This window comes from Diplotaxodon limnothrissa, linkage group LG15, assembly GCF_057381915.1.
Source record: "Diplotaxodon limnothrissa isolate DT_005_m linkage group LG15, D_limnothrissa_male_GT1.1, whole genome shotgun sequence".
Lineage (NCBI taxonomy): Eukaryota > Metazoa > Chordata > Actinopteri > Cichliformes > Cichlidae > Diplotaxodon > Diplotaxodon limnothrissa.
In genome coordinates this window covers 5,244,716-5,354,829 of record NC_140610.1, presented here as the reverse complement: position 1 = coordinate 5,354,829, position 110,114 = coordinate 5,244,716, and the positions used below count along the sequence as shown (strand labels likewise).

The window sequence follows — 110,114 nt, the reverse complement described above, 5'->3', positions numbered from 1 at the left end:
GAGCTGTCACAAAAACCTTACAAGACTACCAGGGATGTTTCACTCTCAAGTCGGCAGGTGACTAATTAGTTTCATGTCTAATGGTGCAGCATTTATTGTTTGTTCAGGCATCGATTTGCTTAGCTTCTTGCTCAGACTTTGCGCTATAAAAACGAGAGCTGTGAGCTGACAGTAATAGTGTTTGCAGCCTAGTGGAAAATCTTTAACTTTGCAGAGCAGAATTGCCCATTTTTCTTTCCTTTTTTAAATGTGACTTTGCCCAGCTTGAATTATAGATCTCAGGGTTTGCACTTGTTGCCATTTTCACAAACAGCTTGATCATCTCTGTCTCTCATTCGTTTATTTTTTAGGCGCATCAACCTGATGACAAGCCAAATGGAGTCTCTCCTGGTGTATCTGATCATCCTCGGTGTGGCTGTGAAGGCCCACAAAGTTCAAATCTGTCCCAAACGCTGCGTCTGCCAGGTGCTTAACCCTAATTTGGCCACACTGTGTGACAAAAAGGGGCTTCTGTTTGTGCCCCCTAACATTGACAGGCACACGGTGGAGATGCGTCTTGGGGATAACTTTGTAACCAGCATCAAACGCAAAGACTTTGCAAACATGACCAAGCTGGTGGATCTGACTCTGTCTCGGAACACTATTGGCTCCATCGCGCCTCACGCGTTCAGAGATCTGGAGAACCTACGAGCTCTTCACCTCGACAGCAACCGGCTTACCCGCATCAACAACGACACCTTCAGCGGCATGTCCAAGCTGCACCACCTCATCCTCAACAACAACCAGCTCACCCACATCCAAAGCGGGGCCTTTAATGACCTGACAGCACTGGAGGAGCTGGACCTGTCTTACAACAACTTGGAAAGCGCCCCCTGGGTGGCCATTCAGAGGATGTCCAATCTCCATACGCTCAATTTGGATCACAACATGCTCAGCTACATCCCAGAGGGCACCTTCTCTGGGTTGCAGAAGCTTAAGCGATTGGATGTGACCTCCAACAAGCTCCAGAAGCTTCCTCCTGATCCTATTTTCCAGAGAGCTGGGGTCCTGGCAACATCTGGGAAAATGGGGCCTACATCGTTCGCACTGAGCTTTGGGGGCAACCCACTGAGGTGTAACTGTGAGCTTCTTTGGCTGCGGAGGTTGCAGAGGGAGGATGATCTGGAGACCTGTGCTTCACCGCAACACCTCGCCGGACGCTATTTCTGGACTGTTTCGGAAGAGGAGTTCCTGTGCGAGCCTCCTCTCATCACCAGGTACTCTCAGGTACGTCTTCGAGTTAAGCTGTGGACCGTTAAGACGCAATATTCTGTACTGCTTCACTCTGAGCCACACATCGGATTTTGCCTTAGTTAATCCAAGGTTGCACTATTTGCTGCCTTTGACTGTCACACCAAATATTAGCTTTGTGATTCAGAGAACTCTTACAAGAGTTGTGGGACTCATCTGGGCCACTCAGCTCGCAAATCATAAAAAATAAAGTGCTTGAAAAATGAAATCAAACTGCAGCACCTGATGGTGTTTTTAGAGGAGTTCTTTGGTCAGATTTTCAGTTTTAATAAAGCTATTTGCAGTTTAGCGATGGAACCGCAGTGCAGCTCTCAATACACAGTGGAAGCTCGGACTGATTCTATCCTTGCATCCAAACAAAATTATCTGATCAAATCCTTGCCAAAGAACTACAGATATATCATCTCATTTACATTCAGCAGACCTATTTTGCATAATTGCAGAGAAAATGAACTTATATTTGGACTCAAGCGTATGAACTGCGATGTACTGTCTCATTGATGATCTTCCCGTTATAATAATGCTAATTCAGTAACGTGACAATGATCAATTGCTGATTACATTCACAGGGAATGAGATTGTGAAACGCAACATCATCAGTAACGGCATTAATAATAATATCTAAGCCACACCGTGCAGCACAAAAGTACTTCTGTGTGTAATTTGTGTTTTTCAGTTTTGATCAGGGTCTTTATCTAATTGGTGTTAAAAGAAGCTCTCGCTCTGATTGCCTGTTCCTCCCTTTGCCTCAGGAGCTGCGAGCTTTGGAGGGTCAGAGTGTGACTCTGCGCTGCAAGGCTAGGGGCGACCCTGACCCCATTATCCACTGGATTGCACCTGATGGACGCCTTATGTCCAACTCCTCCAGGGCTGTAGTCCACACCGACGGCACGCTGGACATCCTAATCAGCACTGTCAAGGACTCCGGTCTGTTTACACTGCACTGACTGGGCTTTTATGTTGTTGACGGAGCGGAATTAGTTGTTTGCTTGCACATAAGCATGGAAGGCTGTAGTATTTACCTACACCGGGTGATAAAGTTTTGAGTGTGGAGACGTGCCTGTGTGCTTATTCGTGGCAAAGTTCCTGTCATATGCATCTGTTTGCAAAGAAATGTGTTTTGACACTTTTACTTGTTAACAATTAACATTTTAGATACCTGAAATTTTCCAGAAACAGTGTCTAACATCTTGAAACACATTCGTATTCACTATCGCCAGCAGCCGAAGCTAAAGGTCCTTTTTAAGCTCCTTGTGCCGGTGTAAGTACTGTTTCTGCTTTAGCTTTGAAGGAAGTTGGAGTGACGGGACGTGCTGTGTGACTAGTCTAGATGTAAGTGTTGACTGATCAAACACACAAGCAAAACTATCAAAAGCTACTGCCATTATAAGCTCCAGCTGGTGAAACATTTGGCAGGAAACACAGACCTCCCCATGCTAGCCTTTAAAATGGCACGAAAGCTCAGAGAGGTGAACTGATAGTGGACTCCAGGCTGTATTGAGCTTATGTGCAACACAAGCTACATGATGTGATTTGGACTCATCAAAGCGAAATGTTAAAAAATCTTCACTAGCAATGTTCATCAGTTTGATACGAGGTGTCGACCACAGTGAAGCTATGTGGACAGAACGTGCAGAGACCGAAACAGGATTAGAAAGAAAAATAAAAGACCACAGCAAGAGGTGATGCTGTATTACCATCCGCTGGCTGACTATTACATCATTTTAGAGTTTCTGTTAGTGCTGCTTAGGTAAAAAACTTGGAATTTGATATCTAGTTGCTCAGGACTTCCACAGGTGGGTACTTATCCCGAGGTAGTCCTTAGAACTGTCCTGATTCAAAGCAGAAGCTTTTCAAGTACAACACTAGAAAGATTAGATATTTTGTATTAATTAGTCCATAAGTGCTGGAAGGCTGAGCTTGTTTTCCTTTGGAGAGAGCTAGGTGATGTTTTTCCAATGTTTCCAGTCTGAAGCCAGAAGTGACCATAAATAAGAGGGGAGGGGGGTGCTAAGTAAAAGCTACTGTTGAAAGAACAGACTGGATGGGTGTTTTGCACAGATCGCATATCTGGTAATTAGTGCTAAGTAACATAAAAATGAAATACCAGAATTTGACTCGCAGAGCACAGACTTCTTGGACGATCTGTTAGTCCAATTAGGCACACAGAAAGCACTTTTATATGTCAGATATTTGCATTAAGAGTGCAGTGAAAAGCACCAACACCATAAACATCAAGTCTGGTCCAGTTCACTCATTTAAATTGTTTACGGTGAAGCCTCGTAGAGAGCTACTGGCTATATCCGCCTGTCTTGGCAACCATCTGTCTGCACAGAATGACCCCTAAAAATGCACAATTTGAAAACTGCACAGTTGTCATGAATGGGGAAATCAGCTAGAAGGACTGAAACTGTTTTTGTAACCTTTGGGGGTTTTTTTTAATTCAATTTATTTGATGTGTTTTTGCTGGAAATAGTCGCATTTCAGCATGGGAGTTTATCACTGACTAGCCTTTTGGAGTCAGCCTCAGGGGACCATTTGAAAAACTGCAGTTTTTGCCTTGTATCCAAAGAAATTTTCACACAAAGTCAGTAAAAACAAATGTAGTCAAGCATAAATTTGTACAGGATGGAAAGAACGGACAAAAAAGCAGGTGAAAAATATCCCACTACCTCCATTTCAGTTCATTTCAGTTTATTCTGGTGTTATAATTCACATCAGCAGAGCCGGAGGATCCTCTAAGGTCAGAGTAATGTATAATTCAGAAACACAGAGAGTATGCATGGCTCTGTGCTTTGTTTGTAACCACTCTGATTTGTCTGCACAACCGTTACACCAAGCAGACGAGGAAGTTGTACAATGATCACAGTGCACAAGAGAATATACAGTACTGTGCAAATGTCTTGAGCCACTCCTCATTTCTTTATATTTGGTTAGGAAAATTGGAAACAGGTGCAGTGACTTAGTGAAGCAAGTGTAATTATATATGGAAATACAGACTATGAGGAACAAATAGAGTTTTTACAATTGTAACAAAGTTGAAAGCCAATGTTTGATATGGTCACCTTTATTCTTCAACACAGCCTGAACTCTCTTAGGCGACTTCTTGTCATTTCTTCAAGTAGTCTTCATGAATAGTTCTCTGGGCTTCTTGAAGGACATTCAAAGCTCTTCTTTGGATGTTTTTCCCTTTTATTCTGTTCTCTGTCAAGATTATCTCACACTGCTTCAGTAATGTTGAGGTCCTTGCTCCAGAGAGGTCAATCCATGACTGATAGTGTTCTATTGTGTGTATTTCTCTGTTTAGCTATGCTTTTACTGCACCGGCTCATGTATTGCATGATGGATCAAAATGTTAGGGTACCTTTCTGCATTTATATATCCACACATGTTTAGAAGATCCACAAAAGTGGCTAAATGCAGAGCCTCCACCATGTTTTAGAGATGTTTTATAGATGGCTGTAGACGGTTACTGTTGTACTTCTCTCCTGACCTCCTCTATATTGTCAAAAATTTGAGCCAAATTTTTCAAATTTGGATTTGGCACTCCATAAGACCTGTTGCCACTGACTTTCAGTCCGGTTCTTGTGTAATTTGGCATACCTCAGACTTTTCTCCCTGTTTCCCTTCCTTAAGAAGGGCTTATTGACAGTCACATTTCCACTGAAGTGTATCAGAAATGGCTTGGACAGTAAATGGATTAGCTGAACATCCAGATGCATCTAACAGGTCTTTGCTGATTTTTTTTCCTGTTATTTCTTAAGGTTATGACTTTCAGAAACTGTTCATCTTCTGTAGATGTTGTTGTTGCACAAATAAGTATCATCTTTGGCATTTTCTGATAGATTCAGCGGAAGAAATTGGAACTAATAATATATATAATTGGTTCTTTGCCAAGCTCTCTATTACACATTTCTGACCCACAGGGCTTATTTGTACATTGTGATGAATTTAAGGCAGGAGAAAGTTAATCTGTTTGGTTTTTGTTTCAGGTTCCTTTACCTGTGTGGCTTCCAACCCAGCCGGAGAGGCCCACAGTGCAGTAAAGCTGGTCATTACCAAACTCCCTCACATCACCAATAACACAGTCGAGGAGCAGGAGCGTGACCCCGGCTCATCAGATATCGCCACAGTGACCAAGACGGGGGCAGAGGCAGGAGGGGTGCCTCTGGGGAATGCAAAGACGAGCCAGGAGAAGAAAGTAGTAATTGCTGAGGCCACCTCGACCTCAGCTCTGGTCAAGTTCAACTTCCACAGGAGTATTCCTGGAATCCGCATGTTTCAGATCCAATATAATGGGACGTACGATGATTCATTGGTATACAGGTGAGCAGATGTGAAGAAGAAAAAGCTCCTTTTCTTACTGCCCAACAAACTTTAAAGCTGAATCTAAGCATATGTATGCGTTCCACGGCCCTTGTTTTACCTTCACGGTGTTCTTTGAATCTCTAAATCACTTTGGATGTTTAGTCATTAAGAAATGGACCTGGCTGTCAACGCGATTATTTGTGGCGTCTATTAAGCCTATCAGGAAGACAGACTAATGCACTGTATATGACTTCTCATTCTTCGACTCGTAATCTCCCCTTGCTGGAGTGTGTCATTTACGACGTGCAGAAGCTTGATAATGCTTAATCAACAAAATCTAAACAGAATGTCAGCACTAAGCTGAGGACTCATAGGAAGATGAAAGACTAGTCTTCCACAGTTTTTACAAAAAAAGCATCAGAGGCTTCACACATGCCCATCTGAGGAACTGGCGTACACAGGATACTTTCATCTCTGCACCCTTTCACCGCATATTTTGTGCTAATCACTGTGATATGATAGGATCATTTCGCAAGATACCCCACTGCCCCCCACCACCACCCTTTTTTTTCTCCCTAAATGAACTTCAAAGTCAGTAACACATATGGTGTTTCAGCCGCGGCCACAGAATTAAAGAGACATTAAAGAGTTGTGTCCCATCCTGTAATCTTGATGTTGTGAACAAACGGGGGATCCGCGTGTCCCCAGCTACCGAAGCAACCTTTTATCTGTAATGATGTTTGAGAGAATAAATCAAATGTCACAAAAGATTACGCCTAGACAGATCGTAAATAGCCCCCTGAGAGATAAATGATTGTCATGTCATTTTTATCCCTACAAAACAATAAGGCTGATAATCTGATTTGCTCTGTCTCCTTTCATTCAGCCTTCTCTAATCTAAAGTATGTCGGAACAGTCACAAAGCCTTTTCTTCTTTTTCTTCTTCTTCTTCTTCTTCTTCTTCTTCTTCTTCTTGTTTTTTTTACAGGATGATACCCCCGACCAGTAAGAGCATCTTAGTAAACAACCTGGCGGCTGGTACGCACTACGACTTGTGCGTGTTGGCCATCTATGACGACCAGGTGACCTCGCTGACTGCCACCAGAGTGATTGGTTGCATCCACTTTACCACTGAGCCGCAGTACCTGAGATGCCATTTCATGCAGTCCCAGTTTCTCGGTGGTACCATTGTGGTTATCATCGGAGGGATTATCGTGGCGTCTGTGCTCGCTTTTATCATCTTCCTCATTGTGCGTTATCGGGTGTGTAACCAAGGGGATACAGATAAGGTCAGTGGGCGACGATTCCTTGCATTTTGTTCTTTTAATCCTTATTAGTTCTGTCTGTATTGAAATGTGTGTCTCATAGATTTGCTTTCATTCCTCTCGCTCTTGCCTTCTCCCTGTCTCCTGTCAGGCACTAGAGATGGGGGATATTAGGTCACTGAGCAGTGATGGACAGCTACAGGGCTGTGGGATTCCCAAGTCCCTCTCTAAGCAGGTTCTGCGGCCAGAGAAGAATGACAAGGACTGCCTCCGTGTCGCCCTGCCTGCCCCGGAGCCAGCCAAGCAGCGACCGCCTGTCGTGGTGGCATCCACGAAACCGTCTGTCCCTGACTGCACGGTCTCTACCTCAGCTGGAAGTCACAGCTGGCACCCAGCCTCCCCGGGCACTCCGAGACCCAAGCATTCGACCGCTCCGACAAAACCCTCTGAGGCTCGCCGAGCTGAAGCAGATGTCGAGCTCGACAACATGAACCGGAATAACTCGTCGGATGTGAAAACGGCCCAAGCCATCACTCTCGCTGTACCAGGCCAGCCCACCAAGTTGACTGCCATCCCCAGGGCTCCGCGGCCCCATCAAGTTGCTCGACAATACATGACTGTTCCCGCAGGAGGGGCGAGGGTGAACCGCAGGCACTCGTTCAACGCAGAGTCGTACGCGGAGCGCTGCTACGTGGCCTACCCAAAAACCGGGGCCAGCCTGCGCTCCAAACGCAGCCTGTCAATGAGCGGAGAGCTGCCGCAGCTCGAGAGCACAACAAACATTCGCCGGGCCAGGGACAAGCTCTCGAGGTCTGAGTGGCTTCTGGAGAGCACTTTATGATTTTGAAGTTTTGCTACCTGCGCTCTCTTGGATTGCTGGATTGGATTTGTGGCCCGTGGTGAGCAGACAGGATTTTATGCCATGGGGTTTTTTTTGTTTTGTTTTTTGTGTTGTTGTTTTGGAGCTTTTGTGCTCTTTGTTGAAGGACCTGTAGGCTTCTCTCGTATATCTGGGAGAAGGCAGGCGACACAGGGTTTACGGGAAAAGTTTCACATTTGTTTTCTACCTTATAACCTATCAAAGTCTTCTTTATAACAGAGTTTGATCAAACTTTGATGAAAGGCACAACAATGTATAAATCAAACTTCATGTACAAAACAAAACATGTTTTAGTTGTGTGAGATACTATATATCTCAGTACAACCGTAAGTGTTCATGTGGTATCGAATGCAGTAACCTGGACAATACTGTATTATAACAGAAGCATCGCACAGGGGATGGGGTTATTATACTTAACAATCTCATTGCCTGTTACTTAAAGTGATACAATCTCTGTAGACTACACGATTCTTGTCTCCAGCTCTGCAGACAGTGACATGTCTTAATTACTTTGGATGTGGTTTTGGAGAGATTACGAATGTGCTTTACATCCCAGAGGTGTAGGAAAAGAATGTAGTAGACTGACAGCCCTCTATCTTTTCATCCCCACCCAGCCCACCCCCAGACACAGCACAATGCAGCATTTCTTTGTGTGTGTGTGTGTGTGTGTGTGTGTGTGTGTGTGTGTGTGTGTGTGTGTGTGTGTGTGTGTGTGTGGCACAAGTCGACTCAGCCTAATACTGCCCTCCGGTTTGAATCGATACATTTTTATCACGGAATTACACGAAGACTCAACTCTGATAGGATTCCTGTCATGACTGATTTGAGCGACGATTGAGCCAACACCCACAGCGTGACAAGGTGCGGGAAGTAATCTGATGTTACGCGTGGATCCAGGGGAATGATTCATTTTCATGTTTTTGCTTTGTTTGTGTTTCCCCCCCTAACTTACTGAAGTGATCGTGTCATGCCGATGACAACCATTGTAAATCAAATGAAATGTAAGAGAAACGGTGACTGGGAGGACGTCTGCTCTTGGTTTTTTGCTGTTGTTTCTGTTTGATGTTTACCAGTATAAATAAACCAGTGATTTAAAAACCAAAAACACCACAAAAATAAAAGGAGGGGCTAGATTCATCTCATTTTCAGCTTCTCTGGTTCACCTTCCCCTGCAATTAGAGCCCTGTTTCCGGACAAAATAATAGCTGAATCCCTTAGTTCTCTTCGAGCTCTGCAACTCAAAGTAGTAGTTGCCTCTGAGCCTTTGTATTTGTTCAAAGAGAGGAGGGAAGCGGATGATGAAAAGAGGCCACGTTTGTCACGCCCCTCGCCTGCGTATCTCCTCAGTCATCTGACAGCAGCGCCGTGCCTGTGCCCTCCGACAGCAGCCTCTGCAAAAAAAAAGAAAAAAATCCTGCGGCAGGAGAGGTTAAACACAACCTCCGCAGTGGGAACTTGCGCATGACTAATTTCTACAGTTACAGTAACGACTCCGTGATATCAGGACTGACATGAAGTGCATTATCCCCCTTGCAATACGAGCTCTGATTCACGGTGTATTTTGGTGGTTTCATGCTGCCTGATTGATTTTTTTTCTTCATACTTGCTATACATGAATGTGCTGGTGTGCCTCTAATAATAAAGCCTTGCGTAGGGAAAACCTGTTAAGAAAGAGCCGCACGGAGACTGTGTAAGACATAAGTGAACCGCTATCACCCAAACACACTGCATTCAGGCACTGATTTATATATTTTTAAATTATTTCTCGCTCATTACGGGTGATTAAAAATGCTGAGAAGCTTGGCCTGAACCTCGGTTCAGTCTTTGGCGAGAGCCAGAGGTGTGTGTTAATAATAGATGCTTTTCTGGAAAGAGAAAGAGACGGAGAGAAAGGAGGGGAGGCGGTGCAGTGAGGAGAAGATGGAAGGTTTTGTGAAACAAATACGGCGAGGAGGGTTTGGAGGCTGAGAGTCACGGGGGTGACGGTGAAGAAACGGAGAGGAGAGCGAGAGGTGCAGAGAAGAAAGCGAAGCAGCTCGTAGACTGAGAGGGAGACGAGAAAAGAGGAGGAGGAGGAGGAGGAGGGCACGGGGAGCCTGGCGTAAAGGGAGAATGTAGAGCAGAACAGGACGCGGAGTGCGGGAGACAGGGAAGAGAGCATCCTTTGTAAGCCAGCCATGCAGCTTCTGGCTCTTCGATATTCAGCGCACCTCCACAAAGATGGCAAGGGAGGGGACTGTGTGAGGGGGTGGGTGGCGGGGGCTGGATGAAGAAGGGGCAGCAAGGAGGTGAGCCTGGGTGATAGACCTTTGGGTGGTGGAGGTCTGGCAGATATAGGAGCAGTTCGAGCCCTGCGGCCAGAGCACAAACACTTCCTCATTCACAAGACTGCACGCTGCACAGCTCTGACCCGCTTTGCAAACGCTTATTATGAGTTTCCATGCTCGCGTCTAGTCTGCCTCCTACCCTCAACATCCTCTGACCCCCCCAGTCTTAGATCATGCTGACTCACTCCTCTCGAATCTCAAATGCGGGAGTCCTGTCATACTCCCGAACAGCCATTCAAACCCCCTACCATCACCACCAGCCACCAGCATCCTTCACAACTGGAACTGCCAGCCTGCCAAAAATGATTTCCGCTGTTTCCCCAATAATAAATAAAAAGAAGTGTCTGTATTTGTAACGGTTGTAAATGACTTGTTGGCAAATAATCTGTGAAACATACGTCAGAAACTTCTTTCGTGAATGATATAAAGCTAGAAAGAAAGATTCCTGTCATGAGGTAGAAGCTGCAATCAGATTCTGTCAAAGAGGCTTTTATATATTGTTTAATTATGAATGTAAAACTCTCACTGGCGTTAAAAAAAATCTCTTTTTCAAGAGCGAGCCAAGAGTGTAGCAGAAATGACAAAAATATAACACTTCTGTAAAAATATTATAAGTGGCCAAAAGAGACTGGATTGATTAGAATGTGAAACACAGAACATGTACAATAACGCAGAAAGATACTTACAAAATTTCTTAACCTTTTGTATCTATTGTGGACTGCAAACTATTTGCCAATATAAGCAAATATATTAGACATAACAACACACAGAAACATCTGAAATTACTGCTGTTAACTGCTAAATGGGCTTTTCATTCCTCTGCATGAGCACTTAAACCTATACGTAAAACCTCTGATGCCACAGTTGTGCGCGTTTAATGAAGATCATGTGGTGGGCAAGAAGGGGAAAAATGACACTGGGACACTGATGTGTGCAGCTCGAGGTCAAATGTCTCATTTAAAGAGATTGTCGTGTGTGTTTTAACAAAATGAAGAGCCTGTTGGCGTCGCAGTTAGAGTAATAAGGAAAACTGAGGTCTTTGAACAGGTGTGTTGGCGTCCTTCGCTCTCCGGGCTGCAGCCCGGCGTTTCATTATCTCCGCTCTGCAGGCAGTGTTTTAGTCAAAATCGCACATCAGACAATTTCTCCCGATGAGCGAGCATCATTCATGGTTGAGCATGTAAAGAGGAGCCCCGGGGGTCAGACAGCGAGCGCAACCAGGACACCGCAGGTATCCATCTGGTGTGGCAAGGTGTAAAATATGCACACGCAGTTCCGAAAAGCATGCATTACTGAGAGGAGTGGATGGGTCCAGAATGAACATCATGGCTCATTAATAGTGAATGTGATTACTGTTTCCGGGAAAACAGCAGTCTGGGTGGCTGGTAGTGGTGGTGTTGGGTGGTGGGGGGTAATTGAAGTGGTCGAATCTAAAGACTTATTTGTTTACTCAGCACCAACTGCTACTGTCAAGTCATGACTCGTGACTGAAGTTTAGAACTAATCCTGCCGAGCTTGTCGCCCTGGAAAGCCTCTCCTCTCCTTCTCTCGCTCTCTGTCGGAATTGGGGGAGGGAGGGGGGGGGGGGGGGGGGGGGGGGGAGGGGGGTGTAGAGAAGGGTCGGAGTCATTCATTTTTAATTATCTCAGCTTTGAGTCAACTATACCTCAATTACCAACAGGATTTTAACAAAGCCAGGAGAGAGAATGAGAGGGTTTTTCTTCTTCTTTTTTTTTTTTGAAAGCCCGAGTGAAGGTCGCACACCGCGGGAGGGGGGGGGGGGGGTACGGTGCACATTTAGTGACTTTCAGCTGCTTGACACACAGACTTAGCCACTGACACAGCATCATCCGCACAGGCGCCAGATTCGGTTTGACGTGAACCCAGATTGCCGTGTCACCCCCTGAGGGGTTCCCACGCTGAACGAGCAGATGCTTCCCTCTTCTCCTCTTCCTGCCTCCTCCCTACTTTCGGTTACATATGCTCCGGGGTGATGGACGACAAAGAGTCTGGGTGCAGTTTACACCAGACATACCAGGCACCATTAGGAACCATTTTCTGCCCATTTGCCTGATAGCTGCTATCACTTATAGAAGTGATTTGCTCTCCTTCCCTGCACCCTGCGTCCCTTCAAGTGATGGATCTCCCATTGATTTGCCAGCGCTGAAGATCTCTAAGAGAACAGAGCGGCGACCAAGCAGATGTGCCAGTCAGCTCTCAACTATCTGTCAACCGCTGGTGAAAGGGGACAGTTTAAGCCTTCTTAAGGATCCTATTCACAGTGACTTACTAAAAGTGCTTATGCTAATCTCGTTATCGCTCCTGGCCTCGTGGTAACAGAGGATGGGAAGCTGCTGGGAGGTCAGGGGCAACATTATTTTTTACCAAACAGGTCCCAAATATTTACACGTTCCTCCATCTGCTTCTTTCTTTTCACTTTGGGTATTGTTGAGTCATTTCTCCATCCTACACGGAGATCTGCGTGGCTCTAGGTCTCTCCTAACCAGCTCACACCAGGATTATGAATTGACTGTGTTTCTGCGCGCTAATCTTATTTATTGCTCAGAGTGCGCTTGTTAAGTTGAGATATCAAAAGCGGGGTGTAGCATTAGGCAGGATTTTCACGCTAACTGGCCTCGTAAAATATAAATGCAGGCATAGGTGGCGATGGACATTTTTTTTTTTTTAATGGCCTCCACAGCTGTTGTTTGATCAGCCATCATCCAGTGCAGCTGACAGGCCAGAGCCACAGCTGGTGAAATTGAATATGTCAGGTAGCGCTTCATAAACAAGTCTTTAAAGGGCTTTTGATCTGCTCTGCAAGGACTTTGCAGGCTGATCAAATCTGCAGGGCAGATACAGTCAGTGATCTGAAATGTAGATGCGACGGCTACGCTCTTTTTGAAGGAGTCACCCTCAGTGACCCGGCGACGGGAGGACGTGATGAGGGTGCTGAAATAAATGACGTAGATACATAAAGGTCGATTTGTAATTGACGTGATGGGAGAGACTGGGGGGATGGGGGCAAAAACCACAGTGTGTAATGATTTTCTTTTTCTGCAGGTCTGCAACACAACATTTCAAGTGAAAGCTGATCGTACCAAGAACCCCCCACCACCCCCCAAAGAGTGTGTGCGTGCATCTCGTTATGATGCTGCAAACAACACAGAGAAACAAGAGGCAGAGAGACAGCAACACTTCTTTTTTGATCCTGCTAGCTGAGCTTAGCTGGATCAAGCCCATCACTGGTGGGGAAACCCACAAAGGTTTAGACAGTTTTAAAAATGTCAAAACACTGAATTACAGTGGTAGTTGTACATAATTACACCTGTACTACTGATGCACCACTGCACTGCCAGAATTTTACTATTAACAGATTGCAGTGGACTTGTTTTAAAAAAGACTTAAAGACTTTAGTCCAGTGTTTCTAGCCATAAGGGGTTGCAGAGATGATTAATGAGGTTCTGCTACACAGATTTATCGTGGTTTTGTGTCTCTTTTTTAATTTGCTGTGACATATTGATGCATTTACATCTTTGGGCTTCAATCGGTTATTTAAATTAAACCACTGGAGACTTTCAGTGAGGAAATGTTTGGTTTGTGGCTCTGACAACAACTCAGAAACATCAGAAATTTCACCTCAATTAGACAGTCTTTCTGCTGTAATACTGGTTTTTAAATAATAATATTGTGTCTTTTAAAGCCTCAGTCTGAAAACTAAGCAGTAACTTAATTACTTGTTTAATTTAATTACTTATTTAATAAAGACTCTACAATAATAGAGAAAAAAAAACAATCCGACCATTCCCTATGAGCAACCGCTTGGTGACAGGAGAAGAACTCCCTTCAGTAGGAAGAAAGACTTCAATTAGAGACCTGCAGCTGCTTGCTGGCTCAAGAAGGAACAGCCAGTTGGTTGGGGGGGGGGGGGGGGGGGGGGGGGGGGGACCAATGCACCCCGCCACACTGCTAAAACTGCTCTGGAATTGTTTAAATGAGACAAAAGGTCAAAGGCATCACACTGACCTCAAAACTCCCCAGAGCCTGACGCAATCAAGCATGGATTGCACACCTCACAACAAACCAGATCCACCCAGGATTTGCTGCCAGTCCAGGTGCCTGACAGTACAGCACACAAACAGGTGTTGGGTCCATACATTAAATGTTTTGAATGTGACTCTAATGTAGCGGCTGATAGTTGTGTTTGATTTTAGGCTATTTGTTTTATCTGTTAGGTGTGAGGGAATAGCCACCATCTGTTTAATTAGATCGTTTCATTCATTCAGATGAAACCCCACAGATGCTAACATTATTAATACAGAACTGTGCAAAAGTCTTGTGCTGCACCTCATTCCTTTATATGTTGCAAGGAAAATGTTATTCAAGCATACATGGCAGCTAATGCAGCTTTTTGTCATTTCTTTAAGTAGTCTTTAGGAATAGTTCTGAAGGGTGCGTGGAGGACATTCAAAGCTCTTCTCTTGGCTGTTGGATGCCTTTTGTTCTGTTTTGTCAAAATGATCCCACACTGCTTCAATAATGTTGAAATGTCAACTCTGATTCATCACTCCATCAAACCTGCTGTTCATTTGGCATACGTCAGCTTCTTTTCCCCGTTTCCCTTCCTTAACTCTGTGGAGCCTGAACCATGAAATAATTGTCAGAAAATTCAATTATTTTTAAACTGGAGTGTTTATTAAATATTCTGACAATTAAAAAAAGAGAAGGAAAAATTTAATATCAATTTGCATATATGAGTTTTAGTTTGTATCATTTTTGCTACACCTGGCATTTTTGTATAATTTATCCCTCACAGCAGCACTACACGTTTCTGATAATATGCATCAGTAAGAATAAAAATTCTTACTAATAATGTAGCGTAGGTCTCAAAAACTCAAAGTTCAAAAAATCTGGTTTTACTGGTATAAGAAAAGCTTCTTGACAGACATCCTTCAAGTTAGACCTTCTCTGTGGAGGCTTCAGTGACCAGTACATGGATCAGCTGGTTTAAGGTCTCTCACGTCCTGTGTCAGGTCGCTGCTGTGTTTTTCCTCTTTCTCCAGGGAATAACTTTCAGATACTGTTCATCAGCTGTATGTACTACATATCCTAACTTTATTTGTCTTCCACTTGTCCATCTCTTCAGTTAGGTGCCTTTTTACAGTGGCTTGCAAAAGTATTCAGCCCCCTTGAACTTTTCCACATTTTGTCACATTACAGCCACAAACATGAATAAATTGAATTCCACGTGAAAGACCAACACAAAGTGGTGTACACGTGAGAAGTGGAACGAAAATCATAAATGATTCCAAACATTTTTTACAAATAAATAACTACAAAGTGGGGTGTTCATAATTATTCAGCCCCCTGCGTCAATACTTTGTAGAACCACCTTTTGCTGCAATTACAGCTGCCAGTCTTTTAGGGTCTGTCTCTACCAGCTTTGCACATCTAGAGACTGAAATCTTTGCCCATTCTTCTTTGCAAAACAGCTCCAGCTCAGTCAGATTAGATGGACAGCGTTTGTGAACAGCAGTTTTCAGAGCTTGCCACAGATTCTCGATTGGATTTAGATCTGGACTTTGACTGGGTCATTCAAACACATGGATATGTTTTGTTTTAAACCATTCCATTGTTGCCCTGGCTTCATGTTTAGGGTCGTTGTCCTGCTGGAAGGTGAACCTCCGCCCCAGTCTCAAGTCTTTTGCAGACTCCAAGAGTTTTTCTTCCAAGATTGCCCTGTATTTGGCTCCATCTTCCCATCAACTCTGACCAGCTTCCCTGTCCCTGCTGAAGAGAAGCACCCCCAGAGCTTGATGCTGCCACCACCATATCTGACAGTGGGGATGGTGTGTTCAGAGTGATGTGCAGTGTTAGTTTTCCGCCACACATAGTGTTTTGCTTTGTGGCCAAAAAGTTCCATTTTGGTCTCATCTGACCAGAGCACCTTCTTCCACATGTTTGCTGTGTCCCCCACATGGCTTGTGGCAAACTGCAAACGGGACTTCTCATGGTTTTCTGTTAACAATGGCTTTTTTCTTGCCACTCTTCCATAAAGGCCAACTTTGTGCAGTGCACGACTAATAGATTCCCCCACCTGAGCTGTAGATCTCTGCAGCTCGTCCAGAGTCACCATGGGCCTCTTGGCTGCATTTCTGATCAGCGCTCTCCTTGTTCGGCCTGAGAGTTTAGGTGGACGGCCTTGTCTTGGTAGGTTTACAGTTGTGCCACACTCCTTCCATTTCTGAATGATCGCTTGATCAGTGCTCCGTGGGATGTTCAAGGCTTGGGAACTCTTTTTGTAGCCTAAGCCTGCTTTAAATTTCTCAATAACTTTATCCCTGACCTGTCTGGTGTGTTCTTTGGACTTCATGGTGTTGTTGCTCCCAATATTCTCTTAGACAACCTCTGAGGCTGTCACAGAGCAGCTGTATTTGTACTGACATTAGATTACACACAGGTGCACTCTATTTAGTCATTAGCACTCATCAGGCAGTCTATGGGCAACTGACTGCACTCAGACCAAAGGGGGCTGAGTAATTACGCACACCCCACTTTTCAGTTATTTATTTGTAAAAAATGTTTGGAATCATGTATGATTTTCATTCCACTTCTCACGTGTACACCACTTTGTGTTGGTTCAATAAAATTGATTCATGTTTGTGGCTGTAATGTGACAAAATGGGGGAAAGTTCAAGGGGGCGAATACTTTTGCAAGCCACTGTATGTGTGAATGATTCATAGGTCACTGTTAACAAAGAAAGCATTTCTTTGAAAATGTTCAGGTACAAGGACTGGACTGAAAGTAAGTGAAAAAGCAGCCAATGTCCAAAGAAAAGCCTGGAATTATGGACCACTTAAAAAAAACCCCAAAAACCATGAAAAGTCTGGCTCTTTGGAAGCTAAATATAAAAAATGCAGGGTGGCTCAAGATTTTTGCACAACACAATATATAAAGAATAAAAAAAAGAAATAAATATTCTTGCTCGAGAACTAGAAACCAACATATTTTAGTAAAACCTGCTTTTTATTAGTATTTTATCATTTTACTGTAGATGTTTTATATAGAGAGAGAGTGCAGTGAAGTGCTGGGTTGCTGTATCTCTCTTAAATTGGGACAGATTGCACTCCACATTATAAATTATAAACCTTGTACAGCCTGCTTTGGCAACAGTGTAGTGCAGTTAATTATGGTATCTGTGAAGTAAATTTGAGCTTGAAGGACACAGCGAGACGAGGGAGAGGAGACAGGTGTAAACAGACTGAGAGAGAGAGAGGTGGTGTGGTGGGGAGGGAGGGAGGGAGGGAGGGAGCAGAGAAAAGATAGAAAGGCTGTCTATATATAGAGACAGACTTGGAAAGGAAGAGAAGTGACGAGAGATGAAGTGCCGACGAAAACTGAAGGGTGAAATACAGCCAATGTGATTCTGTTACTTTGTGAGACTTCGGCAAATGAAGTGGGAAGTGAAAACCGAGCTGTCTCGACATTTGAAAGCATTCAAAACCAGCCTTCATGTGCGTGCTGTATGCTGGGTTGTAAAGCTGCTGCACTGATGCTGGCAGGGGTGGGATGCTGTGCTCTACGTCTGCAGCAGCAGCAGCAGCAGTCCTGGTATTCAGGGGCTACATCTCAGCCTTTTTCTCACTCTCCCTCTCTCTCTCTCTCACGCACGCACACATACATGCTCCCTCTCCCTCTCCTCTGTTACCTTGGTAACATATTTTCTGCATGGAAATAGCATCTCTTGCTGTGCTCACCGCGAAAAAGAAAGAAGAAAAAAAAAACGCCACTTGAAGTGATTGAAACGTGTGTGTGTGTGTGTGTAACTGTGGATTTAAGTTGGGAGATTTGACCTACAGTTCAGATGAGATTGAGTTATTACTGTTCTGCATGTCTTACCACCAAATTGACTGTGTGATCGAGCAGTGGACCAGTTAAGCATAATAGTCGCTGACAGGCTTTCATTATAAGGATGTAGTGGAGGTGAAAGTGGAGCCCACATGAGAGCCAATTTGGATAGATTTGCAGTCACCTTTAATAGGTGGAAACACGCAAATGATGCATAAATATATCAAACAAATCGCTAAATCGATGTTTGCTTATCTGAGTGTCTCTGCATGTTTGCATCCAGCACAGGACTGTATGCAAGAGCAAGTGTTATTAAGAAATTTAAAATAAATAATAAACCACACGGGGCTGAGAGTTGATCTGCTCGGATTTCCCGATTTAGTCTCTGTTCACAGATGAAAGAGGGGGGCTTCAGTGGTGCAGCAATTGGGGTGTGAGGGGTGTGTGTACCGTACAGCTGAGGCTGCCTGGTGTGCTTCAGTGTTGTAAGCCGTTTGCTTGCTTGCCTGTCAGAGGAGCACACGCACAGAGGGAGAGAGAGAGGAGAGGAACGGGCAAACTAATGGAAGAAAGATCGAGATACTAGGTGAGACCACGCTCAGCTGCAAATAAGCCGAGACTAGTCCGAGGCAGTGAGGGAGAGGGAGAGAGAAAGAGGATAAGATCCAGGTAAACATCGAGCACAGGATTAACAAAAAACAGAGAGCGAAAGAAATAAAAAGAAAAAAGAACACACAAACACACAAGTGTCTTGACTCCTGGGAGAGAGGAGCCATAATGAAATAAGCATCTGAAAGAGAGCAGGTGTTGGAGGCTTGACAGACTTCGGCTGCATAACAAGTAGTGCATTTACTCTCCCCTGCCTTTGTCAATCAAAACAACCAATCCAGTAAATAAATGCTCCTTTGAAAAAAGAGAAGAAAAAGAAGAAGAAGAGGACAGAGACACCTGAGTGCAATCATGCTTGAATCAGCCTTTACATGCTGTGGCCGTCTCTTTAGCACATGTAGACACACAAAGATGGGCTTGCACATCAGTCAAAGCTGGTCTCAGGTAGAGATGGGGGAAAAATTGAGCCTGGTACTGAATTTAAAGCAGGTCTGTACGGAGGAATGAAACACCAGGAATGCACTGAAGTTAAATCAATGTATTTCCTCAACAGAGATGCAGACCAGCTCGGGTTCCTTTTTGTTTTCCTTTCCTTCTTTTGAATGATTTTACGTGACAGAGAGAGGACGTGAGTTTTTCACTGTAGGAAACTCAGAGAATTTCTTCCTCCTCGGAGGCTGCTGGGTGATGGAGCCTCTGCCTGGGGATCAGCACCACGGATAGCACTGCTGCCTGGGTGAGATCACTGAAGTGTGTTGCCTGCAGAGGGCGGTGGGAGCCGGTTTGGAATCTGCAGCAGGATGACTAGGATCAGGGCAAAGAGCAGGATCTTAGCAGGATGCTGAGGTAGACAGTTGTGCTAATCCTGCTGGCTGAGCGGAAAGCGGAATTGGACTTATGTGTAAACTTGAAAATTGCAAGTGGATAGCCGACAAGGGAGGAAGGAAATCCCACTGAGCTTATGCAGCTTTTAGAATGCCTGTTATCCTTGAATTTAATATGAATGGAGGTGGACACATGTTGCCTTTGTGGAGGATTAAATATTGTTTTCTTTGTATCTTTTAGGGGGGAAATGCACATATGCTTTGGAAATCCTGCAGTGTGTTTGCTAGCTGCAAGAAATGAGACTCAAGGGGTGATTTTTGAAAGGCTGAACGGGCCTACAGGCATAAACCCTGCAGTCTTGGGTGGTGTGAGTCATATGACTACTAGCACTTGTTGATAACAAGAAATCAAAAGGACCTCTGCATAAAGTGTAAAGTAAAACTAGTCATGTTTAATGTAGTGGTCTCCAATACTGTAAATGGTGGTATTTTTTAACTACCAAATAAATACAGGGGCAGTATTGCTGCTACCAGTACTGATACTTTTAACCCATAAAGGCAGCTCGTGTAGGGCAATGTGTCACAACTTAATCATTAATAATCATTCATTTGCAACCACTAAATCACTGTAGTGATTTTGACCTTCCACAATAATAAGTTAACACAATAAAACACAACTTTCAGCTTTTCATGTATTTTGAAACTTGAAGCTTACTCTGTTTAAATCTGTTGTTGGCTATAAATCAAATACATGTGACAGCCAACAAGAAAAGGTTAAATACAGAGTATTGATCAATACTATCGTTATTTGAATCGATCTGCCCACCTCTAGTTTAATAACCACATAATTATTATTAATAGACAGGTATCTGGTAGATTAGGTGGACCTGTATGCAAAAGTCTGCAGTTATTTAAAAAACACAGCCACACTTTTTTTATTTGAACAGAATTATTCTTCAAATGTTGGTGCTCCGTTTCACACAATATGAAAGATATTTTTAGGCTGAGCAGGCTGCTTGACAGCTCCTTTGGATCATTGTCTTATTGTAGAAGTCAGACTCGTTTCAAGTTCCATTGTCATGACTGACTGCGTGACATTTTCCTCACCATTTGTGTTGAATCCATTCATCCCTCTATTTGTGCAATCTTTCCCATGCCACTGACTCCACTGCAGGAGATTTCCACCTCCATGCTTAACTCAAAAAAATTATTATTTTTCCCATCAAATGCTGCTCCATTTTTTTTTCCTTCCAACGAATCTTTGATGATTGAGGCCACAAAAACCAGTATAAACTTTATGTGTCCATGGCGTGTTGCTTTAAGAATGACTCTGAAATATTCAGCCGTTGACTCGAACACTTCTACATGAAGCCTGCTTGTGCAAGTAAAACCACTTTCTGCATCAGCTAATCCTACCTGCAGCTCCTTAATGACATTTTGTGTTGATATCTTTTTATAGGTTTACCTGCTTTGGAACTATCTGTTACACACCTTTCAGATTTTGAGTCATCTGCATAGCGGATCATGTGGTTGCTAAATATTAAGAGTCACAAATCACTTAAAGCCCAGTAAGTCAAAGAGGTGCTTCAAGATTTTATTGATTTTTTTCCCCACATACTAATATTTTCCATCATTTTTCTTTCACGTATCCATTTCAGGGTCGTGGGAGGCTGGAACCTAACCCAGCTGTCATAGAGCGAGAGGTGGGGTGCACCACCAGGAGAGGATTCACACAAACATGGGAAGGACCTTCTTGCTGTTATATCCACCCCACTAATGTTTTATCCTATGTTTATATTAGTATTTATTCATTTTTTATGGTAGAATAAAAACGACATGTAGAGGCATGAAGCCAAACCACTGGTTTAACGGAGAGAAGTGGGGAAAGGTGGGTCATAAGACACTTTATTTTGTGCATTTTGGCAAGTGTATACATATGTGTCTGTTATGTTATCCTGAGTCAACACATGTTCTCTTTTTTCTAAGATAAAGAGAGCTTCGGTCCAGTTCAAGTTAAACAGATTTATTGCCTCAACCAGTTCAAAGAATAATTCATGTACACAGATCTCCTTCCGGTTAGAAAACCATAGTCTGCAACAGTTTTCTGTAGCCAACTCCCGGAAGAGAGAACTTAGCCATACACATATTTATAAAAGAGAATGTGCATCTATCTGATTGGTCAAAAGGGCCGTGGTTTAGACCTTTAGCCCCCCTTATTGGCGGACAGGTTGTGCTCTTCTTCTCCTTCCTCAGTTGCAGCTTCACCTAGTGATGGACACACACACACACACACACACACACACACACACACACACACACACACACACATATGCATGCAGCCTGACCTCTTACCTAGTTTCATGCATCTGAGGCATCATCTATCTGTGAGGGCTATTGTTTCTTGACCTTGCTCTGGTTCAATCCTGCATTTCTGCACACAGCCTTCCACCAAGTCTGCACAAAGAACCCTGCATCTTGTGAATCTAAAACTTTTCTACTTAATTTATTTTGAATGCTCAGTAGTGCAATTAACTTTTTTGTTTTTTTGACTAGGGGATAGGACAGGGAGAAAGAATGAAAGAAAGAGAGGGAGAGAAAGAAAAACAGAAGAGAAAACAAACAAAAAAGAGCAACATAATAAATACAACACCATCGCAATAAACTAGCTAACAGTAGATAACAGTAGATACTAAATATTAAATGTTATTGTGCAGCACGCAAGATCGACAGCGCATAATGTGCTTTGAGGTAGCAGCTAAGAAAGGTGTAGTTCGTGTCTGTGAACACTCGTGTGTACACCTGTGTGCACACCTGTGTGGATCAGCACGCTTGTATTCAAAAGGTTTCTCCATGTAACAATCTGCCTGGGAGTGTGGGGAGCCGTAGCCCCGTCCCCCAGGGCATGAAGCAGGTATGGAGGAGATCCAGGCCCCAGACATCCAGAGGCCCCAGACTACGAGGACCCGAGGAGGACCACCAAAGGGGCAACCGTGCCACCCTCCTGGGAAGAGCTGAGGAGAGCCCCAAAAGAGAGGTCACCCAGGCAATTAACTATTAAAGAGATCTAAAATTATATTACAGTGCCCATACCATTTGCCAGCACAGGTCTTGTAAACCAATAAGACTCTGAATGTGAACCTCCCGTCCTGGTCGACTGGAACCTTTCTTTGTGCTTGATGCCTACACCTGTCCATCACCTGTCCCGGGCGTAACACACCTTCCACCTTTGAGAAAACTGATGATGGACAGTTTAAGACATAAGAATCAGAGCTGACAACTGGGAACGGGCTAACATCAGGCTACTTTGTCTTTTGTTTGGGGGAGTAAACTACATAAATTTCACTTAGAGCACTTTATACTACGTGTCTCATTCACCCATTAACTTTTTTCTATGCTTAAGTGCTTTCTGTCAAACATTTACGCACATTCATACTACTAGTACTGGGTTGGGCTCCCTTTTGCCTTCAGCACTGCCTTAACTTTCATTGCACAGACTCAACAAGGCCACCATGTCTATATACCTAAATGCAATGAGTGATGTGATTGGCTGATTAGGTAGTCACACAAAGGAGCAGTTGGAACAGTGTCAGATAAGCGTATCAGTATTTTAGGACTTAATCACAACTTGTTTTCCACACTTTTGGAGAAAAATCATTTATAACATTGCACCGTCTCCTCCTTTTTCCTTCTGGCTCCCTCTCGGTTATTAACATGGCGCACGGTGCCAGAGGAGATGCTGCGCAGCAGCAGACTGACAGTCACACAAAGTTTGTCACTCTCAAAGAAGACCCACTTTAGTAAAAACTAACTGTGAAGTTCAGAGTTGGAATGACCCATTTTATTGGTGGGCAGGTGAGATACATGTGTGTAAATATGAACAAAGGAAGTTCATGGTTGACGTCTGTACATTACATTCTAACAAAGAAAGTGATGGTCTCGCAGTCAATTCAAAGCACGCTTCAGGTAATTTGACTGTGACAGGCTCTGAGTGAGATCATATTACTTGTTCATCTGTGTAAAGACGGTTCTTAGAAAATATAAAGCAACTCATGACTAAAGTTTAATCGGTTAACACTTTAAATCACACCTCTATCTATGTCTACTGAATTTTAATACAGCCATACAATACAAGTATACAAGGTTATTCTGTGGTTAGAGAAAAATACAACCGAAGAAGGTGTGAAAATGCAAAGATACAGCCGTTTTGTTTTTTAAACTTTGTATACATGTGAAACAGGTCAAACAAGTCTTGAGGCCTCTTCTTTTGTATCATAGGTACGATCTCTTAATGCAGGAGAAAAAAACCAAAACAAAACACAATTATACTAAACACAGCCTGAGTCAAGTGTACAATATGCACACTTGAGGGAAATAAAAGCAATGCGACCAAATAAAAATACTAATAGCCCGCTGCTTCTCTGATCACTCCGGTAAAAATAAGTCTCTGATGTTTGTCCATGGGTTCCATCTTCTGGCAGCTGAGTGCCACTGGAGAAACGAAGGGACTGTGCTGGCTGGGGCTTTAGGGAATAGTCACTGCGTTCCTCATCCAATATGACAGCAGAAGAAGAAGAAAGGGGGCTCAGGAAAAACCAGCTGAATTTCAGTGTTCTAAGTCTTTTAATCTGTCAGATTTTTAATATAAATCAATAAGTCTCAAGCTTCTCATTCCATCTTCAAACGAGGTCTCACGTGTGTCGCTAGAATGCTCTTTTTTTTCTCCTTTCTTCTTTTTTCGTCTTCGTGACTCGACGCTGACGGATACGTTCTCATTGGTTATTTTTGGCTTTGGCGTGTGTGAGAATGTGAGACTTTAGGTTGGTTGACTGGGCAAATTTCTTATTGCAGCCGTCGAAAGGGCAGACGTAGGGCCGGTCTCCAGTGTGGATCCGCACGTGCGTGCGCAGGTTGAAGTCCAGAGAAAACCTTTTCCCGCAGCCTTCGAAGGTGCACTGAGGGGAGAGGAGCAGAGGAATGATTAAACAGTGCGTCTTTAAAACCTTCCACAGCAATGGTCTCATTTCAATGAAAATATGCCAGTGTTTATCCAGAATCACTTGTTAAAATCGCTCGAGCAGAAATTGTCTGAAAAGACTTTAAACAATTCCAGCCGGTGTCATTTACCCACCAAAGATAAACTTTTACTGACATTTGGTGGGTGAATCTCATCAGGGAGAAATTACTTAGCCCATTTTCCTTCACTTGAATTAAGCACCCTGCAGTGCTGAGTTTATAAGCTTTATATGGAAAGTCTGTGCGTGTGTGTGTGTGGACAACCTGGAAGGGTTTCTCCCCTGTGTGAACGAGTTGATGGCGCTTGAGCTTGGAGCTCTCAACAAAGGCCTTGCCGCACTCGGCGCAAACGTGCACACGGGGTCCGTGGGTGTGGAGATGCTTCCTCATGGCCGAGTTATCCCTGAACATCTTTGTGCAGCCCTGAAGGAGCGAAGAAGCAGTTAGTAAGGTGCTTTGCAGCAAGGTTCAGGTTTTCTCTGCTAATGCATGCTTAAAGGGAGCTCAGCATTTTCTGCAGTTTCTCTGACACATCTTTAAATTGTGAAAAACAGTGGGATAGAGTAAGAGTGCCCCTATTCTCTCCTGAAGTGATAATGTACTCTTAAAAGCCTCACACTGAAGTAGCAAGCAGCTCACGGAGCGAACAAAACCCATTTACATTAGCTAATTCAGATAAGGCCTGATTGTTCTAGTGCACGCATAAAAATCAATACACTCAAGTGCTTTTAAATAACCTTCAGTGAAATTTCCAATTACACGGAAAGCAACAAAGTGCAAGACTTTTAAACCCATCAGGAGTGATGGCCAGAACAGTGACAAGGAGGGACACATCAATGAACTCACTTTATGAGGGCAAGCTATCGTGCGGGGGGCATCGTCCTCTTTGACTTTCCTGGGTTTCATTCTGCAAATAAAAAAAAATAAAGAAATAAGCTCCTGTGTTATCTACAGGTCCAGGTTACACCAGATTATTGATTAACTTGACTCCTAAAGGACATTTAAACGCATTTAAAAGACACACATAACGAAAACAGCAAGACCAATTACAGGTATACATCTATTTACAAATAAACACTGGTACGCTTAAAGTAAAATCCAACTAATGTAATATTTACAGGCCTTTTAAACACCTTATCATGGTTTTTGAGACACAGAGTCAAAAAAACAACAACAAAAAACTCAACTAAAAGGGACAACTGAAACATCAACAGAGATTAAAACAGACTGATATCAACAGTTAAGTAAACGTCAGCGCACTGATTTCACAGCAATTAGTCTCACCATTATAAACTTCTTAGACCTGGTAAATAATATACCACAGCATTATCATTGTTCTTTGCAAATAAGTAACTAAACTAAACACAAAAAAGAAACAACTCCTTCAGTGTTAACTGTTGCACTGTTTTGATAGAATAAGAAAATCAACTAGACATTGTTAGGCAATAACAAACAATTAATTTAAAAAAAGAAAAACCTCACAAAATGACCCACTGGACACTGAATAGTGCACCACGGGCTTTTGTGATCAATTAATCGTCAATTCATAATAAAACACAATATAATAAGGGTAAACAGAAAGCCTCTCTTTGGTCTGATTTAGTAACAACATCCTAGCTTCTCCAGTAAACACTCTACACATGGCCTAATCCACTTGTGCACAAACATTAAACAGAGAAAATAATCACAAGGCATGTTTGTGTAATACCTGACACAGTTATTAAATCCTAATTACATTTTGTAACCAAACCTTGACATTTTAATTCTTGGGAGGAAAACTAAGGAAAAAAACTCCAGAGTTTAGCAGAGTGCAGCTAAAATTTACCCTGTGTGTTTTTGACCTTTCAGACTCATGGCATTCGTGAGCAGCAGCGGTATTGTTGTGCATATTCATCAGAACTGTGTGGACAGTGTAAACAGGTCTGTTTACAGCTGGGGATGACTGACGCAGGGGTGCTGGCACACACACACACACACACACACACACACACACACACACACACACACACACACACTCACCTGGCAAACTCAGCCAGCTGTTTTGGGTCTGAAAGGTCGATCCCCGGGATACCACCAGGGGGCAGCTTCTTCCCCGTCATGTACTCGGAGTAATCCGGAGGAGAGTTCTCCCCAACAATCTGCTCCTCCACCACCGATTCATGGTCAATGTCTTTATTATCATCTAGAAACACATTACAGAGACTGAACCGATAACATATTGGTGTTACCCTGGCTACAAACCTCAGGAGGCTGGAAACATGTGCCCCCTGGGTTTTTTTTTAAATATAATTACCCAGGAGAAATGAATATAAAAGCACATATTCACATTAGGGTGTTTACCTGTTATTCACCATATGGCTACCTTTACTTTGCAAACTTTAACTTGTTATTTTTTTCTTAATTCAAATAAGTATCTTGTTTACAATAGTTTTGTTTTCAAGAGATTATGCAAACTGGGAATTAATTCCATGTTTGAAATATGTTAAACAAAAATAATTCAAATGACATAAAACACACAAACACAAAGAGACACTAACACACAAACACATAACAAGATAAGCGTGCAAATAAGATGTGCATGTGTGTAAATGACTCCTACTCACTACCAACCAGCAGAGAGCACTAGTGATGTGCGATACCACTGATTTCCTTTCCGATCCGATACCAAGTAAAATTCAGGGTGGTATCGGCAATACTGATCCGATACCGATACTCTGTACAAAAACTTAATGTTTCATTGCATTTCATAATACAATATATAATTGTATTATGTAATTGTAATAATAACATAACCATATTGCTTCATAATGATTAGAGGACATCAGACAACTTGTTTTTATTGCTTAATAATGCAGAATAATCATATAGAAATAATTTAAAAAAAAAAACTGACGTTGTGCGCTATTTGAGCATGTTGCCTGCCTGCAGCACTAAAGGACTCTGCGAGAGACGTCTGTTTCGCCCTAGCAGCACCTGTCCCTGTCCTCGTCTTCAGTTCGCCTCAACATAAGCTTATCATATTCTGTGATGTGATTTACTCCGGGGTGTTTGACGAGGTCAGTGGTGTTGCAACAACAACGTGTCCACACAGGACTCTGTTTGCGCTCAGCCATTGTTGTGAGTGTGCACGCCAGGGGCTGCCACACATTTATACAGCCATATTCCGCATATGACTATGAAAGGCGTAAGAGGAAGTAGTTCCTTCCAAATTAGACGATCCGAATTGTATAGTTTCTTTCCACTGCGTTCATTTTAATGGAAGAACTACAAATTTAACCCAGAGTACTAAAATATCGATATTATAATATGAGAATCGATTCTAGAACATAAATTGCTGGTATCGGAAGAATCGATATTTCAGTATCGATCCGCACACCACTAGAGAGCACTAAAAATAGATGACTGCGGTGTCCACTCAGAAAACATGTAGACAAGTATATTGCTAAAAGTTATTCTGATAAACAGTTCTTTATATAGTTTGTGTAATATAAATCACAGGCACAGATAATATGAGCTCTCGTTTAGCCCATAAAAGCCTTTTATGCGATTATAAATTCCCACCTGCTCAGTATCACTCTGCACCTAGCCTAATGGAGCTAGCCTTGTGCAGAAGCAGAGCTGTCTGGTTAACTAGCAGCAACAGCAGCCAGAGCTAACTGCTAAACAGCTCCCGACTCATAATATAAGCGAATATCACACAGTAGACACCTAGGTACTGTATCAGTTGCTTTTGTGCATTTAAAGTGCCACAATTTCGCGGCCTAAAGAGAAGAAAACCCCCCGAAACCCAGCTGCTTCTCTCTCACTCCCCCGAGCACCGCCGCCATCTCTGCCTGGCCACGACTATCGCCATTTTTTCGGGGCCGCCGCCATACTTACTCGTCTCGGGGAATATGGCGGCGCCCAGCAACACCTAAAACATGGCCTCCCTTCAAAACAAAAACATTTCGATATACTACAGCGGGGGTTTGGATCGAAAAATTGTGTTACACGTCGCTTCTCATGGAGGTGCGGCGGAGCACTCCAGGAACTAGTCTGGTGCAGCAGGACAACGCCCTGGTAATGAGGCCTCATGCAACGGCTAACAACGGAGCTGTTAAAACACAGCTAGGCTAAGGTTACTTACCCGATGCCCACATTGTAACAGAAAATTCCCCCTCCAGTGTCTTTATTTGCACCTGCTTCTGTTCCCATTTTCTTCCGCCGGCCTCAGCGCCGCTTAAATAGCTCTTTTTGCCCGCTTTCTTCCCACCAGTGCCGCCTCCTCGTTTCACCCGACCCACTGAGCTCTTCCCAGCCACAGTCACTAAAGTCTGCTCAATATACTCGTCCTCCACCCCAGGAGCCGGCACCGGGATGAGGATCTGGTCCTCAAACCCTCCACCGCCGTCCGTATGCAGATCCGAGTCATCCCCACCGACCACCTCCTCCCGGGTCTGGACTAGGATAACCTCCTGGTGGTGGTGGATCGAGCTGGGGTCGTCCGTGACCAGTGGCTGGAGCGCGATCATGGGTTGCCCGTCGTCGTCGTCGTCGTCGTCGTCATCCCCGCCGACCACCGTGGTCTCGATAGTTTCCACCGGTATCGTCTCTACCTCTATCTCGTGGAGCTCCACAATCTCGGCCGGCATCTCCGAGCCGTCTGTCTCAATGTACAGCGTATCTCCGGATGCCATGTTGAAATTCGCCAGCTTGTCTCTCTCATTCACGCCGTGTTGTGCTCCTTTTAGGACCTCACAAACACACTCACACACCCCCTGCTCTGCTCCTGCCGCTGTCTCTTCTCCCTCTTCGATAACAACTCTCTTCACTCCGTCCCACGCCAGTTCTCGTCGCCACTATCCTCTGTCACAAGGAAACATCGCGAGACTTCACTGAACCCAGCGATAACAGTGCTACTAGCGATAGTGGGGGTTCCCAAAGTTCGTAAACATGAGGTTATACACAGTTTCTGGTTTAGTTGCACAAACAGGGTGACAATTTATTATCATTATTAATAATAATAATAATAATTTGTGTTGTTATTAATACTATGACAAATGCATAGTTTCACTTGTGCTAATATTACTGCAAATATCTCTAAACCTCACCTGATTTATGCAACATTAATCAAATGATAATTGCTTCTAAAATACAGCAAATCACTGGGTAGAGCGAGGAGATCCCAAATGTACTTTAAAAAGGGCAACAAACAAAATAGGCAACTTAAAAAAAATGTGTTTTTGATGGGCATAGGTGATATTTATATTTTTTCCTGGTTTAACTTTATCAACTATACATCTCAAATGAATTTTGTTTGTTTGTTTTTTTTAAGTATAAAAAATAACCCAACAAAATAAAATATAAAAATATAAGATATATTGAGATTTCTAGCTCTGTAACCTGTGACCTCAAGCATACATCCAGTCTTGAGCCTTTGCAAACCGTAGTCTAAGTTTCCTGTTTGTATCTGACTAGTGACATCAGGTGTCTTTATATGCTGCTCTGGCCCATCTTCTTCAAGGCTTGATGCGTTGTGTGTTCAGAGATGCTCTTTTGTGCACCGTGGCTGTAACAAGCGGGTGAGTGTATATGTTTGAGCGATGAGAACAAAGTGGTCCTTCACACCTGCTGGCCTCACTAATCAGAACGTGTCGAGTACAGCGGCTTGGACAGCCGTGGTGTAGCAGCTGGTGCGGTGTTTGCACTCAGAAGTTATATGAAGTTTTATCAGTGAACAACAACCCTGCAGTTCATGTTGTGTCTTGATGGGCTTTTTATGTGGGTTGATTCATTCTTTTGAAAACACAGCAATATAAACAAAGATGTGAAAATAACTACACAGCTCACTATGAAAGGTTTTAAAAAGCAATCTTCATATAATGATAGTAATAATATTTAGTGAATACTGTATTTTGTAAATGTGGTCTTTAAGGAACACGTCACACTCCAGTGGTTGAATTGTGAATGGTCTCATCACCAAATCATATGTAAAAACTGTATCACATAACTGATCGTTGACTGAATATCTCTGCAGGGGCATTCATTACACAAACAGGCTACACAAATGTGCACTTTAAAAACACACTGAGACTGCACAAAAGCGCTCACATGTGTTTCAGCAGCAGTAATTTATGGCACCTGTTTCAATGACAGCAGATTTCTGTGTTGCGGAGACAAAAACTGCAAAGAAGCAAAACAAACACACAAAAGGAAAGAGACCACCTCATTTATCCAAGACGTGTTTTACAGTTTATTTCAATTCATTTTAAACTTCCGTTATATTTTTTTTGTTTTTTGTCGTTGTTCTCAAACCAGGAAGCACTTTGTCGTAAAAGGAGAAAATAAAATGAACAATACTTCACCATATCCTTGCAGCCAATAAACATTTCATTAACAACATGATCACAAATACTCGGGTGTATTTAATTATTTTTATTATTTTCTCTTTTTTTAGTGTTTATTTTTTTGGATTTCATAAGATTGCAATATCCAAAATTTGTGTTTACTCCAACATTGGTTTCAGTTCAAGGTCTGTTTTTTATGTTTTGTCTTGTTTTTTTTCTGCCATGGTTCCACACATAACTGTGAAAAGGATAAAAAATCTTTAAAAAATATTTTATATCAGGTGAAGAGAAAAAAGAGAGGATGATCTCGCAAATGCATCTAAAAAAAACAAAGAAAACAACAAAATGAAAACAACCGATATAAAATTTAAAACACTGACATAAAGTGATGTGCAATATTATATCCACATTATCATTACTATCATATTCTCATTATTATTTCCTCATTATTACCATTGCCCCTACTACCCTACTACTATTACTCATTACTGACATCACGCTTACAATCATAAGAATGATAGGAATAATAATGAAAGTGACAGTAATGACGATTTAAAAAATCTGTGAAAAAGTAAAGCAATTAAAATCATAGCATCAAATATCCTTTGGACCAAAGACAGAGGAGAGAACTGGGCAAACAAACAGACAAAGAAATGAGAGCAACTGGTATTCCTCTCAGAAACAAACAAATCAAATGTTACACAGACACGTCTGAGGTGTTACAGCAACGTTTGCACCAGTGCTTCAACACCGCAGCTGAACGTGATGAGTAGATGTCACAGTTTGGGCCTCCCGTCCTGACTCCGCCTCCTCCTCCTCTTCTTCTTTAGGGCCCCAGCAGCTGCTGCAGGAGCAATGGTTTGAAAAAAAGGTGGCTCACGTCTGGGGGGGGGGGGTCGCGCTGAAAGATTATGTTGTGCTAACTCGACTGAGTTCATGTCTAATGGCTGTAAGGAGAGAGAAAAAAGTGTCATATTTGAGAGCTCTACATCATCAGTGTGGTTTATTTTTGCTTCCTGACAAAACTGATGTATACTGTCAGACACATGCAGCGCTACTGTGAGCAATAACCTGCACAAAAATAGCAAAACTGATACAATTCAAAACTCATATGTGCATTAATTTCATTTCTACCTTTTTAAATTAGTTTTTTAATTTGTTAAGCTTAAAATATTAGTACAGGTTACATTTCCCAACACATCTTCACCACTGGACACCTTTACACATCTTTGAGTAAATCTGATCATTTTCTACTCATCCTGTGTTGTTGCTCTTGCACAGCTACACTACAGACTTTAACACTTTAACATTGCCAAACAAAGTAAAACATAAAAAGTTACTTAGTGATTTTACTTACATCAATATATTTTTTGAATGTAATTATTCTGTGGGATATTTCACCATTGTTATTATTGTGAATACTTTGGCCTATTTGTGTACTGAATGCCATATGTAGTGGATTTTTAGATAGTTAAACTAACAGAAGAAGCTGCTCTCAGCTGCTCTTTTATTCCTAAAAACACAGAAGCCAGTGTTTATTCAATTACCATTATTATGTTGTATTTTTGCTAGGTTTTTATTACAATGCTTTATATGATATACAATGATATGGTACTTGTATAGAATTGTTTTTGGTATGTTAATGTATTGATAATCTGCTTATTAGTTTTAGTCTTAATTTTGTTTGTAATTCATGAGAAAAATGAAGAAGTTAATTAAGAAGTTGCAGAATAGATTCTGCTATACAGACACAAGAAGTTTTTTTTCTTTTTTGTTTACCACGGACACATCAAAGCTGTGAAAAAAAATTGCCGCAAAGTCTCCTGATACTAAAACTATTTTATTTTTCCTCTGTATCTTATTTTATTTTGTAAGTACAGTAGTAGTTCATAAGTAGTTTTGTAAGTACAGAATACGATTTCAGCTAATTTTTCCCCACTTAACTAAAATTAATTTTCTTTGCCTCCAGTTTAAATTTTCACTTAATCTTAGTATACTATAATAATCTTATAGCCAACATACCTTCAATCTGTCATGCATGTGTTCTTACATTGTACTTAGAAAACCTTTTAGTTAATCAACACTGTTATTGTCTACTGAGACTTTTATTATAACATTCTCTAGATATTATTTAATAAACGTGCTGATGTCACTAAATGTCAAATGTTAAATATTATGCATGTAGGCTATTTAAGAGTTGATGTGCAATTTAGCAATGTATATCCTCTTGGTGAGCAATGGTAAACTTATTGGGATAATATTAAACAGATTAGCACATAACGACAACAAAAATAGTACTAATAGTTATTATTATTATTATTATTATTATAATGTCTTAAAGGGATTCATCTTTTTCTTGTGCAAGTAACAAATTCAAATATTCATGATACTGCTTTTGTAGAGTTTGATGTTTTAAATCCATTTGTACTTTTCTGTGAATCTAGTGCAACCTAGTGGTTACACATGTGTATAACTATCAAACTCCCACAATTCCGCTGGATAGGCTTCCTTTTAAATATTCATTAACATGAATTAGGAGAGAGAAAATGATCCTCCTCAGGTTTTCAAGAGAAGATTAAACCAACCTACCATCGATGATTTCGTCCTTCACTTTGTGCAATTCACGAAACACCTCTTCCAATATTTCCTGTTGAAGCACAAACGGGTAACTCGTAAAACATCACCAATTGATTGCTTTACCGTGGAAACGAGCTTATACTTTTAACAAAATAGCAAAACATTTTGCTGGGTAATGCTTTCTTTACCTGTTTCATTCTATCGAGGTCTAACGAGTCTGTGTCGCCACCACTCCCCGCAGGTCGTGCTCTGCGTAACACAAAATAATTCTCTGTCACACTAGCTGTTACTGTATTGCTTCACAGTGACAAGCAGCGGGGATTCCCTTTCTCACCTCGACGCCATTGCCCTGTCTGCAGAGTTTGCTCGGTCCCAGGGCTTCTTTGCTCCGTCTAGACGACAAAGGAAAAAGATCAGATAAAAAAACGAGAGAGAAAAAAAGTCATACATGCATTTCTGGATTTATCATTGCTCTGAAATCCCATTTGCTATCAGGATTTTTAAAAACTTGTAATAGTTCTACTATCATGAGAAACGATGATACCACACCTAAATAAAACCAAAATAGCTCCGTGACAATAAAGTGATGTTAAACATGCTGTAATGATTTGTTAGTATCATGTCGATATCAGCACCGTGTTCAGCACCTTCAGTTCTGAAGGCAAAAGGAGATCAAACCCAGTACTGGTGTAACTAATGAAGTGGTGAGTGTCTATTTAAAAACAAAAAAAACTTAATTCCAAACTTCTGTACATGTTAAAAGTTATTTTTTTCTTTCTCTTAGAAATGTTTGTGGATCTGCTTCTAATATTTTTACTTTTCCATCCCACACCTTTTTCATGTGTTTCAAACGTGGTTTGTAACTGCGTTTAGTCAAAGGAGCTTGCAAAGAAAAGCGTCTGGACTTCTTTAAGTTGCTTGAAGACGTTTCACCTCTCATCCGAGAAGCTTCTTCACCTAGGCTCAGGCGATTAGAGGATCATCAGGGGGTCCTTTCGTCCCTCTGTGGGGGGACACTCCCACTAGGTTTAAATCTGGGACTCCCCACCATATGACCTTAGAACTGAAGAAGCTTCTCGGATGAGAGGTGAAACGTCTTCAAGCAACTTAACCCTGGAGAACCCATGGGGTCAGATCCGACCCCATTGGTTTACTAGGGAAACCATGGGGTCAAATTTGACCCCATGGTTTCTCCAGGGTCAAAGAAGTCCAGACGCTTTTCTTTGCAAGCTCCTTTGACTACAGTGACCTGGATGACTGAGAACCTTCACAGACGTAACTGCGTTTAGTTTTCTCACCCGTTGCGTTCTGTCCACTCCGAGTGCTGGGCGACGGAGAATTTGGGTCATCCTAGAGAAGCACAATGAAATCGGTAAGCATCACTCACAATACCACAAATGCTATTATCCTCGTTAGCGAGCCAGCAGTTTGATGCAGAATATTCTGCAAATATCAGTCTCACCTGTGTGAAACCAGGCTTCTTTAATCTGATTTCCTTGTGATTAATGATTATTACTGAGCTTTTATCATCATTTCTCGATGTTTCCATCACAACACAAATGATAACAATGATCATTATCACCCTTCTGTAATCAGCATCAACATTATCCTGATCCCTGCCTAAACCGTTACCATAATTATCACCGTAAATCACAGAGCGAGCAGTGCTCAGCTTCATGAATTGCAAACCATCTCCGTTTCGCACGCACTTACATTTTGGCTGTCCTCGGGCTTCTCTGAAGCTGCTTTCCTTCTGGAGGAAAGAAGAAGCCTCAAGTGAGAAAAAGGAATTTCATTGAAATTCCAGAATGAACTAAACAAAAAACTAAAGATTTCAGTGACCAGTTGTATCTAATATAGCAACAGTATGTGAGAGAAAAAGACCTTCGGCCTGTATTGATCTGACCTTCGTGCCAACAGAGCATTCATCTCCTCCATCAGTCCTCCACTCCCCCCACTTGTTCGGTTAGCTTCATTTTTGGCACCTGAAGAGCTGTCATCAGGCTGAAGAAAGCAGAGGAAAAAAAACGACAACTGTGGGTTACTCCCTGATATTTGCAAATCATGAACATTTTAAAGTATGTCAGTCAAATCTGAAGGAGATAATCCAGCTATATCCCGCATAGTTTACAGAAATTTCACCCAAACATCATAAAGTGTTGCCTCACTCTTTGAACACGGCGTAGTTTGGCTCCAGCAATCATAGCCGCAAGACCTGTCGGCGCAGAGGTCTCATCCCCGTGGCTTCCTCCGCCTAAGGGCAGTGGAGGAGGGAGAGGAGGTTGCGGCGCCCCTGCTGACGGTGGCGGCGGGCCTGGCGGTGGTGGAGGAGGAGGTGGGCCGCCCATGATCACCGGTGGAGGTACTACTGGTGGGGCAACGGAGAGCACAGCAGGATGGCCTTGGAAAGGAGAACCTAGAGGAAAAGTGCAGCGAGTGATTGAAACTCAGTCGCTTTGTGCAATATTTATCCGCACTTACACCTGTGTGGGTTCAGATGCACTTAGGCGAAGACGCGGACCATTTTTAAATTGAATGAAAGAACTATTTTTACCAGCTGAACTTTAGCTGACCTGTGCACTTCGTGTGAGTACCTGAGTTGGAGGACCGTCGCTCCCGCTCCATGTGCGCCTGCATCTGCTGCTGCTGTTGCTCCATCATTTGCCTGCAGAGACAAGAAGGATCACAGCTGCTCACTTAATATCAAACATGTCAAATCTTGTCCTAAAATCTGACAATTTACCCACCTACAGGAAAAGTTCAGAAAACCATCGCACAGTAATAGACAGAGAAATGTCCACTTGCCTCAAAGATGCGCTAGGATCGGCATTAGGTTTTGATTTCAAATGTTCCAACTGCTTGATCCAATATTTATCAGATATTAAAGCTCCACACGTTCTTTTGGGATATTTCTTCTTAAGTCATAATCATCGTTTGTGTCAGGTAGTTTCTGTCACAGCCCCTGGGTTTGGAGTTTGGTATTCTTCTATAACATTTAGATTATGGGATGGGTTCTACTATAGTTTCTTTTTTTTAAATTTATTTATAGTTTAGTTTCATGTTTGTTTCATTATCATTCCAGGATTTTGAGTTCCTATTAAGTTTTGTATTCTCATCTACATAATATGCATTTTCTTGTTGGTTTCTATATGATGATGTTTAGTTTTTAAGGATACTTGGTGTTTAGCTATTGTTAAACTGGAAAGGTAGTTTCTGTTAGCGTTTAGAGTTTGTTGCTTATATCTGATTCCCTGTATTTTGGTTTATTTCTCCCACCACCCCCAGTATTGCTGTGTGTGTGTGTATGAGTTAGTTAGTGGCTCAATATTTAGTTAGTTTCTTCCTGGTTTACTTTGTTAGTTTGTGTCTCTTTTACTTCTCATGTGTAATTACCTTGATTGGTTCCAGCCGTGTCTCATTAACCTGATGTGTCCGCTTCCTATGATTACATAATGTGTGTATAAATAGTCCTTCCCTGCCATTGAGTCTTTGTCAGTGTCTGTCTGTTTTCATTTGGTAACTCTGGGCGTAGGAAACTCGCTTTACAGTGCGTGGCCCAGGTGAGCTCTTTGGAATCACATCGGAAATGAGGCAAAACAACACAAAAAATAGTGTAATTATTTGAAACATGTTTTTCTTTGGAGTTTTAACTAAAAGTCACTACCTTAATTGCTGTTGTTTAGTATAAAGTCTAATGAGACCACTGTACGAACTGCACTCAAGCTCTAGCAGATGGTGAGTTTTTCTCGCATGCTGTCACCGTGAGTCAGAGGTTTGAATTCACATCCCAACATGGTAACACTTAACAAAGATGGACACAAAAACCTGCTTGCTTACTAAAAAAATCGACTCAGAAATACCTGATTTCACAAATAATCCCCCAATAACTTAATTGCTCTGCACTTTCCAGAGGAACAAATGAATTACTACTAAGCATTCACTTTATTTGAGGTAATAGCGAGGTAATGAGGATCCACTGAGATCTGCTTAATAAGACACATGAATGGCTTTGTATTAGTTATTAATTAATGACTCATAAAGAAAGTGAAGAGCTATATTATATTGACAGATAATTATTAAATAATTATTACCCAATGAGCCAGAATTATCTTCCAGCTGGGTCTTTAATAAATAATCATCTACTGTACAGCCCTTGATTAGGGCTAATTATGAAGGTGCTGATGAATTTTTATTTATTTATTAACCTTTATTTAACCAGGAAAAGTCCCATTGAGATTAAAAACCTCTTTTGCAAGGGAGTCCTGGCCAAGAGGCGACAACACGTTGAAATTACAAAGTTACATACATATTATAAATAACAATTACATTTTAAAAACATTTTTCTCTGGCTCTCTCAATCTGGACTTAAAAGCATTTAATGAAATAAGATCTGCTATCTTCCAGTCTTTTTGCATCATGTTCCATGTGAAAGGGGCAGCATAAGTAAAAGCCCTCTTTCCCAGTTCAGTTCTGGCAAATGGAACATTGAGCAATAAAAGATCGCTTGAACGCAGGCTGTAAGAAACAGTACTTCTCCGTGTGAGCAGATCGCAAATGTAGGTGGGCATTTGTCCAAGCAGGGCCTTATAAATAAAGATGCACCAGTGAGCAAACCTCCTGGAGGACAACGAAGGCCATCCCACTCGAGCGTACAGATCACAACAATGGGTCAAGGCCCTACAGTTTGTAATAAACCGTAAGGAGGCATGATAAACTGAGTCAATCTTATGAAGACACTGGGCGGAAGCATTCATGTACAGCAGATCACCATAATCTAAAACAGATAAAAATGTAGCATTTACAAGACGCTTTTTTGTCTCAAAAGAAAAGCAAAATTTGTTTCGAAAGAAAAATCCCAATTTTAGTTTGAGTTTTTTCACAAGATTGTCTATGTGAGGTTTAAAGGTCAGAGAATCATCAATTAAAAAGCCAAGATATTTATACGTATGCACCACTTCTATGAGGTTTCCCTCAAGAGTGGACACCAAGGGGACAGTTTGAGGAAATCTCTTCATGTTTGAAAACAACATTAGCTTTGTCTTTTCAGCATTGAGAACCAATTTCAGCTCCAGAAGTGTGTGCTGAACCACGTCAAAAGCTTTCTGCAACGATTCTATTGCCTTTTCAAAGTTTGAGCCAAAGGAATAAATAACTGTGTCATCAGCATAAAAATGCATACTAGCATTGGACACATTTTGTCCCAAATCATTTATATACATGATGAACAGCAGAGGTCCTAAAATTGAACCCTGTGGCACCCCAGTGTGAATATTCAAAAGTTCTGAGCACAGATTTTCACATTTAATGCATTGAGTCCTGTCACTCAAATAATTAGTAAACCAGGAGACAACATGTCTAGACAGCCCCAAAGAAAGAAGCCTATGCTTTAAAATGGCGTGATCCACAGTGTCGAAAGCTTTTGACAGGTCAATAAAGAGAGAGAATGCCTCCTGAACTATCAGATCATTCCTGATTTGTTCTTCACCTGCGTTTTAGTAAGTAAACAAGTTTTTGTGTCTTATATCATGCAGTGTGCCCATCTCCTGCTCCTGATTCATCCAAGCCAACATCACTTTTCTCCTCGATCTTTATCCCACCTATCTCATTACATCTCTGTCTTTGATTTGAGGAGATATGCGATGTGACATCTGAGGCAGCAACCTGTCTGATGTGACAGCAGCGTGCGCACAGCAGGAGCAGAGGTGCTTAGTAAACAACGGTTCTCTGAAATTAATTTGCTTCCGCTGACCAGGACGCAAACGCACACAATCTCCCCTCACAATCGCAGACATAATCCTTTGTGGCAGAGGAACAGTTCATCCGACATGGGGATCAGACAGAGCCATAATTCCCTTCATATTTGTTCTCTTAAGTACTGGCATTCGGCATTTAGATGAACCAGCAGGCGGAGCTGAAATAAGTTTAAAAACAGCAACAAAGACCTCGTTGTGTCCGAGTCCGTCTCTGAAGTGGAGAGAGGAACAGCAGGCGCAGTGGAAGAAAGGCAAGCCACAGTGTAAACCGTGGAAATGGCCTTAAGGGTCATTTTGAATACTGCTTATCCACTACTTTGTATATTTTAATCTGCCACTATGATTTAGAAAACGGGGACTACTTGTGTTTTAGCCATTACTGTAAAACTTTCAGTCTTTATCATTGTGACCCACTGGAAGGTAGGAGGGATACAGAGGACAGTAAGAGGAGGGGAGGGATGAGTTTTGCTTCAGTTCACAAGAGCCTGTGATCCTTCACTAAAAATATTCTTCTCATGGATGACAAGATACTAATTTTCTCCCACTTTTTTGGCACCACAGTTCATTCAGATCATTTTTCTGATTGCAAAAGCTGCCAGACAAGGTGGGCTTAAAAATAAACAAATAAATAATCTGCTAACAGGGGTTCATGTTACATAGACTGCCTTGCAAAGAAGGAGAAAACGTCTTTTTTAAATGATACCTTGCTCTCTGAGCTTCTATCTCATCTGAAGTCGGTCCATTCTGGACTTGGCGCTGGAGAGCTGGACCTAAAGATGCAAATGAAAACAGAAAGAAAGAAAAAGACACAAATAGAGTGAAGTTGACCTTAATGTTTCATTATCAGCACTATTATGTCAGTTAAAATTAGTGCCAGTCAAGATAATTAACTATAAAATCACAAGGAACGTAACAGCGACTGATCATTATGTTGTCTCATTTCCATAATAAGTAATGTGCAGTGAAAAGCATGATAATCCCCGACTTCATGTAAATGAGCTTAAACTCATTCCTGCACTTTTACTGTTGAAGGGGAGCAGAAGATGTCCTGCTGCAACGCTGTCCTTCTGTTTGCTCCTGCGCTCTTTTAGAGACAAGTCATTTGATTCGTAATGCTGCAGTGAGGCGACATCTGAGAGCGGCCTTCTCTTAAATTTTTAAATTCACACAAATGTCAATATGAGCACAAACACATGCAAGCGCACAAACAAATGTCAGCCAGAGCCCCACGAGTACTTCTGGGGTGAAATACAACTTGCCGACGGGTTTATGAATCACCAAAACTAGAAACAGAGCGGCTGAGCGGCTGAGCGAGGTCTGGAGAGTGTCTGAGCTGCTCTTTCTAAACAGATGAACCTAACTGAGAACAGAGGAAATTCTGTCAGCTGTGGTTACAAACTCAGTAAAAACAAACCATTGTGGCATCTCCTTTGGTGGATGAGGCTCAAAATCAAATATACTGTATGCGAGAGTCATTATTGTCTGAGCTACAAGGCTTTTGGTATCTAATCCTTTTACTACCATAAGTGAGATCTGCAGATAGAGCCAGAAAGGAAATGCAATTAATTGAACACGTGATAAGACTTCAACTTGGGGTTTACAATTAAATCAGATGTCAATGTCAAGGATGTTCTCATGACTGAATTCCTCTGGATTAAGGAAGTAAGTAAGGAGGAATCTTGTGGTGTTTTTTGGTTACTTTTTGGTTGATTTATGATCACTTCCCTTTAAATCTAATCAAGAGTTGTAAAAGTGTTTGAAATAGGCATAAAACTCTATAGACCATGTTCCCTTTTGTCTACGTAAAGATGTCCCTTACATAACAGTTTTATGGCTCTACATAGTCAGCCTGTTTTCAGGGTCACTGCTCACTGACGATTCTCTCCACTGCTCACACCTCTAATGGAATAGACTCTGGCTGATGGTGCTAATGGCTGCTATTGATCAAGTAACAGAAACCCAAAAATACAACGATGGCAAAAGCTTTGAGTCATGGCTGCTATCAGACACCTGTCCTACACACATGCATGGTGTTTCATCTTAGATCCTAATGTTATATTTTTAGAATCCAGGTTTTGTCCAGAACAGGTTTAGACCCAACAAAATTTAATTTACTAATAAATGCCCGTGCATGCTTGGCCTGTTTGTGGTGTTGCATGTGAAATTAAAATGCATTTTTATCACGTGTCATATAAGCAAACAATGTAAACAATTTTAGCCCAATGCTAAGTGGCTGATGGGCAACCTGACGGCATCATAATATATACCTGAAGTTTTAAAGCTATAAGTGAGATGTTACTGTAATGATATAAAAATCATATGGTGCTTCTATAAGGTGTTACAGGTTCATAAATGCTAAAAACAGGTTACTTTAGCTGACTGCTATGTAGTTGCTAGGCAACATGAAGACATCACAATATCTGATGTAGATAAGAACCTTCAGGGAAGGAGCTGGCAGACAACCAAACCAGCACACAGACAGAGCTTTATGTGTATTATAGTGACCTGCTGAACTCCTTTCGATGTCCTCTAAAAGAGAGGCCAGCTGCCCTTCAGATGCAGTTCATTTCTGCGATCTCGTTCTTTTGGTCACTACCCAGAGTTAATGACCATAGGTAAGGGTAGGGACGTAGATCAATATGTAAATCGAGAGCTTTGGACCTTTACAGCATTGAATTGAACTGAACCTCAAACCAGCAGTTTTTGGTTGACATATTGGCAAATGGCCTGTATTTATATAGCGCTTTACTAGTCCCTAAGGACCCCAAAGCGCTTTACATATCCAGTCATCCACCCATTCACACACACATTCACACACTGGTGATGATGACACTGAGAACATACAATAATCCAAGAATAAAACTAAAATACATAAAAAACTGGGTCGTGGGCCAAGTGCCATGACACTATCACTGCAAAAGTAAAATGTTGATTTCAGAATGTATTGAAGAGAAAAACGACCCTATCGACTGATAGAGGATAGAGGACTCAAAAGAGACGTTTAGTTGGATTTATTTCTACTAGATGAGTGAGTAACAGAGCCTGCCAAGTTCAATTCAATTCATTTTTATTTATACAGCAGCAAATCACAACAACAGTTGCCTTAATGTGCTTTATATTGTAACGCAAAGACCCTACATACAGAAAAAACCCAACAATCAGACAACACCCTGTGAGCAAGCACTTGGTGACAGTGGGAAGGAAAACCCCCTTTTAACAGGAAGAAACCTCCAGCAGAACCAGGTTTAGGGAGGGGTTACTAACACAAAAGCTATTCTACATGTTTGAAAAAGGCCACGCTCTACAACAGAGTATTGCACTGCTTTAACTGGTTTAAATATTCCAATATATGTTCCATTTGAGTTTGTTTACCCTATTCAGCTAATGATTCCTGACTGACTCTGCCATTTACTGGATTATAATAACACAATAATAGCCATTAACACACAAAAACTACACACACAAACTCAAAATCAGAATTGTCATGCAGATGTTTGCACACACAGTTTTTTTTACCTACACGACATGCTGAAGAAGAGAAACCGGCTGCAGCAAACACAGAGGCACTGACAGACCCACTCCCTCCTAACCATCTCTTGCCTTCAGCTCCTCTTCCTCTCCCTCCTCCTTTTCTTCTCCATTCATCATCTCCCTCACTATCTCTCTCTCTCTCACACACCTCACCTGCCTGCCTTTCCCTCCTCCTCCCATCCTACCTCACCAACAGTATCATCTGTCATCTTCTTGAAACTAACACCAGGAGCGGCAGCAGCACAGCGAGAATATCTGCTTAATGTTTCAAAAGGTCGACTTTGTCTCTAGGCTACACAGCCTAGTGCTGCTTAGCCACACAAATATTACAGCGAGATGATCCACGTGCACTCCAGGTTTACATCAAGGCTCAAACATGTGGGGGGCGGGGATAAAGAGTTACTAAGTAACAAAAGTGTTTTTTTTGTCACATAAGTAACAAAAGTTTATTCTTTAGTTGGTGTTTGGGTGTCATGTGACAAGATAGCAAATGGCCGGTGCTCTAATAAGCTCCAGAACAACAACAGTGCCAGTGCCCTCTGTAAGCAGTTGCGTCCCCACCTGCCACCAGAACATCGTCAGCACTTCCCAGCATTGATTTGCTAAGTCTCTGAAGGTCTAGTGGATGAGTGCAAAACCATCCTCCAGTGATTCCCTTTAATCAATAGTTGATCAATCAATAGTTTCATATCATACAAGGATTTCTCTGGTGGGCCTGAGAGGTCAGTGACCCCCAAAGTTTACAGTGTTAATGCAGGTGTTCAGTTGGGTGGCTGGATGCAGTCCACAGCATATGACTCGCATCCTTTTCTGTATGTCTTCCTGGAATAGACGACTCCTATTTATAGAGAGTCGAGAGTTTAAATATTCCCTTTATTTTGTCACCTGTCAGGTCTTACATGTAGGTCTTAAAAATGGCTTATTTTGGCTAATACCATTTTATGAAATGTTAAACAATCATATTTTTGTTTTATTCCATTAATGACCTATCTTACTTCCAAAATATGAGTTCATTTGGCACTTTTGGTTATCACTTTTACACAGTGATCACTTTTTACAAGTGACAGGTTACATCTTTCTGTAAAACCCAGAGAAAATAGGCCTTCAAAGCAATAAGAATAAACAGTGCTCCGCTGTTTCATATGTTCCTTTTTGATCCTCTCCTCAGTTTTATATCCTACATCATGTAATATTTCCTCTCTAAAGGTGAAAGCAATTTTAAGGACAAAAGGTCAGGTTTTGACTTCCTTACCACTAGAGGGTGTTAGGCACAAGCAAGGAACACCCATGTTCTGGTTTCAGCTTTACAAAGTGTGAACGTGTCTTATGTAATCAGCTGGAGAGCATGGATATGCAAAAATCAGGTCCTGTGCCATGCTGAGAAATAAAAATAGGAAACAACATACCGGAATAAACTAATTTCCTAATTCTCCCCCTTGATCACGCACTTGTGCGTAAATATAAAAGTTGATCTGTGTGTGTTATGATACAACCTTTGTGAGCGCTGTATCATGGCAAGCTGGTAGCACTGAGATGCTATCAGTCTCTCTATCTGTCAGATGTGCACATGCTTCCCCAACGTGTTTGTGCACTTGCGTTTGGCTGCTGTCACTCGAGCCTCTTTGTTCCCCATCCCATGTTATTAGGCAGATGAAAAGATCTGCTCTCTAGAACGGGGCCCGAGGGAGATCTTCTCAATAACTCACTCTAATTAAGAGGCTGGAGGGGACTGGAGGGGGAAGCACGCCGCCGCCGCTGCTGCTGCTGGAGTAATAACTGGCAAGCTGTGACAGTCACTCTGCCTCTCAGTCGCTCCTCAGTTTACATTTGTCTGTCTCTCTTCTCACACACATATACACAGAACTCTGGAGGATTGAGGTTGCCTGTCTTGTATGTATACTCGCTGCTGAAGTCTTTAAATAGAACCTTTTGCAGACGTTTTGGCTTACAGCAGGAAAAACACAGATGGAACCAATAACACTGACGACAGCTCTGTTTCCACTGATGTGTCCCAGCAAGCCCTGGTGGGGATCACAATGAAATGCAGCTTATATTAATTAAATAATTACATTTGTGTCTGTCTGCATGTCAGATAGCTCTATCTTTGATCTATAATAGATTAAAGAATTAATCTTATTGCTAAGCCCCCAGTGAAGTGATGTCATGACAGATTGATGTGGTGATGTTAGAGTCTCTATTGCCCCTTGAAAGACACTGAGAAAGTTTTCAGTGTGACAAATATTTTATCAATGCTCCAAGTGACTAATTTAGGCTCAGCCCCAACCTTATAAACAGTACAGCTGCATTCCAACCAAAACTATCAATGAGCCACGGGGTCAGCTTCATGATCGCTAATATGCAAACTGTCGTTTCTCCTGCTGAAGACTCTGCATCCAGATGAACAGAGTCAACCTTCTGTGATATCCAGACAACTTCAAGTATGGCTACTATTTTTAGATCACTTCCCGCAGGAAACCTTTCCTGCCTCTTCTGTAATTTCACCATGAGTCTCAGACCTGCACATCTTTTATTTCAGCTTGACTGAACTGTCCGTTGCTGAGTCTACGGTTGTTAGGTCTGTGCTATATCGCATTCTCTGCAATGATACAGGTGGAAATTTCTATGTGAAATAAAAATATACTGCAATATCCGAAGTGCCGAAGTGTATCTGAGAGCTCGGATGACAATTTATTACATAAAAGGGAGCTACTTCAACAACTTCCAATGAATCGCAGTGCTCTGCAAAATATTTCAGGGAAATCTGTTAAAGATGGAAATGGAAAGAGTGTTTCAGCACACGAGGCAAAAACACCCTGAATGCAAGGAGGGTACAAAGGAGGAGCTAATAGGAACAGCTGATGATATGTGACCAAGTGAATACAGGGTCAGTATTGCCAATACCGATACTACTTTCAACCTATAAAGGCAGCTTATATAAGAGGAAAGCAGCTTCTCATTTAATGACCACTATATCAGTGTGACTTTTAATTTCAAAAATAATTAGCTAACACAACAAAACACACCTTTGAACTTTTAATGTATTTTGAAACTGGGTTTGTAGGAGACCTGGAATCACTTCAGTCCAGTTTCTGTTGTTTAAATGTGCTTTAGGCAATAAATAAAAGTGAATACAAAAAGGGGCATGTTTGAGGTATATTTTTTAATTTCATGAAAAAACAATTTATTTAACACAGTTGAGTGGGCTACATATTGAACTTAGAGGATAGATACAAAGTATCAATACTTGCTTTTCTATCAATGTGATAGAAAAGCAAGGTGTGGCAGTAAAGACCACACTTCAATGCTTTTCAGCATACTTCTTTCTTTATTCTCAGTTGCTTGTTTCTTACGGTTCCCGGCTGCAGCTTTTCAGTTCGCAGCCACATGTAATGGAAAAACATTCATTCAGGACCCATTTCACTCTTATATGCAGGGGAGGCGTGACGAGCTGATGCACCTCAGGTGTGTCAGCCTCCACCTCAGCCGCGCCACAAACCACGCCCGCCAAACAAGGCTTTAAGCAGCTGATTAAAAAGCCCAACCCAATCATACAGGCTCCTGAAGAGTTACAAGGTTAACTTTAGTTATTATTATTGTTAAAGTGTTAAACACAACCTAGGCTACTTTTGTGTTCACATTTCAATAGATTCACACTTAAAATAAGGAAATATGCAGCAACTTAGTGAAAAAGTTGCTCTTTTTAAAATTACTACAAACATCAATAAAGCATTCAGTATTTCTTTCCTATATCTTCTGAAATGTCACACATTTTCTTGAAATATTGTGATATGACTTTGCCACTATATCGCCCACTCTTATGGGCTATGATCCAGCAGCTTTCAGCAGTTAAGCAGCCCACTGTTCAGAGCTACACTCTGAATTTTGCTTGACACTAATTTGCATCACACTATCACTCTACACGTGTACATAAAGAATGTAAGGGAGTGGTTATCATCTCTGCTGGTTCATGGAAAGTTCAGAGAGAGCTAATCTCACATACCCATGATGACATGACATTTGAACCCATTTTAACCATTTTGCCCGCCGTGTTAAGTCACACATGTTCAGCCCAGTTTTGTGAATTAAAAGTGCCGAGTGCTTATCTGAGAGAAATAAAGTGGAGCTAACTATCGAGTAATAAAATGAAATAAGAAGACATCCTCCATTTCTCAAGTGTGTGTGCATGTGTGCGTCTTGTACTGTGGGAAAACGCACCTCCATCCTGAGCACTGAGGACATTGAGGGCAAAGAGCATAGCATTGGAGAAGGTGGTGGCCTCCTCCTTGCTGGCGAAGTTGAGGCCATAGACCTGCCTGGCGTCCCTCCACTGGTGGAAGGTTGGTGTGGCCTGGTTGTACTTGAGACCCTTCACTATTGAGTAGTTGATGACCACCTTTGAAGGACAAGAGGAGAATGCAGGAAAGGCAGTCATCAGTTAGGAAAAAACTGGAAAGTATTTTGCTTTTATCGGAGAGTTTTTATTTTTCAAGGTTATTTCTCTCTTCTTTTTTTTTTTATCTGAAAAATGATTTAAATCCACAGATGGCAGCGCGCCCATAGACATACAACACGGTCATAACTTGCATTGTTTGGAAGGATTTGTGGATTCTGAGTGCGCTGTGTTTTGCGCCACTGTAAAGATAAAACATTTTTGTGTCTGAGAGCAGCACAGCTTGTAATAGTCATTGTGTTTCTCATTTTTATGTTGCTTACATCATGAGCTGTAACTTAGAAGAAACACAGCTGTGAAAAAATGCTGTCGTTTATATCTTGTTTTTCCACAGCTACCCACTGACATCTACTTAACTCTTCGAGCTCTGGGCAATTCTTTTGAGTTTAATTCCAAAATTCACAGTAACAGTAACATCTGAAGAGAAGACATCTGTATCGTGTTCTCTTTAATACTTAGTCCCTGCTGTGTGATTTTATATCCAACTGAGTGAGTTTATTCGATTAAGTTTTATTTCTATAGCGCAAAATCACAGCGACAACTGCCTTAAGGCACTTTATATTGTAAAGTCTCAACCCTAAAAAAATACAAAGAAAATAAAGAAAACCCCAACTATCATATGACCCCCAATGAGCACGTGCTTTGGCAACAGTGGAAAAGAAAAACTCCCTTTTAACAGGAAGAAACCTCCAGCAGAACCAGGCTCAGGGAGGGGCAGCCAGTTGGGAGCGTGGGGAAGAATACGGCACAAAGACGTGCTGTGGAAGAGAGCCAGAGATTAATAATAACTAATAATTAAATGCAGAGAGGTGTATAAACACACAGCGAGGGAAAAAGGTGTATTGTTTGTCGTGTTATTTCCTGTTTTATTTTGTAGGTTATTTCCTCAGGTGTTTTTATTTCCTTCACTAGTTTGTCATCTTAGTTTGCTTCATTCAGCTCAAAACAGTGACCACTCTGGTCTGACCTGCGGCATCAACAACACATTTCACCCAGAGAACCGCCATTTTTTTTCCTCTTTCCTCTTCCTGATCATTCACTGTGAACTAGAGATAATTGTCAGAGTAAATCAGCCGTTTCTGAAATACACAGACCAGCCCATCTGGCACCAATAGCCATGTCATATTCAGAATCACTTAAATTACCTTTCGTCACCATTATGTTGCACACTGATTCAGTTTGAACTTCAGCAGTCAAAGTCTTAGTGTCTTAATGCAATCAGCTGGCTGGCGTAGGTTCTGTTAGTTAACCTTTTTTTAAATGAGTTGTTTAATATTTAACTTTTGAAATGATACTTGATAGCCCTGCAAAAGCCTGACAACCTGTCCAGGGTATACCCCAGCCTCTCGTCCTATGGCAGCTGGTTTAGGCTCCGATCCTCCAGATTCCACCACCCCCCAAAAAAGAAAAAGTTATCCCTTTGGCTATTTAATCTCCATTTTCATTTTCTGAATCTTTGTAGGTTTTCTGCCACTTTCAGACATCTTTGTAGTTGTCAGTTTTTGATTACTGCTGTGCTTGATAACCCCGCTGTTTACATGTGTTCCGCGTCTTATCGCCAAACACGTCTGCGGCGGTGCAAAAGAGCCGAGTGCTAATGAGCTGTTGCCGTTGGAGAGGCTGACAGACGGTGAAGAAGATTTCACTCAAGTCACAGCGGAGGCGGGTGAGCTTTAAGATTTCACGAGGTTTGAAGCACGCACACACACAGACTTTGACTGAAGAAATTTTTAAGACTTCATTGGTTCACTCACTCTCCTTCAGTATAGTCAAGTCACAATCCAGACTATTTGCAATCCTCCCACAGCAACAAGTTTACCTCCAGCATCTGCACTTCTTACCTGCTGGTCCTGCAGTTTGACTCCCACCACTCTGAAGGTATTGTTGGCAGTGTTGTGGTAGATGTTGATGCGGCTGAATCCCTGCTGGCCAGGCTTGATGGGCACCCACTTCTTGCTGGTGTCATCGTAGACCATGACAGAGGCCCGCGCCTGGCAGATACTCTGCTCACTGGAGGAGACATTAAAACAAAGAAGAGAGAAACAGGGTGAGTTGGTCATATGTGGGGAGCAGAGAGTTTATCAGCTCCAGAGTTAATCCCAAAGCAGCTTCGCCCCTCTTTCTCTTCTTTCTAGTTTGTGGTGTCATTGCTTTAGCTTGTGACTGGACGTAGACATTTCCCTTCTTAACCCCTCTAATCTAGATATCAGAAACCACTAAAAATCAGAGCAAAAACATCTATCATAAACTGCCACCATCAGACAGAGACGTTATAAAACAATAACTAGAAGTATTTGATGTGTGCAACATCCTCAATCACATCCAAAAACCGGCAATAAATATTATATATACACCTATAAAATAATTAATTCTGTAATAAACATGTAATAAAAACACTCTTGCCTTTTTTCTGAACATATTTTTCACATTATGTGATTACTTGTTTAGATGTACAACATAATAAGTTTCTCCAGTAAGAAACTCGATGATGACACTGTAACAAATAATGTGTCCACATCACATGTTTAGGCGTCAGCTCTATAGTCGACAAAGGACAGCATTGCACACGAGCACATTGAAAAATATTTCTGCGTTAATGATATGAATGAAATCCATTATATGAATGGATTTGTCCTGAGGAAATAAATTCAAGAGGCTTTATGTTTCATTAGTCACAAGCAAAAAAAATTGAACCACTGATGACAGCGGCTGAGTCTTTATCATGTAAAACACTCAGTGGGTCAGGAGGGTGAAAATATTGTCAGCGCAGGAAGAAGAAAGTCATTTTCAAGCAATTTGGACGTCTAATGTCAAACTTTCCTTTAACTGTAAAATCGGAGGATTTAAGTGAGATAATTATGGTGAACAAGACAACAACTCTGTCTTCTAATCCTGCATTTCACTAATGGTCTAATCCAAATGTAATCAAGCACTAGTCCAGCATCTGCCCATGTTCTTAATGAGGCAGGACTGTAATTGTCATGGTCCTGGGCCATGTGGGCCCAGTATTCTTAGTTCCTTGTATTTTTGTATTTCGTTCCTTATTTAGGCCATGTTTTCTGAGTTGCCCTGTTGTGTTGTTCCCTAAGTGTTTTCCCTTCATGGCTTTTACCCCCTGTGTGCCCCTCTGTGTATCTGTGAGCCCTCGTCTCTCCTTATGTTTTATTCCATGTTTCCCCTGCCCATTATGTCTAAGTTCTCCCCGTGCTCTCTCTCCCCCCTGTGTGCCCTCTATGTATTTATGAGCCCTCGTCTCCCTTTGTGGTTGTTCCATGTTTCCCCAGCCCGTTATGTCTGTGTTTTCCCCGTGCTCTCTCTCCTCCTGTCTGAACCTCTGTGCCTGTACATGTCATGTTCAGTTCACCCCGCCCTGTCTCATTATGATTATCAGTGTCACCTGTGTTCCCCGTGTGTGCCCACTTTCCTCGTTTACCCTCTGTGTATTTCTGTCTGAGTCTCCCTCTGTTCGGCGTCGCGTTCTCCCTCATGTTGTGTGTAATTCTCCCCGTGGTTCGGTTCCTTGTACAGTTCATGCTTTAGTTTTCCCAGTTTTAGTTTATTTTGTATTGCCTCCCGTGGCCAGCAATAAAGCTGTGTTTTTTGAGTTTATCCCCGTGTCTGTGAATCTGCATCTTGGGTCCTTCCCCTGCCTGCCACACAACGTATCATGACAGAAGAACGCGACCACAACATGGACCCAGCAGTTCACAACCCCTCCGCGGACCTCCAGGACGACACGACCATGTCGGACTCAGCGGACATTTCAGAGGAGGTAGGGGAGGAGCTGAACCGGCTCTGCCGCATTATGGATCGCATCATCGGATGCGCGGATCCAAGTGTGGTTTCCACAGGATTGGCGGCCGTGGACGCCGTTTTGTTGCGGGAGCCACGGTTACGACAGCTCCCCCACCTCGTCGAGGCGTTTGACTCCCTGGGCCCCCTTAAGGAGGAGCTTCGTGCCCGTGCGCTGGCCCAGAGGGTCCTGAATGCCGCCTCAGCACCCACACCTCCGTCCCGTGAACGGGTGTCATCGCCGCTGTCTCATGAGCCAGTAGCGGTCAGAGTTGGAACGGTGAGGCTCGCCACAGACACACCTTCCGCCCGCACCCCGCCGGCTTCTGCGTCTTCACCGCGGTCTGGCCGCACGGCGTGGCGCACGGAGACAACGGAAGCCATAGACTTTGGCGAAGAAGAGCGGCAGCAGGTGTTACGGGCTTATCGGGAGGACGAGCTCCGGCGGAAACCCTGGCTCATCCCGGAGGAGGACCTCTCACCTGCTGCACAGCCTACCAGCCGCTCGCCGTCTCCGATCCGCTTAGGCTATTTTTCGCCTGTCTCATTTCTGGCAAGGATGGGGGCGGACGACGGGGAACTCACCACCACGTCACCCTCTGTGTTGGCGCCATCAGCGCCCATCGCGCCAGCTTCCTCTGCTCGAAGGAGGCGGCGCACCCGCCGCCATAAACCGGACAATGCTAAAACTACAAAACATGAAGTGGACAGCGGGTTCATTTTTGATAGAGCTATTTTCGTCGACCCTGAGCCTGCTCCTTTTCCTGCTCGTGTTTCTCCTCCCAGGTCAGTTCAGTTAGCTCCCTCGCAGCCACCCTCAGTTCAGTTAGCTCCCTCGCAGCCACCCTCAGTTCAGTTAGCTCCCTCGCAGCCACCCTCAGTTCAGTTAGCTCCCTCGCAGCCACCCTCAGTTCAGTTGGCTCCCTCGCAGCCACCCTCAGTTCAGTTGGCTCCCTCGCAGCCACCCTCAGTTCAGTTGGCTCCCTCGCAGCCACCCTCAGTTCAGTTGGCTCCCTCGCAGCCACCCTCAGTTCAGTTGGCTCCCTCGCAGCCACCCTCAGTTCAGTTAGCTCCCTCGCAGCCACCCTCAGTTCAGTTAGCTCCCTCGCAGCCACCCTCAGTTCAGTTAGCTCCCTCGCAGCCACCCTCAGTTCAGTCTCCAGTAGCTCCAGTGCCGCCTGTAGCGCAGGCCCCAGTAGCTCCAGTGCCGCCTGTAGCGCAGGCCCCAGTAGCTCCGGTGCCGCCTGTAGCGCAGGCCCCAGTAGCTCCAGTGCCGCCTGTAGCCCAGTCCCCAGTAGCTCCTGTAGCCCAGTCCCCGATAGCAGTATGGTCCGCTGGTCAGCTTAACATTCAGCCAGGGGTCCCAAATCTCCCTGGCTCTGCATCAGCTCCTGCTGGGAGCTCGGATGAGCTCATCCAGGACTCCGCGGCTCCCACGCCGCCATCTACCTCATCCGCTGGAGGGTCCGAGGGGCCCGTTCAGCCTCCTGTCTCCGCTGGAGGGTCCAAGGGGCCCGTTCAGCCTCCTGTCTCCGCTGGAGGGTCCGAGGGGCCCGTTCAGCCTCCTGTCTCCGCTGGAGGGTCCGAGGGGCCCGTTCAGCCTCCTGTCTCCGCTGGAGGGTCCGAGGGGCCCGTTCAGCCTCACGCCGCATCAGCTGGAGGGCCCGAGGAGCCTGTCCAGCCGCCACCTGCGACCGCCTCGTCGTCGCCTGGTCCTGCTGCAGCTCCAGCCTGTGCTTCGTCTGCTGCAGCTCCGGCCTGTGCTTCGTCTGCTGCAGCTCCGGCCTGTGCTTCGTCTGCTGCAGCCTCAGAGCCTTCGTCCTCGTCTGCTGCAGCCTCAGAGCCTTCGTCCTCGTCTGGCCCAGCCTCTGAGTCTTCAGCCTGTGCTTCGTCTGGTCCTGTGCCCACCGGGCCATGGCCAGCACGCCTGACACTGGAGAGCCGCCGCTGCCTTCCGCGCGGCCGGCCTCTTGAACTGCTCCGTCGTCTCCTTCGCCGCCGCCGCTGCCTTCCGCGCGGCCGGCCTCTTGAACTGCTCCGTCGTCTCCTTCGCCGCCGCCGCTGCCTTCCGCGCGGCCGGCCTCTTGAACTGCTCCGTCGTCTCCCTCGCCGCCGCCGCTGCCTTCCGCGCGGCCGGCCTCCTGAACTGCTCCGTCGTCTCCGTCGTCTCCATCGCCGCCGCCGCTGCCTTCCGCACGGCCGGCCTCCGGACCAGCTCTGTCACCTGTGCCACCCGCCTGGTCGGCCCCCCGACCGTGTGACCCGTGAACTCTTGTGCCTGTGGGCTCTGGGTCGGCCCCCTGAACTTTATTTTGACTATGGTCATGTGCTCCTGTGTTTTCTGTTTGTTTTGTTTCCCGTTCTGGTCCCTCCGTCCTGGTCCCCCGCCTCCCGCCCTGGGTGGGTTGTTTTCTGTTTTTGTTTTTGTTTCTCGGGTTTGGGCTGTCGGGAGCCAGCCCTTTAGGGGGGGGTGATGTCATGGTCCTGGGCCATGTGGGCCCAGTATTCTTAGTTCCTTGTATTTTTGTATTTCGTTCCTTATTTAGGCCATGTTTTCTGAGTTGCCCTGTTGTGTTGTTCCCTAAGTGTTTTCCCTTCATGGCTTTTACCCCCTGTGTGCCCCTCTGTGTATCTGTGAGCCCTCGTCTCTCCTTATGTTTTATTCCATGTTTCCCCTGCCCATTATGTCTAAGTTCTCCCCGTGCTCTCTCTCCCCCCTGTGTGCCCTCTATGTATTTATGAGCCCTCGTCTCCCTTTGTGGTTGTTCCATGTTTCCCCAGCCCGTTATGTCTGTGTTTTCCCCGTGCTCTCTCTCCTCCTGTCTGAACCTCTGTGCCTGTACATGTCATGTTCAGTTCACCCCGCCCTGTCTCATTATGATTATCAGTGTCACCTGTGTTCCCCGTGTATGCTTTAGTTTTCCCAGTTTTAATTTATTTTGTATTGCCTCCCGTGGCCAGCAATAAAGCTGTGTTTTTTGAGTTTATCCCCGTGTCTGTGAATCTGCATCTTGGGTCCTTCCCCTGCCTGCCACACAACGTATCATGACAGTAATGTGTGTGTGTGTGTGTGTGTGTGTGTGTGTGTGTGTGTGTGTGTGTGTGTGGCCTCCAGTGTTAGGTTGGGTTTGCCTGCTCTCCTATCTGATCGTGTTATCACAGCCCCCTAGGTCGTCCTTCTTTCCCTCTTTTCCTCAAACACACACACACACACACACACACACACGCACACGCACACACATGCACAGAAACACATGCACACTGTAAATAGCACTGAGCGTGATGATGCACTGTTTACGATCATTTCCAGGTCACGTGCTCCGTATCTGCACAATATCAATCAAGGTGCCGGTAAAAGGCGATAAATGGAAAAACACAGGAGAGAAACAGAAACAATTTAGACTTGCAAATGAGATTAACAAGAAGAGTCCCATCTGTGTCTTTGCCTCCTCGCCAAGCTAAAATTAGTGGATCAGGCCTTAAGGCCCTTGTGAAAGAGCTGCGTCAGAAAAGAGGAGCAGTGGAGAAAAGAGGGAAAAGTCTTGGCTTTTAGAGTGTGTGAGTGGAGGCAGCATATGGTGCAGATAAGCGTGTATCATACATGATGGTGGGGGAAATGCTGATGGGATATTATATGAAGGAATAGGCTGACATTTGGCTTATTTGCCCTGTTGATAATAGATGAGACGATAGATTATCTCAAGTCTAAGTGCAGCATTGCAGCCTGGAGGTTATTATAACAGCTTAGCATAAAGACAGATATTAAACAGTTTAGAAAAAAATTACAGTTACATTATGGCTATAGCAAAAATTCAGTGGGATTTTTCAGTGGGAGAAATGTTTTGTCACTCATTCAAATGGCTTTTTCAGACAATGACCAGATCTCATACCACAGGGGAAGCTACACCAAGTCTGTATGGTTTACCGAAGATACATAAACAGGGTGCACCTTTAAGACCATTTGTCTCTACGATCAACTCAGTTACCTATAACACCTCAAAGTTTCTGGCTTCGATCCTCAACCTGTTGGTAGGCAGCTCTGAACACCACATCCACAACACTTTGGATTTTGTTGAGAAGATGAGAGATGCAATTATGGAGGAAACAATGGTCTCATATTATGTTACATCTATCTTTACTTGTGTTCCAGTCGCTGAAGCAGTGAAGGTAGTTCATAAGAGATTACAGGACGAACCCAACCTCAACAATAGACCAATCTCACTGACAACAATGACCAAGTGTGTTTGATCTTGAAGCTGTGTGTGTCTTTATTTGACTTATTTCACATAAAAGTGTGAGTACTACAGGTAGAAACATATGTTTGCCATGTGTTTATAAGATTGGGGAAACCTACAGTCAGCTGAGACTGAAGTAGTCACTTAGATGAGCGACAAAACATTTCTCCCACTAAAAACGCTACATCCAGATGATCAGAATCAACTTTTGGGAATGTGCTGCATTACTTTTAAGAAAAGTGTTCTGTGTAATATGTGCAATAATTACTTTTTTGTGTAATGACCCCGTCACTAATCACAACAAAGAGAGGAAACCAACAAAATTCACAAACATTTGAACACTCAGCATGAAATTAATTTGCATGAATGTAACGTCTTTGATACGCTGCTTAGAGATGGTGGTGACTCTGAAAGTGGAGCCAATGAGAATCGATAATGGAATCAGAATCGTTAAATCCTTATCAATTCCACCCTAGTGGCCACTCTTTCCTTGATGAGGATGTGCATATCCTGGAAGGGAGGAACGCTGGTTTGGAGTCAGGGAGGCCATTTAAAAGGGAAAGACCATCTCTGAATCAAGGCTACATCTTTCACCATAAAGAAACTGAACTCACAGCCCATTGTTAGTAGTGCTGGTTTCAGTCATTATGCAGATGTACTGTTTATAAGATTGGGGAAACCTGCAGTCAGCTATGACTGAAGGAGTCTCTTTGATGAGGGACAAACTGTTCCACTGAAAATACTGTGTCCAGAAGAAAGGAATCAGTTTTGGGGGATTTCCTTAACTGGATGATTGCTCGTGCATCAAGATATTATGGCTATAGCTTTAAATAATGAACACAATATGTGCAAATAATTCCTGTTAGCCAAAAGTTTAGTCATAAGAGTGCTCCTGAACACTGTTTCAGACAGTTCTTTATCCCCAATATGGTCATCTCTGTCAGGAAACCTCTGGCTGGGTGTACAGCAACCTCCTACCACTTCCTTAAGCCTTCCTTTCAAGGGGGGCAGCCAATCAGAGAAGAAGATGGCTTAAAGTGGCTTGTTTCAAATATGAGTGTCGTAGGTGGTTTTTGAAGAATTTGTTACCTGTGTTTCCTATATAAAGGTTACCTGGGCAGGGACTAACCTGACCACAGTCTGATGGGCTAAACAGACAATTTTCCAAATAATCAGTAATAACAGTAGCAGCATGTATGAATTGTAAATTGGCAATTCTTGATTTGTGTTGATATTTTACTGTCCAGGCTTTTTCTTAACAAATCCAATGAACACAGCCTGCTACTCCCCCTTCCTTACTGAAGCTAACTGAAGACGATATCCCCACATGTAAATTACCAGATGCCGCATCACCTGTCACTGGACGGACAGCCTGCCAGCAGCACACTCTGCAAACACGGGGTTCCCCGCCATCCACAGTCTTTAATTCTTTTTTGAGCAGAACAAAATATTGATAAGTCATCAAATAGTGTCAAACAGCAAGTTTTTTTGTTGTTTTGGGGTTTTTGTGAGTCACCAGTCACCGCCGTGGTATCCCTCACTTAAACCCTCGGGATAAGGGATGCTCGTTGCGAGACAATGTGCCTGACTCGAACAAAAAAACAGCATCAAAGAGCAAACACTTTGATCCAGTAAAGAGAAAAGTATCTGTGAAAATAAAAGCACCAGGATAACACTGGAATAACGGAAACAATACCAACTCTTCTCCTTACTTCAAAGTGACAGAGCGAGGCAGTGGGAAGAAACTAAAAACCTGCAGGACTAGAATCTATTCAAACAAGATGAAGACCAAGACTTCAAAGACCATTCACACCCTGCTCTGCTGCCCATGTTTTAATGACATTCTCTCAGGTTATAGCTTGTTATCCACACCAATGCTGTCTTGCATTTTGGTGCACGCTTGAATTCCGCACCGGACCCAGCAGGACAATGACGTGTTGAATTTATTTCGGTTAACTCGACTGACTTCTGTTAATTTTTAAAAAGGAGTGCTCGGCTGCCAGCTGAAAATGGCATCAAGGGCCCAGAAGCATGAATAAATGAGGCTCTTGAGCTAAAGGAGGCTTGAGCAGAAAAGCGGAAGAGACGGGGAGAAGAAGATGGAGTGGGTGACATGAAAACAAGTTTTTCCTGACTGACACACACACACTTGCACACATTGTCACGCCATCGTCCTGGGTCTGAATGCACCCAGCCAGAGCTACGGCAAATTCAAGCTGACAGGGACAGACAGAGAAATCTCGGAGAGCTGCTCGGGAATCCTGTCCTTCTGTCGCTTCCACAGAAATGGTGCAATTTGCAGAGCACAGTGATTGGTGTATGGGGATTATATACAAGTGCAAAGGGCGCTCACTCATTTCAGCCTTGCCTCTGCGTACAAAGATGATTTTCTTTAGCGTTATAACAGCTCTGGCCGGGCTCTGAAGCTGAAGCTGTAAACAGGCCAAGGTCAGAAATGCTTTCACCCCTCAGTGACTTTGAGTAATGTAACCTTGACAATGATGACTGCACCCATAGGCGACAGGATGCAACATAAACACTGACAGCGACCGGCTCTGGTGCATTATTGCTGCATCTTTTCTCCCAGAATCCTCTGATGCTGAACTCAAAACGAGGCATGCAGCAGAAAGAGTCCCGATCTTTACGCACAGCAGAAAGCTGAATGATGTAACCCTGATAGTCTAAATGACTTTAACATAAAATTGCATCACAGAAACTATAAAGTTAGCTTTTGCGCATGCTTTTTTGGGATTGAGTTAATAAGTCATCTTGAGTGTCTAAGGTCAGATTAATGAGTGTGTAATGATAAACACATGAATTATTCATTCATGCTGCTAAATGTTTGCAGGAGTGAAGACTAATTATGCCCCAGAAACACCCGTGTATGCCTCCTATTTATTTTCTTCTCTTAAAAGCACAGAGAATGTGCCCATTAGGCGCTTTTCCTCTGGGTCTCAGGTCAGCTAAGGGTTAATAAGATGCTTGTCCAACTCAAAGTCTTTCACTTTGGTCTTTGGCTTTTCTTACCTCGCCTCTCTCCCACACAGATTTATCTGTTTCTTGAAGATCTGCTCAGCGTGTGAGCCAGTGATTGCTGTTCATAAGCGTTTTGCAGTGATCCTTCAATTAACTGGCACCTGGCTCCGTCACATTTGTGCACCCTAACCTGCAAAGTCAAAGCGTTACGTTCCAAGTGCCAAGCTTCCTGTGTGCTCGCGCAAGATTTACTCTTCTGGCGTGACTCGTCTGATCTGTCATGAACAGCAGAACAGCAAAGCTGTCAGACAAGAGGAAACACAGGTATTTAAAAAAAAAACACATATGCAGAGGAGAGGGAAGTATTTTAGATGCGATACACATTAAAAATAAATAAATAAAGATGAGGCATGAAACATAATTAGCACTTTGATCCTCTCTTTTGCTGATAAATTGGCAAACCAGAGGGAGGTGGAATTTAAATTTAGCACAAGAACTGCTCGGTTATGGCATTTTGCATAAGAGCAGAGATTGAATCACTGCTGTGCGAGCTGGTTTTTCTTTCTGAGATGAATAAAATATGCATTCAGGATTTCATCAGACCTTTTTTACCACTGGAATGAATTTTCCATGCTATGAGTCAGCAACCCAAGAAGGGAAACAACATCTCTTATAGCTGGTGCTAACAATATAGTATATCTGCAGTATTACTGTCAGTCCACTCTGTCTTTAACTTTTGTGCCACTCTCCCTGTGTGAACTGCCGTCGACACGTTTAGCTCTGAGCATTTGCAGTGTGTCAGTTCAGGTTTTGTCTTCAGCAGTAATCTGTGCTGTTGGAAAGTCTTATACACATACACACACATATATATATACATATATATACACACACATACATATATGTGTCCCTGTCTCTCTCAGTATACTGGCTGCAGCTCTTACAGTACAACACCCTGCAGACATCACAACATCAAAGCTATTGTGCTGCTCCACTTTCTGGGGCCTTGCTGCTCAAGGCAGCGGTGCGCTAACAACAAAGAAGAATCTGCCTAAAATAGCTGTAGCTGTATGCAAATTTGTGTGTGCGCACAGTACAGATTCCTATCTAAACCCCTCTATGGCTGTATGAAGACTGCAGTGAAGTTACATTTTCAAAGTGGCTCAAACACTGGCCGCAGCCCTGCAACTTTTAAGTTCCTTTCATATTGTGCAAAGATGATTAGATTCACTTCCTCATTCAGGTCATAGGCCTTTGCACAGAGGACTGATGAACAAACAGTTAAAGTAATGTTTGATGTTTACTGTGAAAGCAATAATCATGTCATACTTTGGGCAAATTTGAGTTGATAGTGATCAAATCTGACAAAAAGTGAAAACTAATCTTTAACGTGATGACTCATTCACACTAGAGTAATAAACTAACTAATTCAATGGCTCTGATGTTTCAGCTACTAAATGAGCCCACCTGCACACATCCTGTTTTCTGTCTCATCACTGAGAAGTGTGCATGATCCAGATGTCAATACATCTGTGTTCGCAGTACTTGATTATCTATCTAGCCTTGGAGATGAAGAGGAAGCATAAACAGAAACTTTTTTTTCTTTTTACAAGTGACAGTTAATTTGAAATTCAGCCTTTCAAATGGCTGGACAAATGTGACACAACTGTTTTTGTGCTAGCTTTCCCAGGGAAGAATAAATGATAATATGTGATCAGGAAGATGTAAGAAAGAGAGGACAGGAGAGGAAGATGAGAGTTTCTTTTCCAAGTTTAGGACTGCCAGTGGAATCTGATGAACTTGAAATGTAAACTCTTGGATGCAACGATGAGAGATGAGATGAGAGAATTCTGCAACAGAGAGTTTAATGATGGAAGTATAACTTCCAGAGTAACAGGACCTGCTTGGAGAAGATGGCTCATGTTGGGGTACGTGTTGTAGAATGTAGTTTGGTGAATTCACAAAGAGAGGAAACCTCAGAAACAGCAGCAGCAGCAGAAGCACAAGTCAGCTGACTGTACACAACAGAAAAATCTACAACAAAAAGTGTAGTTTGACTTTTTTCCAAGTAAGTCATTTCCCCACACTGCTCTGCTAGACAAGAACTTAGAGCTCCCCAAACCCACAATATCCCTCTTCAAACCTCGCTTTTAACGACTCCGAGTCATTGCAGACCTGGTCACTGTCTTCCAAGCCAGCATTCAAAGATCACAAGTTTATTGCATTTTGGTTGTGCCACAATCTCCAAGTACTGCATGCCCTAGTATGATTAAAGTTGTGCTCACTCGTCTAGCAAAATCGAAATTTTAACTTTGCATTGTATGTGAGAAATGAGAAATCGCACACTAACTGAACAAAACAGAACAGCTGTTTTGTAAACTGCATTAGAGATCTCAATGTTGGAAAAATTATTGACTGACTTTTAATTATTGGCATATTCACCCATAAACTTCTAATTTAAACGTAGCTTCATATACATATTATAAGGAGATAAATTAGATTAGATTAAGCTTTATTAATCCCTCGGGTGAGTTCCTCTGAGAAATCCAGTTTCCAGTAGCACAGCACCGACAGAAGTTGCATGTTACAGATACAATAAAGGGGAATGAGAGTAAGGATAAAAGCATAAATATACCATATATACACACATATATAAATACAGAATATATAATATGGATAAATAGGAATACCAGGATGATATAAGGAGATAAATGGAGGCAAACAAGGGAAAATGCTACTTAATTATGATATATTGTAATAAAATAAAGTATTTCTTCAGCTTCAAACAAACTATATATAAGTAAAATATCTGACATTACGTGGAAGATATTTTAAGTTTTTTGAGTGTCTATGTATGATACAAAAAAAAAATGTAATAACAAATTTGTCTAATTTTCTTCTGTGCATTCAAACTTTTGATGAATGCGCTCTCTCTATGTCTTCTGCACGTAACAGCAGTTAATCCCATCAAAACTGTAAATTCTTTTCACTCCTCTTGCTCGCTGAGGATTTTCTGCACTCTTTTCCTTGCAAAACGATAGCTACAGAACACAATCAAACAAACTGGATGACACTATAGTCCATGAATGGAAATGTGCTGTCCGGCAGCAGTGACTGTCATTCGGGGATCAAGAAGTTCTAAACTGATTTGATGGATTAGCTTGTCCAGTGATGCTGCTGAAGCGGACCAAGAGGTTAATACACGCATAATAAACATCCTGATAACACGCCACCACTGACACAGACTCAGTGCTGTTTTCCAGTAAACAGGCCACTCAAAACACTGCACACCATACACTATTGATGCAATCTTTTTTAAGTGCAGTAAAAAGGTACATACACATACTGTAATTGACTGTGCTTAGTCATCACAGAGGATGACTTTAGTATCAAATATCAGTGTGTATCTGTGTGTTCAGGTGAGGTGAGGGTTACGGTACATCATGGTGTAGAAATTGGCTCAAACACACAATCTTAGGCGTTTAAAAGCAAATATTGCTTCTCCAATTTGCTGTGCTGCTCCTTATATCCAAAAACAGCAGTTGTGTTCACGTAGCCCCAGAACATGCTGCAGAAGCAACCTTGAGGAAAACACAGCCAGGAAAGCAGCTCCATTATTTCCAGACTAAGGTTTAAATCCCTCCAACATTCCTGGCTAATATTACTGTCTGCTGCTCTGGTGACTCTTCCCCATTTCTCCCACTGCCTTACTGGTTTTTAAGATTTATTATACTCGATTACTGGATAAATTATGGTACTAAAGTTTTTGTTTTCTTTCTATTTCTGGTTAAGTAGAAGAGGAGAAAGGCAGCTTTCAGAAAGTGTCTTTTTGTCCCGCAGGCAGCTGCTTAGGGGGAACAGCCAAATCCCGAGAGTTAGCTGGCAGAACAATCGGCACCACAAATTGTTTGTCTTTTTTTTTTTTGTCTAACTCCTTTACAAAATGCTCTCTGTTCTCCTAGACAGGAGAATGATGCAGAATCCTCTGCCTGCGAAGTGGCCAAAAATGGTGCACAATGGAAGTTCTTGTAGAGTGCAAACAAGTATGCGCGTGTATTTCTGCACATGTGAGCGTCCGCTGCATGAAACATCAAAGCTGCATAAGGCAGAGAGAAGAACAGCTGACAGCTTAAAGATTTATAAGCGTGTCAGAGCAAAGCGAGCCTGAACTAAAGCTCAGCTTTCATAGAAAATAGGATAAACTGTGTTCTACTGCAATCCAACCACTGGGGCCAGTTGGCACAATGAGGAGCCACTTTGGTTAAGTGTTCTGCATCTATCCCAGCGTCTCGGCAAGCACCCATTTACACGGCGAATATGCACAATCAGTGGCTCGAGGAGTTTCTCCCAGTTGCTTCTGCAGTTTTAGTGAAGCTAGAGTCTGCTGTACTGGATGCCAGAACATGTCTGCGCTTCTCCTAAAACTTTTTTCTTTTAATCAAAAAGCTTTGACATGCATTATTCTCTGTGTTTGAAAACAAATCTGCTAAAGGACCTCAACACTCATGGGCAACATTTTAATGGGAGTAAGCCATATTCTAAAATGCTGAACTAGAAAAAAAATGAAATGTCATTTAGATTATATTAAAGTTACAATAACAAAATGATTCCATTTTCTTTGGCTGTTTTTCTGATAGCAATCAGCTAATAAGCCAACTAATATAGAGTACAGTGCAAAACTCTCGCTGCCTTTTGTTCAGTTCTCTGTCAAGGTGATCTCGCACCGGGTCAATACAATTCAGTTTTGAATTACCTTTTCTACCCATTTCACTTCCATCTATTAAGATAAGATAAGATAAGATAAGATAAGATAAGATAAGATAAGATAAGATAAGATAAGATAAGATAAGATAAGATAAGATAAGATAAGATAAGATAAGATAACCTTTATTAGTCCCACACGTGGGAAATTTGTTTTGTCACAGCAGGAAGTGGACAGTGCAAAAGTTATGACGCAAAAATTAGAATACAATAAGAATAAATACAGTACACAGCTGTACAGAATAGAATAAAATAATATACTGTATACAGTAGAATAAAATAGAATAAAAATATACAATAAGATAAAAATAGAATACGAATGCTATATACAACTGAGTAAAAATACAACGATGCCAGAAAAGATTATTGCACTTAGTGTTATTGCACATGTGTGGATGTGTGTGTTTGTTCAGTTAAAGTCTTTGTTGTGGAGTCTGACAGCAGTGGGGAGGAAAGACCTGCGAAATCTCTCCGTCCCACACCGTGGGTGCCGCAGTCTCCCACTGAAGGAGCTGCTCAGTGCTGTCACAGTCTGCTGCATGGGGTGGGAGATGTTGTCCATCAGGGATGACAGCTTAGCCGCCGTTCTCCTGTCACTCACCACCTCCACTGGGTCCAGAGGGCATCCTAGAACAGAGCTGGCCCTTCGGATCACCCTGTTCAGTCTCTTCCTGTCCCCAGCAGAGATGCTGCCGCCCCAGCAGACCACACCATAAAAGATAGCAGAAGCCACCACAGAGTCATAGAAGGTCTTCAGGAGTGGGCCCTCCACCCCAAACGACCTGAGTCTCCGCAGCAGGTACAGCCTGCTCTGCCCTTTCCTGTAGAGGGCGTCTGAGTTATGAGTCCAGTCCAGTCTGTTGTTCAGATGAACACCAAGGTACCTGTAGCTGTCCACAGCCTCAATGTCCATACCCTGGATGTTCAGTGGTTGCAGTGGAGAATGCTTGTGCCTGCGGAAGTCTACCACCAGCTCCTTGGTTTTACTGGCGTTGATCTGGAGGTAGATCAGCTGGCACCAGTCCACAAAGTCTTGAGTCAGTCCTCTGTACTCCTTGTCGTCCCCATCAGTGATGAGGCCGACTATTGCAGAGTCATCAGAGAACTTCTGCAGGAAGCACTGGGTGGAATTGTGGGAGAAGTCTGCAGTGTAGATGGTGAAGAGGAACGGAGCCAGAACCGTTCCCTGTGGGGCCCCCGTACTGCAGACGACCCTGTCCGACACACAGCCCTGAGTCCTCACATACTGTGGTCGGTCGGTGAGGTAGTCCAAAATCCAGGTAGTGAGGTGATGGTCCACTCCAGAGTTCTCCAGCTTGTCCTTCAGAACCGAGGGAAGAATAGTGTTGAAGGCACTGGAGAAATCAAAGAACATGATTCTCACAGTGCTTCCAGCGGTCTCCAGGTGAGCGAGGGAATGATGTAGGAGGTGAATGACGGCATCATCCGCGCCAATGCCAGGCTGGTAGGCAAACTGAAGTGGGTCCAGTGATGAGCTTGTTAGGCGCCGAAGCTGAGCCAGGACCAACCGCTCCAGGGTCTTCATCAGGTGGGATGTCAGAGCCACCGGCCTGTAGCTGTTGAGGTCCTTGGGGCGTGAAGTCTTTGGCACTGGTACAACACAGGAGGTTTTCCAGAGCTGTGGGACTCTTCCCAACCTCAGGCTCAGGTTGAAGAGGTGCTCCATCACCCCACACAGTTGGTCCGCGCAGGACCTGACGACCCTCGAGCTGATGCCATCTGGGCCCGCTGCCTTCTTGCCATTAATCCTCCTCAGTTCCCTCCTAACCTGGGTGGTTGAGAGAGACAGGCTGGAGCCTTGTGTTGAGTGTGTATTGGATGCTGTTGTTGGGGGTGGGGGAGAGTGAGCAGGGTGAATAGAGGAGGTGTGATATCATTTCTGATAAAGCTTCAGTGAATCACAAATGGATCTCTCAGGTCCTGTTTTAGATTATTTTTTCCCCCTATTTCTAAAGGAACAGGACAGATAGTGTTCATGAAATGTAGATAGTTTTTTAGGTCTGACATGCCTTCTTTACTCTATTAAGACCAATTCTCAAAAATGACAAAAGTAAGCAAAATTTCAAGAAATGAGAGGCGGCTCAAGACTTTTGCATAGTACTGTGAAAGAAATCAGTAAGACAGAGTTAGCTTGCCATAGTTTTTTTTTTTTAAATAAAAACCCATTATATGATTAGTAAAGTTACGTTTATGTGATCGTGTGTTGAAGGATTAGTCGTATCATGTTTGGCAGGTTTGAAAACAGATCTGAAATAAAAATTAATTGTTATTTATGCCTGTGCACACTTGATATGACGTCAGGAAATGAAATGGTGAAGATGTCTGTGATACACGTCCTTCAGCTTCAAGGTATCAGCGAATTAAATTTTATTCTGGCTCTTTTTAAATTCTAAAAGAACACCTCTCTTGTTTTCTGTGAGCATGTGTGTGTGCATGTGAGTGTGTCTACCGCCCCATGGTATAAATCACTTCATGTTTATCCATTGAAGCGTGCTTTTGTATATATCTGTGAAAAATGGGCTACAGAAAAGTAAACTCTCAGCCCGGTATGCAGGCCGCTTACATAAGCAGCTCGCTTGCCTGCGTATTTGAGGTTTTGGTGGTGCTGTGGTGGTGGGGGCTGGCCGAAAAGTGAAGACTCAGAAGAGAGAAACATGGGCCTGAGCAGACAGCAGACTGTCAAACAGCCTGCCGCTCTAATACAAACAGCAATAAAACAAACCAAAGTGCTCAACTTGCAAAGGAAAAGCCTAAAAATAACCCCTGACTGACATGGGTTACAAATTTCATGTGTGAAATTCAGGCTTTGTAAATGTCATGGTTAACATCTTATGACTCTTTACAAACAGACTGGCTATTAAGCTGGGTTTCAAGAAAAAACTGCTGTATGTGACTCAGTAATAGCTGTTATTGTTGGATATGACACGGCATATTAGAACCAAAATAGAGCAGCGGATTTTAAAGTTCATCTCTGAGGAGACAGAGTTTAAAATTATCTCTCTTTCTGGCCCGATTTCTGCAGGTAACTGTGACATGTGGCCACTTGCGACTGGTTCCAAAAATTATATCCATGTTTAAAATGCCCAAAATCACATCAGATTTTAAAAAGTTTGTAGTTTGGTACCCAGAAAGTCTTGATCTGGATATTGTTTTGATTGTAATAAACTTTAAACCTTTTCCTTATGTTTTGGGTGAGGTGCGTATCGATGCACTGTGGTATAAAGGTGGATTATATAGCCTCATGATATTTTAAGCAAACTTGCAATAATATTTCTGACTATATAGAGAAAATATTTTACTGTAGTTTGCAGACAGCAGTCACCGATAGTACAAACAAAACAAAGGGTATTTTCCATCCTTCTTTTCTAATGAGCTGTTGTCACTGATGACAGGCTACCTAATTCAAAGTGTGAATCTACTGCCACAAAGTGCCAGCAGCATCATATTGCAACAGTAGTAACAAAGCACAAGACAAACCTAAGGACAAAAAAGTTCAAGTATAACATAACTGCTTAACAAATAAGGTCTCCCTGGGATGTTGTATCTTGGCAAGAGCTTTTTAACCACTTGCTTAAAGACCTCCTTTTCCACTTGTGTGTTTTCATCATATTTCTGGCCATAAAACATAACTGCATAACTAATTTCCATCCACTGTTTTCTCCAGTGATGCTATAATCATTGTTTGTTTCTTTTTTAACTTTTGGGTCACATATAACCAGCTGCTCCTCCTCATGTGCCTGCATATCCAGGTTGTCTCAATAGTGTGTTTTTGTCTCAAATGGTGAAACCAGTTTGTTGTTTCCACGTTTAGTGGGAACAGTTTTCTTGTAAGTACTTTTAAAGGTCTGACTACTTGTAGCCAGACCACTTCCATACTATTGAAGTAGCATGTTAGTAAATCCCTTTTTTAAAGAAGGTGACATGTTGCTCTTGCCCTCAGACATGTCTGGGCTACTATCATTGTTGTCTGTGATAGGGAATGTAAATATGTGGCATTGTTATATCATTGATCATTAGTATTATCATGAATGGTAGAATAATTCAATTAAATATTATTTATATACCACCAAATTACAACGCCAGTCACCTCAAGGCGCTTTATATTGTAAGGCAGAGACCCTACAATAACACCAAGAAAAACCCCAACAATCAAACAACTCCCTATGAGTAAGCGTTTGGCAAAAGTGGGAAGAAAAAATTCCCTTATAACAGGAAGAAACCTCCAGCAGAACCAGGCCTAAGGAGCTTGGAAAGAAAAGCGTCTGGACTTCTTTAAGTTGCTTGAAGACATTTCACCTCTCATGAGAGAAGCTTCTTCAGTTCTAAGGTCAAATGGTGGGGAGTCCCAGATTTAAGCCCTATGGGAGTGTCCCCCCAAGAGGGACAATGGAGCCCCTAATCCTCTACCTAATCACACGAGCCAAGGTGTCCAGTGTCCAAGTCCAGACGCTTTTCTTTCCAAGCTTCTTAGACTACAATGACCTGGATGACTGAGAACCTTCAAAGACATAACTAAGGGAGGTTTCAGGGTCACCTGAGCCAACCACAACTATGCTTCTTCAAAAAGGAAAGTTTTAAGACTAGTCTTAAAAGTAAGAGGGTGTCTGTGTCCCAAATCCAAACTGGGAGCTGATTCCACAGAAAAGCCTGAAAGCTAACATGGCATAGCCTAGCAAGCTAGGACTTCAGCTCAGCTAATTCAAATTAGTGATCCGTTTTATAGAGTTAGTCCAGGCTTACAAATGTGCGTTGCTGTGTGCTTAACTGTACTAACAGAACATATTTGCTCCTCATTTTATTTGTATTTTACTTTGCATTAATTAACAGATATTTGTTATGAATTTACAATGCTCGCCAAGCTAATTAGTATCAGCAGATAGAGTAGTACTTTTAAAAACTGTGCCGTGCAAAAAAACATAAAAAAAATTTAAGATGGCAACAGGCACAATATTTAATAGAGGTCCACAAACCACAAGGTAACATTGTGGTGTTTTGTGTCTATATAGTCTGTGCTTTTAGCCCAAATATTAACCGTTCCATTTTTCCAAGACAAGAGGCGATGCTGGTATGCTCAGGAAAATGAGTTTAAATAACTACATGATGTGTGATAGACTAGATAATGAAAAGCTTTTTATTCAAACACTGTGTGTACGACTGTGTGAACACACAGTTGATTATATTCAGCTCGTGTGTATCTGAATGCATGTCAGAGCCGGCAACCCCACAGAGAAGATGCATACAAACACACACACACACACTCAGAAGATCACGTGCACACGCATGCACTCCTAGAGTCTACTGCTGAGACCACGCAAGAGCACGCTAATCTGTTGGCATGACAACTGGAGTGGAATCTTCGCTTGGCCTAAAAAATATGGCTGGGAAGAAAAGATGAATGAGCAGTGAGAGATGAATTAAAAAAACAGCAACATAAGCCCACAGACAGCGTACTCTGTAATTACAGCGCGCACAATGCCCCGTCTCATCAAATGACTGTCTCTCAGTGCTGCAACTGTGCATCTGAGGGTGCATCCATTTGAGTAAGTGGAAGTTTGTGTATGTGCCGCTGTGAAATATTGTGTGAGTTCTAATCTCTGTCTCTAAAAGACGGTAAATGCAGACCTATAAACTATAACTACATCCAACTACGTGATGTGCCTAGTGTTCATGATTCATTGCTGTGAAGGTTTTGTTGTTCGCTTTCCCAACACCAAATAATGCCTTGAACGCCTCCGGCAGTCCGCAGAGGTCAGCTGGGACAGCCGAAAGGAATAACACGACGATGTGGTGCCAAGAAAGAGGTCTGAATTTATGGTTTAATACCAGCTGAAAGCCTGCGAAGAGAGCACAAGGTTTCTTTTACGGCTGTGCCGCATGATTGCATAAAGCATTTAAGAGTTTCCTTACCCCTGAGAGCTAATGCTGAGTCTCTGAAAAGGCAGTGGGAAATCATGCTGGGCAGGGCAGGAGGTTTAATTTAAGATTAGGTGCTCTCAACTTTCATGTTTGGCCAACACCTGCATGCATTTTTCAGCATAGCGGATGAGAAACTCTTGCCTTGATATTAACAGTGGTTTTCATTCCCGTCTGTAGCTGTAAGGACTTCCAGTCAGCAAAACCGCTGCCTTTACACCATCCTGCACACTTCTGACTTATCTTCCCATCAGAGAGACGAGACACCAGGTGGAACAACGGAATTAAACTGAGGATTGTCTCCGTCTGACCCTGCTTGGATTACATTATAGTGACAGAAGAAAGTTGAAAAATAATCTCAGCGACAGAGGATTTAAGACTTCGGATGGTCCTTTATGTCTCTGCAAGGCACAATGGTAAATGGCCTGTATTTGTATAGCGCTTTACTAAGGCCCCCAAAGCACTTTACACATTCAATCATCCACCCATTCACGCACACATTCACACACTGGTGATGGCAGCTACATTGTAGCCACAGCCACCCTGGGGCACACTGACAGAGGCGAGGCTGCCGGACACTGGCGCCACCGGGCCCTCTGACCACCACCAGTAGGCAACAGGTGAAGTGTCTTGCCCAAGGACACAACGACTGAGACTGTCCAAGCCGGGGATTGAACAACCTTTCGATAATCCTCTGACATAACAGCACTGACAGAGACAGCACACAGTCAACAGATCCCCAATGAGTGGATGGCAGCCCGAAACAAACTATGGGATTTGAGATTAGATACATTAAGATGAAATGTGAGACCTGCAGGGACACTTTAGGGAAACATATTTGCTTGTATGGAGAACTTTATAGCTATGACATGTCAGTACCTGTAAAGCTAAAGATATGACATTTCTCATGCTATGCAGAGTGCTGGCTGTGGATCTATTTATTCTTTATTCGTGCAAGAGTGCTATCAATTTTCAATTAAGCAAATAAGCATATTTCCCAAATGCTAAAGCCCAGATTTAAAAAGCATTTCATCTTTATTGCAGGTGTGGATTTAAAGGCTGCAGCAAGAAGCCAGACTTTCCTGTCTAGCTAGTTGTTCGTGGGAACCTTGATTTTACTCTAATGAGCATTTGCTGGAATCTTTAATACTCAGCAAAGAGCCCGAGGCTGCCCTTGTCTCTATCCAAGTGAAGCTGTGCACTGCTGTAAACATATTGGAGGAACAAAACTTGGTTGTCTGCCATTGGTAAGCGCGTGCATGCATTTAGGGAGGTCAGTCAAGCTGCAGATCAACCCAGGGGCTCAAATGGATGGACCTCATGCTGAGAGGAGGAAGAAGAGGACAAAGGCAAGAATATGAAGAATAAATGAAGGGAAGAGAAAAGAGGAGGATCACAGAAGAGAATCAGGAATTAAGATGGAAACAAAAAAGATAAATCGAGGAGGCAGAGAGATACGGAAGACAGGAAATAGAGCGAGAAGTGGGAGCAGCTTTAAAAAATGCATGCGTCTCCATTTGACGTAGGGAAAAAAAATTCCCAACAGGGAGGAGGTTGAAGGTGAGAGCATAGCTGGAGCATAAAGACTGGCAACGTCTAAAATATGTACCTTCCCATCCCTCAAAGGAAAAAAAGAAAGCTGTAGCTGTGCCCAGAGGGTGTGCTCCTTCTCACCCATGATGCCATTTAACTGCCTACTGTGCACCCACCCACCCCCCGACACACAAGGACTACAGTCAGCACAGACATGTTTACATATGATCCCTTTTATAGTTGAGCATTAGCTAAAGGCCATTAGGTTAAGTGCTCTCCATGGAAAATCCTAACAGTCTGCATAAAACATACTCGCAAGTGTCTGTAATTGGGCGACTCAATCCTGTGAACAAGCCGTAGCATCCTACATGTTTGTGTCAAAGATCATCAGTCACCAGAGTCACTGACCTAGAATATTTCACAGATTTCCATTGGAGCTTTCTTATGTTTGACATGCATGTGTGGTAGACTCCATCACTAATCTGTCAGGCCACGGTGCGGAACAACGCAGACATTTAGTCTCCTCGGAGAATCCTGAAAAACACAAAGCCTCTTCCCTCATCCCATGACTTAATCCTCAAGCAATAACTTACATTACAGCAGCTCTTGGATTTAAGTCTGAGGCTTTCAAGGTGAACGAAGAGAGAGAGCTGAAGGGGAGAGTTGGCCATCAAGGCCCATTTCTATCAAGAGCGAGGCCAAAACAGGAAAAATCACAGTTTTATCAGAAGTTTTAAACTGGGGGAAAAGTCATCCAAGTTTATCCTTTAATGTGTATTTAATATATATTTTACTCAAACCTTGATTTTCCTTCTAAACCTAGCCAAATAGCTTTTAATGATTTTAATGACTTTTGTTGGTTTTTGTCTTCCTCACATTGAAAATGATTGCTAAAGTGCATCAACACTAACATTAGAAACATTACATTATAAAAAGACAAGAAGGAGCTTCTGGCCAGGCCTGGGGTCAGCTGAGAGTCAGAACTGGTTGCAGTGGAAGACAGACAAACAATTTATATGTGGACGTTGCTTAAAATATACAGACTTGGCATATTGACTATACTAAGTGGGCGATCCAAAACTGAAACTATGATTTATTATTCTTTAATAAATATCAGTGCACTGGGTCTGCACAATAAATAAGAAGGGTTTTTTGTAGTTGCAGGAGGCACTGAAACAGAAGCTCTCTTGCTCTTCGTATGCATAGCCTGTGTGCATTGCTATGTATACATGCACTGTATACGTATCTATGCTCTCATGCGTTGGCCAGCATTGGTTGTCATGGTTATCTGGCTATACTCTAGTTACCCAGCTTGGCCACTATGAAGCTGGTGCTAATATCCCAGCATCCATTGCACATGTTTTTCTTTCAGGGTGTATGCCACATCAAAGTCTATGTTCAAACAGCCACATATTTACTCCTTCACACTGGTTTCTCCTTTCTCCTCTAATTTCACCTCCATCCATCTGCCTCACGCTTCCACTCTCTCTTCCTTCTGCTTACCAGTGCTCCCCCTTCCACCCCCCACTGGTCTAATATTTTCTCTCCCTCTCTTTTCTCTCTGCTCCTCTTGGTTTCATTATCGCTTAAGCCCACCCTTTTAGGAATATAGTTAGAGATGCTGCTTTGTAAAGCTGCCCATTACTGATTTTATTGTTTGCGGGGTTCAACATGGAGACTACCAGAAAATGAGTGAAAGTGATTAGTGTACACAGGAACAGATACGGCAGTGTCTTAGTATGAATGTGCATCAAATCCACGCTCAGCTTTTCTAAGCGAGTATTCATTGCATAAAATCTGATTTGTGAAACATTAATATTGCTTATGGGCTTGAATTGGTTTTGTGAAAACACATTACACTTTTAAACCTCGTTAATCTCTGCAAATGCACACAGGGTTTGTGTGTGTGTGTGTGTGTGTGTGTGTGTGTGTGTGTGTGTGCGTGTGTCCCTCGTGTAATAGAGATGTGAGGCACAGCCAGAAATGAGTGAGACTACTTTTTTTTTCATTAAGGCTACAGTTTGCATAAAAACGCTGATATTTACTGACATTTCCTGGGGTTTGCTGATGTGGACATTTCACAGGGGTGGGAACGCTGTCGATGAAATCTCTTTAACTGTCTACTGGGCTTAAACCACTGTGAAAATAACATTAATAATAACAATAAAACTACAAACACTAACCTGGCTAAATGCAGCAGATATGAAATGTGAGCCAATATGTTAGAGTCGAAAATCTAATAATGACATCATGCCCAACGACAGCTCGAGTAAAGTGGATGAAGCAGAGCTATTCCTTTTCTGTCTTTCAGAAACAGATGCTCTCACTTTGCACTTTTCTGTCCTCTCCCTCCTCGCGCTGATGCTACCGAGCTGCGAATGACCTCAGACTCCCGTGGCGCCATCAGGGAGCACGGCCAGGCTGTGACAGTGACACGCTCCAGCCCAATAAAGCTGCTGGTCCACCAGCCTGGACCAGGCCAAGGTCAAAGCTGCTTAGTGGGGCAAAACTCTGGCTCTGAGTCCCATAAAGCTGCACTGATCAGAGCTGTTAGCAGAGGAATTGTCAAATGTATCACACACGAGATTATAACGACATCTCAAGCTGTGCATGCAAAGATTGATGATGGATGAGAGAGGCAAAGATCATAAGGAGAGCTTGAAGATTATTTTCTATTTCTTTTCATGTATGTCACAAAGCATCAGGTCTCAGATCTTGCACGCCCGAGTGCAATAGCTCCGTCCGAGCACAATTACATCTCAACAAGACAAAGAGGAGGAAAGCTGTTGCACGTCTGAGCATGCGTCTGTGAGCGCGACGGCAGGCGTCGACTGTGGATGTGCAACAAGCCACCCTGAGCACTTTCAGCTGCGATTGGAGAGGAGAGAGTAGCAAAAAAGAAAAAGAGAGCAGCGCAAAGGAAGAGAACAAAAGAAGCCACAGAGGCGCCCGATAAGAAGGCGATAGATTCCTGGATGGCAAATGCAGCACAACTGTGGCACTGTCCAAACTTGGCAATCTCCTTCATAGGCTGTCAATGCCCTCTGCTTCTCCAAGGAGCCTGACACTTTTCTGCACAGCTAGCAAACACATTAGCATGCAGCCCCATCCCCCTGCAAGGGCAATGAGCCACTCACAGCAGCACTCATCATACACAGAAAGCGTTTCATATGCAGCAGCAGCAGCAGCAGCAGCAGCTGGGGGTCTGGTGAAAGATGCAATCATGATGCTGTAAGTAAAATTTGCATGGAAAAAGCAATTAGAGGTATCAGCCTCGGATGACTCCATCGTTTACCAGTGAGTGATGGATCTGATCTACTGATGGATGCCACCCTAAACACCGCCCCCACCACCATGCATTGGATGCCTACCTGACTTTGAACTCAGTGAGCTGTGGCTGTGCCCCCGGTTCAGCACAGTATATCTGAGGGAAGTAAAATCGGTGAGACTGAAGGTTGATATCCATGGTGTCCGCGGACAGCAGGTGCACACAGGTCAACCCTGTTCAGTGACTCCAGAAACTGAAAACAAATGTCTGTCTGTTGCCTCAGTTGCTTTTTTTCCCTTCCTTTGTCTCCCCTGAAATCCCGTCGCTGATACTTCCGCTAGAGGTTGGAGTTCAGCGGGAGCATTCTAGTCACCTTCTCCCCGAATAGTCGCAGAGCTACAGAAGGCTACCACCAGGAAGGCATCTCCCTCCTCTTTACCTCCTCTGGCAGACTGAACGTTCAATCAGCTCTCCTGCCCAGCACCAGATAGGCACACTAACCTATTTCCCCACTGCCAGTGTACAGTCAGCAACTGTGAGCTCTAGAACAAAGATGACTCGTGTAAAAGATACAGGCTCCCGGCAGGTCAACAGAAAAAAATGTCACTTTTGGTCATCAAATCATCCTTTGGCAGCAGGTAAAGAAGTAAAAATCGGTAAAAATAAAGGTGAAATTGAAGCATTTGGTGGGAAAAAAGGTGTTTTCAATATGAGGGCACTCCTCAGCGTACAGAGAAGACTGAATGGGAGATGAGAGTCCTTTGGTTTTTTACGCTTCAGACACAGAGGAAAGGCGGGGTGGGGGGTGAGCAAGATGGAGATAGAGAGAGATTCCCGGTGCTGTGAGGCGTTGCCCTCACGCTGCCTCTCCTCTCTGTGTCTCATTGGATTACCTCCTCCCTCTCCATACTCCCTCCCCACACCCCACCTTCCCTCCTCCTCTTCTCTCCATCACTCCCCTTCTCCCCTCCCAGCTGTGAGAAGAGCAGCGGGCTGCCAGCCCCGGAGGCTGCTGGTCCTGCCCCTCCTCCTCCTCCTCACCATGCAGCTCTCCTCCGCCAGCCGCCGGATTGGCCGAGACGAGGATGCGTAAGTCCGCATGGAGGGAGAGAACGAGAACGAGGGGGGAAAAAAGAGGAGGAGCAACAGATTTTAATTCATCTGATGGCTCCCATCTTTTCTCGCAGATGATCTGAGGTGGAGTGCCAGGCTTGGGTGGGGCTTCGGATACAACAACATACGAAATGTGGACACACAAATTCGAGCATGCGAGGCCCCATGTTTGCCTCTTTAATGTCCCGTGCTCCATTTATCTCAGCACATATAGATTACAAGCAAAGTACAGTAAGCGGCGTGCAGCCACAAACTAATCTCCTGGCTGGGTGGGTGAGTTCAACATCAATAAATCCCTGCCACATTTACTGTGCATCCTCTGACATGCCACAAAAATAGACACACCCGTGGTCTCTTTCTAGTACAGTTCAACCTGCACACACCACCCACATCTGTCCTGCTGTGTTTTGCCAGCAGGCAATTTCATTGATTGAACTGGCTGTAGAACTGCTGGATGCCGACGGCACCGGAAAATCACAGTTTAGGGCCTGCTGAAAGTGCCATTTGGCTAGAAATCGTCATGCCAATGAAATTTCAGCCATGTCCTTTTATTACTTGTTTGATAATAATTTCATATTTGTTAGTTTATGAGAAAAAAATATTACCTTAAGTTAGAAGCAAATGTCTGCTTGCAGTGAGTTGCATCAAACAGCCTTCTTCAAACTTCTGTTGCCTCTATGAAATCATGAGTTTTGGTGTTTGTGATACATTATCATTTGGTAAAAATGTACAGGAATTTGTTTCTTTTACTGTTGCACCGATGTGAAAGGTGGGGGTAAGGTGTATTTTGAGTGGAGTGGTCGTCAAAGGAAGCAAGCAGGCAACAAGAGGGCAAAAAAACCTGAAAGGGGTGATTTTTTTCTATTATAACTCAATAAATTAAATGACATTGACCCTTTAAGTTATGCACTACTTTAGCGTGGATTTAGAGGTGATGTTCACTCTTGTTCAACGCTGGCATTTATTTAAAGATTTCTTTTTTAGCTGCTCAGTTTCTCTGTTAGTAACACTTTTCTTTAAGCTGCATTTTTGCTAATAAACATCAGCATACCATTTAATCTTGCAACAAGTAATAAATGCAACTTGTTAACCAAGCTAGCTGTCTGAGTCTTGGGTTAGCTGACAGCTCCCTAAACCTAGTTCAGATATGGCCACTAAATTTGAGGCTTTAAAATTATGTTCCAATACGTTGCCTGTGTCTTTTATATTTAGTCTGTATTTGGCTTTGAAGCCTTTGTAAGGAGGAGGCTGGGGTGTATTAATGGGTCATGAAATTAACTGACTTTTACGTGTTAGTTTCTCCTTTCAAACCAAAAGTCAATCTTTTTAATCATGACTATTACACAAACCCATAAAACTGTTTTTACTGTTTTTAATTTTAGCCCTTTATTTCTAACCCAAGCTTACCCCTAAGTCTTTCTCATGCAGAAACTGAATGGAGGAGTTGAATATGTACACGAACCTCTTAACTTTCAATAGATCCCTATATGGAATAATGCACCACAGTACTGGGCCCAGAAATTGTAAGTAAAGTAAGTAAGTAAAATTTATTTATATAGCACATTTCACAGATAAAAATCACAAAGTGCTTTACAGTAAGATCAGACATACAAGTTAAAATTAATTAAATTAGTTAAAAGCCCGTTTGTATAAAAATGTCTTCAGCTGCTTTTTAAAGGAGTCAGTAGAGTCTAGACAGCGTAAAGACAACGGCAGAGAGTTCCACAGCCTAGGTGCCAGTGCCTGAAAAGCCCGATCCCCACGTGTTTTAAATCTAGTACGTGGGACCACCAGTAGCCTCTGACCTGAAGACCTAAGTGCTCGGGATGAAGCATGAGGTTTCAGCAGGTCAGAGATATACTGGGGAGCTTCACCATGCAGAGCTCTAAAAGTTACAACTAAAATTTTAAAATGAACCCTAAAATTTACAGGCAACCAATGAAGAGAAGCCAAAACTGGAGTAATGTGTGACCTCTTGTTTATACCAGTTAAAAGTCTTGCCGCTGCATTCTGTACAGACTGAAGGCGATCCAGAGCTGATTTGTTAAGACACGTAAAAAGAAAATTGTGTTTCTGTTTAAAGCTGTTAGAAGCTAAAATAAAAGTGGATTTGTGTTTTTTCATTTAAATTCACTTTTTACACAATTTCCTCAAGTGCATCTGCTTTTCATTGTCGTGTGCATTATACCAGCAATAATTCCCAAAAACTCATTAAAACAAGAGAAAAGCCCATCGTGGGTTTTTTCTTTTCAACACAATGGCAGCATTATTTTCTGAAAGCAACTCCCAGTAGCTGAATATGAGACTAACTCACTACAGTGGCTAGTGTCAAATCAATAAAGGACATTATATTGCAATTGAGTCGCAGCACACCATCTGCACCATCATTTTTATCTTACAATCTTACTGTGACTCACTGAGAGCACAGGCAGAGGAAGAGACTGAAGCAAACAGACACTCTCTTGTTTGCAATAAAGCATTCGTGTGAATCTTTTTCTTTTCTTTGAAATGGCAGCAGTAGATGGCTGAATAGTGACTCCAGTTGAAGTCATTCATTGTTTTCTTTTCTTTATAAAGCAATCATATTCTGCTTATCAAAAATACAGGAGGAGGTTGGGTTAAAAAAAAACAATTTGGTGGAGAGCAAAGAGGAGGAGACAGACGGAGAGAGGGAGCGAGAGAGTCAAATGCCTGGGTGAAAGGGAGGGAGGGAGAGCCAGGATAGCAAGGGTGAAAGGACAACCAGTCAGCACTTACACTGTACAGTCTTGTCATACACCCCCCACCAAACCCCACCGTCATCCTGTTAGGTGGGTGAATGAGTGAGTGAGTGTGTGAGCAAGTGAGTGAGACAGCGAACAATAGAGTGCGATAAAGCGAGGTTTAAGTCCTGGCAACCTGATTTTTAGCATCCAGCAGGAGGTTTGGCCTTCAGTGTAACACATAGCATGACTGTGTGCGTGTGTGTGTGAGCATGCATGTGTGTGGCACAGCGAGAGAGGGGGAGGGAGGGAGGGAGAGAGTGTAATTGAGCTTTGTGGTAAAACCGATGACCTAAAGTAAAGCAATGCTGGAGAAAGAACAAAAGGATAAAGAACATACTTTGTTCCACTGTAGATGATCAGTAACCCAAGTGGAATGATAATGATGAAGTATAAACATGTTTCAAATCAAACACTGCAATATGTTTGTTATTAAACTATTCAAGCTTAATAATATCTTTGCTGTGGCACTCCAACTTGCGGTCAGTTGAAATTATGCTATATCCTGTTTCCTGTTTTACTTTGTTGGTGCTTGAAACACGTCTGCAACATTATCGTGTCCACCTGGCAAAATGACTCACTGGGCATAATTCAAAAAAGCGGAAACCTTTGTATTCAGCTCACAGGTTACACTTTAGATCAGGACATCAACAGAAATAAAATAAAAAGAGAGAGAAACCATGAAATCTCATTAGACCTTTACAAATGGGTTTTTAAAGCATAGATCAATAAAAAAGATTAGAGTACTCACAGACTGTATGTAAGAGATATCCAACTATTAGGGCGGTTCGATATAATACTCCTTGTAGCATAAGATGGCGCATTGTCTTGCATGAAGATGGTTGTGTTGCAGAAGGCACAGTTCTGTTCATTCTACCATGGAAGAAAGTGGTCAGTCAGAAACTCCACATACTTTGCAGAGGTCACTGCCCTGTTGAGACATGGTGGCTGTCCACCAACCATCCACCACTGCATTTATCTGGACCATCCAGGGTTGCAATGCACTCATCAGCGAACAGGACTGTTTGAAAATTAGTCTTCTTGTAGTTCTGGGCTTGTGAGCATTGGTTAGGGGTGGCCAAATATAAGGTTTATGCACAACTGCAAGTCTCTGGAGAATCCTACACCTTGAGGTTCGCAGGGCTCCAGAGGCACCAGCAGCTTCCAATATCTGTTTGCTGCTTTGTAATGGCCTTTTAGCAGCTGCTCTCTTAATCTGATGTATTTGTCTGGCAGAAACCTTCCTCATTGTGCCTTTACCTGCACGAACCCATGTGTGCTCTGACTCAGCCACAAATCTCCTACATTATGGTGATCACGCTTAAGTTTTCGTGAAATGTCTAAGGTTTTCATTACGTGTCCAATGCACTCAACTATTTCACGCTTTTCAGGAACGGAGAGATCATTTTTCCTTCCTATATTGCTTGAAAATGGTGGTCTGCTTAATAATGTGGAACATCCTTCTTTAGTAGTTTTTCCTTTAATTGGGCTCACCTGGCAAACTAATGATCACAGGTGTCCGAGATAGATTTCAATCATCCAAAGAGCCCTGAGACACAATTCCATCCATGGGTTTAATTGAAAAACAACTTATTTAATCTTTATGACACTTAAACACAATTTGCATAATAATTTGGAGCGCGGTGTAAATGTAAATAAAATTTAAATGAATGATGCAATGTGACTTTGAATGCAAATTTAAAGTATTTTTATATTTTATTCTCATATCATTTACAGTGTGCATGTTTTTTCCCCATCCAGTCACATTATATTCTGTAAAATCCAATCTAATTTCTTGCTTCCGTCATCCCATCAGCACCCACCTGTGTGCAGTCACGCTATTCGACCCGCAGCAAGGTGGAGAAAGAAAAGGGATTAAACGAGTGTGAGCGGTGTGACAGAGACGACGTTAAACGGCTCTTTGACGTTTCCTGTGCTCTCAGTCGATTTCATCCTCTCAGGCCCGGGGATTGAATCTTTTTTTTTAGCTGCAAACAAATACTCACACGTGCACCAGCAGCGTGAGCACGACGTCTGACTCATATGAGCTGCACATTTTAATTCTAATTACACCGCACACCAATGGGAGATGGCAGAGGAGACACGGAGGGCGGGCGGGGAGTGATTTCCCTCTCATTCACAAAGATCCCACTCTTAAACACACACGCCCGTCTGTGCAGATCAGCCTTCCCACTCTGCCTCTTGACGCCTCCGTGTGCATCATTGTGACTCATAAACAGCACTACTGTCACCTAAAATGAAAATGTTATCATTCACATTCAGACACATGACCACACACCTGACTCTGGAGGCATCGTAATGTGCAACATCATTCTCCATTTTGAGCTGTGCGTGTCATACTGCATTTAGACAAATGGGGTTATTACAGCAGCATTCAGCACAGACATCATTACACAACCTGTTAGCACCAGCATCTCCAACATATGAAGATATACAAGCCACTAAGAGTTCATCCATTTACCCTAACCAAGGAGACAAACAAAGCACAACAGCAGCTGAGCTGTGACTAAAAGGTTGCACTGATAGCAAGCAATAAAAGCATCGTTGCTTGCAGCTTTTAGTAGGAAGTTAACTCTTAATTTACATGCTACAAAATTACATTGCCTTTGTTAGTTTAAAATAACTGATGCCTGAATTGTGGTCTGTGGCCTTTTTCCAGTCCTTAAAGTAAAACATTCTTGTATTGCAGAGAGGTGGGTGACACAAAGAACAGAACAAAACTAAATGTGTGTCCCACAGTTTGCATACCAAGACTTACACCAACATTAAACCAAAGCTACAATCTTTTCCTGTGCCATGCACTATGAATCATTAAAAAGTGGATCATGTTGCATACAAACATTTCACAGTGAAAAGAAAGTACAAGACACATCCCCCTCAGCCTCCTAGTACAGGGACCTATGGTGTAAATTTGAAAATCCGAGGTGATTTTCAGAAACATTGACCTTTAACTTTGACCTTGAGCTCAAGGTCACTGAGATTCGAAATTGTCAAAGATTTTCAGTCGATGCTCCCATGCTGTGAATTCCAAAATCCTACGTCGCTTCGTTCTCGAGTTATCACATTCACAAACTTGAGTGTCCACACCGCCTGCCCACCCTGCTGCGTAACAGCAATACCCCATCAGCCTTTTACAGCTCTGCAGATTTGCATCCAAGGATTGCGTAATCCTTAAAATGCTATAATATTAAGTATTAAACTTTATATTTGTATTGGAAAAAAATCAATCCACTGACACAATCCAAAAGCAGTTGGTTATATGATTTTTCCCAACAAGCTTTAGGTTTTGCAATGACTTGTGCAAAAACAATGCAGGATTGAATTCAATTCCGTTTTATTTTTATAGCAACAATTCACAATAAAAGTTACATCAAGACTAAAAGTATGTATGTATGTAGGCTCCAAATAAGACCAACGCACAACCATGCACAATGCAGTGTGGAGCTGGAAAACCTTGAGTCCTCACATGGATCTCCTCCACCACAGATCAAAAACTGCTCAGCAGTGCCTCAAGGAACACAGTAAAGAACTGAACATATTGAGTTGGTCTCCAAACTCCAATCTGCTTAATTCCATTCAATTCAACTCAATTTTATTTGCACAGCGCCAAATCACAACAACAGTCACCTCAGGGGGCTTTATATTGCAAGGTAGACCCTACAATTGTAATGCATCCAATAGCACACAGAGTCCAAAAGATCCATTGCTAATGTCTCAGTGCCACTATATTTAAATTTATATATATGATCATGGTTTTTAGACATTATTTTTAGCCATTTTCAGCCATGAACTGCAGCCTTGAACTTTTGTCGACATTACCCGACAGAGGTGCGCATGAGAAGGCCAGTACAGACTTGGACAGTCATCAAAGCTGACAAGACCCTAGTACAAAGCCCACGTGATGCTCCAGTGTGAGAACAGCACAGGTAACAAGGGAATTCACAACCAGCAGTTTGCACATCACGTGTTCTGCCTCCAGCACGCAGCTAAACCAAACTGAGCATTTCAGGCAGTGAGGGTGCAAATGATGGGAACTGTCTGCTGCTGTATGCTACCTCTGGACAAACTGATTCTTCTGATGTTCTGCTGAGCTCATGCATGAAGAAGACTTAACTTTCTGCTGTTTGGAGTTCAGCACAGCAGCAGCAGTCCTTTCTGCTCATGAGTTTGATGTGAGCTGTGCAACTGAACCAAATGACATCATTTCCAAATATGAGGGAAACTGGTTGATAATTATCTATGACTGCTCCAAAGAGTGACCCCTCACATACGCACTGCTTCCTGACCCATGGCTCATATGAAAATATTATTTAAGCAGCTTTAACTAATCAGCGCTTTGTCTTTAATGATTCACACAAGATTATTTTTAAGGGAGCACATGTGTGTTCCTACCGAAGTGTGGGAACATAAGATGACTAAACTTGCAACATGTCTGGAACAAAAGGTGAAAATGCCACAGTTTTAACACTGGACCAACAACAAATGTGTCATCAAGAACGCACACCTGTAACAGCTTCAAAGCACACAGCTGTGAGATCTGGGAGCAATGGACCGAGGGGGAAATTTGACCTCCACTGGTGTGTATCACTCCCTGGAACAGCGGGGCATAAACCATGACATTTCCATGATTTATTTTAGCTCAGACACTCGCAGCACCGACTGTGGGTGTAGAATGGAAATGTGCTTTGTTTTCTCCCAAAAGTAGCCTCTCATACGGTACATTTGCATTACCTTGACATAGAGAGATAAACTCAGTATAACCCTGTTTGTCCTTGTCATGCATCAATTCAGCTCACTATTAATGCTAGTATTCATATGGGTCACACGCATACCACCAACTGATCCTGTCAATACACATCAGGCCACGAATCAGATTAATAGGGTCTACACTTCACTTTCAGACCATAATGAAAAACCATCCACTCAAATGGAGGCAGTGGTGATGACGACAGGCTGCAATGGGCAGGCTCAGGTCACAGGCTAGACCGCACATCAACTGTATGTGCTCTTTAACATGTAGTTAACGGGCACACAAAGCTTACTGGAGACCTTTTTAAAAGGTAATAATAGCTCTGAGTAATGTGTAGTAACATGAAGTGAAGCAAAACAAAAACAGGTCCTTAAAGCTTCTCAGTTACTGAGGCTCGAATGATTAAGACTAGAAAAATAACGGTGATCAGTATAGTCAAATGACCTATTATTGGACTTTTCTTGCTATTCATTACAGTATCTCTAAGGCGCCAGCAGAGGGCTTCACATACCTTATCTTTGAAGGAATAACACTGAAAATCCTAAACTATTCATAGCATTCAGCTGCAGAAAACAAAGCGAAGCAGCAAATCATGCTAAAAAAAAAACTGAGCAACTCAGTCAAGCGTAGTCCCGTTTTAAAGGTTCACAATACGAGTGTTCAGAAAGGAAAGGAAGTGATTTAATACAAGAAAAAACAGGTTGCTGCATTTGTGAAGGACAGCAAATTAATCAAAAAGATGGATGGGAGGGTGAAGAAGAAAAAAGAAGAGAAATAACCGACTTCCAGAAGGGGAAACAAGCCAGGAATCAACCCTTTAGCCCACAATTCCAGAAAACAAGTGCCAAGCAAGGCTTTACTGTCTCCTCCAGAGATCAGCACCTTCCCCCTTTCTGCAGTTGGAGATAACTAAAACTAGTGTGGCTAATCATAACAAATGAAGAGCAAATACAGTGGTACAAGCATTGGATTCCTTCATTAATCTCTTGTGTTTATAGCCAGGGTTCTCGATGTGCAGGCCGAATTGTGCCAATAGAGCACAGAGGGAGACCAGGGGACCTTTGCCATTTGGTTGTATCTCTTGTGTTCTCACCATCATGCCTTACAGCCAGTGTCGAGAAATCTCACCATTAAAAATGACAGTTACCAACAAAAATGTTCTAAACATAACTACTACAACCACTATTAAAATATGCCTGATGTGTGCATGTGCCAGTTCCTTAAAACCTGGCTTAAAAAATAGGCGGATGCAGGGACTATAATACGAATTCTCCAAAATACTGCAGTTTGCCTCATTATAGAAAAATACTGGATGAAAAACTGCAGCCCACAGGAGCTCACTGAGATCAATGCTCATTAGATCACAGCACAAAACAACTGTGGGTGTCCTACTGACATTCGCAGCACAGCAGCACAGAGAAGACACAAACGCGAGCGACTCGGACGCTCGGACCAAAGGACCTCTCGGTCATGATGAGCAGAAACAACATGCCCGCTCCATCGCGCTTGCAGATTTAAAGCCACGCAGTCATTTAAGGAGAAAGATAAATGAAGTCCACACAGTGATCAGGCGAGACGCAGGAACCACAGCAAACTCTGCTGAAGCAGAGGCTTGTGAACCATAGTCTGTGTTGCCACCTACAGAGCACCTCCACAAAGCACACAATCTGTCCTCCTAAATCACAGCTGTATGTTTAACTGGCTGTTTAAGTGACAGCAGAGTGTTACACATAGTTTGGACTCGTGCTGGTAAAGTTTGGATAATGTGATCACAGTGTGCACAGCTTTTTTTTGTGTGAAAAACGACAAAAAAGTAAGTTTGCCTAGTGTACAATGCAAACTTTCACAGGAAGTGGTTGATACGTATGTGTTAACAAAATAAAAGCTGTTTTATTATCACGACAGAACAGGAATAATTTATTTACAGCCTCACATTGACCTTGGATCACATACACACACAGACACACACAGTAATACCTTTATCAGGACACTACACTGAGTTACATTTTCTGAGTTACTGACAGCTACTACTGCTTAACACTAATCCTACCCCCTAAACCTGGGTTTAAGTGTGCCAGGTTTGCTATTCCTTATTTCTGCCATATATACACTGGTGCCCAGACTCTGGAACTCTCTCCCTTTGAGCTTGAGATCTGTGGACTCGGTGGTCTCTTTTAAAAATTGTTGACTTTTTTGTCGACTTATGTTGACTCTCCATATTACTGTGAAGCACTTTGGTGTCCCTTTGGATTTTTAAATGTGCTATATAAATAAAATTGTATTGTATTGTATTGTATTGTATTGTAAAAAACAGCTAAAAACTTATCTTTTTAAACTTGCTTTTGGTTCATTTTTGTTTTTATGTTTTAGCTTCTGTGAAGCACTTTGTGATTTTTATCTTGAAAGGTTCTATACAAATAAATTTTACTTACTTTCAACGGTGGATGTTCACATGACACAAGCACGCAGTTTCAAAAAGGAAGGTCAGAGTATGTGCAAGTGTTTCCTGAGCCAAAATCTCAGGTTTCAGAGCACCCCAAAAGCCTAAAAGCAGACATTGAGTCCCCATCCACACGTTCCACCTTCTGTTTGTGATGGGGAGCTAATCAGAGGAAAGCTGGTTCAAAGCAGGGATGTTATACTCATTTTACATCATAGGACACATGATGTTGGAGTCCTTCTGTTCCCCATTCCTTATATTTGACATTCCTGGCTTAAAGGGAGGTTGCCCTAAATGCTCCCTGTATCTCTCATGAAATGGACTGAGGGGCCTCACTATAGTGAAATAAGTATGAATTATTTTAAACCGGAATCAAGAAAAGACAGACTAGTAGAGCCCAAGAATATGAATGTTGAGCTGTCGAGCAACAACAGGACCCCTTTATTGATTTATACTATGGGGAGGTTTGCAGGGAATAGGTAGTGCTGGCATCCCTCTACATATCAGTTATTTTTCATCCTCTGATTGTCTCACAAGACATTCCCTGAAAAAGGCGCTTGCTGTGCTGGAATTAGAGCCTGGGACTAACTACGAGGAACACATGAGTGTATAATTTGGGAGTAGGTCTGGAAGTTGAGGCATCCCAGAGCTCGTATTTCGCTTCACAACGAAATACCCCATATATATTCATGCAGTGTAACCTCTGGACGCCTTGCATTTATCAAAGCACACAGGATCAAAAACCAACAACGAGCCACATTTTTTGTGTCCCTAGCAGGGAGGCAGATTGTCACACACCATGAGTAACACCACACTAGCACGCACACTCCGTCACCCACTCTACTTTCTAAGCCAACAGCAATTAGACTCAGCTGATTTTTCCTCCTGTTCATGGTGAACCTGTGCCAAACGCTGCTGCTTCTGCTGCCTCACCCACTACTGTGAAGCGGCAGCCTCGCAGCTGATTGGAGGGAGGCTGTGACGACAAACCCGGGCTTGCCAGTAACGTTTTACCTGATAGGCACTCACACTGGTCTAGTCAACCCAGCGCCCTCATCTCCGAGCCGCGTCTGGATCGCTGTATCGAATGCTCACAGCTGATTGGTTCCCGTGCGGAGAGGTGTGTGCGAGCGTGCACGCTGCGCAGGTTTCACCTTTTTTTCAGGTGATGTTTAAAAACTGCAATCGCAGCAAGTGTTGTTAATTAAGTGCACCGTAACGCCACACTACTGCACGTGTAGTCTGGTTCCCGTGACAAGACCTTTTTTTCCGCCTGTGCAGAGTACCTCCACGTGAAACATCACCGAGCGAACTGGAGTCGGCTATTTTTTTTTAAATTCTTATTATTTTAAATCAAAGGCTGACCTCAGTGTGCTTCTCTTAAAGGTTCATATTCTGTCGGCCAACAGGTGACCTACCGGTCAATAAAAGCGCGTGCTGCCGTGAATCCCGGGCTGTGATACACCTACTGTGGCCTCTAAATTCAGCTGCATCCCATAAATTGTCCAGATTCCCTGTGAATCAGCCCCACATCCCCTTAATGTCCCTAAAAAAAGGAAACCCACCACCACAACCAGTGCAGAAGTCTGCGCTTTTATGTGCAGGGAAAGACCAACGCATGCTTCTCCTTACCTCATCGTCCTTCTGAATGAAATCAGTGAGTCATTCGTCCTCAAGTTCGGCTCTAATAGAAACGATCCAGGTCCAGCAATAGCAGCAGATCTGTATGGTTTTGATAGGAAGAAGAAGAAAACAACTGCGAAGCCTGCAGCGGGCTGGACGTGCAGATGCTGAGGGTGGAAAAGGCGAGAGGGTGTGGAAAAATGCTACACGGATGCCCACAGTTTTCGGGTCTGTCTTTAAAAAAAATAATATTAATAGAAAATAATAATAATTTAAAAAAGATCCTCCTCCGTTGTGTTTCAGGCGGCGGCTGGTTCGGTCGGGGCCACTTCAGAGGGCAGCACGCCGCTTTCCTAAGGACGAGAAGCCGGGCGGAGTGGCTGACAGCGGCTTTTGAGGTGCCATCTTTTCCTGCCTCCAACCACTGGGAGGCTGGATGGATGGAGAGGCAAAGAGGAGGGGGTACAGGGAGAGAGTGAGAGAGAGCAGGCTGCTGGAATATTCAAGTGTGGCTGGTTTTGCTGCACGGCAGCGCCCTCATCCCGGCGAGGTTGCAACTGTGCAGCTGATGAGGGCAGGTAGGTAAACTAAACTCCCTGTGTTTTTCTGAGCACATAAAGTTGGACCACATGAATTATGCGCAATCCTTTTAGAGAAAAATATATTATCAGAGTCGTTTTATTACGCAGTAGACCTGGAAATAGTTTTTACAGTGATTGGAGAGAAACCCACGATTACCACAAATACTTTAAGCCTTTAAGACCCTGGAGAAATAGGCTAGTATTATATTACTGTATGATGTCGATGACTGTGTGTGTGTGTGTGTGTGTGTGTGTGTGTGTGTGTGTGTGTGTGTGTGTGTGTGTGTGTGTGTGTGTGTGTGTGCATCTTATTTCAAATTTGTATTTTCTTTCATTGGCTGATGGGACCAACTCATATCATCACTGCATGTAGAAAAATGGCACTGTAACATCTGTAACATCTGTCTCCTCACGTGGAGGACAGACAGACTCGATCAAAGCTCCAGAACTGTGGCTCTGCTTTTCAGGAAAATGGGATCGTTGGGTTGTATGGTGCGATTTATGTTCACACTGGTATGCTGTTGATTGTACATGAAAGTCAGGTCTGATCTGGGGTTTTTTGTTTTTTCATAAATCTAATGGGTCTGATGAAAGCTAGTATGAGACAAAACCACTGCCAATTTCTATAATGAATAAAATTCACGTTTTATCATATATGTAAAATCTAGGTGTCCAGAAATAACAGTTAAATGTACTTTATCAAACTGTAACTAAAACTATCACCACTTGGGGGCGCTGTTTCACTGAAGGTGTGCTAAAACCAGTGACTGTGCGGGTTTTTTCTGGGGGGGTTGTTTGTTTGTTTGTTTTTTGGTTTTTTTTTTACTTTATTTTAAGTCCTACCAACTTCCTGCAGAGGCTTTGGATACTTGCCGTTTTTGTTATTTAGTTTTTTAAATGACTGAATAAAGGTCACATTGACTCCTTACACCATCTTGTGGTACAAATTGGTATTACATGAAAAATACAGACGTTTTAGCTTCAACTGAATCTTGGATCTCTTCAACACAACGCGTGCAATATTTTGGACAACTGCTTGACATAAAGTCACTGCAGCCTTTTTCTTCACATTCTCTTGGTAACCTTAATTAATATTGGAAGGCTCTATAGGAGGGAGCAAATAGCTTTGATTGGTCCGACCGTCCACAACAGTCCCAGTTTCTTATGTGGCCCTCTGAGAAATTTTTCACCTCTGCTCTAAACCATTTTTAAGCACGTGAATTTTTGTGCCCCGAAATGAATTAAAAATAAAAACTACATCCTAGAAAAATTAAACAATCTGAAACTTTTTTGGGGAACTTAAAAGTTAATATAAAACTATTATAAAACTTTTCAGCACAGAAAAAACGAGGAGCCTTTGGGGTCATGTGTGTATGTTATGACTGGAACGCCCTGGAACAGCCATTCTATATTTTAAAATCTTGTCAATAACAAATACCCCCACACTGAATTTAAAAAAAGGTGTGTGTGTGTGTGGGGGGGGGGGGGGGGGGTTGCTGTAAGCAGCATAAATTGAACTAAAACATTTTAAAGAATCAAAATAAAACTTGACAAATGTTTCCATCATAAAATCCCAATCAAGCCTTTAGTAGTTCTCCTTTTCAACAGCAGAGGTCCTATTAACTCCCAAAGAGCACGTGGAGGATGCACTTTGAGGTCACAAATTTCCTGCACAGCTTTTTCTGTGTTAAATCTTTTTTGGGTGCAGATTTTTCTGTTGAAACACTGAAACTATGTGTGTCAGATGCTGCATACATTCTAAATGTGTTGTAACTTACGATGTTAGAATATGTGATATTTTAAACATTTGAGGCAGTGTCCCAGGCCCCAGAACATGAAGGAGGTCCAGCTAGCATGCTGGGAAATATATTACTTATACATCCTTTCCTTGCTCTCTGTCATTTGTGGATAATGTGTGCAAACCTGTTGATGTCAGCTAATGCAAGAGCTAGGCTTTTTTTGGCAAGTGTTTTATGATCAAAAGAGAAAAGACTTCCATGTCTTTGGATTCAGGCAGTGACTTTGAAAAGCGCAAGCCCCAAATGAAGTTCTGATGGGTGAGTACCAAGGTTATTATAGTCAGCTAAAATATTAATATAAGATATTAAAAATACTTTTGTTGACTAAAATTAAAAATATATATATTGTTAAAAGATACTCGCAGCCCCTCATTATCCTGTAGATAGATCACTTTTTATATCCCAGGTGATTATTAAAGAAGTTGACCTCTGACCTTAAGCTCAAGGTCACCAGCATTCGACCTCCTCAGTTTTTGTCTTTGCTTGTTTTCGTCTTGTTTTTTGTTGTTGTTGTTGTTGTTTTTAATTAACTTGCTCGACGAGGTTTCGATGCATGAGACTTTTCTTCTCTACATCACTGTGAGTTAGCTGATTTCAAAAAGTTCAGTGTTTTAACACCTATAACACCTGTACTGATTTTCCTAAATTGTGCCTCTAACATATGCCCTCCATTCAATATAAATATATATAAAAAAAGACTAAAACTGACACAGAAATGAGTAAAAACTAAACTAAAACTAAACATTTTCAAACCAAAAAACTAACCTACAAAAAGCAACTGACTTTTGAAACTCTGGAATTAATTGAAACTAAACTGAATTACAAAAAATAAATGGTGAGTAGCCACAGGATAGCACCTGCCACAGCTGCAATCTAATGCTTCCAGTACAGACATGTACATTTTGCTTTTGATTTAACCATCAGTCTAGTTATCATTTGGAAGTGAGTGCCATCGAGGGAGGGTGTCCTATCACAGTCATTTATAAATCTTCAGTTCATCCATAAACATAGTCTGACAAAATGCAAAATATTTATGGCCAAAAATCACCTTTTGCTTCCATTTCAAGTCTAACACATTTGATTTCTAAATACTAAAAGAAAAATGTGCTCACTCTCTGTATCGAAGGCCACAAATGCCAAATGAATTAATTAAATACATCATTAAATAATTAATTAAATGTGTCATTAATACATTACAACTGGAAGTAACTGATTTAATATATAAGTTACTTCAAATTAAAATTCAGTTTATTTATTTAAATACACAAGAAATGTATTGACTTATTTATTTCCAATTTTAACTGATTAATGACACATTTTTTTTTTTTTTTTTAATGGTACATGTATTTAAAGTTCATGACCTCTGATCTTGCTAACACCACGGGGGGGTGGGCAGCATTTCAGCAGAAAGCTTTAGTTTGACTGATCTTGAGGTTAGACTGAAACATTTTGGTTTGTCACTTACTCTAAAAGTTCAATGTGATAAAATTCAAATTCAAATTCAAATTCAAATTTTTATTTGTCACGTACACAGTCATACACAGTACGATATGTAGTGAAATGCTTGGACAACTGCTCGTGACCTAAAGAAAACAAAAAAGGAAGAGGCTATGAATAAGAAAGGAAATAAATATGAAAAATTAAAAAGGGTAAATTTAACTAGGAAGGAATAAAATATAAATTAAGGTTAAAAATGAAATAACTGTACAACACAAATTAGAATGAAGGGTAAATTTAACTGGGAAGAATAAGATAAAGATAAATATATAAATTAAAGTTGAAAATAAAATAACTGTACAACAAAATACACAATACACAATATAGAACTATATAAGAATGTATGAAGAAATCTAAATCTAAATAAATATATACACAATAACAGCAGCTGTACAAGTATTAACCGGAAATGAAGAATATAGTGACCAGTGTTGTGCAAAACCAAAGTCCAGAAAGTCCAGTGTGTGTGTAAGAACCATATGTGTGGGTCAGTACTGTGTGGTGGTGTGATTGAGAGACCGTATCGCCTGCGGGAAGAAGCTCCTCCTCAGTCTCTCTGTGTTGGTCTTCAGGTAGCGGAATCGCTTTCCTGACCTCAACAGAGAGAACAGTCTGGAAAGCGATGTCATGGGAAGTCATGGGAACATTGCAGACGAATCACAGGACACCTGAACAATTGTGACGCACCTGCTCATAGACACATTCACTGCACACCTAGACTTTTCAAGGCTTTGCCAAAGGAAAGTGCGTGTGAGTTAAAGAGCCTGTAACCTTCCGGCTCTCTATTACAAAGTCTATTTGCTGTCCAGTTACACAGCTTTGGGCCAGTGTGAGTAATAGCTGAAGTTAACAGGCCAGCTAATGTTTGGCTGTGTGTGCTTACTCCATGAGGCTCCTCATCCTCAGCTTTCTTCTGAGAAAGGAAAATTCCAAGATCTTTCACAGTTCATATGCTTGGAACAATCAAATCTGCGAAAGCTAATACTGGAGCGTTCAGAGTTCCAGTATTGCAGGCTGTGGAAACTGTAGAACCAGAAACTGTTGCTCTTGTAATTCTCTTAAATCTCCACTTGAATGCTAAAAAAAAGGTCACAGTACGTGATTTTCAACAATTTACTGCTCATCAAAGTGTTCAGCAGCCATTAGTTCTTTTTAGCTACCTCATAAAAGCCTGTTGCTGTCATCATATTAAAGTGGCCCCATGTTTGTTGCTATGAGCAGCTGATAGCTGGAGCACAGCTGTAAACCACCTCTTTCTTTTATTATGGTACCAGCCACCACCACATGCACACACTCACACACATTAAACTGAACCACAACAAGTGTTTTCACAGTGTTTGTTTTTATTGTTTCTCCTGATTTAAAATGAGACTTTCTGGGTACACACTGTAAATAATCTAAGGTGGGATCTAAGGTGGGACATCAGCTACGAAACCGAAAACATCACATCAAACAGACTCGCTGGCACACATTGAGTTACAACAACAAAAAAAAAACAAAAAAAACCCAGCCTCTCTCTTACATCGCACACTCGGTGCCCACGCACTCGGCAACTTCTCACGCAGCGTGATGGAGACAAACATTAGCGGTGAACACAGGCCTTCGGTGAAGTGCTGTGCAGGTACCAGCGTGTGACAAATTGAGCTATTGCTATGCTGTGCGGTGTGGCTACGAATGCATCAAAGCTTTCACTCTATCCTCAGAAATAAGTCCCAATTGCTGAATTGCAACAAAACCTGTATTTGTAGGTTTCAAGTGGTTCGTTGAGGCTTTCACATATTTGTTTTGGGGTTTTAGTACGCTCAGTAGCAGGGATGGAAAAAATAAATTGTCCACACTTTTCCCTATTTGTGCATTAAAAGTGAAGCAGAAGAGTGCAGCTCTTGTCCTCTGTGGTCCACCTGCGTGTCAGTAACAAATCTGAAAGTACTGGCTGGGTGATTTGATGGGGCTCTTGTAGCTCGACGTGTCATGCGGTGCGCTCTGGCCGCTTGAGGTCTTCTGGAAGTTTAAGGTGAAGGATGGGGTTGCTTTCCTCGCCTCTGGCTTGCCGCCCCTCTTCGCCTGAGGGCGATTAGGAGTGGGCGCGGGCCCGCTGTGGGCGGGCACCGCAGAAGCGGACTTGGCAGCTTCAGAAGACCCAGTCTTTCTTGTGAGGGGGCTCAGATAGATCTGCATAGTCACTAAGTGAAGCGGTGAAGTGAGGTGAGGACGGAGAGAGAAGGAGGTAAGAGTGGAGGAGTGACAGGAAAGGAGAGCGATGAAGAGAGCGTGAAGGGCGGATTGTGGGTGTGGATGGGATGAAAGAAAGACAAAAAATAAGGGTGGAAGGGGCGAGGGAAGGCACACAAGTCATGGTGAGATGTGGAAATATGAAAAGATGACGATAAAACAGGAGCTCAAGCACGATTCGCTTCATTATAAATGTAAACAGTGGCCGTTTTGCGTTACTGGAGGTGTCAGACAGGGAAGAAGCCTACCTTTGCAGTGTGTCACACGCCTGGTTCCTGCAGCAAAGCAACACACATGCAATTCAGAGTTAAACAACGCCGGGTTTCTTTAACAGTCCTGTTCTGAATGCTGCCGGCGGGAACCAGTCAACTTACCTACATTCACTGCATCCTCTCTGGGTTTGCCGCTGTTATGTTGACGGAGAGAGAAAATGATACAGAGATGCCAGAGGACACGAGTGGGAGAGAGAAACAAAGAGATGCAGGGACAGAAAGAGAGAGTTAGCAGATCCGAAGGGAGATTTCATCCGACTATAAAAGGCTGAAATCTTGACACATCAGTTTCCGGTTGAGTAGGCCTAATTAAAGGTTTCCTGTGCTCGTGCCCCGCGTTTGCTCTTGAAACAGGATGTCTGGGGCGGAAATAAGTTTGATTTAAATTTAGAAACAAAATCGGCCGTAAGTCACCTCGAAATCAGCAGAGATCCACACATGATCTGGTTTGTGAGAAGTGTGTACGTGGGCAAAGAAATCTGAAACACTGTTACACAACTGTGCTGTAAATTTGACAGACGCCTAAGTTTGTTGTTTGTGTGTAAATTTAGAAATTCAATAACAGCTTCTCACCTGTCCTGAACTTTCTTGCTGCTCGAGGCTGCAGAGGCGGGTCGTGTTCTAGCGGTCTTACACGGGCTGTCTTTCACGCTACCAGGTGGGCTCTTCACACCGCTGGAAAGACGAAAAGAGCGAGTGGGGTCAGAAAAAAAGAAGAAGAAATGGACAGCACAGAAGAGAAAGAGGAAAGAGCCAGAAGGTAAGGAGAGATTAATTAGAAAGGTGAAATAAGAGTGGAAAGAAATGAACCCGCTTTAATAAAGATGAGCGCGATGATGAGGGTGATTCTCCGTCTTGCTTTTTCCTCATACTGAGCGGCCGGTTTTAAGTGAATGGAGATTTACCACTCTCAGTGCAATTATATCAGAGTAGCCCAGATGTAGCACCAGCACATTAAGGTGCCACAGACATAGCTTATCATGCTCTCTAACTAATGCTATCTAATAGCAGTATCATTTGAAATGTAATTGAGAGGAAGAGATGTGCAGAAAATGGAGCGGCACTTTATTGCTTTGAAAAAGAAGAGGTTGGTGTTGGGGGTCGTTACGGAGCATCCGTGTGCAGTTTCTTAGATACCGGAGGCTGTCTTTCTGATTGCCTTTGCATGTTAAATAATGAGAAGCGAAGCTCGCTAATGAAGACTGAAGCTGCTTGATTAGCACACGCTCGTATACGTTAGACTTCTCTTCTGGGTGAGGTGGGGTGAGAAGGTCTGCTGTGTGAGATCATTCCACAGTGAGCAGTAAAGAAATTTAATGCCTCGTTTAACGGCAGACATTTAAGTCGGCTTGGAAAATACACAACGTGATCTCCTGCACATATTCAAAAAGTGAAAATAATCTCCAGCTCCCTCCCAGAGGACAGGGTACCTTCGGGGTGGTGTTGGGCTGTAGTTCCTGGTTGTGGTGCTGGAGGGCAGCGTGGTGCTCTTCTTCAGAGAAGCTGTGCTGGGGGTCACCATGGGGGCTCTGGAGGGCAGAGCCAGAGACACTGGCCTGGCTGTGGGAGCAAACACACACACGCATATTCTGTGAACTGTGTTTGTTGTGAATGCTTTTTTTGTTGCCTGCACAAAGTCCCTTTTGAGAAAAAGCCATGACTGGATTTTTATTAGCATTTCTGTCGTTAAACACTGAGCACATAACTGGGTTTGCACGACTCTGGGATTAAGCAAAACAAAAATGATTTGATTCAGCTTCTCAAACACGATACTTTACTCTGCTTTGTGAGATTTATCTCTAAAATTTGAGCACACATGCTTGGATTTGATAAACTGTGATATTCAATTTACTCTGTGACTACATATAGACCTAATCAACAAAACAAAACCCGTCTCTTTAAAACATCTTTTATTTTCTCCATTATGCACATTTTTAATAATATAGTCCCATTCTAGCAAATGCACCTGAGGAAGAATGACTGAATCAAGCACATCATGTACAATCTATAAAAAAGTCGATGTCTTCTCGTGTACAGCAGGCTGAGGGATTAAAGCACTTTATGTATCGACACACCTGAAATCCTTCCACTGGCTTGTAGATATGACAGTAGATCTTTGCTCACCTTTGGCCCCCGGTGCTCTCCTGCCAGCAGCAGCAGAAGCAGCTGCTTGGTGCTCCTCAGAAATGTTGAGTCTCTTCAGGACGTCAGCCAGAGCCATCTTCAGAAGCTGGATTTCATCTTCTTGCATCTGCATTCTCTGCTCGAGATATGTCAGCCGATCGGCCACATCCAGGCCGCTGGCCGAGCTGCGGTCGTCTGCGGATATGAGGACAGATAGCATGACATGTTTTGCATTATCATTAGAAAAAAATGCTTCCTTTAAACAACTGCCTGCCTGAAATAGATGCAAGCAGCTGACTTGACATCAAGATCTATAGAAGGTGTAATCAGAGAGAGGGGCAAGCTCTTTAGCGTTCCCTTTTTCATGGCTGCACTGTAGAAATCTAATGAGGTCATCACACAGCTGGACATAGATCATCCCCGCAGACACCATGCAGCAGCGTGTAAACAATGGCGTCAAAGCACACATCCAAAACACCTCTGCCACCATCATTTCTCTTCAAGTGATTTCTGCTTCATCTTTAACTGCAGGCAATCTGTAATCCAACACGGTCACAATGGGTCAAAGGTGGCTACCATGGGAGATGCTGGAAGCTGAGGAGCAGTCAGGGTGCTTCTGCAGGCCAGCAGGGCCTTCCTCCACCCCTCCAGACTTCTTCCTCCTCTTCCTCTCCTCTCGCGAGCATACTTTTTCAGTGCTTGTTCCTCCTCTTGCTCCTATCAGACGGGCCTGCTCTCCCTCCATCTAATTTTGATCCGCTGGCGTTGACGTCCACTAAGATTTCATCTCTTTTGCTCCACTTATGTCGCACACAGACACACACACACAAGATCAGCCTTTCTGGTATTTTAGCCGCCTTTTGTTTTTTTTAGAGCATCCAAATGGTATTACAGCATCTGCAGCAGGAGATGAGGGTCTTGGTGTTTAGATCCTCTCACGTTTCCTTGGTGGTCGCCGGGTACAATCTGTGATGTGCAGTTGTGTATGACAGAGCTTAAAGCCCTTTACTCAGGATGAGAGTGTATGAAGGTGGGGGCGGGGCTGATAATGCTTAAAAACTCTGCAGTCGTCCAATCCAGCCTAAATTGTGTGTACGTGTAAGTGTACTTGCATGTGTGTCTCTGTGTGTATATGTGTGTGTGCGTGTGTGCAGACTACAATGTTAATCCCACAGCCTGAGCCTCTTTGACCCCGCCCCCACACGTAAGCCCCCTGTCACTAACAGCGCTGGAGACACAGAGAGGAAGCAGCAGAGATAAACCTGAGACACTGCTTGTTCTTGTGCCGTGAAGCTGTAAACATCTTGCACATCCACAGAGTTACAGTTTACAGTGGATGTCATTCTGAGTAACGGGGAGGATGAGGCAGAGACAAATAAAAACTAATGCATCTTTGTGGTTGCACAGGATTTAAGAAGAAAAAAACCCAGTGAAACAGGAGTCGGCTGAGCGGCATCATTTCCCAGTCGTGCTCAGCCAGAATATACAAGAAGGATCAGGGATCAGTTGCATAATCTGCTTCCTTAAGTCAACAAAAACTCTGATTCCCAACCAGGGGTGCTTTTACCCGAGGGGGTACTTATCCAGTTTGCCAGGGGCTGTGAGGATAAATCGTGAAGAAGCTCAACTAATTTGATTAAGTAAGCATTTTGGTTTGATTAAAAAGTACATCAGCATAATGAGTTAGCTGTCCAAACCATAATACCACTGTTGCATGAAAACGTGTTAGCCTCAGTAGATTTATTTTGTAACAATTGTTGCACCTTGTACTTTATTGTGATAAAAGAGTGGAGACAAGAAAGCTGAGCAATAGCTCAGCTAAGGGGAAAAGACACACAGTAAAGCACAGCCGCGGCTTTAAACTTACAGCATATGGGTTGCTTGCTAGATCCGTTTAGCTGAACAGGCTCTCGGGTTTAATTAATTAAACTGAATATACTAATAATGGTAATAGGTAAGAGTAATAGATACAGATATAAATATAAATAGTAATAGAAAAGTAACAAAAAATGGTTAAGTGACTAAAAGTGCAAAAAATGCATAAATATCTGGAATTTTAACCGAACTACAGTATAAAATAGCTAAAGGTGAGTCAAGAAAAGCTTAAAAAGGCTAAAAGTATAAAATAGCTAAAGAGTAGCTAAGAATAGCTAAAAAAAAAAAAAAAGGGGGGGGGGGGTTAAAAGTATAAAATTACTAAAGAATATCTTAAAAGTGGGCAAGAGTATAACAAACAGTAGTTAAGAATACCTCAAACGGACAAAAGGCAGAAAAACTAAAGTAATGCTACAACGTTTTAAAAAGTTAGCGTTAAGAACTGGTGGATAAAAAGGTAACAAGTAACACATAAACAAATAGCTTAGGGCTAATGTAAAAGCTGCCATTTGTATATAAAATATGGATAATAACCACTGTGATCTCTCCTACTTTTTTCTTGATGACTCAAGTTAGAATTTTTGACCATAATCTTAATCTTTTAAAACCACGTGTGAAGAACCAAAAGGGAATGTAAACAGTAACCCAAGAACACTGATATCATTGTGACTTGTCAGTCACGAGCAGCGGAGTTCAAGACAAGCAAGGCAACATTGCTCAGCTTATGAAATATAAAAATAAACTTAAATTAAAGTATAATGATCTCTCTCCTTTAGTCTCAGACTGAGTTGTCATGAGGCTTCATATAGAAACACAGCTAGGATTAGCAAGTAAATGAGCTTCAGTGATTTAGCATCGTACCAGATGAGTTCCCTCTTGCCAACCACCCACGGTCAACATGTGTGATGTAGAAAAGATTGAGTTTGAAAAAGCTGTTAATAACTCATTCAGTGCACTCAAGAAAAGTGCTGACAATGATGGAGAGAGGACAGCAGCTGTGACCATGTCCAATCGAATAAAACAGCCAAGTTAAGCAGGTGCACCTCACAGCACTTTCAGATTAGCATTTATGAGAATATCTCAGTCTACCATGTTTAATCAGCTGTTTTGCCAACACTTCACACTGATTTTTCATTTGAATCCCTCCCTGTTGACAGTTAACAATTAACCAGCACACTGCTCAAGCCTTTTAATTCAGCTGATTTTTCTTCATTATTTTATTTTTAAATTCTTTCTGAAAACTGTTTTTCTGAGCTCATGAACAATTGATTTTCTTTCATAGATATGTGGCACTCACAGGACAGCAATTTATAGAATATATGATGCTGAGCATAAAGTTTTAAAATGAGCCCAGTCTTAAATACAGCAGTAATATTACACTATTTCATACTGATGGGGGATTTTACTTTGAATATTTTACAATTTTCCAGATTCAGTAAGAGGACTAAATGTAACAATCCCTGATAATGCATTTAAATGAATACACAATAATAATAATAACAATAATAATAATAATAATAATCTCAACTGCATTGACCACTATTATATAATATGCAGTTTAAACTCCAATCACGTGGACAGGTTTGGAATTTACACTGTTGTTTGAATGCTTTCAATGTTTTCAGAATGTAGCGTCTGTGAAGTGCATAAAGTGCACGTTCAAACTATTTTTAACTCTCACTTGTTGCCGTAGTTCCTTTGAGAATCGAGTCTAAGCGCTGACCTGTCCAGGATGACGATTTTCAGTGTAATTATTCAGGCAGTAATCCGCCTCTCATGGAGAGTTGTGATTTTTGTGTAGGCATGTGATCTTCTGTTTCTCCTCCTGTCCTGACCATGACATCATCCTCGTGCTACCTCCACGCAGCCCATATGGGACTGAGATTAGAATAGCACATAATCCCAGTGCTGTAAAATGGAATTAGCAGCCCAGAGCTCAGTCTCTGCACTAACTCGGCCTTACAAAGAACAGGCAGGCACCCTCAGCGCTGCTCAGGCAAATGTAAACACACATGCAGCCCCGTGCATTAAGTATATCTGCTGTTTCTCAAACACAGTCACACGCACGCACTGCCAAGTTATCGCAGTGAAGGCTTCCAAACTTCACAAACTTATATACATTTAAGCAAAATGCAAATACGTTGAGCTATAACTGCAGCACGGAGAGCCAATGGAGCGTTTTAATCTCGGTTTGCAGCTGGCGCCTCTTGAATGGAGGAACGGCAACCGTCTGCTCGTATCAGCAGTCAGCAGCCTGACACACACACAGGCCACGTGTGCGCACGCAGTCCTTCACATGTTAGTCCACTGATGCTAATATCCCAGCAGGGACAGGGCATTTCCCCAAATCTTCTCAGATAAGACACATCCCACAACACCCACAGCTTGACTATGACTATGTCACATGTGAGAAGTAAGAGAGATGTTTAGGATTAGTGTTTGGCTTTTTCTTGTTTGACAACCAATAGGGTCCAGCAACAGCAATCTAGCAGCCTGGGAAGATCTTTTTTTATTGGTTTTGTTGTTGTTTTTTAGCCAGTGTATTTATGAGAATGTGAAAGAAACAGAACAAAAACAAAATGTGTCATTAAAAGCAATCGTAACAACAATAATTTATGCCTGAAAAGAGAGCGATCAGGTTCTTAAAAGGTTCTGTCAGACACACCTGTTGAGTCACATTCTTCTTCAAACAAAGTTTCCAGCTCAGATTTGTTTTCATTTTGTTTTCTGGACACAAATAACAAACTGATTTGAATAAATCTGTCATATTGGAAATCATGCATGCACGAGTTCTCTTTCTCTTCATTGTAAGATTTATTCATACGCCACACAGACCCTTTACCTTAGAACCACCTGCAAAATTCTGTGCAATGCAAAACAACAGTTGTGCATCAGCTCTGCTTTTTTGGTCAGTTTTTTTTTTACGTCAAAAAGCTAACTGTTCTTTTATCTTTAATGTTGGTTTAGCTTTGAGGTTTTAAGGAGTAAAATGTTAAAATGCCAAACTTGTCTCAGAGGAGATTTCACAGCTGTAACTAATAAAGTGGCCTGTGTAGTGAGAACTGTGTGTATTGCATTACGTGTTGCATCCAACACACACTCTGCCACTGTATATGAGGAATGCACAGCAATAATAGTGAAAATAGCTGTGTAATTGTTCTTTCACATACCAGCTCATTTACTTTGGGCTTAGCGTCCTCCTCCATGCATCTGTGTGCAAGCAGATGTCAGACCAAAACTACATGGAAGTGATGTACGTGAGAGAACGAGCTGCTGTGGCCGTATACCTGTCATGAAGTCAGTGTCTGGTGCCAGCAGGGAGTCGCTGTGGTAGCTCTCCTTCAATGAGGGCCTCCTCAGGAGGCCGTGGGCTGTCTCCTCCATGCCTAGACCGTGATCCAGCAGCTCCTCCATGTGACTGTCTCCCTCCGCTGTGCCTTCTGCCATAGCCCAGACAAAGTGTGCAAGCAGGATCCCACCTTACTCTTACTTACTCTCCAAAGCTTTGCTGCTGAGCTAATTCACCTTTCCTAACAAACCAGTGGACACCACCTAATGCTTTCCCTCCCTCCCTCTCGCCTGCTGTCCTGTAAGAAATAAGTGGAGCGTGCTGGCAGAGGGTGATGTCACTCATAGGACAGATTAAGGAGCCGGTAAGCCATCTGAAGCTCAAGAGAGGACAAGGCTGTGACAGTAGGAGTCTCTCTCTCTCTCTCTCTGTAGACAGGAGCCAAGGAGGCCTCAGTTAGGGAGAACACTTTGATGCTAAATAAACCTTCTTGGAAGATAAATAGCTCAACTCCTGTCTGCAAACATCCACCTACTGCTCTAAGGAGGAGGAGAAGATGAGTAACAATTACTGACCTGTATGCAGAGGATAAACACTGCCAACAAAAAAAGAAAGAAAAGAAAACAAACAGCAGGGTGGAACCATGCAATTTGCTGTTGCATGCAAAGTTGCAGAGACGCACACAATTGCACTCCCCAAAACAGCTTACATCAGGATACCATCCGGAGTGGCCGGCTCTGGTGTACTGTAAGGATGATGAGATTCAGAGATTAGGCAGCAGAACTTGATTAATTACAGTCATTAGGAGGACAATAAGCCGGACGTGGTAAGACCAACAGAGAAAGAAAGAAGAGCAGATGAAAAGCTAGTTAGGCAATTGTGTCAGGGTCTCCCCCGGTGTAAGCTGGCTTTTTGTCTATTTTGCATTTGCTGGATTGATTCTTTCTCTAGCAGATGCTTCCATTTGCTGATCTGTCAAAGCAGCTTTCTGGCTTCATACATAAAGGACAACCTTGAGTCTGCAGAATGTTTTATTTTTAATATTTGGTTATCTAATGTCTTAAGTTAATTCTTAATGCCATTTTTTGTGCCCTATGCTTACTGCTGTTGAAATAATTGAAATGAAAATCATGAAACAGTTTGACTGTGATCAAGCATAAATGGGGAATGCAGTATGTGAATGTTAATACATGGAAAACTATTTTGCTTCTTGCCCATCAGACTTGCTGCCATGGCGAGGTGCATCTCTGGTGGATCGATGCTGTTGTAGCCGAACTATATACTTACATAGGAAATCAAAAAATATTTGTTTTTCTCTACATATTCTATCACATCACATTATTGTCTTATTTTTACCCATGTATTATGTGATTCACCAGTATTTTAATATTGTACCTGCTTGATTAATCATTAAGCACATAATGTTTTGTACTTCAGTACAGTATTCGAGAGGCTAGTTTTAGTATAAATGTATTAAACAAAGAAATATAGAGGACAACAGGCTGTGACTTCATGTTTCTGTGTATGAATTAACTTGTGCTTCAATTATCAGAACTCTGAGACTGTTATGAAGGATGGGAGCTTTCTAATGATGACAAAACCATTACAGAAAACAAAGGGGAAAAGTAAATAAAACATAAGAGACAAAGAAACTCACATTTGAAGTATTATTCAAAAGTTTAAATAAGGTTTGGTGTTACTTTTGGTTATAATTACTATTATCAATTAAATGGATTTCTATAGTTTATCTGTATATATAACCTATAAATATATTTCGGTATGTGACATACCCATGCATGTTTTTTATCTGAATATTGTAAATTCATTTCAATATTCATTTCAATTGACCAGTGATCACCTGCTACATTATCAGTAGGGTTCTGGTGAAGATTTACATGCCTGACTTCTTTGTAATAATGTTACAATTTCCCATTGGGATCAAAACAATATTTAGTACGGACCAGTGATGCAAAACTGTATATATTCTAATTAACTAATATATACTAACCTCTGTCTCTCTTCCACAGCATGTCTTTATCCTGTCTTCCTTCTCTCACCCCAACCGGTGGCAGCAGATGGCCCCGCCCCTCCCTGAGCCTGGTTCTGTTGGAGGTTTCTTCCTGTTAAAAGGGGGTTTTTCCTTCCCACTGTCACCAAAGTGCTTGCTCATAGGGGGTCATATGATTGTTGGGTTTTTCTCTGTATGTATTATTGTAGGGTCTACCTTACAATATAAAGCGCCTTGAGGCGACTGTTGTTGTCATTTGGTGCTGTATAAATAAAATGAATTGAAATTAATTATATAATAGTATGGAAAAATGCAAAAGGTGGCCTTTAAAAGATGGATACGTTTGATAAATAGTGCATCCTGTAAAAAAAATGTTTCATTACTTAAAATGTTGTAAGCTAATTTTTGATTTGGAAAAGACAGACGGCAACATTTCCTTTTAACCCTTGTGTGGTGTTCGTATTTTTGTTACTCAGCCAGTGTTCATGGGTCTGGTGGACCCGCTAGAGTTTTGGCTTTCCAAATTAACACTATCAAACAATTTTATGTTAAATTACTCAACAGATGTTTACTTCATCCCAATTACAAGACATATGAACAGCAAACATGGTTAATTTTTTCCCTTTACCTTTGTTAGATCACATTTATGAATTAATGTGCTTCTCGTTTTTCTTTTATATAAAATGTTATAAATAAATCAGTTATAATCAAGTGGAGTGAGTGGAAAGACACAACACATTTACACGTGAAAAAATAATTAATTGTTTAATTTTTCTTTTGAAAAAAACTGAACACGGGTCTCACAGACCCGAACACCATACAAGGGTTAAACTTGGAACTGGCCTATCTGACTGCGGATGTGTTTTAGAAATAAAAATAATAAGATTAGCCTACAAGAATTTTTTTTGTTTTACATTCTTTTGTTTTGTTATTTTTGCATGAAGAAATAAAAACAATGAATTGACCCTGATCCCTCACATTTTTCTTTGTTTAAGATGAAGGCATCACAATTTCAATACACTGACATCAGTGCCATTTATTCCACCCTAAACTGCTTTCCGCTGCTATCTTATTCACAAGAGGTCACCATTTATTCCACCCACAGTGAGTTTTTAATATACTCTCTCGGCTCCATTACCACGCAGCCACTAGTCTTTAAGCAGGCTGGTGCACTTGAGAGGCCTCTCAGGTCAAAGTGTGCTGCTAGTTATGTTATTATGACACACTAATCGTCCTGTGGTCTGGCTGCTGTTATCCCCGCGTAACAGACACTAAGGCCCTGCAGTGTGGTGTGTGTGTGTGTGTGCTGAACGCTCCTAATGCCCTGAGGCCTGAACAGGGATGAAGGGCAAAGGCAGATAATGACTTTGCTGACAGAGGACATGAAGGGAGGGAAATCGGAGACGTGGAAAACGGGCAGGGGAAGGTTGAAACCTTTCGCCTGTTGTTTTCAAACTAACAGATGACCACGTACTGTCTAATCAGTGCCCTTATTAATACTTAAATGTAGAGGTCAGAGTAGGATTCGACCCTGTCTGACCTGAACACTGGTGTCACACCACTGACCTCCTGTGGACACTGTTCATCACTACGGCTCATTGGTGGAGGAATTTTGATCAACTCGGTATTGATCGCATACAGTGAACTAATCTCTAACGTCCTCTAAGGTTTGCACACAGGCAAAATTATACAACCTTGAAGAGAAACACATAATCCTGTAATGGTAGGAATCTAACCCAAATAAACTTTCAAGATGACCTCTACACCTGTCAGGTGACCGCAATTAACCTGCAATTAGTTTACAAACTAAAAGCTCTTAAATAAAAACACAAACACAGAATTTTCACAAAGGACTTAAAATTTATAAATATTCTCTGAATCGAACATTAAATCAGTCGGGATGTTATAGAATTCTTCAGAAAAACAAACTAACAAAAAAATTCCAAGAGATTTTTCAGAGAGCAAGACAAAGTGACAATAATCTGATACACACATTGCTTCTCTACTCCAAAAATATCTAGACCTTTCACTATAATTTGTAACCCCCCCACCCAAAATATACGCCAACAATAAGCATCAATACAGACCACACAGAAAGCAGAATCTCAGGGGTTGCTCTGGGTACTTTTCTTTCTGTGGACACGCTTCCTGTGAGGCATCAGCACAGGTTACTCAGTGTGTGACCCCGCCACTGTGGACGCCACGTACAAACTTCCTGCCCTGCCTTGTTGCCATGTTAAAGAAGGATGCGACTGTGCCTGTGGGGTGCTTGGAGGAAATTCACTTGAGTGGATAGCTACACACAATCTGGCTGGAAAACGTGGGGCAGCCTCCTTGCTGAGCTTTCTTGATCTAATTTTCCAGGAAGTCTCTGCATCTCTCCTAGTACTCAAAAAAAATGGGGGCAGGAAAAGAAGGAAAAGCTGCTGAAAGGGTTTAGGACGTGGCCTTGTGACTCATCTACATGCTTCTCCAACACCTGATTCATGCCCTCTAGGGGCCAAATATGTAACAGCACATCTGGGAGAAGGGCAAGAGTGGTCATCTGATGCAGGAGGGAGAAACTTCATTTAATCTAATAATTTTCACACAGTGCCTAATTCCTGACCCTCAGTGACTTTTGTTTCAGAGGATTAAAACTGGTCCCACTTCAGCATCCGAGGGGGATCTTCTCCTTGAAACCCAGGGGGCATTCTGTCCTGTCTCAGGTGTCCCATCAGTCTCTCCCCTAATAGGACCAATCAATAAAAGCTCAGGTGACCACGTTGCCACATTCTTCCACACGGCATGTGACCTGGAAGAGTTGCCCCCCCCCCATTCTTGAGGTCAGGTTGGACTTTTTTTCTTTCCAGCATGTAAAGACGGGAATTCTGATAAAACACGAGCCCGTGTTTTCATGCGAGCGCTTTCTCCCCTGCCTGCTCGCGTGAGCTTCACTGTGGTCTCCACCCAATTAAAAATGATATAATTTAAAGAAAAAAAAAAATTCTAAATAATATTTCTATTGTTACAAATGAACAGAAATCTTTTCTATCCTGGAGCACAAAGAAAACAGGATATAGTTCATCAATTAGACACAGTATTTCCAAATAAGTTAAAATTAAATCTTAATATGTTTTACTAGATTTAAATATTTTTTTCTTACTTTAAATATAATCATTACAGATCTTGCAAAAATACTACACTGTGCATTGGCTGTCTGTTTAAAGAGTGCCCGGTGCTTCCTGGATTCAAATATCTACACTTCATTAGAAGTTGGCTGGATGGGAGATTTCCATTGGCCTATTATCTCCAACCTCAGGTCATACATCAGTCCCCATTAATTGTTTTTTTTTCCCCCATTTGGTCAAATTTCAATTAACATTTCATTGTTTTTGAAACTCACCTGAAATAAACAGAAAAATAATGCATATCCTCTCGATTAGTTACGTTCATTTTCCAAAAATAGCAAGTCTAAAAATATACTGCATACACCATCTTAGGAAACTGACATAATAAAATATCCCTAATAAGGAGAAATCGTAAAGTAGGAGAATATATCTATTTATATTACCTCTTTGAAGAATCTGGGGATTAATAGAAATAATAACAACTTAAAAGCAAAAACCTCCCAATAATCAGGATTTGATTTTTGTCTTGGGTCACGATTCGTGCGGCTCAAATAGAGAAAAAAAGTTCAGGATGGCTTTAGTGTGTCAAAACTTTTGCAGGCTTTACCCAACGTTGAAGGACGGGGCGTTTGCTGCGTGGGAAAGCAGCTGGTTACTCTTGATGCCGTTAAAGGTACACGATCACGCACTCCGACACCACTCACAAGTAAAAAAAAAAAACGCTTGCGAGGTTAAGGCGATAGAAGAGTGTGGTGAGAAACCTGCCACAACTTACAAGTATCAAAATAGCCCACCTGCCCCTCCAAACCTCCACCCAAACGCCCTCCAGCTTGGTGCTACGTCTGCCCGCACAGTGGGTCAGGCCTCCATCCAGATGCCTATTTGAACTCTAATCACATTGACAGTGTGGATACATACATGTATATATATATATATATACTGTATAATTATATAGGTACGTTAGAGCTGACTGACAAATCGGATGGAATGACTCGAGCGATATCCCATGATTCAACATGTCGAGCATCGGGTTATATGACAAACACGCTGGCTGGCTGACTTGACTCCTCTACTGGTTAAGTAATAGAAATACACAGTTTGCACTGACAAAAGCAGCCACGACATCCTCACGGTTTCCTTCTACAAAGGTACAAAAAAGACACACACACACACACACACACACACAAAGAAATGATATACAGTGAGCCCCACCCCACCCGGCGTCAATATTAAGTAGCTGGAAGTTGAACGCATGTGTAGTAATTAAGGAATGGATTAGTGCAATAGAACAAGGAAGTGAGGACTAGAAGCGCTGACGGAGAGGAGTGAGGGTGGAGACGGGAATTCTGGCTTGCGTGAGACATCCTTTGGTTTATCTTGGCAGAGAGGGGGTATTGAGCTGTATCGGCGATCAGAAAAACAATCGGGAGCTAATGTCATCCGCCTTTCTTTTGGAGAGAGGGTGCACAAATGCCAAGCGCATCACATCTAAGCTGACAAATTCATGCTTTTCTCTTTGCCGAGCGAACAGCCAACGAAACTTTTTGCTGTAAAAATGTACAAAAGATGTTCTCCACTATTTTCAGACCTTTTACTGTTTGTAAGAGAGCCACGTAGACTGAACCAAACCCTACTTCCAAGGACTGCAGGTGCACCCTGTTCTACCGCTTCAGTGTTTGATGTGGCGAGACGTAGCTGCCTGAAGCTCTCCCTGCAAGTCATAAGGCAAGTCACAGGAGTAAATGTGAAAAAGTATACACGACACCACCAAAAACCCATAAGGGAGCCTCTTCTTCAAGTAGCTGAGATTACAGTTTGCTTCGACATCTTTCACCACGTGTGTTTATTTTTTTACTGGTTCGAATCTATCGCGAGACATTTTAGTGTCACTGGTCCGTACTAAACAAAGTTAAAAGAGCCCTGCTCTAGTTTGCTCGAGTCTAGTAGGGAAAGGACTGTCTCACGAACCCCGTTCAGGTGCAATCATTTTAGTTTTGCGCAGCTCATCACTTGAGATGAAAAGGTTTCGGTCAGTGTCAGGAGAAGAGAAGCTGCTTGTTTTGGTTTTGATTGCCTGAAAGCTTCCTTAAAAAAAAACAAAACAAAAAAAAAAACATCACACATGGCGACAGTTATCCATTCACCCCGGAGTCACACTTGCTCTCCATTCTCTCTGACACGCACGCGCAGACTCATGCGGGTTCGAAATCGGGAGAAATGAGACGACACTCTCTATTAGCTGCTCCTTCACTCTCGCTGCTTGAGCACCGTTAACGCCGAGCGGACAGCGCAGGCCTGTGTTCCCCAGCAGCGCCTCTGTGCCGGACCATCCCTGAGCCACTGGCTTACAAATGGAACAAACATGATTGTTGTGCTAAGACGCTTGAGGGGAAACACAGTCCTGACAGCAGCCCAGCTCGGCCTGGCGTTCAGCAATTCTGGCAGGGAAGCGATTGGAGGCTGAAACCTCAGAGTGTGGTGGAAGCTTTTAAAAATTAAAAACAAAATCTGATCTGAAGAATGAATTATCACTCCTTTCTCTTCCAAAACCAAAACCAGAAAACATTGGTGCTCTGTCTACCACATTCCAGCTAAAGGGATCTGTGCTTCGTATTGGCCCAATAGACGACCTCACCCCATCACCACCCCCTTCCCTCTGATTGTGAGGTGCTCACTGGATAAAAACAAAACAAAACAAAAAAAGTCCCTCAGCCCCTTCACTCCCTCTTCTTTGTGCGGGATGGGGCGGTGCTTCATTGACGATTAATTCAAAAGGTGCAACAGCCCTCCACCCTCTACTGCAGATTCTTCAAGATGCGACCGTAACGAAAATCGTAGACGTGCCGGCAGAGATACACCAACTCGGGGTCGACGTCTGTGGGCACACAGCGGTGGGAAGGAGGGGCAAAGTCGGGGCGGCAGGGCACCATACTGGCACTGCCAGGCGGGGCACCTTCAGCACGCCGCTTCACCAAGGCACAAAATCTAGGAAGGGAGAGGAAAATTAATTAAAAGGCAACTTTCCTGCTTCTCTGCCTTCATTTTCTTCTTTTCACAAAGGTTATCACGGTAAGTGTTCTTCTTCCTGCAAATTCATTAACAGTTGTAGTGTCACCAGTGTGTGATTTAAAAAAAAAGCTTCCACGTGTCGTCAAAGCTGAGCTGTTCATTTCAAACTTCAAACCTTGTGAAAAGACTTTTTCTTCTAGCAACAATTACCGTGTTCGTTACTTACCTACAGTACTGGGCTAGTGGGAGAACATAGCATCTGTCTTCTATGCAGGCCACGCTATTTTCATCCTGATGCCGAGAGGCGAAAATCTCATTCTGAAATCAACAGCAGGTGTGAAGAGTCACATCTCTGTTAAGCGTTTCCTATTGTGCTCGGCGAATAATGACAAAATTACACTTTTGTACTAAGAGCACAGTGGGAACTATAATTGTTCATTAGCAACAGGATTTTGCCTTTTTGTTTCTACCTTATGTACTGCCAAAGACACACACACAAAATCCTGCTCTGTTCAACACGTGCCATTGTAAAAAGAACATTTCTAGAAGTAAAATCGTTTATCTTTCCTGTTCTTGGCTTGTGCACGTCTGAGGTCAGAGAGATATCATTTTTGGGCTTTATGGTCAGACTGAAGAGCAAACTAACTATCCACAGTTTCAGGGCAGAGCAGCGACAGTAGCCTCCTCATTGCACATAATTTTCTTACACATGTTGCACGAGCACAAACTGTTCCATCGATAAAAACTGCATTATCTTTAAACAAAGTGATAAAAATTAAATAAAGAATAAATTTCATGGCTGCGGTGGTGTGCAAAAGTCTTGGGTCACCCTTCAAGAAGAGACAGACTTTCTTATCATCTTTTAAAGTGGTCTTGAGCAACAGTTCGAGGCTTTCTAAGGATCTTTCAAAGTTTTCTTTGCTTTTTCACTCACTTTCAGTCCAGTCCTTGTACCTGACCATTTTCAGTAAATGATTAAGGTTTTTTTGTTTGTTCACACTGACCTGTGAATGATTCAAGCATAAAAAAGACACCTAACTCAAGGGATGAGCCTGTCTCGAGTCTGCACATAGCAGACAACTTAGAGAAGCACCAATTTTAACATTAGGCACTCTTTTACTATCAGCCTGCTGCAAAAAAACATCATTTGCTTCAATTTCTTTAGCTGAATCAAAAGACGCCAAAGATAAGACAGCTGTAAAACTGTATTTTTGCACCAACAAGATTATTCCCAAAGAGCTATTAGCTGAACATGTGACACATGTCAGCATGGTGTGTAGTATGCCTTTAAAAGATTTGAGGAAACTGGACATGTATCTGAAAGCCATGTCCTTAAAAACTGGAAAAAGACCAGACTCAGGACCCGAGAGATACATCTGGCCCTTCGGTTTTGGGGATCTTGTCATAAATGATGGAATTATGAACAGAAATCTACCATACAATACTATCTGGATTGGTAACTGTTTCTTTTTTCCATGAAATGATCCCAAACACGCTGCTAATGCAGTAAAACCATACACAGTGGAACACTGTCAGTCATGGATTGGCCTCCCCAGAGCCCAGAGCTAAACATTACTGAAGCAGTGTGGGATCACTGTAACAGAGTACAGAGAATAAAATCAGCCAACATCCAAAGAAGAACTCTGAATGTCCTTCAAGAAACCTGAACTATTATCCTTGCAAATATTTCAATAAACTGCTGCACCAATGTCCCATTTTCTTAGCTTAATATATAGAAACGAATAGTGGCTCAAGACTTTTGCACAGTGCTATACTTTATATATTTTGACTTCATCTATTCTTACACACAACACATAAGCGTGCACACACACACTTCATGGTGTCATTTTTTTCCTTAGAGGATACTGATTACGTAATCCTTCGCTAATGGAGTAAATCAAATAAAGTGTTTTTATTTGATGAATGTTGATTGTACCTTCTCTTGTCTAACATACACACAGATCTGTGCTGTTACTGTTTGTCTGCACAAACATCTTGGCTCCAAATCTCTGCCTCACCTCACAGTGTGTGCTGGGATCTCTGCCTCCCTGTGTGTGCTCAGGTCGGTAGTACCAGAAAAGACTCATCATCAGCTCTCCTGAGGGATCACA

At 42.5% G+C, this 110,114-nt stretch overlaps 5 protein-coding genes across 8 annotated transcripts in view; 1 reads left to right on the top strand and 4 right to left on the bottom strand.

The window, feature by feature from the left end:
* The first annotated feature begins 375 nt into the window (after window positions 1–375).
* On the top strand, window positions 376–7,704 carry lrfn5b (leucine rich repeat and fibronectin type III domain containing 5b). Its single transcript, XM_085372091.1, has 5 exons — window positions 376–1,266; window positions 2,043–2,217; window positions 5,283–5,616; window positions 6,587–6,887; window positions 7,015–7,704. Exons 1-5 carry the CDS (start codon window positions 376–378, stop codon window positions 7,702–7,704), a joined length of 2,391 nt encoding a protein of 796 aa, XP_085228217.1.
* A 15,476-nt stretch (window positions 7,705–23,180) lies between these two features.
* yy1b (YY1 transcription factor b) lies at window positions 23,181–29,176 on the bottom strand. Of its 2 annotated transcripts, none has more exons than XM_085372011.1 (5): window positions 28,492–29,176; window positions 26,385–26,547; window positions 25,212–25,272; window positions 24,630–24,788; window positions 23,181–24,304 (listed from the first exon to the last, which is right to left on the bottom strand). In XM_085372011.1, exons 1-5 carry the CDS (start codon window positions 29,039–29,041, stop codon window positions 24,122–24,124), a joined length of 1,116 nt encoding a protein of 371 aa, XP_085228137.1. In that variant the 5' UTR covers window positions 29,042–29,176; the 3' UTR covers window positions 23,181–24,121. The 2 variants fall into 2 exon arrangements, with proteins under 2 accessions (XP_085228137.1, XP_085228138.1); XM_085372012.1 differs by having other exon boundaries at window positions 26,385–26,535.
* Window positions 29,177–31,467: 2,291 nt separating this feature from the next.
* evlb (Enah/Vasp-like b) lies at window positions 31,468–73,696 on the bottom strand. Of its 2 annotated transcripts, none has more exons than XM_085372841.1 (13): window positions 73,602–73,696; window positions 48,844–49,012; window positions 46,768–46,945; window positions 39,725–39,791; window positions 35,863–35,933; window positions 35,437–35,684; window positions 35,175–35,272; window positions 34,982–35,021; window positions 34,567–34,618; window positions 33,603–33,660; window positions 33,457–33,517; window positions 33,281–33,338; window positions 31,468–31,535 (listed from the first exon to the last, which is right to left on the bottom strand). In XM_085372841.1, exons 1-13 carry the CDS (start codon window positions 73,694–73,696, stop codon window positions 31,468–31,470), a joined length of 1,263 nt encoding a protein of 420 aa, XP_085228967.1. The 2 variants fall into 2 exon arrangements, with proteins under 2 accessions (XP_085228967.1, XP_085228968.1); XM_085372842.1 differs by lacking the exon at window positions 31,468–31,535 and adding an exon at window positions 31,601–31,638.
* An 18,296-nt stretch (window positions 73,697–91,992) lies between these two features.
* LOC146616861 (uncharacterized) lies at window positions 91,993–95,457 on the bottom strand. The gene is made up of 7 exons (XM_085373312.1): window positions 95,289–95,457; window positions 94,713–94,907; window positions 94,019–94,148; window positions 93,162–93,263; window positions 92,691–92,722; window positions 92,565–92,591; window positions 91,993–92,267 (listed from the first exon to the last, which is right to left on the bottom strand). Exons 1-7 carry the CDS (start codon window positions 95,455–95,457, stop codon window positions 91,993–91,995), a joined length of 930 nt encoding a protein of 309 aa, XP_085229438.1.
* Window positions 95,458–107,573: 12,116 nt separating this feature from the next.
* The window catches only part of LOC146616860 (bromo adjacent homology domain-containing 1 protein), a 6,385-nt gene continuing 3,844 nt past the window's right edge, over window positions 107,574–110,114 (bottom strand). For both annotated transcript variants that reach the window (XM_085372777.1, XM_085372776.1), the window contains 3 exons: window positions 110,022–110,101; window positions 108,230–108,321; window positions 107,574–107,979 (listed from right to left, as the gene is read on the bottom strand). In XM_085372777.1, coding sequence (XP_085228903.1) covers window positions 107,790–107,979; window positions 108,230–108,321; window positions 110,022–110,101 — 362 coding nt within the window. In that variant the 3' untranslated portion in view covers window positions 107,574–107,789. The remainder of the gene's footprint in view (window positions 107,980–108,229; window positions 108,322–110,021; window positions 110,102–110,114) is intronic.

What these genes read in the sequence shown, in the direction of transcription:
- evlb (XM_085372841.1), bottom strand. Translation starts at nt 73,696, where the DNA reads ATGGATATCAACCTTCAGTCTCACCGATTTTACTTCCCTCAGATATAC. An exon ending in CCTCAGTGCTCAGGATGGAG is followed by an intron (nt 39,792 to 46,767) that starts GTGCGTTTTCCC and finishes TTGCATCTTTAG; the next exon opens with GTCCAGCTCTCCAGCGCCAA. An exon ending in AACTACGCCGTGTTCAAAGA is followed by an intron (nt 35,273 to 35,436) that starts GTGAGGCAACAC and finishes TGCTTTCTTCAG; the next exon opens with CCTGATGACAGCTCTTCAGG.
- yy1b (XM_085372011.1), bottom strand. Translation starts at nt 29,041, where the DNA reads ATGGCATCCGGAGATACGCTGTACATTGAGACAGACGGCTCGGAGATG. An exon ending in CGATAGCTTGCCCTCATAAA is followed by an intron (nt 24,789 to 25,211) that starts GTGAGTTCATTG and finishes TCGCTCCTTCAG; the next exon opens with GGCTGCACAAAGATGTTCAG. An exon ending in CAGGGGAGAAACCCTTCCAG is followed by an intron (nt 24,305 to 24,629) that starts GTTGTCCACACA and finishes CTCTCCCCTCAG; the next exon opens with TGCACCTTCGAAGGCTGCGG.
- lrfn5b (XM_085372091.1), top strand. Translation starts at nt 376, where the DNA reads ATGGAGTCTCTCCTGGTGTATCTGATCATCCTCGGTGTGGCTGTGAAG. An exon ending in CAGCACTGTCAAGGACTCCG is followed by an intron (nt 2,218 to 5,282) that starts GTCTGTTTACAC and finishes TTTTTGTTTCAG; the next exon opens with GTTCCTTTACCTGTGTGGCT. An exon ending in GATGATTCATTGGTATACAG is followed by an intron (nt 5,617 to 6,586) that starts GTGAGCAGATGT and finishes TTTTTTTTACAG; the next exon opens with GATGATACCCCCGACCAGTA.
- LOC146616861 (XM_085373312.1), bottom strand. Translation starts at nt 95,457, where the DNA reads ATGGAGGGAGAGCAGGCCCGTCTGATAGGAGCAAGAGGAGGAACAAGC. An exon ending in GAGAGCACCGGGGGCCAAAG is followed by an intron (nt 94,149 to 94,712) that starts GTGAGCAAAGAT and finishes TTGCTCCCACAG; the next exon opens with CCAGGCCAGTGTCTCTGGCT. An exon ending in AGCCCAACACCACCCCGAAG is followed by an intron (nt 93,264 to 94,018) that starts GTACCCTGTCCT and finishes TCGTCTTTCCAG; the next exon opens with CGGTGTGAAGAGCCCACCTG.